Source organism: Salvelinus fontinalis, chromosome 26 (assembly GCF_029448725.1).
Source record: "Salvelinus fontinalis isolate EN_2023a chromosome 26, ASM2944872v1, whole genome shotgun sequence".
NCBI classification, from domain to species: Eukaryota; Metazoa; Chordata; class Actinopteri; order Salmoniformes; family Salmonidae; genus Salvelinus; species Salvelinus fontinalis.
The window spans coordinates 42,258,916-42,394,537 of record NC_074690.1 but is presented as its reverse complement, the minus strand read 5'-3'; the positions used below and the strand labels follow the sequence as shown (position 1 = coordinate 42,394,537).

The 135,622-nt window shown below is 49.0% G+C and overlaps 2 protein-coding genes and 1 pseudogene across 3 annotated transcripts in view; 2 read left to right on the top strand and 1 right to left on the bottom strand.

Moving 5' to 3' along the window:
• The window catches only part of LOC129824503 (sterile alpha motif domain-containing protein 10-like), a 129,783-nt gene extending 129,334 nt beyond the window's left edge, over positions 1-449 (bottom strand). The window contains exon 1 of the mRNA XM_055884200.1: positions 232-449. Within this exon, the coding sequence (XP_055740175.1) occupies positions 232-244 (13 nt within the window). The 5' untranslated portion in view covers positions 245-449. The remainder of the gene's footprint in view (positions 1-231) is intronic.
• A 13,890-nt stretch (positions 450-14,339) lies between these two features.
• On the top strand, positions 14,340-81,585 carry LOC129824502 (pre-mRNA-processing factor 6-like; annotated as a pseudogene).
• Positions 81,586-97,229: 15,644 nt separating this feature from the next.
• LOC129824386 (protein AAR2 homolog) lies at positions 97,230-107,488 on the top strand. Of its 2 annotated transcripts, none has more exons than XM_055883974.1 (4): positions 97,230-97,319; positions 97,675-98,439; positions 98,807-99,036; positions 106,860-107,488. In XM_055883974.1, exons 2-4 carry the CDS (start codon positions 97,677-97,679, stop codon positions 106,863-106,865), a joined length of 999 nt encoding a protein of 332 aa, XP_055739949.1. In that variant the 5' UTR covers positions 97,230-97,319; positions 97,675-97,676; the 3' UTR covers positions 106,866-107,488. The 2 variants fall into 2 exon arrangements, with proteins under 2 accessions (XP_055739949.1, XP_055739948.1); XM_055883973.1 differs by lacking the exon at positions 106,860-107,488 and adding an exon at positions 103,363-104,293.
• Positions 107,489-135,622: the final 28,134 nt, after the last annotated feature.

The following is a 135,622-nucleotide window of genomic DNA, read 5'->3' as shown; positions in this document are numbered from 1 at the left end:
GAGGACATCTTACAAGTCCCCCAGTTATTGACGTCCTCATAAATTCACCCTAATATGGGAAGTAAAGATGTTGTTATTGATGTTGACAAGAGTACCCCCACCACCGGTCTGGGAGGGATAGAAGCCCCCGATGTAACCTAATGCTTAATACAAAATACCCCTACCTCTATTTTACAAAAGATTTACCAACGATTCAAATGAGTCGTTTCATAATTAAAACAGCGCTCTTACCGTCCACAGCCATAGTCGGTCTCGGTGTGTTTCTCTTTGTGGTTGCCTCAGTTATCGTCTCCCATTGTTTCTCTGTATCTGGCAGGATGGCAAAGTGTGAGAGCGCACGGTTTGTCACTCGCCTACTGGGTGCTTATGAGGCACTGTGTATACTGATAGACAGAGCACGCCGTCTCCTCCGACCGTTTGTTTTCGTTAGTCAGCTACCAATCGACTCTCTTGTTGTTAACCCCTCCCCCTTTTCCTACCTGACGGTCACCAACGACACCGTGTTTATTTTATGATACTGTTCGTTGTTGGACTGTGAAATCACCAGGATATCAGCTCAGATTGATTTTAATTTAGGAAATCTGTTCCCGAGTATTCCCACGCATAGAGGCATGTGTGATCACACCCCAATGTAAAGGTGTGAAATTATGTCTGTTTGGGATTTTTTCCGGTCAATTTGCAGTGTACAAATGACTTATTACTATGGTTCTGACCCCCTGAGCATCCACTCAAGGAAAAATATCAGCCCATGGCAGAAGGTAATTTGTGACCCCAAGGCTATACTATGAAGCCTAATTGGCTAATCATTTATGCTAAAAAATAGCCTATTCACTGATAAGAGAAATATGTATCCATTGGGGGAAAGCCTAGAGTAGACCATTCTGATACACAACTGTCCTCTGCAATCTTTCTCAATTGCTGCAATGACCAAGAGAGCAATAAATAAAACAATTATAAATTGTAGGATATTGCGAGGTCATTTGATTAGATGAAGAATAATCACATGAATGGAACAGAGATAATTCCAGGCATTGTGTTGTTCCAGTAACTAGATTTGTCTGATTACAGAGGACGTCTGGACATGGTTGTTCATCAACTGAATCCATTACTCCTGATGAAAGAATCAGGATGACAGTAGAAAAACACAAGTTCAGAGCACAGGATGGTCAAAGAGGGCCCTCATTTTATTGAACTGGGCAAGTCAGTTCAGAACAAATTCTTATTTACAATGACAGCCTTGGGACAGTGGGTTAACTGCCTTGTTCAGGGGCAGAACGACAGATTCTTACTTTGTCAGTTTGGGGATTTGATCTAGCGACCTTTCGGTTACTGGCCCAATGCTCTAACCACTAGACTGCCTGCTGCCCCTGATGCCTTCAACTTGACTGCTGCAGCTGCACTGAGACAGGGAGGAAACAAAAGGCTTGCAGCCAAGCTCCGTTAACAAAGAGCCACACACTGACGTCCACTATCTCTGTCACTCTGTATGACTAGAACGCCACTGGGCATCTTTTCTGTTGGATGAAAAAAAGCGGGAAACACGGGACTACAAAGGCCAAGGAAAGAAAGTTGAAAAGGGACTATTTTAATGTAATCTCTCAACTCAGTGTGCTAATTGATACTGTGGGTGTTCAGATATAAGAAGCCAACTGTGGAGCGTCAGTGGTTTTCGTTGTACAGCACAGGGATCTAAGTTCTACAGACTTTACAGACAAACACAGAACAAAGTACTCGCTCTCCCATCAAGTCTTCATCACAACACATTGTGACAGGAAGAGACCAGAGCACACGAGCTCACAAGCGGACACAGGCGTGCGCGCGCACACGCACACACACACCGGGCCTGTTTCCTGAAGAAAGCACTGCGTGCCAAAACGTTGGTTAGATGTTCCAATTAAATAAATAACACATCAAATGGATCCTCACTGTCTGGTCCAAACCGTTATCCCAGTGTGTCTCTCCCTGGGATGGTGAAACTACATCCTGTGTCTAGTTTCTTCCCCAGACGCGTAGCCAGACAGGCAGGGCTATCCTGTAGCTAACTGACGGCAGATTCAACTTTCATCACATCCACACGTTCTCTCATGTGGTCACCCATCGACATGCCGACAGACCTCTCCGTTGCCGTGACATTGTCAAACCCCACCAAACGAGAGTTCGGGGGTTCACCAGCGGCGGGACGGGCATAGTAGGCCATTGAAAAGACAATGTTATTTCTCTGCCAACGATGGTGGCAAGTAGCCTGATCCCAGTTCAGTTTGTGCTTTAGCCAACTCCTCGGTTGTGTTTCTTGTCATTAAGATATGGCACAGTGAATGATAGGAGAGGAAAGAGGAGATGGTGAAGAGAAGAAAAGAGAAGCGAGAAGAGACAGCAGCATACCTCTCTGAAACCCAAAGCTAACTTGCTTCTGGAGCTAAGCAGGGTTGGTCCTGAATGGGAGAGGAGATGCTTCTGGAAGTGGTTTTGCAGGGCCAGTAGGAGGCACTCTTTCCTCTGCCCTAAAAAAATATATATATTCCAATACCCCATGGCAGTGATTGAGGACTTTGCCCTGTGTGGGGTGCTGTCTTTTGGATGGGACGTTAAACGGGTGTCCTGACTCTCTGTGGTCACTCAAGATCCCATGTCACTTATCGTAAGAGTATGTTAACCCCGGTGTCCTGGCTAAATTCCCAATCTGGCTCTCCTACCATCATGGCCACCTAATCATCCCCAGCTTCCAGTTGGCTCTTTCCTCTCCCCTGTAACTATTCCACAGGTCATTGCTGCAAATGAGAATATGTTGCCAATGAACTTACTTGGGGAAATAATAATACTTGATTTCCCTGATCTCAGATTCAGGGAGGTGGCTGTTTTCCTTAATTCCACACACATATCGAACCCAAACCCTCTCCTGAAAGGGTCGTGTTCCTAGTCTCTATTTATTCAGTGAGTGCTTCAGGAGATGACAGAACCCATTTGAGAGACAGATTTCTCTACTCCTCCCTCATCATCACCCCATACTCTCTCACCGTGTGTGTATCTGCTTAGTGAGAAAGATAGGACAGAGAGGTCTTACTTATTCCACTCACACCCTGGCCCCAAGCCTCACTCTTATGCAAATTCTGATTAAATCTGTTCTGATGTTGTTGTTCATACACTTAAATCTGTCTGTTCTGATGTTAATCCCATAGACAGCAGAGAAAGCCAACCCATTCTCACAGTCTTATCTCATTGATTTATTCCTGTTAAGTCCTCCAACTCTCCCCTCTCCTAGTGAAATCCAAAAACGATATGCCTGTAAATCAAATTCTACACATCGACAGTATAATTGAAACTGGGATGGGGCGACTACTCAGAGAGAGAGAGAGAGAGTGAGAGAGAGTAAGAGATGTCAGACAATTGCAGTGTTTTTGTTCATCCCTCTTTTGAAGAAGAAATATAGCTATTCAATTCTGTCATGCTCCTCCTTAGGGATGAGGTCTGCTTGCTCAAGAACAGAAGGATGCTATTTTTATCTGTCTCTCTCCTTTTCACTCTCTTTCTATCCTCTGTCTCTCTCTCACTCTTTCACAATAGCTCTGTCTTGCCAACTCCCAAATCCTCAAACTCTCCCTCTTTCCCATGCTCCCCTCTCTCTCCCAACCTTTTCCCCTCCTCTCTCCCTCTTCCTCCCATCCGTCCCCCTGCTTTTCTCTCTCCCCATCTCTCCGCCTCGCTCTCTCTCTCCTGCCTGTCCAGTTAGGGCCAGTGTTGTGTTGTACCTGTCACAATAAATCAGATAAGTGCAGGAACTATTCTCCTCTTCACTCTCCACTTCTCCCCACAGAGGGAATTAAGAACAGAGATTCCACCTTAGCCAGCTCTATCACGTCAGAATAACTCAGGCCAGTACTGGAGCCCTGCAGACAGCCAGTACAGGTGAAAGACTTCCAGTCAATTAGCTCATTTATGGGCTCTGTTTTCCCTCCAAATATAACACAGAGGTGAGAAATACACTTCAAAGTGGGAATAAATGAGCTTTGAACTTAGACTCTATAACCTTACAGAAGGGTTAAAAAGTCCTCTGCCTGAATGATCAGACAGCTAACATTACTCCTCAGTGGACAGTCACATACGATGATATGATAATATAGTCAATCTCGGTCATATTAGTCCAAACACCAAAGGTGACCTTATGAGAGAGAGAGAGATGGAGAAATGAGTGTCTAGCTTAAACGGTTCAAAAGTTATTGTTGTTGAGTTAATTTATTAAAATGTATGCAAATTCATAGTTACAGTTTCTAAAGTTAAGAATTTGAAGATGGGATAGCCTGAACATGTGCAAGTTGGTTTGGTGTCTCTAGCTTTACCAGTTAAATAGTTATTGTTGGTGAGTTATTTCATGCAAATGTATATATAATTGGCAAAGGAGCAGGACCATTTTGAATAGCTACCTCTCTATTCCTATGGTTCTCATTCTCACCTCAATACTGTACTAAATTACAGTATACTGAACTCTACTGTAATGTACTGTACTCTACTGAAGTATACTGTAGTGTACCTAACTCAACTAAAGTTTACTTTACTGGACTCTACTGTACTGAAGTATGCTGTAGTGTACCTAACTATACTAAAGTTTATTCTACTGGATCTTGTTTTTCCCCATTTAAACTGGTCTTGATCTGGACATGGTCTCGATACGCTGGTCCTTGGTCTGGATCTCAGAAAGTCTACTCATATTCCTAAGCATGTGTCAAATTTCCTCACACTGAGTCAAACAGATAAAGAGACATAAACATGTGGCCATGTTAGCGCCACCGTGTGGTCGATCTGAATGTGCTTAGATATCTTGAATCTTGACAGGGATTTGAAATTGTGTACCAAGTTTTGTTACAATAGGAATATCCGTGTGGGAGTTATATGCATTTATGTGCCAGACAATGCCCACGTGAATGTTTATTGGTCAGTAGCAGCCATGTTTTTTGAGGTGCTAACCTGGAAAAACTATTTGCGGGAACTTGGTCCCTAGATGTCATGTATCAAGTATTGTGCAGATCGACATTCGGTGCCAGAGGAGTAGCTTTTTAAGTGTTTTAAACTAAATTTAAAATCCATCATGGCAGACCTTATAGATCATTGAGGCAAATGTGTCCTTTGTTTTGAGGACCTATATACCAAATGTCAGGACTCAAACGGTGTGAGGGGTGTGAGATTCCAAAGTTAACATTTTCAGTCGTTTGTTATAGCGCCACCATGTGGCTAATTGGCATGGCAATGCATGAGAGGGTGTGGCCCGTGACCATCAAACAAGGTTTCAACCTCCTAGGCCTTACCATCTCACGGGAATTTGCATTTTTTCACCAATCTGTAGAAGGAAAATAATAATAATCAAAGACAACAAATACAATAAGCTTCGCTGCTGAACCTCTAATAAATATATCTGCAAGCAGCAATGACCCGGGATCCAAGCCTTTTTCCACCCTTTCACTTTCTCAAATAATACACCCTCATTTTAAAAGTCACCAAATCCGGTTCAGGCACAATACCAACAATCCCTCACTGTCTAGAGAAGTCTATCTGAAAGCAGCAGTGGAATTTGAACGCAGGTTGCCATGAGTTGGCATGTATTACAAGACTAAGGCACTAACCCTCTGAGCCATGATCACCTCATGGCAAATGTCAAGGTTGATCACTATGGAAGACCATGCATGTACAGTGCCTTCGGGAAAGTACTCAGACCCCTTGACTTTTACCACATTTTATTACGTTACAGCCTTATTCTAAAATGGATTAAGTGGGTCCCCTGCCGGACGGTTGAGCTAACGTAGGCTAATGCGATTAGCATGAGGTTGTAAGTAACAAGAACATTTCCCAGGACATAGACATATCTGATATTGGTAGAAAGCTTAAATTCTTGTAAATCTAACTGCGCTGACCAATTTACAGTAGCTATTACAGTGAAAGAATACCATGCTATTGTTTGAGAAGAGTGCACAGTTTTGAACATGGAAAGTTATGAATAAACAAATTAGGCACATTTGGGCAGTCTCGATTCAAAATTTGGAACAGAAATGCAATTGTTATTTGGATCCGTCTGAAACTTTGCACATACACTGCTGCCATCTAGTGCCCAAAATCTAAATTGCACATGATCTGGAATAATACATTATGGCCTATCTCTTGCATTTCAAAGATGATGATATATATTTAAATGTTTTTTTCTTTGTATTATCTTTTACCAGATCTAATATGTTATGTTCTCCTACATTCCTTTCACATTTCCACAATCTTCAAAGTGTTTCCTCTCAAATGGTACCAAGAATATGCATATCCTTGCTTCAGGGCCTGAGCTACAGGCAGTTAGATATGGGTATGTCATTTTAGGCAAAATTTTAAAAAAAGGGGCCAATACTTAAGAGGTTTTAAAATAAATAAAAATCTTCAGAAATCTACACACAACACCCCGTAATGACAAAGCAAAAACAGGTTTTAGAAATGTTTGTAAATGTATAAAAAAGGACAAAACTGAAATACCTTATTTACATAAGTATTCAGACTCTTTGCTATGATAGTCGAATTTGAGCTTAGGTGCATCCTGAGATGTATCTACAATTTGATTGGAGTCCATCTGTGGTAATGATTGGGAAAGGCACACACATGTCTATATAAGGTCCCACAGTTGACAGTCTATGTCAGAGCAAAAACCAAGCCATGAGGTTGTAGGAATTGGTTGTAGAGCTCCGACACAGGATTGTGTCGAGCTCTACAACCAATTCCTACAATCTCATGGCTTGGTTTTTGATCCGGGGAAGGACACCAAAACATTTCTGCAGCATTAAAGGTCAACCAAGAACACAGTGGCCTCCATCATTCTTACATAGAAAAAGTTTGGAACCACCAAGACTCTTCCTAGAGCTGACCGCCCAGACAAACTGAGCAATCGGGGGAGAAGGGCCTTGGTCCGGGAGGTGACAAGGAACCCGATGGTCACTCGGACAGAGATCTAGAGTTCCTCTGTGGAGATGGGAAAACATTCCAGAAGGACGACCATCTCTGCAGCACTCCACCAATTAGGCATTTACGGTAGAGTGGCCAGATGGAAGCCACTCCTTAGTAAAAGGCACATGACAGAGTTGGGACTGGGAGACTAGTCAGGATCGAGGAAAAGATGAACAGAGCAAAGTACAGAGAGATCCTTGATGAAAACTTGCTCCAGAGCACTCGGGACCTCAGACTGGGGTGAAGTTTCCCCGTTCCAACAGGACAACGACCCTAAGCACACAGCTAAGACAAAGCTGGAGTTGCTTCGGTACAAGTCTCTGAATGTCCTTGAGTGGTACAGCCAGAGCCCGGACTTGAACCCGATCTCTGGAGAGACCTGAAAATAGCTGTGCAGCGACGCTAAAAAACCTGTTGTTGCTTTGTCATTATGGGGTATTGTGTGTCGATTGATGAGGAAAATTATTTTTTAAATACATTTTAGAATAAGGCTTTAATGTAACAAAATGTGGAAAAAGTCAAGAGGTCTGAATACTTTCAGAAGGTACTGTATGTATGACTGAATTGCAGGTTCTAGTCTTGACTCCATCTCTTGGTCTTACACAAATCTTGTAACATTTAATAATTGAATGTAATATATGCAATTTAGCAGGTCACTTTTATCCAAAGCAACTTAGTCTTGCTTGCATAAGTTTGTATTACATTTGTGTGGTCCCGGGAATCGAACCCACTGTCCAGGCATTGCAAGCTCTAAAGCTGGGGAACAATAGTATGTTAAGGGGGAAGAAGGGAGAGAGAATGTCAAGAAGTAAAGGGAGGAAAAAGAAGGAAAATATGATTTTATTTTATTTTTTATGGAAAAAATGTAGTGTTTTTCTTCATAATATAAAAGTGTTTATTATTCCAAATATTTTCTGGTAACCAGAAAAACAATGAACGTCAAATGTTTCGTTTTTTCCTGTGTTTGAGAAAGAGTGGACCTGAAGGTCCATTTCTAAACAACCACTTTTGTCTCCAAAAATAAAGAAATTCACATTGCCCGAATTTCATATCACCTAAGTTAATGGAACGACTATTGTAGCATAATCCTAACATAAAAGTGTTGTTCTAATGAGGTTGGTTTATCACTGTACAATACTCCCGTTGCCTTGTTTATACAATCAGTATCTTAAATCATCAAGTATCTATTGCGGTTTCTTGTGGACTGCATATTACCTGATATAATTATAAATACGTCACATCCCACTGGGCACAGACATCAATTCAACGTTTATTCCACGTTGGTTCAACGTAATGACATTGAACTGACGTGGAAACAACGTTGATTCACCCAGTGTGTGCCAAGTGGGAAGGGAGTGGTTTGTGACACACAAGAGCAACCGCAGGTTAACGCTCGATCTGATCGAATAGAGCCCCTAATTTTAGAAATACATTTTTTTTTAAAGGCTGGAGTACAGCAGAGTCTAAATGGAAACTAGTGACGCGTTTTTTGAATGGGTGGAGTTGGCTGGCTGTGGGTAAAGCAGGCCAAGTACTGGTGGCAGCAGACTTGGCACTGCAGGAAGCAGTTTGGGCTGGCAGCAGTGGTGGTGGTGAAGTCATTCAGAAAGGAGACTAAATCAGTTGTTGTTGCCATCCTGTACTTGTTCCGCAGGTGTGATGTACCGATCCTGTGCAGGTGTTGTTACACTAAATCAGTCTCCTCCGAGTCAGTGTCCAAGTCCCGCATGGGCTTCCAAGTCTGCCTGAGCAGGTAGTCCACGCACCAATCAGCTCTCCTGAAAATGAAAACAGAATGCAAAACAAGACACAAATAGATTCATATGATCACTCACAATATCTTCATCAAATACACTGACACGTAGTTTTGTTTCTGCCATGTTTTAATGGATGCAATGATATTAGTTAAGAAATGACAAAGGTTCCTCTTTGAGGCTATAGCAGTGGAGAGCTTTTTACAGAGGCTCTAGCAGAGCTGGCGGTGCCCTGAGAGACAGCAGAGGCAGTGGTGGTCTTCATATAGGCTGTAGCAGAGGGGTCTGGGAGAAAGGTGAGGTGGTCTTCATATAGGCTGTAGCAGAGGGGTCTGGGAGAAAGGTGAGGTGGTCCTCATATAGGCTGTAGCAGAGGGGTCTGGGAGAAAGGTGAGGTGGTCCTCATATAGGCTGTAGCAGAGGGGTCTGGGAGAAAGGTGAGGTGGTCCTCATATAGGCTGTAGCAGAGGGGTCTGGGAGAAAGGTGAGGTGGTCTTCACAGAGGTCCTTAGCAGGGCTGGAGAGGGGCCGGGAGAAATGTGAAATGGTATAAGATTATTATGTAACTGTCACGATCGTGTGGCGGATTAACGGACCAAAATGCAGCAGTTGGAAAATAAGCCATCTTCTTTTTATTATGAAGAAGGCAAGAAACGAAAACAAAACACTGACACACTATACAAAACAACAAAACGACCGTGAAGCTACAAACGTCGTGCACACACAGGCTACAAACGTTCTACATAGACAATTACCCACAACCAATGAGAGCCTATGGCTACCCTAAATAAGGCTCCCAATCAGAGACAACCGAAATCAGCTGTCTCTAATTGGGAACTCATTCAGGTAACCATAGACTCTCCTAGATAACTAACCAACATAGACAACGCTAGACATATACACTCAACAAAAAACCATCTACTACACCCCATAACCCCTTTACCAAATAAACACCCAAAACCAACAAAACATAAACATTCCCCATGTCACACCCTGACCTAACTAAAATAATAAAGAAAACGAAGAATAATAAGGCCAGGGCGTGACATAACCCCCCCCTTGAGGCGCGAACTCCGGGCGCACCATACACAGTCTAGGGGAGGGTCTGGGTGGGCTCCCCTCTATGGTGGCGGCTCCGGCTCTGGTCGTAGTCCCCACGTCACCACAGTACCTAACCACCTCCTAGGCTTCCTCCAACCGACCCCCCTCCACATTAACCCCATTGCATTAAGGGGGATTTCGGACTAAGGAATGGCAGCTCCGGACTGAGGGACTGCAGCTCCGGACTGAGGGACTGCAGCTCCGGACTGAGGGACGGCCCATGGCTGGCTGACAGATCTGGCTGCTCATGGCTGGCTAACGGATCTGGCTGCTCATGGCTGGCTGACGGATCTGGCTGCTCATGGCTGGCTGACGGATCTGGCTGCTCATGGCTGGCTGACGGATCTGGCTGCTCATGGCTGGCTGACGGATCTGGCTGCTCATGGCTGGCTGACGGATCTGGCTGCTCATGGCTAGCTGACGGATCTGGCTGCTCATGGCTAGCTGACGGATCTGGCTGCTCATGGCTAGCTGACGGATCTGGCTGCTCATGGCTAGCTGACGGATCTGGCTGCTCATGGCTAGCTGACGGATCTGGCTGCTCATGGCTAGCTGACGGATCTGGCTGCTCATGGCTAGCTGACGGATCTGGCTGCTCATGGCTAGCTGACGGATCTGGCTGCTCATGGCTAGCTGACGGATCTGGCTGCTCATGGCTAGCTGACGGATCTGGCTGCTCATGGCTAGCTGACGGATCTGGCTGCTCATGGCTAGCTGACGGATCTGGCTGCTCATGGCTGGCTGACGGATCTGGCTGCTCATGGCTGGCTGACTGATCTGGCTGCTCCTGTCTGGTTGGCGGCTCTGGCAGATCCTGTCTGGTTGGCGGCTCTGGCAGATCCTGTCTGGTTGGCGGCTCTGGCAGATCCTGTCTGACGGACGGCTCTAGCGGCTCCTGTCTGGCTGGCGGCTCTAGCGGCTCCTGTCTGGCGGACGGCTCAGTGGGCTCATGGCAGACGGGCGGCTTTGCAGGCTCATGGCAGACGGGCGGCTTTGCAGGCTCATTGCAGACGGATGGCTCAGATGGCGCTGGGGAGACGGATGGCTCAGATGGCGCTGGGGAGACGGATGGCTCAGATGGCGCTGGGGAGACGAGCAGTTCAGTCAACGCTGTGCAGACGGCAGACTCCTGCCGGCTGAGGCGCACTGTAGGCCTGGTGCGTGGTGCCGGGACTGGTGGCACCGGGCTGGGGACACGCATCTCAGGGCTAGTGCGGGGAGCAGCAACAGGACGCACAGGACTCTGGGGACACACAGGAGGCTTGGTGCGTGGTTTAGACACTGGTGGTAAAGGGCTGGAGACACGCACCATATAGCTAGTGCGTGGAGGAGGCACTGGTGGTACTGGATTGGGGCGGGGAGGTGGCGCCGGAAATACCGGACCGTGCAGGCGTACTGGCTCCCTTGAACGCCGAGCCTGCCCAACCTTACCTGGTTGTATGCTCCCCGTCGCCTGACCAGTGCGGGGAGGTGGAATGACCCGCACCGGCCTATGTAGGCGAACCGGGGACACCATGCGTAAGGCTGGTGCCATGTACGCCGGCCCGAGGAGACGCACTGGTGACCAGATGCGTTGGACCGGCTTCATGATATACGGCTCAACGCTCAGTCTAGCCCGGCCGATACGTGGAGCTGAAATGTACCGAACCGGGCTATGCACGCGTACAGGAGACACCGTGCGCTCTACTGCGTAACACGGTGTCTGCCCGTACTCCCGCTCTCCACGGTAAGTACAGGGAGTAGGCGCAGGTTTCCTACCTGACTTCGCCACACTCCCTTTAAGGCCCCCCCCAAGAAATTTTTGGGGTGTACTCACGGGTTTCCAGCCTTGTCTCCGTGCTGCCTCCTCATATCGCCTCCTCTCGGCTTTCGCTGCCTCCAGCTCTTCACGAGGGAGGCGATATTCTCCAGGTTGATCCCAAGGTCCATCTCTTTCCAATTCGTCCTCCCAACTCCAGAGATCCTGTGTAGGTAGGTCCTGTTGCCGCCTTCCATGCCGCTTGGTCCTATGGTGGGTAATTCTGTCACGATCGTGTGGCGGATTAACGGACCAAAATGCAGCAGTTGGAAAATAAGCCATCTTCTTTTTATTATGAAGAAGGCAAGAAACGAAAACAAAACACTGACACACTATACAAAACAACAAAACGACCGTGAAGCTACAAACGTCGTGCACACACAGGCTACAAACGTTCTACATAGACAATTACCCACAACCAATGAGAGCCTATGGCTACCCTAAATAAGGCTCCCAATCAGAGACAACCGAAATCAGCTGTCTCTAATTGGGAACTCATTCAGGTAACCATAGACTCTCCTAGATAACTAACCAACATAGACAACGCTAGACATATACACTCAACAAAAAACCATCTACTACACCCCATAACCCCTTTACCAAATAAACACCCAAAACCAACAAAACATAAACATTCCCCATGTCACACCCTGACCTAACTAAAATAATAAAGAAAACGAAGAATAATAAGGCCAGGGCGTGACAGTAACGTAACAGGAAAATGATTTGAGGGTAAACAGTATTAAAAAACAAACATATGAAATCAAACAAGCTCTTGACAGGTTAAGCTACAATATTTACCCGAACAGGCTTCATAGGCACATCATGCTGAAATTATAAAGGAAATTAAGAAAAAATTTAATGAATAGCAACAATACAGTCATGTGATGTTTAAAGCATGACACGCAATTGTCTTTCTCCATGTTTTGATTGATGTAAGTTCCAGCTATTAGTTCTAAAATTACAACAGTGCATGATGTAGTAGGTTAAATGCCACTAACAGACGGGGTCTGTAGGCGCGGGGGCACTAACAGACCCCGTGTAGGGGTGGGAGTACTAACAGACCCGTGTAGGGGTGGGGGCACTAACAGACACTGTGTAGGGGATGGGTGCACTAACAGACCCCGTGTAGGGGATGGGTGCACTAACAGACCCCGTGTAGGGGTGGGGGCACTAACAGACCCAGTGTAGGGGTGGGGGCACTAACAGACCCAGTGTAAGGGCGGGGGCACTAACAGACCCCGTACAGAGGCTGTAGAAAACTTGGCTGGGCTAAGGACATGTTGTGTCTGTAAAAAATATGTAAACTCAGCAAAAAAAGTTAGTTCCCTTTTTCAGGACCCTGTCTTTCAAAGATTATTCGTCAAAATCCAAAAAACTTCACAGATCTTCATTGTAAAGGGTTTAAACACTGTTTCCCATGCTTGTTCAATGAACCATAAACAATTTATGAACACGCACCTCTGGAGCGGTCGTTAAGACATTAACAGCTTACAGACGGTAGGCAATTAAGGTCACAGTTATAATAACTTAGGGAGACAGAACGGACAGCAGATCGTCCTCGCAGTAGCAGACCATGTGTAACAACACCTGCACAGGATCGGTACATCACACCTGCGGAACAAGTACAGGATGGCAACAACAACTGCCCGAGTTACACCAGGAACGCACAATCCCTCCATCAGTGCTCAGTCTGTCCACAATAGGCTCAGAGAGGCTAACATGTGACTTGTAGGCCTGCTGTAAGGCAGGTCCTTACCAGACATCACCAGCAACATGGGCACAAACCCACCGTCGCTGGACCAGACAGGACTGGCAAAAAGTGTTGCAGTTTTTGTCTCATAAGGGGTGATGGTCGGATTCGCGTTTATCGTCGAAGGAATGAGCATTACACCGAGGCCTGTACTCTGGAGCAGGATCGATTTGGAGGTGGAGGTTCCGTCATGCTCAGGGGCGGTGTGTCACAGCATCATCGGACTGAGCTTGTTATCATTGCAGGCAATCTCAATGCTGTGCGTTACAGGGAAGACATCCTCCTCCCTCATGTGGTACCCTTCCTGCAGGCTTATCCTTACATGACCCAAGGCCATTCCCCTCAGAAATGTCCGGAAACTTGCAGGTGCCTTGGTGGAAGAGTGGAGTAACATCTCACAGCAAGAACTGGCAAATCTGGTGCAGTCCATGAGGAGGAGATGCACTGCAGTACTTAATGCAGCTGGTGGCCACACCAGATACTGACTATAACTTTTGATTTTGACTCCCCCTTTGTTCAGGGACAAATTATTCAACTTCTGTTAGTCACATGTCTGTGGAACCTGTTCAGTTTACGTCTCAGTTGTTGATTCTTGTTATGTTCATACAAATATTTACACATGTTAAGTTTGCTGAAAATAAACGCAGTTGACAGTGAGAGGACGTTTCTTTTTTTGCTGAGTTTAGTTGCTTTAAGGTTATTTCAGGTTATACAAACCAAGCTTTTGACAGGTTTGACCTGTATTTTATTTATCTGAGCAGGCTTCCATGCCAAGTTACAGTTTGGTCTTGCTGCAGACACATGAGAGCCCACAAATCCTTTAAGTATTGAACTGCAAAAGAGAGAGAAAAACCTAATAGTTACAATGAACGGAGGAGGAAACCAAGTCACCTGTCAAAAGGATTATCTGAATCAGTGTTCTATCATGGCTTCCAGAACCATAAAAAAAAATAACGTGATAAAACATGTAATGCCTTCCTCCATGGAGGAGTCTGAACAGCAGACAAAGACGCAGGTGCTGGCAGAGCTGTCGTTGCTGGCTCAAAAGGTCCACTGGAAGAAAAACCTGCTTTAAACATTGGGGGAATACAGAGACAACACTAAAGTATGGTATCCAATTTCAGAAAATCAGAAATGAGAATACATGTTTAAGCCTGTAAGCTTTATTAATTTGACCTGTCCTGGGGATGAAATCCATGCATCGCTGAAGGCCCCCGAGCAGAGTTGTCCACGGACATTTATTGCAAAACTCTCTATCTGTAACAATATATAAGGAAGCCTGTGTTAGGAAGTTCCCTGCTGGTGACTTCACCATTTTACAGCACTCTCAAGCAGAAACCGGGGAGTCAAGGGGTGATGAACTCTAGCACTCTCTGGAACTTTCCTTAACCTGTTGTGATTGGTTGACAAGATCACAGCTTGGGCCGTTGACACTGATCATACTCTCTTTGTTACAATATGAATTGACAATTTGATGCCAACTGTTATAATAAAGTTGCTGTCCGTTAGTAGTAAAGGCCTACATTTAATGACAGGCATTTCTAGTAACACAGCGTGTTTTCCAGATGAACACAAAGTTCAAATGTCATTATCTCTTGAGAAGACAAAACCTTCTGAAAGAGGTCATACCACCTCCGCCTCAGAGCTGGCCTGTTGCCCGCATCGGCGGGCCAAACTCCTGTGGTGGCAAATGTCTGGAAGCGGGACTTCCTCTCCCTTGTGGGTACTTGTAGACATCTGAAAGCAGCAGGATGAATGTATCACACTAGCACAAGAACAATCAGCAGAACAAGCTCGCTCTATATTTATTGATGCTTCTAATTGTGCATGTTATAAACATCGTGTTTTTTTTCAGGATTATAGGTTATACTCTATGGATGGATTTATGGATTTTTTTTCCAATGCTACATTCATTTGGCAGACCTAACTTGATTGATTCTCTTTCTACAAGGCCTAGTCAATGAGAGGCCTAGTCATATTTGTATGAATATTTTGTTAACGCCTATAGGCTATAGATATGCATTCAGGTAATTAACTCATTATTATGCATTCACATTTTAATTTGATTACAATTATTTATTGCCAATCATTCGCGAATTTGTTCGGCTATACAATTAAGTAGATTAATGAACTGATAATACATTCATACATAACTTGTTTTCTATCATTTTTGAATATGATAGAATATTGCATTCTATTATACATCCTATGTGAATAATTTTCATTAATGTTAATTTGTGTATTAATAATAGTAATCTGAAAATCAGTCTGAAGTTGAATATTTCGCCTATTGTTCCTGCCATACAGGAACAATAGTACTGTTAATCCTTGTCCAACTAATGATTGTTATTATTATTTATTTATTTATTGCTCTCTCGCCTCACTTTTCTGGGGGGAAAATCCGTTAAACAGTGAATCAATTTTGCCTGGCCTAAAAACATGTAATTAAACTGTAGAAATGTATTAGGCCTATCTTTTAATGTGGCATGATGTTTTCATCTGATTGTCAAATAAATGACTTCTTAGGGGGGGGGCTTAGTTTCAAGTTTGGGGAAGCTTTCAATTTATCCTACCATTTCTACCGATCTACGTGACAGTTATGATAGTCATATGCACATTTTCGTTGCCTTTCAGTAATGATGTTTTCATTTCTCAAAATCATTGTTACTTGGTTAATCATACAAATCTGAATAAAAATAATAAAAATTTTAAAGTTCAAATTCAGCTAATGCGAGAGCACCAGCCATATGGGCACATTGACACTCTGTGACCCATTGGCAGCTAAAGAAATGAGTGCATGCATGGAACCATAGGCCAATTCAGCAGTAGGCCTATAACTTCCATTGTCAACTAAGTGAAAATACATAAAGGTGACAAGTATTCTCATTTAAAATTCAGGTTCTTTCAATCGCATTCCTCTTTCTACCTCCCTTTCTATGTATCTATCATGACGTTAAATATTGCAACATTGAATCAAATCAATCAACTTGATCTGGCCCAAAGCTGTTACTAATGATTTTGCAACATTGTCTCAAGGAGCCTATTCTGGGCCCTCAGAGTTTCCCACGCCACGCCACTGAGCTCGGGACAGAGAGATGTTTTTTTTGCGCAAAGGGAATGTATTCAGGTATTTTATAATGTTTCCACTGGATATATGGGATCACCAGATCCTGATATTTTGCTCTTTTACACAGAGGCTTGGTGACTGTTAGCCTGGACATCCGCTAGTGGGCTTTATGGATTTCCACCAGTGTCTGGGCTTGATGTTGCCAACCGGTAACACACGTGTGTTCCCCGGCGACCGGTTCATACTTAAAACATTCTACGTTCAGACTACAAAGGCTTCGATTTCCACCTTCTTTATTTAATGGCGAGAAGGCGGGGAAAAAACATGGGAAATATGCATACTTTCTTTCTGAAACGCCATTTTTCACTTTGACCCCTGGACTAATATAGCAGGCGTAAAAGAAACGGAACCCCTGGTCTGATAGTTTCAAAATAAAAGTTGTGCTTACTGAACATACAGTTTTAAATTACTTATGGGATTTGTTGGCATGGCCACATCAAGCCCAGACATAGTGGAGATCCATTAAGCACACTACATTTAATATTTTAGCAGACGCGCTTATCCAGAGCGACTTACAGGAGCAATTAGGGTTGTGCCTTGCTCAAGGGCACATCGTACGTTTTCATCACCTAGTCGGCTCGGGATTCAAATCAGCAACCTTTCAGTTACTGGTCCAACGCTCTTTAACCTCAAGGCTACCTGCTGCCACGCCACTAGTGGTTGCCCAGGCTAAGATTTTTGAGGAACTATTATAATTTGCAATGCACGTTAAAAAAACAGACTACTGCACAGGTTCACTGAGTTGCTGACCACCGGGCTGGGCCTAGTTTATTGCTAAAGCAGCTATGATGTGTAGATCTGAAGCAGGCGCTACCTCAGATTAGGAGGCCAGAGAATGTAGTGAAAGAGGCAAGTAGTACCGGCAGGTGACCACGGAGAGGCGCAAGAGTGCCATAAACCCATTCTGTTTTGTTAGTGTTGATCAGATTAAGTAAAGGGTTTCTATACCTGGTGACTGAGTAATCCTAACTGAAGTAACATTTACTGAAAAGCAAGATGTAAGTAATAATATTAAGCAATGTTATTATTTATTTCCATAAAATAACCATTTAAACCCATAAAAAGAAACCATGAAGCTGATGGGCCACACCCTGAAGAACTCACAGTGATGTCGAGACGTTGGTAAATACCCAATCAGTTACTGGGAGTGTATATATGGAGTGTGCCACTCTCTTTACTTTGATAGTCCACAAATGTTAGCCACCATACATTTTGTTAATTTACATTATTTAAAAATACGTTTTCTGAATTTGGGTAACATTATCTGCCTATTTCAACACACACACACACACACACACAGACACTAGAAATTAGCTCATTTAAAAAATACATATTTAAATAGCAAAAAACAATTCTTAAATTAAAAGCATGTGGGAAACTATTTACGATGGTGTATTGTTATTAATTGAAGCAATATGAACAGCAGGGTAATACTAACATCACTGTCACAGGAAGGGTGGGCTCAAGAACATCATTGTCTCAGGAAGGGTGGGCTCAAGAACATCACTGTCTCAGGAAGGGTGGGCTCAAGAACATCACTGTCTCAGGAAGGGTGGGCTCAAGAACATCACTGTCTCAGGAAGGGTGGGCTCAAGAACATCACTGTCTCAGGAAGGGTGGGCTCAAGAACATCACTGTCTCAGGAAGGGTGGGCTCAAGAACATCACTGTCTCAGGAAGGGTGGGCTCAAGAACATCACTGTCACATGAAGGGTGGGCTCAAGAACATCACTGTCACAGGAAGGGTGGGCTCAAGAACATCACTGTCACAGGAAAGGTGGGCTCAGGAACATCACTGTCTCAGGAGGGTGGGCTCAAGAACATCACTGTCTCAGGAGGGGGGGTTTGTGAACGGAGTGACATTCCCTCAAAGTGATGCCTCCTACGCACTGACGAGGACTTCAAAGAAATTGCACCATCTAGGGCCACGAGAAAACCAGGATCTCCCTGTAGTCAGGTTGTAAAGAGGCGTTCAGAGGAAGTGGATGTGAAAGTGCGGCGAGTGGAAAGTTTGGATGCAAGGAAAGAGCACACATCAGGGCCTCTGCCACCATATGTTCGTTGTGCACGGCAGTATCCACGGTACGACTCAGAGCTCTTCACCCTCAATCTGGATCAAGCCAACAGCTATGTACTTATTTTACCTTTATTTTACCTTCATTTTACCAGGGAGTCATGATGAGACCATGGTCTCTTTTACAATTAGATAAATAACAGAAAAAACACACACAAAAAACAAAATATAAATACAAAATGCAAGAAAGAAAAAAAAACACGATTAAAATAAAATAAAAAAACAGCAATAAGGACCTCAATTAGCTTTCTGAGGCAACAGAACACCAGATTTGAGAACATTTGGAAGATTGCTCCACAAATAAGGTGCAACTCAGTGGAGACCAAAATCATTTCCAGAGTTAGCCATCCCTGAGACCGGGTGTGCTAGCTTGTATGTCTAAAGTTTAGTAATGATGTTAGGTACAGTGGGACTTGTTGTAAAATGGCTTTATAGATGAAAACAGCAACGTCTCAACCTACGTGTCATCAAAGTGGGCCAACCGACTTTCTGGTAGAAACACTCACTCTCTCTAATGGTTATAACGTTACCTCATAAACATTGCAGGTATCTATGGTACCTCATAAGCATAGCAGGTATCTATGGTACCTTATCAGCATAGCAGGTATCAATGGTACCTTATCAGCATAGCAGGTATCTATGGTACCTTATCAGCATAGCAGGTATCTATGGTACCTTATCAGCATAGCAGGTATCTATGGTACCTTATCAGCATAGCAGGTATCTATGGTACCTTATCAGCATAGCAGGTATCTATGGTACCTTATCAGCATAGCAGGTATCTATGGTACCTTATCAGCATAGCAGGTATCTATGGTACCTTATCAGCATAGCAGGTATCTATGGTACCTTATCAGCATAGCAGGTATCATGGTACCTTATCAGCATGGCAGGTATTTATAAGGTAGCGTCATGTCTCTCCTCCTTTACTATTAGCAAGCATGCAGAATGTCATTCACCTATTAACTTTAGCCTATGAGAATGGCTCGCCACGGTTGCTGATTAACTTATGGGCGCACTCTTGCAATAATCACTTTCAACAGCCTTCCAACGACCTTCCACCACCACCAACTGAAGTCCCATCATCGGATCCCCATTCTCCCAGCATAGAGCAACCTGTCATCAGCATCTGGCTCTGAGGAGCATTCCTCAGAGACGAGGCCTACCCCAAACTATTCAATAAAATTCCATATTGTATTCTGTCTCTGCTGTCATTTAGTTAAGCATGTACTCGGTTGAATTGTCTATTACTTAAAATTCATGGAAAAATATTACATTTTGTTTCCTCCCTCAGCTTGTGGCAAGCTGGGACATACTGTGCTGCCAACTCCCTCTCTCTCTCTATCTCTCTCTATCTCTCTATCTCTGTAGAGGAAGCTGTCAGGAATGTCAGAGGAGGAGTTGCTGAGTATCCCAGAGGTTGACGATGCCAGGAACAAGCGTCAGAGGAACCCTCGCGATGAGAAACTCACCTCTATACCAGACAGCTTCTTCTCCAAACACCTGACCACAGGAGACGTGGTACCACACCACGTGGACCCACTGTAGGGGGTTAGTACACACACAGGCACACACACAAACACATTGGGACTGGGAAAGATGGTCAAAATATATGACAATATTTTTCACATTTTTGGCAGTATGGTGTTTTTTTACGGTGTTTAAATGTTCTGAATATTAAAAGTTCTTAATATGTTTTATGAGTAGTGACTGAAACTAGAATGGCAACATATTCATTCTAAGGGATTTTACAGTTTTCATGATTGCTAAGACACTTTTAATGAAACTGGGGTCCACTTGATCTCCATCATAACCTAATGAGCTCAACAGTATTATATTTTGCAAAACTGTAAGGCACATCTCATTGCTTTCATGCACACATTTTAGCAAAACAGTAAATACAACTCTCTACAAAAGACGCAAAACTCAGTTGAGTAAATCATGACAAACGGAATTAAAACATTTGGTCACAGCTGATACAAATTACACTCATGAATGTGAACCTCTTCTGCACATGTGCCTGACTTCTTTGCACAATTGTTCAATCATTAATCAGTCCTTATTCATGTTTGCAAGAATGGACCAAGTAAAAGGCAGAGGGCAAGGACAAAGGAGAGGTAGAGAGGCCCATAGAGAACAATAGCTCAGCTCTCAGTTAAAATGGAAAAAGATAAAATAAGCCTTTTGTTTCTGGATATTCATGCTCTTGAGTGACATTATTTCTGCATTGGTCATCTTTTGTAAAATCATATTAGGAAAAAAATAATAAAGCCCATGCTGTGATACAATGTTTACTTGCCTTTTATGGTGCATACTAATTTATAATTACAGTATCAACAAATGGCACAGACATTGCTAGGGGTATATGATAGTTGTAGTTAGTATTTATTGGTCCATTGCGCAACGATTGATTGAAATAGCTTTTCATTAGATAACAAGTTGTATGTTTTGATGGAGGTAGTTGATTTGTGTCATGTATTTAATGTTTTGATGGAGGAAGTTGATTTGTGTCATGTATGTCATGTTTTGATGGAGGTAGTTGATTTTGTGTCATGTATTTCATGTTTTGATGGAGGTAGTTGATTTTGTGTCATGTATTTCATGTTTTGATGGAGGATGTTGATTTGTGTCATGTATTTCATGTTTTGATTGAGGTAGTTGATTATGTGTCATGTATTTCATGTTTTGATGGAGGTAGTTGATTTGTGTCATGTATTTCATGTTTGATGGAGGTAGTTGATTTTGTGTCATGTATTTCATGTTGCAAATGAAATGTGTCATTTTGACCAACGTGTTTGAGTGTGGTGCTGCGGGTTAATTGTTTTGAAAAAGTGAATTCTGTTCGGACAACTGTGCTCAAGCAATCGAGAAACTATTGTGGACTTTCTCCAATCTGATGGTATTATACTCAACCAAACTATGACAAAACTGACGGTGAAGTGGTCCAATTTGTAGAACTTTGCATTTATTTACACGGTATCAAAATACCTTGATAGACTGTATTGTAAAAACACAAATACTCTGTCTCTCTCACACAGTTTCATTACGTGCCAGTAGGAGTCAGCTTCTACCACTGAAACATTCCTCATATCCTACCCCATACCAAAAAGTCATGCCTATAGTTTTTTTAGCTATCAACTTATTTGTTCAGCTTCTTCCCTGTTTCCAGTTGAATCTCCCAAGTGGTCTGGAAAGCCCATAACCCCTAGCCTGATGACCCCTGGGACAGGAGAGCTGGACATGAGGAAGATTGGCCAGAAACACGCTGATGGACATGAGATTCAGCCAGGTAACACACCACTTAGACCTACTGACTTAAAAGCTTGCGTCTAGTTTGACTGTTATGCACCAACCTATATGCTATGGTAGGAACTGGTCAGCTGCTATCAAATGCTATCAGATGGTATCAAAAGTTTCCAGTAAGCATGTTATGCCAGTACCACTTTTCCTGGCATGTGTATTTGTTCTGATCGTCTCTCCTCCATCTCTCCCCTCTCAGGTGTCTGACTCAGTGAGTGGACAGACGGTGGTGGATCCTAAAGGTTACCTCACTGACCTCTACTCTATGATCCCCACACACGGAGGAGACATCAGGTGAGTAGCCCCGGAGAATAAGCACACACACATGCATATCTGTATCTCTGGCTGTATTGTTGACTGTCTTTTTGTGTGTGTTTGTGTGTGTCTGTGTATTGAGATGAAGAAGCTGTTAAAGTCATTTAAATGTTGAAAGATAATGATGATTATTATTCCCACTCTGAAACCTTATAACTGTATGAACTTGATTAGAATCATACATTTATTATCTGATGGGTTTGTTTAGGTTTGTCAGTAAAAGTATAATTAATGAGGTGTGTAGTTTTAGTCAGAATTAGGGTAAAACAATATAACTGGAACAATGTCTATTATAGTATCTTAAAAACAGACTGTCTGAGCAAGATTCGGTGCCGACCTTGGCTGGGGGGCCACTGAGAGTACTTCCCAGGGTCTCCCTATCTTGAGGGAGGACGGGGAGTGATTCTCACGGACTCCCCTAATCTTTGTCGGCTGGGTAGCAGGACAGTGTGTGCGTAGAATACCTACCGTTTGTGTGCAAATGTATGTGCGTATGAATTCTGTTTGTGTGCAAGAGTATGTGCGTGAGAAGCCGGTATAAAATGAACGGTTTTGCACAACTAACCAGCGCTCTCGTAAATAAACATTTTGAGTATCGTAGCTGGGGCCTCCGTCTGATTCATTTCAGCCAGTTTCTTACAAATCCTGGGTTTCAGGCTGAGTAGTTCATTGAACTGGGTTTATGAACATTGAGGACATAATTCTCGTAACAGAACCCCCCCCCCCCCAACCTGGATCACCTTGGCCAGGCTAGAAGAGGTGACTGTTAAACTACAGACGAACCAGGAACCTCATCATGAAGGGGGCGCCGATATGTGTCCCAAAGTAACATGTGCACACACACAATGTATAGTAGCTTTTTGAAATACACTTCTGTCTTCCCATGGTGTGTATCTGTATATTTTGGTGTATGAGATTAAATGAGGCCTTCAGTTTTCTCCACCAGTCAGTGTCAGTGCTGGTCTGGTTAGATCTACAGACATTAGGGGTGGGATGGCCTGACTGCCCTGCATTAGATTACCGGTCTAGGCCTCTCTGGCTGTCTGGAATCTGCACAGTACTACAGACTTATGATATACTGTACCTCAAACTGCTTTACCTCGTTGGCGTTGACAATAATTGATGTGACTGCTAGGCTACAGCCAGGTGACTCAGCAGCATTGTCAAGCGTGAACCTCTAAGTAAGCATTTAATTGTAATGTATACCATGTGTATCATGTGCATATGACAAAGAAACCTGACTTGACTCAACCAAGGCAGTGGTGGTCCAGGCTGTGTGTGTGAGATTAATGTGTGTGTTTTGTCCCCGGAGTGAGGATTTGTGGCTGGGAGTCTGCCAGGCTGGAGCTAGGGGACACAGCCAAGGCCGTGGTGGCCTAGGCGTTGTGTCACCTCCCCCACGTCTGTACGCATCTACATCAGAGCTGCTGTGCTGGAGACCGATGTCAGGGCCAAGAAACATGTCCTCGGGAAGGGCGAGTGACTCTCTGTGCCCTGTCAAAGCTACAATGATGCAAACCAGTTTCTCACACCTGTCCATGGAGATCACTCCAGATTCAAGTCAAATTTTAGCATTGAAAACCGTCCACTAGAGACAACAATAAAAAAACATCTCAAAATGAGTGCCCAGATTGAACCAATGGTCTGTGGAGCAGGAGCCTGCTTCTTAGACCACTGAAATATCAAGGCGAGTCTTCATAAATAGCTCAACTTAAACCATGAAGCTGTTTTTCTGTTTTAAGCCTATCGAAAGACCTTAGTCATTAAAGACAGGATTTAAGTCGCCTGGAACTTCGGCAGCTAGTAAGTCTTTTTCAAACCTCCAGCTTTGGGCGGGATGTGGCAATGTGTAGTTCACACATGCATAATATATGAGCAAAATTTTTGTCTTACCTCAATTAGCCACGAAGTGACTGTTTTCTGGAAGCTGCGTGCTGCTATTTTCCCTACATTTTTCTCCATGTGCAATTAAGAGTTTCAGCCAATGAGCTTCAGCCCCTCGCCACTTGAGTGACCGCTAGCTAGATGAACACACAGCAGAGCAACAGAACAATGACGTGATGCACATGCCATTTTCAGGGACCAACATGCCATTTTCAGGGACCACTTTTAACTCGTGAGCACTACTTTCAGAACTACTGGCTAAAAAGTATACAAAAGTACCAGAGAATCTCTTAACCCTGAACTTAACCCATTCTGAATGAATACCTTTCAGAAACTTCTGGAGCTCATGAGGGATGTGTGCCTAAATACAGGACGTCGCCACTAGGGTCAACAGTGAGCACTATTACCATCAAGTACTGTATTTTGGGGTTTTGCTTGGGCGTTGTGGATGGGGATGGCTGATGGGCGTAAGCCATGAACTCCGGCTCCGAGGAATTGTGCGTTCAATCCCAGTAATAGGCACTTGATTTTGTAACTTCGAAATATGACGTTTGGAGAAAGGTGGAAAAGCTTCTAATTCTGCAGTGAGACCGAGAGCTTAATGTCCGCTGTCGAGCTTGGACTATCGATAGAAGGAAAGGAAGACTGAGAGAAGAGGGAAATGAATAGTTCAACAAGCCATCGCTCCAGTTCAATTCGTTTCTTATCCCAAATGACACTCGTAGTGTATGACGCACCCCCTATTTACACCCCGTCATGGTGTCAGTGCCATGCAAGCCCTGATCCATTACACACACAATCAGTGCCGTTCCCAGCAGCATTCCTCTGTGACAGAGACAGATGTTGTGCATACTATGAAAGTGTTAGCAGCCAACATGTCTGGGCTACCCTCTGTCTGTCTGACTGTGTTTCACCAAAGAAAGAAAAAAAGACTTCTCTATTTCTCCATCACAGTGTGCCTCTCCAGACTATTAGGCAATGTGTTGATATTATCACGGCAATTGCCATGATTACATTACGAAATAAAGTGTTTTTTGCAGTGATGAGTGTCAAGGGAAGTACAGGGAGTAGGCACTGCAGAGCTGAAATGAACACTGACTTGATCCAGCTTAAAAGAGAGAAGGTCATATCATAATGTCCCCCCGGCACAGTTTATTTAAAGGTCTACCCACTCATCAATCAGATATTACTGAAGAGATCCGTCTTTAAATGGTAGAGGAGCCCTGGTCATGTTTTGTAAAAAGACCGGGGACATGGTGTAGCCATATAGATCACTCTGTAGTTTTATTTTATAGGCCTCTTCACTCAAGTGGCTTTTGCATGCCACTGGCCTGCCTGTTTGGCACAGGATACACACGGTACACAGTGCGTGTGTGTGTAACAGCTCTGGAGGATGTATCTAAGTCTGTGCATCTGTGGAAGACTGCTGTGGAGCGTTTGCTGGCGCGGTTGGAATGTATCAGAACGCTAGACAAGGCCCGGGATAAACATCCCTATGGACTGTCACATATGGATCACTAGCCGCCAAGTTGGAGGAGGCCAAATGGAACACTCAAATGGCGGAGAAGATCATCGACAGAGCCATCACATCACTCAGGGCCAACGGGGTCGAGATCAACAGAGAACAGTGGATACAGGTACGAGAGGGAGGGAGTGTGTGTATAGTGGTGAGAATCTAGAGCAGGAAACACAGGTGTGCTCCAGAATTCTGTGTGACCCACTTCCAGCTCTTGGTATTTTCCTGTGACCCACTGAATAAACCAAACAGTCTTGAGCAGAGCCATAATCCATAAGCCTTCTGCCGCAACCCGGCATTTTCAAAACCTCGAATTCAGTCTAATTCTCTTCACCTTTTACCCAAATGTGTTCTGTGTTGTGTTCTGTGTTGCCCTTGACTCCACTCTGTAAAAGGATACTACGGCCACGCCCTCTCTTCAGAGGTGCTGGCATGCCAGAGTAATATGGCACAACTGTTTCCTCTATCTTATTTCATCCCTGCAGCACATGAAAAGCAGCAACGGACTGCACTTCAACACCGCACAGTGTGTGCGTGCAGGTCAGTGACTGATGTCTTACTGATCTCTGTGCACTTCAGTGCAGATCGCCCTGTTTCGCAACTAGGCCTTTGACCTCAATTATCTCTCTAATTCCTTTCCTTTTTTAAAAATGTATTATTCTTTTCCCTCTGGCTTTTCATGGCTCGGAAGTAAAGTGGACGTACAGTGGCCATCTACTGTTCTCTGGCACAGGGATGGGAGTTACAGTTTATTGGAGTGTATCAGAGGGAAATATGAAGCACGGGGAGTTGGCACTGGAGAGCAAGATCAAACACTGGCTTGATCCATCTCAAAAGAGAAAAGGTCATGACATCATTTTCCCCACAGCACAGCTTATTTAAACGTCTACCTGCCCATAAATGTAAGATTATTTATTGCTTGTGTTTTGTAAGAGGATGGTGACATGATGTTTCCATTTGATCCATTCTGTTGTTTTATAGGCCTCTTCACTCAAGTGGCTCCACCATTCCACTGGCCTGCCTGACTGTCCGAGGCACAGGTCACAAGTTCTCTCTCTCCTTCACTAGGCTCAACAGTGAGCACTATTACCATCAAGTAATGTATTCTTGGGTTTTGCTCGGGGGTGGCTGATGGGCGCAAGCAATGAGCTCCGGCTCCGAGGGTTTGTGTTTTCAATCCCAGTAATAGGCACTTATTTTTTGTAGCTTCGAAATATGTCGTTTGGAGCAACTTCGAAATTAGACGTCTGGAGAAAGGTGGAAAAACGTCTAATTCTGCAGTGAGACTGAGATCTCATTGTCTGCTTTTGAGCTTGGACTATCGATAGAAGGAAAGGAGGACTGAGAGAAGAGGGAAATAAATCGTCCTTCTGCTCCTTCTCTTTATGTTCCTCTCAACCCCCCCCCCCCCCCCTTCCTGACCTTCCTTTCAATGCCCCCATCCGTTTAAAATGTTTCTCCCTCCCCTCCCTCATGTCTTTTCATTTCCCCCTCCCCTCCTCACCCCACTCTGTACCTCCTTTAACACTCTCTCCCTCTTTCTGCCCCCTCCCTCCTCGTCTCCAGTATGTGGAGGAGTGTGACAAGGCAGGCAGCATTGCAATGTGCCAGGTGGTGATCCGGGCGATAATTGGTATCGGCATCGAGGAGGAGAGCTGTAAACACACCTGGATGGAGGACGCAGAGAGTGTAAGATTGATGACCTGTAACCTCTCACTTCCCCAGGCCCAAATCTACCAAATGCCCAATACTCAGATGACATTAGGAACATATGGTATATCCACAGTATGATACATTATCTGTAATTCCTTTTTATTTCAGTGTCTCCCACGGGGTGTTGGTGTGTGTAGTAGTGGAGTGTGTAACGTGACTGTTGTTGTGTTTCAGTGTGTGTCCCATGGGTACTGGAGTGTGCCCGTGCCATCTATGCCCACGCCCTGCAGATGTTCCTCAGAAAAAAATGAGTGTGTGGCTCTGGTCATCTTACTTCGAAAAGAACCACGGCACCAGGTGGGTGTGTGTGTGTGTGTTGAAAGCAGACTAAGTTGAATCAAATGACTTTGCCTATTGATTACTACATGCATTGTAAACTAGAATATTTCAGAGTGGATATCTTCACTGTGGCAATTTTTCATTGGCAGGTGACTCAATACAAGCCAATTCATTTGATTGCTCGCTTATCCTGGAGTCCGCCTTGTCTTAATGTATAATAGTGATTATATGCACCTTCTTAATGATCCCATTTGGTTAGTTGTGATCAATCACTTTTTTAAAGCCTCTCTTTTCTCTCATACTCTCTCAATTACTTATTAAATCTCTCACTCTTCCCCCTTTCCGCACTCCTCCCTCTATCTTTCCCCACATCTCCCTCTAACTCCCGCTTCTCCCTGTCATGTCACCTCCTTTCTATCTCTCCATACCTCACCCTCTTACTTCTCCTCCCTCCTTGTTACCCCCCCCATCCCAGGGAGTCTCTGGAGGCGCTGCTGCAGAGGGTGGTGGCTCACTGTCCCAAAGCTGACGTCCTGTGGCTGATGGGGGCCAAGTCCAAGTGGTTGGCTGAGAACATGCCTGCTGCTTGCAGCATTCTGGCTCGGGCCTTCCAGGTGAGAGAGGAACAATGAGCTCGCTAGCTTGAGTAAACATGCTTATTCCAATGTTATCTTTCTGTCTTGACAATAGGGTACACAGCAAAGTGCAAACCAAGATTTGGTACAAGAAAAATACCTTTCTCCCTTTGTGTCCAGGCTAACCCTAACAGTGAGGAGATATGGTTGGGTGTGTGAAGCTGGAGTCTGAGCGCGTCGGCTACTGGCCAAGGCTGTAGCAGTGCTCCTACTTCCAGGGTGAGTGTGGGTGGATGTGGGTGGGTGTGTGTGTGAAGGAGGATATATAAGACGGTGTGTGTGCATATTCACATGTGTGAGAGATGACAGGGATTTGAGTTGAGTGGCAGGGTGGGGGGGGGGGGGCAATATCCTGCTGCTCCACTGTATGTAGCTATAACCTTTAACTGTTAGCCTTAGCCAAGATTCCCACTATTGACGCAGCAAGGTTAATCAGAGCGAGTCCTATAGTCATCCGTCTTAGTTTGCACAACATCAGTGGTGGTGGTGGGGGGGGGGGGGGGGGGGGGTGTTAAAGAAGAGATTGAGAGCCCCAAGGGGATACTTTAGCTTGTCAGAATGGCCCCCTGGGAGATATACATAATATACAGTAGGTCTATATCCGCGTACACAGTTTCCTCAGTCATTTACTATAAAAGATCCATTTCAACCTGGAAGCTGGTGGCTGTGTTAGGTGTGTAGGGGTTGCCTCTTAGTCAGGCAGAACCGCAGGAATTGGTAAGGGCGAGATGGAGATGGACCTGACCTCAGATAGACTCTTGTTTTGGGAGGAAGTATTATTTAAAGTTAATGGGGCGTTATACAGTAGCAGTCTTCTCCATACATCCATGCCCAGGCTTGCTATATTCACAACTAGATGGGAAACCACCATAGTGCTGTCTGTTACCAGGAAATTGATCAATGCCCTTGTTTGGCAAGAAAAAACGAGATTCACTGCTGTAGTCAGAAGAAACTGTCAAGGACTGAGGCTATGCCTGAGGATGTTAGCACTTGCAACTTTGAAACATGACATTTATTACTTTTTAAAAATGGTTGTCTTTACACTGCCTACTTTTGTTTGTTGTTATTTCTTTGCATGCATTTAGGGGAACATCAAAGCATATACCGAGGCTCTGAAACACTAAGGAGGAGCAGTCTGAGCACAACGAGAAGGCCAGAGAGGCGTACAACCAGGGGGAGAGGAGGGAGAGAGGCCAGAGAGGCCTACAACCAGGGGGAGAGGAGGGGGAGAGGCCAGAGAGGCCTACAACCAGGGGGAAAGAAGGCCAGAGAGGCCTACAACCAAGGGGAGAGAAGGCTAGGGAGGCCTACAACCAGGGGGAGAGAAGGCTAGGGAGGCCTACAACCAGGGGGAGAGAAGGCCAGAGAGGCCTACAACCAGGGGGAGAGAAGGCTAGGGAGGCCTACAACCAAGGGAGAGAGGAGGGAGAGAGAAGGCTAGGGAGGCCTACAACCAGGGAGAGAGGAGGGAGAGAGAAGGCTAGGGAGGTCTACAACCAGGGAGAGAGGAGGGAGAGAGAAGGCTAGGGAGGCCTACAACCAGGGAGAGAGGAGGGAGAGAGAAGGCTAGGGAGGTCTACAACCAGGGAGAGAGGAGGGAGAGAGAAGGCTAGGGAGGCCTACAACCAAGGGAGAGAGGAGGGAGAGAGAAGGCTAGGGAGGCCTACAACCAGGGAGAGAGGAGGGAGAGAGAAAGCTAGGGAGGTCTACAACCAGGGGGAGAGGAGGGAGAGAGAAGGCTAGGGAGGCCTACAACCAGGGAGAGAGGAGGGAGAGAGAAGGCTAGGGAGGTCTACAACCAGGGAGAGAGGAGGGAGAGAGAAGCTAGGGAGGCCTACAACCAGGGAGAGAGGAGGGAGAGAGAAGGCTAGGGAGGTCTACAACCAGGGAGAGAGGAGGGAGAGAGAAGGCTAGGGAGGCCTACAACCAGGTGGAGAGAAGGCTAGGGAGGCCTACAACCAGGGAGAGAGGAGGGAGAGAGAAGGCTAGGGAGGTCTACAACCAGGCGGAGAGAATGCTAGGGAGGTCTACAATCAGGGAGACAGGAGGGAGAGAGAAGGCTAGGGAGGCCTACAACCAGGGAGAGAGGAGGGAGAGAGAAGGCTAGGGAGGTCTACAACCAGGAGGAGAGGAGGGAGAGAGAAGGCTAGGGAGGTCTACAACCAGGTGGAAAGAAGGCTAGGGAGGCCTACAACCAGGGAGAGAGGAGGGAGAGAGAAGGGTAGGGAGGTCTACAACCAGGGAGAGAGGGGTGAGAGAGAAGGCTAGGGAGGTCTACAACCAGGTGGAGAGAAGGCTAGGGAGGCCTACAACCAGGGAGAGAGGAGGTTAGAGAGAAGGCTAGGGAGGCCTACAACCAGGGAGAGAGGAGGGAGAGAGAAGGCTAGGGAGGTCTACAACCAGTTGGAGAGAAGGCTAGGGAGGTCTACAACCAGGGGGAGAGGAGGGGGAGAGAAGGCTAGGGAGGTCTACAACCAGGGGGAGGGGAGGGAGAGAGAAGGCTAGGGAGGCCTACAACCAGGGGGAGAGGAGGGGGAGAGAAGGATAGGGAGGTCTACAACCAGGGAGAGAGGAGGGGGAGAGAATGCAGGGGAGGTCTACAACCAGGGGGAGAGGAGGGAGAGGGAAGGCTAGGGAGGCCTACAACCAGGGGGAGAGGAGGGAGAGAGAAGGCTAGGGAGGTCTACAACCAGGGGGAGAGGAGGGGGAGAGAAGGCCAGGGAGACCTACAACCAGGGGGAGAGGAGGGAGAGAGAAGGCTAGGGAGGCCTACAACCAGGGGGAGAGGAGGGAGAGAGAAGGCCAGGGAGACCTACAACCAGGGGGAGAGGAGGGGGAGAGAAGGCTAGGGAGGCCTACAACCAGGGGGAGAGGAGGGAGAGAGAAGGCCAGGGAGACCTACAACCAGGGGGAGAGGAGGGGGAGAGAAGGCTAGGGAGGCCTACAACCAGGGGGAGAGGAGGGGGAGAGAAGGCTAGGGAGGCCTACAACCAGGGGGAGAGGAGGCTATGGAGGCCTACAACCAGGGGGAGAGGAGGGGGAGAGGAGGGGGAGAGAAGGCTAGGGAGGCCTACAACCAGGGAGAGAGGAGGGAGAGAGAAGGCTAGGGAGGCCTACAACCAGGGAGAGAGGAGGGGAGAGAAGGCCAGGGAGGTCTACAACCAGGGGGAGAGGAGGGGAGAGAAGGCCAGGGAGGTCTACAACCAGGGGGAGAGGAGGGGGAGAAGGATCGGGAGGTCTACAACCAGGTAGAGAGGAGGGGAGAGAAGGCCAGGGAGGCCTACAACCAGGGGGAGAGTTGGGAGAGAGAAGGCTAGTGAGGACTACAACCAGGGAGAGAGGAGGGGAGAGAAGGCCAGGGAGGCCTACAACCAGGGGGAGAGGAGGGAGAGAGAAGGCTAGGGAGGTTACAACCAGGGAGAGAGGAGGGGGAGAGAAGGCTAGGGAGGCCTACAACCAGGGGGAGAGAAGGCTAGGGAGGCCTACAACCAGGGCGAGAGGAGGGAGAGAGAAGGCTAGGGAGGCCTACAACCAGGGAGAGAGGAGGGACAGAGAAGGCTAGGGAGGTCTACAACCAGGGGGAGAAGAGGGAGAGAGAAGGCTAGGGAGGTCTACAACCAGGGGGAGAGGAGTGGGAGAGAAGGCTAGGGAGGTCTACAACCAGGGAGAGAGGAGGGAGATAGAAAACTAGGGAGGCCTACAACCAGGGGGAGAGGAGGGAGAGAGAAGGCTAGGGAGGTCTACAACCAGGGGGAGAGGAGGGGGAGAGAAGGCTAGGGAGGCCTACAACCAGGGGGAGAGGAGGGAGAGAGAAGGCTAGGGAGGTCTACAACCAGGGGGAGAGGAGGGGGAGAGAAGGCTAGGGAGGTCTACAACCAGGGGGAGAGGAGGGGGAGAGAAGGCTAGGGAGGGCTACAACCAGGGGGAGAGGAGGGAGAGAGAAGGCTAGGGAGGCCTACAACCAGGGAGAGAGGGGAGAGAAGGCCAGGGAGGCCTACAACCATGGAGAGAGGAGGGGAGAGAAGGCTAGGGAGGCCTACAACCAGGGGGAGAGGAGGGAGAGAGAAGGCTAGGGAGGTCTACAACCAGGGGGAGAAGAGGGAGAGAGAAGGCTAGGGAGGTCTACAACCAGGGGGAGAGGAGTGGGAGAGAAGGCTAGGGAGGTCTACAACCAGGGAGAGAGGAGGGAGATAGAAAGCTAGGGAGGCCTACAACCAGGGGGAGAGGAGGGAGAGAGAAGGTTAGGGAGGCCTACAACCAGGGGGAGAGGAGGGGGAGAGAAGGCCAGGGAGACCTACAACCAGGGGGAGAGGAGGGAGAGAGAAGGCTAGGGAGGCCTACAACCAGGGGGAGAGGAGGGAGAGAGAAGGCTAGGGAGGTCTACAACCAGGGGGAGAGGAGGGGGAGAGAAGGCTAGGGAGGCCTACAACCAGGGGGAGAGGAGGGGGAGAGAAGGCTAGGGAGGCCTACAACCAGGGGGAGAGGAGGCTATGGAGGCCTACAACCAGGGGGAGAGGAGAGGGAGAGAAGGCTAGGGAGGCCTACAACCAGGGAGAGAGGAGGGAGAGAGAAGGCTAGGGAGGCCTACAACCAGGGGGAGAGGAGGGAGAGAGAAGGCCAGGGAGACCTACAACCAGGGGGAGAGGAGGGGGAGAGAAGGCTAGGGAGGCCTACAACCAGGGGGAGAGGAGGGAGAGAGAAGGCCAGGGAGACCTACAACCAGGGGGAGAGGAGGGGGAGAGAAGGCTAGGGAGGCCTACAACCAGGGGGAGAGGAGGGGGAGAGAAGGCTAGGGAGGCCTACAACCAGGGGGAGAGGAGGCTATGGAGGCCTACAACCAGGGGGAGAGGAGGGGGAGAGGAGGGGGAGAGAAGGCTAGGGAGGCCTACAACCAGGGAGAGAGGAGGGAGAGAGAAGGCTAGGGAGGCCTACAACCAGGGAGAGAGGAGGGGAGAGAAGGCCAGGGAGGTCTACAACCAGGGGGAGAGGAGGGGAGAGAAGGCCAGGGAGGTCTACAACCAGGGGGAGAGGAGGGGGAGAAGGATCGGGAGGTCTACAACCAGGTAGAGAGGAGGGGAGAGAAGGCCAGGGAGGCCTACAACCAGGGGGAGAGTTGGGAGAGAGAAGGCTAGTGAGGACTACAACCAGGGAGAGAGGAGGGGAGAGAAGGCCAGGGAGGCCTACAACCAGGGGGAGAGGAGGGAGAGAGAAGGCTAGGGAGGTTACAACCAGGGAGAGAGGAGGGGGAGAGAAGGCTAGGGAGGCCTACAACCAGGGGGAGAGAAGGCTAGGGAGGCCTACAACCAGGGCGAGAGGAGGGAGAGAGAAGGCTAGGGAGGCCTACAACCAGGGAGAGAGGAGGGACAGAGAAGGCTAGGGAGGTCTACAACCAGGGGGAGAAGAGGGAGAGAGAAGGCTAGGGAGGTCTACAACCAGGGGGAGAGGAGTGGGAGAGAAGGCTAGGGAGGTCTACAACCAGGGAGAGAGGAGGGAGATAGAAAACTAGGGAGGCCTACAACCAGGGGGAGAGGAGGGAGAGAGAAGGCTAGGGAGGTCTACAACCAGGGGGAGAGGAGGGGGAGAGAAGGCTAGGGAGGCCTACAACCAGGGGGAGAGGAGGGAGAGAGAAGGCTAGGGAGGTCTACAACCAGGGGGAGAGGAGGGGGAGAGAAGGCTAGGGAGGTCTACAACCAGGGGGAGAGGAGGGGGAGAGAAGGCTAGGGAGGGCTACAACCAGGGGGAGAGGAGGGAGAGAGAAGGCTAGGGAGGCCTACAACCAGGGAGAGAGGGGAGAGAAGGCCAGGGAGGCCTACAACCATGGAGAGAGGAGGGGAGAGAAGGCTAGGGAGGCCTACAACCAGGGGGAGAGGAGGGAGAGAGAAGGCTAGGGAGGTCTACAACCAGGGGGAGAAGAGGGAGAGAGAAGGCTAGGGAGGTCTACAACCAGGGGGAGAGGAGTGGGAGAGAAGGCTAGGGAGGTCTACAACCAGGGAGAGAGGAGGGAGATAGAAAGCTAGGGAGGCCTACAACCAGGGGGAGAGGAGGGAGAGAGAAGGTTAGGGAGGCCTACAACCAGGGGGAGAGGAGGGGGAGAGAAGGCCAGGGAGACCTACAACCAGGGGGAGAGGAGGGAGAGAGAAGGCTAGGGAGGCCTACAACCAGGGGGAGAGGAGGGAGAGAGAAGGCTAGGGAGGTCTACAACCAGGGGGAGAGGAGGGGGAGAGAAGGCTAGGGAGGCCTACAACCAGGGGGAGAGGAGGGGGAGAGAAGGCTAGGGAGGCCTACAACCAGGGGGAGAGGAGGCTATGGAGGCCTACAACCAGGGGGAGAGGAGAGGGAGAGAAGGCTAGGGAGGCCTACAACCAGGGAGAGAGGAGGGAGAGAGAAGGCTAGGGAGGCCTACAACCAGGGAGAGAGGAGGGGAGAGAAGGCCAGGGAGGTCTACAACCAGGGGGAGAGGAGGGGGAGAAGGATAGGGAGGTCTACAACCAGGTAGAGAGGAGGCGAGAGAAGGCCAGGGAGGCCTACAACCAGGGGGAGAGTTGGGAGAGAGAAGGCTAGGGAGGACTACAACCAGGGAGAGAGGAGGGGAGAGAAGGCCAGGGAGGCCTACAACCAGGGGGAGAGGAGGGAGAGAGAAGGCTAGGGAGGTTACAACCAGGGAGAGAGGAGGGGGAGAGAAGGCTAGGGAGGCCTACAACCAGGGGGAGAGAAGGCTAGGGAGGCCTACAACCAGGGCGAGAGGAGGGAGAGAGAAGGCTAGGGAGGCCTACAACCAGGGAGAGAGGAGGGAGAGACAAGGCTAGGGAGGTCTACAACCAGGGGGAGAAGAGGGAGAGAGAAGGCTAGGGAGGTCTACAACCAGGGGGAGAGGAGTGGGAGAGAAGGCTAGGGAGGTCTACAACCAGGGAGAGAGGAGGGAGACAGAAAACTAGGGAGGCCTACAACCAGGGGGAGAGGAGGGAGAGAGAAGGCTAGGGAGGTCTACAACCAGGGGGAGAGGAGGGGGAGAGAAGGCTAGGGAGGCCTACAACCAGGGGGAGAGGAGGGAGAGAGAAGGCTAGGGAGGCCTACAACCAGGGAGAGAGGTGAGAGAAGGCCAGGGAGGCCTACAACCAGGGGGAGAGGAGGGAGAGAGAAGGCTAGGGAGGCCTACAACCAGGGAGAGAGGGGAGAGAAGGCCAGGGAGGCCTACAACCAGGGGGAGAGAAGGCTAGGGAGGCCTACAACCAGGGAGAGAGGAGGGAGAGAGAAGGCTAGGGAGGCCTACAACCAGGGGGAGAGGAGGGAGAGAGAAGGCTAGGGAGGGCTACAACCAGGGGGAGAAGAGGGAGAGAGAAGGCTAGGGAGGTCTACAACCAGGGGGAGAGGAGTGGGAGAGAAGGCTAGGGAGGTCTACAACCAGGGAGAGAGGAGGGAGATAGAAAGCTAGGGAGGCCTACAACCAGGGGGAGAGGAGGGAGAGAGAAGGTTAGGGAGGTCTACAACCAGGGGGAGAGGAGGGGGAGAGAAGGCCAGGGAGACCTACAACCAGGGGGAGAGGAGAGAGAGAGAAGGCTAGGGAGGCCTACAACCAGGGGGAGAGGAGGGAGAGAGAAGGCTAGGGAGGTCTACAACCAGGGGGAGAGGAGGGGGAGAGAAGGCTAGGGAGGCCTACAACCAGGGGGAGAGGAGGGGGAGAGAAGGCTAGGGAGGCCTACAACCAGGGGGAGAGGAGGCTATGGAGGCCTACAACCAGGGGGAGAGGAGGGGGAGAGAAGGCTAGGGAGGCCTACAACCAGGGAGAGAGGAGGGAGAGAGAAGGCTAGGGAGGCCTACAACCAGGGAGAGAGGAGGGGAGAGAAGGCCAGGGAGGCCTACAACCAGGGGGAGAGGAGGGGAGAGGAGGCCAGGGAGGTCTACAACCAGGGGGAGAGGAGGGGGAGAAGCATAGGGAGGTCTACAACCAAGTAGAGAGGAGGGGAGAGAAAGCCAGGGAGGCCTACAACCAGGGGGAGAGTTGGGAGAGAGAAGGCTAGGGAGGACTACAACCAGGGAGAGAGGAGGGGAGAGAAGGCCAGGGAGGCCTACAACCAGGGGGAGAGGAGGGAGAGAGAAGGCTAGGGAGGTTACAACCAGGGAGAGAGGATTGGGAGAGAAGGCTAGGGAGGCCTACAACCAGGGGGAGAGAAGGCTAGGGAGGCCTACAACCAGGGCGAGAGGAGGGAGAGAGAAGGCTAGGGAGGCCTACAACCAGGGAGAGAGGAGGGAGATAGAAAGCTAGGGAGGCCTACAACCAGGAGGAGAGGAGGGAGAGAGAAGGTTAGGGAGGTCTACAACCAGGGGGAGAGGAGGGGGAGAAAAGGCCAGGGAGACCTACAACCAGGGGGAGAGGAGGGAGAGAGAAGGCTAGGGAGAACTACAACCAGGGGGAGAGGAGGGAGAGAGAAGGCTAGGGAGGTCTACAACCAGGGGGAGAGGAGGGGGAGAGAAGGCTAGGGAGGCCTACAACCAGGGGGAGAGGAGGGGGAGAGAAGGCTAGGGAGGCCTACAACCAGGGGGAGAGGAGGCTATGGAGGCCTACAACCAGGGGGAGAGGAGGGGGAGAGAAGGCTAGGGAGGCCTACAACCAGGGAGAGAGGAGGAAGAGAGAAGGCTAGGGAGGCCTAAAACCAGGGAGAGAGGAGGGGAGAGAAGGCCAGGGAGGCCTACAACCAGGGGGAGAGGAGGGGAGAGAAGGCCAGGGAGGTCTACAACCAGGGGAGAAGAGGGGGAGAAGGATAGGGAGGTCTACAACCAGGTAGAGAGGAGGGGAGAGAAGGCCAGGGAGGCCTACAACCAGGGGGAGAGTTGGGAGAGAGAAGGCTAGGGAGGACTACAACCAGGGAGAGAGGAGGGGAGAGAAGGCCAGGGAGGCCTACAACCAGGGGGAGAGGAGGGAGAGAGAAGGCTAGGGAGGTTACAACCAGGGAGAGAGGAGGGGGAGAGAAGGCTAGGGAGGCCTACAACCAGGGGGAGAGAAGGCTAGGGAGGCCTACAACCAGGGCGAGAGGAGGGAGAGAGAAGGCTAGGGAGGCCTACAACCAGGGAGAGAGGAGGGACAGAGAAGGCTAGGAAGGTCTACAACCAGGGAGAGAGGAGGGAGAGAGAAGGCTAGGGAGGCCTACAACCAGGGAGAGAGGAGGAAGAGAGAAGGCTAGGGAGGTCTACAACCAGGGAGAGAGGAGGGAGAGAGAAGGCTAGGGAGGCCTACAACCAGGAAGAGAAGAGGGAGAGAGAAGGCTAGGGAGGCCTACAACCAGGGGGAGAGGAGGGAGAGAGAAGGTTAGGGAGGCCTACAACCAGGGGGAGAGGAGGGGGAGAGAAGGCCAGGGAGACCTACAACCAGGGGGAGAGGAGGGAGAGAGAAGGCTAGGGAGGCCTACAACCAGGGGGAGAGGAGGGAGAGAGAAGGCTAGGGAGGTCTACAACCAGGGGGAGAGGAGGGGGAGAGAAGGCTAGGGAGGCCAACAACCAGGGGGAGAGGAGGGGGAGAGAAGGCTAGGGAGGCCTACAACCAGGGGGAGAGGAGGCTATGGAGGCCTACAACCAGGGGGAGAGGAGGGGGAGAGAAGGCTAGGGAGGCCTACAACCAGGGAGAGAGGAGGGAGAGAGAAGGCTAGGGAGGCCTACAACCAGGGAGAGAGGAGGGGAGAGAAGGCCAGGGGGGTCTACAACCAGGGGGAGAGGAGGGGAGAGAAGGCCAGGGAGGTCTACAACCAGGGGGAGAGGAGGGGGAGAAGGATAGGGAGGTCTACAACCAGGTAGAGAGGAGGGGAGAGAAGGCCAGGGAGGCCTACAACCAGGGGGGGAGTTGGGAGAGAGAAGGCTAGGGAGGACTACAACCAGGGAGAGAGGAGGGGAGAGAGAAGGCTAGGGAGGCCTAAAACCAGGGAGAGAGGAGGGGAGAGAAGGCCAGGGAGGCCTACAACCAGGGGGAGAGGAGGCTATGGAGGCCTACAACCAGGGGGAGAGGAGGGGGAGAGAAGGCTAGGGAGGTCTACAACCAGGGAGAGAGGAGGGAGAGAGAAGGCTAGGGAGGCCTAAAACCAGGGAGAGAGGAGGGGAGAGAAGGCCAGGGAGGCCTACAACCAGGGGGAGAGGAGGGGAGAGAAGGCCAGGGAGGTCTACAACCAGGGGAGAGGAGGGGGAGAAGGATAGGGAGGTCTACAACCAGGTAGAGAGGAGGGGAGAGAAGGCCAGGGAGGCCTACAACCAGGGGGAGAGTTGGGAGAGAGAAGGCTAGGGAGGACTACAACCAGGGAGAGAGGAGGGGAGAGAAGGCCAGGGAGGCCTACAACCAGGGGGAGAGGAGGGAGAGAGAAGGCTAGGGAGGTTACAACCAGGGAGAGAGGAGGGGGAGAGAAGGCTAGGGAGGCCTACAACCAGGGGGAGAGAAGGCTAGGGAGGTCTACAACCAGGGCGAGAGGAGGGAGAGAGAAGGCTAGGGAGGCCTACAACCAGGGAGAGAGGAGGGACAGAGAAGGCTAGGAAGGTCTACAACCAGGGAGAGAGGAGGGAGAGAGAAGGCTAGGGAGGCCTACAACCAGGGAGAGAGGAGGAAGAGAGAAGGCTAGAGAGGTCTACAACCAGGGAGAGAGGAGGGAGAGAGAAGGCTAGGGAGGCCTACAACCAGGAAGAGAAGAGGGAGAGAGAAGGCTAGGGAGGCCTACAACCAGGGGGAGAGGAGGGAGAGAGAAGGTTAGGGAGGCCTACAACCAGGGGGAGAGGAGGGGGAGAGAAGGCCAGGGAGACCTACAACCAGGGGGAGAGGAGGGAGAGAGAAGGCTAGGGAGGCCTACAACCAGGGGGAGAGGAGGGAGAGAGAAGGCTAGGGAGGTCTACAACCAGGGGGAGAGGAGGGGGAGAGAAGGCTAGGGAGGCCTACAACCAGGGGGAGAGGAGGGGGAGAGAAGGCTAGGGAGGCCTACAACCAGGGGGAGAGGAGGCTATGGAGGCCTACAACCAGGGGGAGAGGAGGGGGAGAGAAGGCTAGGGAGGCCTACAACCAGGGAGAGAGGAGGGAGAGAGAAGGCTAGGGAGGCCTACAACCAGGGAGAGAGGAGGGGAGAGAAGGCCAGGGAGGTCTACAACCAGGGGGAGAGGAGGGGAGAGAAGGTCAGGGAGGTCTACAACCAGGGGGAGAGGAGGGGGAGAAGGATAGGGAGGTCTACAACCAGGTAGAGAGGAGGCGAGAGAAGGCCAGGGAGGCCTACAACCAGGGGGAGAGTTGGGAGAGAGAAGGCTAGGGAGGACTACAACCAGGGAGAGAGGAGGGGAGAGAAGGCCAGGGAGGCCTACAACCAGGGGGAGAGGAGGGAGAGAGAAGGCTAGGGAGGTTACAACCAGGGAGAGAGGAGGGGGAGAGAAGGCTAGGGAGGCCTACAACCAGGGGGAGAGAAGGCTAGGGAGGCCTACAACCAGGGCGAGAGGAGGGAGAGAGAAGGCTAGGGAGGCCTACAACCAGGGAGAGAGGAGGGAGAGAGAAGACTAGGGAGGTCTACAACCAGGGGGAGAAGAGGGAGAGAGAAGGCTAGGGAGGTCTACAACCAGGGGGAGAGGAGTGGGAGAGAAGGCTAGGGAGGTCTACAACCAGGGAGAGAGGAGGGAGATAGAAACCTAGGGAGGCCTACAACCAGGGGGAGAGGAGGGAGAGAGAAGGCTAGGGAGGTCTACAACCAGGGGGAGAGGAGGGGGAGAGAAGGCTAGGGAGGCCTACAACCAGGGGGAGAGGAGGGAGAGAGAAGGCTAGGGAGGCCTACAACCAGGGAGAGAGGGGAGAGAAGGCCAGGGAGGCCTACAACCAGGGGGAGAGGAGGGAGAGAGAAGGCTAGGGAGGCCTACAACCAGGGAGAGAGGGGAGAGAAGGCCAAGGAGGCCTACAACCAGGGGGAGAGAAGGCTAGGGAGGCCTACAACCAGGGAGAGAGGAGGGAGAGAGAAGGCTAGGGAGGCCTACAACCAGGGGGAGAGGAGGGAGAGAGAAGGCTAGGGAGGTCTACAACCAGGGGGAGAAGAGGGAGAGAGAAGGCTAGGGAGGTCTACAACCAGGGGGAGAGGAGTGGGAGAGAAGGCTAGGGAGGTCTACAACCAGGGAGAGAGGAGGGAGATAGAAAGCTAGGGAGGCCTACAACCAGGGGGAGAGGAGGGAGAGAGAAGGTTAGGGAGGTCTACAACCAGGGGGAGAGGAGGGGGAGAGAAGGCCAGGGAGACCTACAACCAGGGGGAGAGGAGAGAGAAGGCTAGGGAGGCCTACAACCAGGGGAGAGGAGGGAGAGAGAAGGCTAGGGAGGTCTACAACCAGGGGGAGAGGAGGGGGAGAGAAGGCTAGGGAGGTCTACAACCAGGGGGAGAAGAGGGAGAGAGAAGGCTAGGGAGGTCTACAACCAGGGGGAGAGGAGTGGGAGAGAAGGCTAGGGAGGTCTACAACCAGGGAGAGAGGAGGGAGATAGAAACCTAGGGAGGCCTACAACCAGGGGGAGAGGAGGGAGAGAGAAGGCTAGGGAGGTCTACAACCAGGGGGAGAGGAGGGGGAGAGAAGGCTAGGGAGGCCTACAACCAGGGGGAGAGGAGGGAGAGAGAAGGCTAGTGAGGCCTACAACCAGGGAGAGAGGGGAGAGAAGGCCAGGGAGGCCTACAACCAGGGGGAGAGGAGGGAGAGAGAAGGCTAGGTAGGCCTACAACCAGGGAGAGAGGGGAGAGAAGGCCAAGGAGGCCTACAACTAGGGGGAGAGAAGGCTAGGGAGGCCTACAACCAGGGAGAGAGGAGGGAGAGAGAAGGCTAGGGAGGCCTACAACCAGGGGGTGAGGAGGGATAGAGAAGGCTAGGGAGGTCTACAACCAGGGGGAGAAGAGGGAGAGAGAAGGCTAGGGAGGTCTACAACCAGGGGGAGAGGAGTGGGAGAGAAGGCTAGGGAGGTCTACAACCAGGGAGAGAGGAGGGAGATAGAAAGCTAGGGAGGCCTACAACCAGGGGGAGAGGAGGGAGAGAGAAGGTTAGGGAGGTCTACAACCAGGGGGAGAGGAGGGGGAGAGAAGGCCAGGGAGACCTACAACCAGGGGGAGAGGAGAGAGAAGGCTAGGGAGGCCTACAACCAGGGGAGAGGAGGGAGAGAGAAGGCTAGGGAGGTCTACAACCAGGGGGAGAGGAGGTGGAGAGAAGGCTAGGGAGGCCTACAACCAGGGGGAGAGGAGGGAGAGAGAAGTCTAGGGAGGCCTACAACCAGGGGGAGAGGAGGGAGAGAGAAGGCTAGGGAGGTCTACAAACAGGGGGAGAGGAGGGGGAGAGAAGGCTAGGGAGGCCTACAACCAGGGGGAGAGGAGGGGGAGAGAAGGCTAGGGAGGCCTACAACCAGGGGGAGAGGAGGCTATGGAGGCCTACAACCAGGGGGAGAGGAGGCTAGGGAGGCCTACAACCAGGGGGAGAGAAGGCTAGGGAGGCCTACAACCAGGGGGAGAGGAGGGAGAGAGAAGGCTAGGGAGGCCTACAACCAGGGGGGGAGGAGGGAGAGAGAAGGCTAGGGAGGTCTACAACCAGGGGGAGAGGAGGGGGAGAGAAGGGTAGGGAGGCCTACAACCAGGGGGAGAGGAGGGGGAGAGAAGGCTAGGGAGGCCTACAACCAGGGGGAGAGGAGGCTATGGAACCCTACAACCAGGGGGAGAGGAGGGGGAGAGAAGGCTAGGGAGGCCTACAACCAGGGAGAGAGGAGGGAGAGAGAAGGCTAGGGAGGCCTACAACCAGGGAGAGAGGAGGGGAGAGAAGGCCAGGGAGGTCTACAACCAGGGGGAGAGGAGGGGAGAGAAGGCCAGGGAGGTCTACGACCAGGGGGAGAGGAGGGGGAGAAGGATAGGGAGGTCTACAACCAGGTAGAGAGGAGGGGAGAGAAGGCCAGGGAGGCCTACAACCAGGGGGAGAGTTGGGAGAGAGAAGGCTAGGGAGGACTACAACCAGGGAGAGAGGAGGGGAGAGAAGGCCAGGGAGGCCTACAACCAGGGGGAGAGGAGGGAGAGAGAAACCTAGGGAGGCCTACAACCAGGGGGAGAGGAGGGAGAGAGAAGGCTAGGGAGGTCTACAACCAGGGGGAGAGGAGGGGGAGAGAAGGCTAGGGAGGCCTACAACCAGGGGGAGAGGAGGGAGAGAGAAGGCTAGGGAGGCCTACAACCAGGGAGAGAGGGGAGAGAAGGCCAGGGAGGCCTACAACCAGGGGGAGAGGAGGGAGAGAGAAGGCTAGGGAGGCCTACAACCAGGGAGAGAGGGGAGAGAAGGCCAAGGAGGCCTACAACCAGGGGGAGAGAAGGCTAGGGAGGCCTACAACCAGGGAGAGAGGAGGGAGAGAGAAGGCTAGGGAGGCCTACAACCAGGGGGAGAGGAGGGAGAGAGAAGGCTAGGGAGGTCTACAACCAGGGGGAGAAGAGGGAGAGAGAAGGCTAGGGAGGTCTACAACCAGGGGGAGAGGAGTGGGAGAGAAGGCTAGGGAGGTCTACAACCAGGGAGAGAGGAGGGAGATAGAAAGCTAGGGAGGCCTACAACCAGGGGGAGAGGAGGGAGAGAGAAGGTTAGGGAGGTCTACAACCAGGGGGAGAGGAGGGGGAGAGAAGGCCAGGGAGACCTACAACCAGGGGGAGAGAAGAGAGAAGGCTAGGGAGGCCTACAACCAGGGGAGAGGAGGGAGAGAGAAGGCTAGGGAGGTCTACAACCAGGGGGAGAGGAGGGGGAGAGAAGGCTAGGGAGGCCTACAACCAGGGGGAGAGGAGGGAGAGAGAAGGCTAGGGAGGCCTACAACCAGGGGGAGAGGAGGGAGAGAGAAGGCTAGGGAGGTCTACAAACAGGGGGAGAGGAGGGGGAGAGAAGGCTAGGGAGGCCTACAACCAGGGGGAGAGGAGGGGGAGAGAAGGCTAGGGAGGCCTACAACCAGGGGGAGAGGAGGCTATGGAGGCCTACAACCAGGGGGAGAGGAGGGGGAGAGAAGGCTAGGGAGGCCTACAACCAGGGAGAGAGGAGGGAGAGAGAAGGCTAGGGAGGCCTACAACCAGGGAGAGAGGAGGGGAGAGAAGGCCAGGGAGGCCTACAACCAGGGGAAGAGGAGGGGAGAGGAGGCCAGGGAGGTCTACAACCAGGGGGAGAGGAGGGGGAGAAGGATAGGGAGGTCTACAACCAGGTAGAGAGGAGGGGAGAGAAAGCCAGGGAGGCCTACAACCAGGGGGAGAGTTGGGAGAGAGAGGGCTAGGGAGGACTACAACCAGGGAGAGAGGAGGGGAGAGAAGGCCAGGGAGGCCTACAACCAGGGGGAGAGGAGGGAGAGAGAATGCTAGGGAGGTTACAACCAGGGAGAGAGGAGGGGGAGAGAAGGCTAGGGAGGCCTACAACCAGGGGGAGAGAATAATAGGGAGGCCTACAACCAGGGCGAGAGGAGGGAGAGAGAAGGCTAGGGAGGCCTACAACCAGGGAGAGAGGAGGGAGAGAGAAGGCTAGGGAGGTCTACAACCAGGGGGAGAAGAGGGAGAGAGAAGGCTAGGGAGGTCTACAACCAGGGGGAGAGGAGTGGGAGAGAAGGCTAGGGAGGTCTACAACCAGGGAGAGAGGAGGGAGATAGAAAGCTAGGGAGGCCTACAACCAGGGGGAGAGGAGGGAGAGAGAAGGTTAGGGAGGTCTACAACCAGGGGGAGAGGAGGGAGAGAGAAGGCTAGGGAGGTCTACAACCAGGGGGAGAGGAGGGGGAGAGAAGGCTAGGGAGGCCTACAACCAGGGGGAGAGGAGGGGGAGAGAAGGCTAGGGAGGCCTACAACCAGGGGGAGAGGAGGCTATGGAGGCCTACAACCAGGGGGAGAGGAGGGGGAGAGAAGGCTAGGGAGGCCTACAACCAGGGAGAGAGGAGGGAGAGAGAAGGCTAGGGAGGCCTACAACCAGGGAGAGAGGAGGGGAGAGAAGGCCAGGGAGGCCTAAACCAGGGGGAGAGGAGGGGAGAGAAGGCCAGGGAGGTCTACAACCAGGGGAGAGGAGGGGGAGAAGGATAGGGAGGTCTACAACCAGGAAGAGAGGAGGGGAGAGAAGGCCAGGGAGGCCTACAACCAGGGGGAGAGTTGGGAGAGAGAAGGCTAGGGAGGACTACAACCAGGGAGAGAGGAGGGGAGAGAAGGCCAGGGAGGCCTACAACCAGGGGGAGAGGAGGGAGAGAGAAGGCTAGGGAGGTTACAACCAGGGAGAGAGGAGGGGGAGAGAAGGCTAGGGAGGCCTACAACCAGGGGGAGAGAAGTTTAGGGAGGCCTACAACCAGGGCGAGAGGAGGGAGAGAGAAGGCTAGGGAGGTATACAACCAGGGAGAGAGGAGGGACAGAGAAGGCTAGGAAGGTCTACAACCAGGGAGAGAGGAGGGAGAGAGAAGGCTAGGGAGGCCTACAACCAGGGAGAGAGGAGGTAGAGAGAAGGCTAGGGAGGTCTACAACCAGGGAGAGAGGAGGGAGAGAGAAGGCTAGGGAGGCCTACAACCAGGAAGAGAAGAGGGAGAGAGAAGGCTAGGGAGGCCTACAACCAGGGAGAGAGGAGGGAGAGAGAAGGCTAGGTAGGTCTACAACCAGGTGGAGAGAAGGCTAGGGAGGTCTACAACCAGGGGGAGAGGAGGGGGAGTGAAGGCTAGGGAGGTCTACAACCAGGGGGAGAGGAGGGAGAGAGAAGGCTAGGGAGGCCTACAACCAGGGGGAGAGGAGGGGGAGAGAAGGCTAGGGAGGTCTACAACCAGGGAGAGAGGAGGGGGAGAGAAGGCTAGGGAGGTCTACAACGAGGGGGAGAGGAGGGAGAGAGAAGGCTAGGGAGGCCTACAACCAGGGGGAGAGGAGGGAGAGAGAAGGCTAGGGAGGTCTACAACCAGGGGGAGAGGAGGGGGAGAGAAGGCTAGGGAGTTCTACAACCAGGGAGAGAGGAGTGAGAGAGAAGGCTAGGGAGGCCTACAACCAGGTGGAGAGAAGGCTAGGGAGGCCTACAACAGGGAGAGAGGAGGGAGAGAGAAGGCTAGGGAAGTCTACAACCAGGCGGAGAGAACGCTAGGGAGGTCTATAATCAGGGAGACAGGAGGGAGAGAGAAGGCTAGGGAGGCCTACAACCAGGTTGAGATGAGGGAGAGAGAAGGCTTGGGAGGTCTACAACCAGGGAGAGAGAAGGCTAGGGAGGTCTACAACCAGGTGGAGAGAAGGCTAGGGAGGCCTACAACCAGGGAGAGAGAAGGCTAGGGAGGTCTACAACCAGGGAGAGAGGAGGGAGAGAGAAGGCTAGGGAGGTCTACAACCAGGTGGAGAGAGAAGGCTAGGGAGGCCTACAACCAGGGAGAGAGGAGGGAGAGAGAAGGCTAGGGAGACCTACAACCAGGGAGAGAAGAGGGAGAGAGAAGGCTAGGGAGGCCTACAACCAGGGAGAGAGGAGGGAGAGAGAAGGCTAGGTAGGTCTACAACCAGGTGGAGAGAAGGCTAGGGAGGTCTACAACCAGGGGGAGAGGAGGGGGAGTGAAGGCTAGGGAGGTCTACAACCAGGGGGAGAGGAGGGAGAGAGAAGGCTAGGGAGGCCTACAACCAGGGGGAGAGGAGGGGGAGAGAAGGCTAGGGAGGTCTACAACCAGGGAGAGAGGAGGGGGAGAGAAGGCTAGGGAGGTCTACAACCAGGGGGAGAGGAGGGAGAGAGAAGGCTAGGGAGGCCTACAACCAGGGGGAGAGGAGGGAGAGAGAAGGCTAGGGAGGTCTACAACCAGGGGGAGAGGAGGGGGAGAGAAGGCTAGGGAGGTCTACACCCAGGGGGAGAGGAGGGGGAGAGAAGGCTAGGGAGGCCTACAACCAGGGGGAGAGGAGGGAGAGAGAAGGCTAGGGAGGCCTACAACCAGGGAGAGAGGGGAGAGAAGGCCAGGGAGGCCTACAACCAGGGGGAGAGAAGGCTAGGGAGGCCTACAACAAGGGAGAGAGGAGGGAGAGAGAAGGCTAGGGAGGCCTACAACCAGGGGGAGAGGAGGGGAGAGTAGGCCAGGGAGACCTACAACCAGGGGTTTAGGAGGGAGAGAGAAGGCTAGGGAGGCCTACAACCAGGGGGAGAGGAGGGAGAGAGAAGGCTAGGGAGGTCTACAACCAGGGGGAGAGGAGGGGGAGAGAAGGCTAGGGAGTTCTACAACCAGGGGGAGAGGAGGGGAGAGAAGGCTAGGGAGGCCTACAACCAAGGGGAGTGGAGGCTATGGAGGCCTACAACCAGGGAGAGAGGAGGGGAGAGAAGGCCAGGGAGGCCTACAACCAGGGGGAGAGGAGGGAGAGAGAAAGCTAGGGAGGCCTACAACCAGGGGGAGAGGAGGGAGAGAGAAGGTTAGGGAGGTCTACAACCAGGGGGAGAGGAGGGGGAGAGAAGGCCAGGGAGACCTACAACCAGGGGGAGAGGAGGGAGAGAGAAGGCTAGGGAGGCCTACAACCAGGGGGAGAGGAGGGAGAGAGAAGGCTAGGGAGGCCTACAACCAGGGGGAGAGGAGGGAGAGAGAAGGCTAGGGAGGTCTACAACCAGGGGGAGAGGAGGGGGAGAGAAGGCTAGGGAGTTCTACAACCAGGGGGAGAGGAGGGGAGAGAAGGCTAGGGAGGCCTACAACCAGGGGGAGTGGAGGCTATGGAGGCCTACAACCAGGGAGAGAGGAGGGGAGAGAAGGCCAGGGAGGCCTACAACCAGGGGGAGAGGAGGGAGAGAGAAAGCTAGGGAGGCCTACAACCAGGGGGAGAGGAGGGAGAGAGAAGGTTAGGGAGGTCTACAACCAGGGGGAGAGGAGGGGGAGAGAAGGCCAGGGAGACCTACAACCAGGGGGAGAGGAGGGAGAGAGAAGGCTAGGGAGGCCTACAACCAGGGGGAGAGGAGGGAGAGAGAAGGCTAGGGAGGTCTACAACCAGGGGGAGAGGAGGGGGAGAGAAGGCTAGGGAGGCCTACAACCAGGGGGAGAGGAGGGGGAGAGAAGGCTATGGAGGCCTACAACCAGGGGGAGTGCAGGCTATGGAGGCCTACAACCAGGGGGAGAAGAGGGGGAGAGAAGGCCAGGGAGGCCTACAACCAGGGAGAGAGGAGGGGAGAGAAGGCCATGGAGGTCTACAACCAGGGGGAGAGGAGGGGGAGAAGGATAGGGAGGTCTACAACCAGGGGGAGAGGAGGGGAGAGAAGGCCAGGGAGGACTACAACCAGGGGGAGAGTTGGGAGAGAGAAGGCTAGGGAGGACTACAACCAGGGAGAGAGGAGGGGAGAGAAGGCTATGGAGGCCTACAACCAGGGGGAGTGGAGGCTATGGAGGCCTACAACCAGGGGGAGAAGAGGGGGAGAGAAGGCCAGGGAGGCCTACAACCAGGGAGAGAGGAGGGGAGAGAAGGCCATGGAGGTCTACAACCAGGGGGAGAGGAGGGGGAGAAGGATAGGGAGGTCTACAACCAGGTAGAGAGGAGGGGAGAGAAGGCCAGGGAGGACTACAACCAGGGGGAGAGTTGGGAGAGAGAAGGCTAGGGAGGACTACAACCAGGGAGAGAGGAGGGGAGAGAAGGCCAGGGAGGCCTACACCCAGGGGGAGAGGAGGGAGAGAGAAGGCTAGGGAGGTTACAACCAGGGGGAGAGGAGGGGAGAGTAGGCCAGGGAGACCTACAACCATGGGTTTAGGAGGGAGAGAGAAGGCTAGGGAGGCCTACAACCAGGGGGAGAGGAGGGAGAGAGAAGGCTAGGGAGGTCTACAACCAGGTGGAGAGAAGGCTAGGGAGGTCTACAACCAGGGGGAGATGAGGGGGAGAGAAGGCTAGGGAGGTCTACAACCAGGGGGAGAGGAGGGAGAGAGAAGGCTAGGGAGGCCTACAACCAGGGGGAGAGGAGGGGGAGAGAAGGCTAGGGAGGTCTACAACCAGGGAGAGAGGAGGGGGAGAGAAGGCTAGGGAGGTCTACAACCAGGGGGAGAGGAGGAGGAGAGAAGGCTAGGGAGGCCTACATCCAGGGGGAGAGGAGGGAGAGAGAAGGCTAAGGAGGTCTCCAACCATGGGGTGAGGAAGGGGAGAGAAGGCTAGGGAGGTCTACAACCAGGGAGAGAGGAGGGGGAGAGAAGGCTAGGGAGGCCTACAACCAGGGGGTGAGGAGGGAGAGAGAAGGCTAGGGAGGCCTACAACCAGGGAGAGAGGGGAGAGAAGGCCAGGGAGGCCTACAACCAGGGGGAGAGAAGGCTAGGGAGGCCTACAACCAGGGAGTGAGGAGGGAGAGAGAAGGCTAGGGAGGCCTACAACCAGGGGGAGAGGAGGGAGAGAGAAGGCTAGGGAGGTCTACAACCAGGGGGAGAAGAGGGAGAGAGAAGGCTAGGGAGGTCTACAACCAGGGGGAGAGGAGGGGGAGAGAAGGCTAGGGAGGTCTACAACCAGGGGGAGAGGAGGGAGAGAGAAAGCTAGGGAGGCCTACAACCAGGGGGAGAGGAGGGAGAGAGAAGGTTAGGGAGGTCTACAACCAGGGGGAGAGGAGGGGGAGAGAAGGCCAGGGAGACCTACAACCAGGGGGAGAGGAGGGAGAGAGAAGGCTAGGGAGGCCTACAACCAGGGGGAGAGGAGGGAGAGAGAAGGCTAGGGAGGTCTACAACCAGGGGGAGAGGAGGGGGAGAGAAGGCTATGGAGGCCTACAACCAGGGGGAGTGGAGGCTATGGAGGCCTACAACCAGGGGGAGAAGAGGGGGAGAGAAGGCCAGGGAGGCCTACAACCAGGGAGAGAGGAGGGGAGAGAAGGCCATGGAGGTCTACAACCAGGGGGAGAGGAGGGGGGGAAGGATAGGGAGGTCTACAACCAGGTAGAGAGGAGGGGAGAGAAGGCCAGGGAGGACTACAACCAGGGGGAGAGTTGGGAGAGAGAAGGCTAGGGAGGACTACAACCAGGGAGAGAGGAGGGGAGAGAAGGCCAGGGAGGCCTACAACCAGGGGGAGAGGAGGGAGAGAGAAGGCTAGGGAGGTTACAACCAGGGAGAGAGGAGGGGGAGAGAAGGCTAGGGAGGCCTACAACCAGGGAGAGAGGAGGATGAGAAGGCCAGGGAGGCCTACAACCAGGGGGAGAGGAGGGGAGAGAAGGCCATGGAGGTCTACAACCAGGGGGAGAGGAGGGGGAGAAGGATAGGGAGGTCTACAACCAGGTAGAGAGGAGGGGAGAGAAGGCCAGGGAGGCCTACAACCAGGGGGAGAGTTGGGAGAGAGAAGGCTAGGGAGGACTACAACCAGGGAGAGAGGAGGGGAGAGAAGGCCAGGGAGGCCTACAACCAGGGGGAGAGGAGGGAGAGAGAAGGCTAGGGAGGTTACAACCAGGGAGAGAGGAGGGGGAGAGAAGGCTAGGGAGGCCTACAACCAGGGGGAGAGAAGGCTAGGGAGGCCTACAACCAGGGCGAGAGGAGGGAGAGAGAAGGCTAGGGAGGCCTACAACCAGGGAGAGAGAAGGCCAGGGAGGCCTACAACCAGGTGGAGAGAAGGCCAGGGAGGCCTACAACCAGGTGGAGAGAAGGCTAGGGAGGCCTACAACCAGGGAGAGAGAAGGCCAGGGAGGCCTACAACCAGGCGGAGAGAAGGCCAGGGATGCCTACAACCAAGTGGAGAGAAGGCCAGGGAGGACTACAACCAGGGAGAGAGGAGGGAGAGAGAAGGCTAGGGAGGCCTACAACCAGGGAGAGAGGAGGGGGAGAGAAGGCTATGGAGGCCTACAACCAGGGGGAGAGGAGGGAGAGAGAAGGCTAGGGAGGTCTACAACCAGGGGGAGAGGAGGGGGAGAGAAGGCTAGAGAGGCCTACAACCAGGGGGAGAGAAGGGAGAGAGAAGGCTAGGGAGGCCTACAACCAGGGGGAGAGGAGGGAGAGAGAAGGCTAGGGAGGCCTACAACCAGGGAGAGAGGGGAGAGAAGGCCAGGGAGGCCTACAACCATGGGGAGAGAAGGCTAGGGAGGCCTACAACAAGGGAGAGAGGAGGGAGAGAGAAGGCTAGGGAGGCCTACAACCAGGGGGAGAGGAGGGGAGAGTAGGCCAGGGAGACCTACAACCAGGGGTTTAGGAGGGAGAGAGAAGGCTAGGGAGGCCTACAACCAGGGGGAGAGGAGGGAGAGAGAAGGCTAGGGAGGTCTACAACCAGGGGGAGAGGAGGGGGAGAGAAGGCTAGGGAGTTCTACAACCAGGGGGAGAGGAGGGGAGAGAAGGCTAGGGAGGCCTACAACCAGGGGGAGTGGAGGCTATGGAGGCCTACAACCAGGGAGAGAGGAGGGGAGAGAAGGCCAGGGAGGCCTACAACCAGGGGGAGAGGAGGGAGAGAGAAAGCTAGGGAGGCCTACAACCAGGGGGAGAGGAGGGAGAGAGAAGGTTAGGGAGGTCTACAACCAGGGGGAGAGGAGGGGGAGAGAAGGCCAGGGAGACCTACAACCAGGGGGAGAGGAGGGAGAGAGAAGGCTAGGGAGGCCTACAACCAGGGGGAGAGGAGGGAGAGAGAAGGCTAGGGAGGTCTACAACCAGGGGGAGAGGAGGGGGAGAGAAGGCTAGGGAGGCCTACAACCAGGGGGAGAGGAGGGGGAGAGAAGGCTATGGAGGCCTACAACCAGGGGGAGTGCAGGCTATGGAGGCCTACAACCAGGGGGAGAAGAGGGGGAGAGAAGGCCAGGGAGGCCTACAACCAGGGAGAGAGGAGGGGAGAGAAGGCCATGGAGGTCTACAACCAGGGGGAGAGGAGGGGGAGAAGGATAGGGAGGTCTACAACCAGGGGGAGAGGAGGGGAGAGAAGGCCAGGGAGGACTACAACCAGGGGGAGAGTTGGGAGAGAGAAGGCTAGGGAGGACTACAACCAGGGAGAGAGGAGGGGAGAGAAGGCCAGGGAGGCCTACAACCAGGGGGAGAGGAGGGAGAGAGAAGGCTAGGGAGGTTACAACCAGGGGGAGAGGAGGGGAGAGTAGGCCAGGGAGACCTATAACCAGGGGTTTAGGAGGGAGAGAGAAGGCTAGGGAGGCCTACAACCAGGGGGAGAGGAGGGAGAGAGAAGGCTAGGGAGGTCTACAACCAGGTGGAGAGAAGGCTAGGGAGGTCTACAACCAGGGGGAGATGAGGGGGAGAGAAGGCTAGGGAGGTCTACAACCAGGGGGAGAGGAGGGAGAGAGAAGGCTAGGGAGGCCTACAACCAGGGGGAGAGGAGGGGGAGAGAAGGCTAGGGAGGTCTACAACCAGGGAGAGAGGAGGGGGAGAGAAGGCTAGGGAGGTCTACAACCAGGGGGAGAGGAGGGAGAGAGAAGGCTAGGGAGGCCTACATCCAGGGGGAGAGGAGGGAGAGAGAAGGCTAAGGAGGTCTCCAACCATGGGGTGAGGAAGGGGAGAGAAGGCTAGGGAGGTCTACAACCAGGGAGAGAGGAGGGGGAGAGAAGGCTAGGGAGGCCTACAACCAGGGGAGAGGAGGGAGAGAGAAGGCTAGGGAGGCCTACAACCAGGGAGAGAGGGGGGAGAAGGCCAGGGAGGCCTACAACCAGGGGGAGAGAAGGCTAGGGAGGCCTACAACCAGGGAGTGAGGAGGGAGAGAGAAGGCTAGGGAGGCCTACAACCAGGGGGAGAGGAGGGAGAGAGAAGGCTAGGGAGGTCTACAACCAGGGGGAGAAGAGGGAGAGAGAAGGCTAGGGAGGTCTACAACCAGGGGGAGAGGAGGGGGAGAGAAGGCTAGGGAGGTCTACAACCAGGGGGAGAGGAGGGAGAGAGAAAGCTAGGGAGGCCTACAACCAGGGGGAGAGGAGGGAGAGAGAAGGTTAGGGAGGTCTACAACCAGGGGGAGAGGAGGGGGAGAGAAGGCCAGGGAGACCTACAACCAGGGGGAGAGGAGGGAGAGAGAAGGCTAGGGAGGCCTACAACCAGGGGGAGAGGAGGGAGAGAGAAGGCTAGGGAGGTCTACAACCAGGGGGAGAGGAGGGGGAGAGAAGGCTAGGGAGGCCTACAACCAGGGGGAGAGGAGGGGGAGAGAAGGCTATGGAGGCCTACAACCAGGGGGAGTGGAGGGGAGAGAAGGCCATGGAGGTCTACAACCAGGGGGAGAGGAGGGGGAGAAGGATAGGGAGGTCTACAACCAGGTAGAGAGGAGGGGAGAGAAGGCCAGGGAGGACTACAACCAGGGGGAGAGTTGGGAGAGAGAAGGCTAGGGAGGACTACAACCAGGGAGAGAGGAGGGGAGAGAAGGCCAGGGAGGCCTACAACCAGGGGGAGAGGAGGGAGAGAGAAGGCTAGGGAGGTTACAACCAGGGAGAGAGGAGGGGCTAGAGAAGGCTAGGGAGGCCTACAACCAGGGAGAGAGGAGGGGAGAGAAGGCCAGGGAGGCCTACAACCAGGGGGAGAGGAGGGGAGAGAAGGCCATGGAGGTCTACAACCAGGGGGAGAGGAGGGGGAGAAGGATAGGGAGGTCTACAACCAGGTAGAGAGGAGGGGAGAGAAGGCCAGGGAGGCCTACAACCAGGGGGAGAGTTGGGAGAGAGAAGGCTAGGGAGGACTACAACCAGGGAGAGAGGAGGGGAGAGAAGGCCAGGGAGGCCTACAACCAGGGGGAGAGGAGGGAGAGAGAAGGCTAGGGAGGTTACAACCAGGGAGAGAGGAGGGGGAGAGAAGGCTAGGGAGGCCTACAACCAGGGGGAGAGAAGGCTAGGGAGGCCTACAACCAGGGCGAGAGGAGGGAGAGAGAAGGCTAGGGAGGCCTACAACCAGGGAGAGAGAAGGCCAGGGAGGCCTACAACCAGGTGGAGAGAAGGCCAGGGAGGCCTACAACCAGGTGGAGAGAAGGCTAGGGAGGCCTACAACCAGGGAGAGAGAAGGCCAGGGAGGCCTACAACCAGGCGGAGAGAAGGCCAGGGAGGCCTACAACCAAGTGGAGAGAAGGCCAGGGAGGACTACAACCAGGGAGAGAGGAGGGAGAGAGAAGGCTAGGGAGGCCTACAACCAGGGAGAGAGGAGGGGGAGAGAAGGCTATGGAGGCCTACAACCAGGGGGAGAGGAGGGAGAGAGAAGGCTAGGGAGGTCTACAACCAGGGGGAGAGGAGGGGGAGAGAAGGCCAAAGAGGCCTACAACCAGGGGGAGAGAAGGGAGAGAGAAGGCTAGGGAGGTCTACAACCAGGTGGAGAGAGGAGGGAGAGAGAAGCTAGGGAGGCCTACAACCAGGTGGAGAGAAGACTAGGGAGGCATACAACCAGGTGGCGAGAAGGCCAGGGAGGCCTACAACCAGGTGGAGAGAAGGCCAGGGAGGCCTACAACCAGGTGGAGAGAAGGCCAGGGAGGCCTACAACCAGGTGGAGAGAAGGCCAGGGAGGCCTACAACCAGGTGGAGAGAAGGCTAGGGAGGCCTACAACCAGGGAGAGAGGAGGGAGAGAGAAGGCTAGGGAGGCCTACAACCAGGTGGAGAGAAGGCCAGGGAGGCCTACAACCAGGTGGAGAGAAGGCTAGGGAGGCCTACAACCAGGGAGAGAGGAGGGAGAGAGAAGGATAGGGAGGCCTACAACCAGGGAGAAAGGAGGGGGAGAGAAGGCTAGGGAGGCCTACAACCAGGGGGAGAGGAGGGAAGAGAAGGCTAGGGAGGTCTACAACCAGGGGGAGAGGAGGGAGAGAGAAGGTCAGGGAGGTCTACAACCAGGGGGAGAGGAGGGCGAGAGAAGGCTAGGGGGGCCTACAACCAGGGGGAGAGGAGGGAGAGAGAAGGCTAGGGAGGTCTACAACCAGGGGGAGAGGAGGTAGAGAAGGCTAGTGAGGCCTACAACCAGGGGGAGAGGAGAGGTAGAGAAGGCTAGGGAGGCCTACCACCAGGGGGAGAGGAGGGAGAGAGAAGGCTAGGGAGGCCTACAACCAGGGGGAGAGGAGGGAGAGAGAAGGCTAGGGAGGCCTACAACCAGGGAGAGAGGAGGGAAGAGAAGGCTAGGGAGGTCTACAACCAGGGGGAGAGGAGGGAAGAGAAGGCTAGGGAGGTCTACAACCAGGGGGATAGGAGGGAGAGAGAAGGCTAGGGAGGTCTACAACCAGGTGGAGAGAAAGCTAGGGAGGCCTACAACCAGGGAGAGAGAAGGCCAGGGAGGCCTACAACCAGGTGGAGAGAAGGCCAGGGAGGCCTACAACCAGGTGGAGAGAAGGCCAGGGAGGCCTAAAACCAGGGGGAGAGGAGGGAGAGAGAAGGCTAGGGAGGCCAACAAAGAGGGAGAGAGGATGGGGAGAGAAGGCTAGGGAGGCCTACAACCAGGGGGAGAGGAGGGGGAGAGAAGGCTAGGGAGGCCTACAACCAGGGGGAGAGGAGGCTATGGAGGCCTACAACCAGGGGGAGAGGAGGGGGAGAGAAGGCTAGGGAGGCCTACAACCAGGGAGAGAGGAGGGAGAGAGAAGGCTAGGGAGGCCTACAACCAGGGAGAGAGGAGGGGAGAGAAGGCCAGGGAGGCCTACAACCAGGGGGAGAGGAGGGGAGAGGAGGCCAGGGAGGTCTACAACCAGGGGGAGAGGAGGGGGAGAAGGATAGGGAGGTCTACAACCAGGTAGAGAGGAGGGGAGAGAAAGCCAGGGAGGCCTACAACCAGGGGGAGAGTTGGGAGAGAGAAGGCTAGGGAGGACTACAATCAGGGAGAGAGGAGGGGAGAGAAGGCCAGGGAGGCCTACAACCAGGGGGAGAGGAGGGAGAGAGAAGGCTAGGGAGGTTACAACCAGGGAGAGAGGAGGGGGAGAGAAGGCTAGGGAGGCCTACAACCAGGGGGAGAGAAGGCTAGGGAGGCCTACAACCAGGGCGAGAGGAGGGAGAGAGAACGCTAGGGAGGCCTACAACCAGGGAGAGAGGAGGGAGAGAGAAGGCTAGGGAGGTCTACAACCAGGGGGAGAAGAGGGAGAGAGAAGGCTAGGGAGGTCTACAACCAGGGGGAGAGGAGTGGGAGAGAAGGCTAGGGAGGTCTACAACCAGGGAGAGAGGAGGGAGATAGAAAGCTAGGGAGGCCTACAACCAGGGGGAGAGGAGGGAGAGAGAAGGCTAGGGAGGTCTACAACCAGGGGGAGAGGAGGGGGAGAAAAGGCCAGGGAGACCTACAACCAGGGGGAGAGGAGGGAGAGAGAAGGCTAGGGAGGCCTACAACCAGGGGGAGAGGAGGGAGAGAGAAGGCTAGGGAGGTCTACAACCAGGGAGAGAGGAGGGGAGAGAAGGCCAGGGAGGCCTACAACCAGGGGGAGAGGAGGGTAGAGAAGGCTAGGGAGGTCTACAACCAGGTGGAGAGAAGGCTAGGGAGGTCTACAACCAGGGGGAGATGAGGGGGAGAGAAGGCTAGGGAGGTCTACAACCAGGGGGAGAGGAGGGAGAGAGAAGGCTAGGGAGGCCTACAACCAGGGGGAGAGGAGGGGGAGAGAAGGCTAGGCAGGTCTACAACCAGGGAGAGAGGAGGGGGAGAGAAGGCTAGGGAGGTCTACAACCAGGGGGAGAGGAGGGAGAGAGAAGGCTAAGGAGGTCTACAACCATGGGGTGAGGAAGGGGAGAGAAGGCTAGGGAGGTCTACAACCAGGGAGAGAGGAGGGGGAGAGAAGGCTAGGGAGGCCTACAACCAGGGGGAGAGGAGGGAGAGAGAAGGCTAGGGAGGCCTACAACCAGGGAGAGAGGGGAGAGAAGGCCAGGGAGGCCTACAACCAGGGGGAGAGAAGGATAGGGAGGCCTACAACCAGGGAGAGAGGAGGGAGAGAGAAGGCTAGGGAGGCCTACAACCAGGGGGAGAGGAGGGAGAGAGAAGGCTAGGGAGGTGTACAACCAGGGGGAGAAGAGGGAGAGAGAAGGCTAGGGAGGTCTACAACCAGGGGGAGAGGAGGGGGAGAGAAGGCTAGGGAGGTCTACAACCAGGGGGAGAGGAGGGAGAGAGAAAGCTAGGGAGGCCTACAACCAGGGGGAGAGGAGGGAGAGAGAAGGCTAGGGAGGTTACAACCAGGGAGAGAGGAGGGGGAGAGAAGGCTAGGGAGGCCTACAACCAGGGGGAGAGAAGGCTAGGGAGGCCTACAACCAGGGCGAGAGGAGGGAGAGAGAACGCTAGGGAGGCCTACAACCAGGGAAAGAGGAGGGAGAGAGAAGGCTAGGGAGGTCTACAACCAGGGGGAGAAGAGGGAGAGAGAAGGCTAGGGAGGTCTACAACCAGGGGGAGAGGAGTGGGAGAGAAGGCTAGGGAGGTCTACAACCAGGGAGAGAGGAGGGAAATAGAAAGCTAGGGAGGCCTACAACCAGGGGGAGAGGAGGGAGAGGGAAGGCTAGGGAGGTCTACAACCAGGGGGAGAGGAGGGGGAGAAAAGGCCAGGGAGACCTACAACCAGGGGGAGAGGAGGGAGAGAGAAGGCTAGGGAGGCCTACAACCAGGGGGAGAGGAGGGAGAGAGAAGGCTAGGGAGGTCTACAACCAGGGAGAGAGGAGGGGAGAGAAGGCCAGGGAGGCCTACAACCAGGGGGAGAGGAGGGTAGAGAAGGCTAGGGAGGTCTACAACCAGGTAGAGAGAAGGCTAGGGAGGTCTACAACCAGGGGGAGATGAGGGGGAGAGAAGGCTAGGGAGGTCTACAACCAGGGGGAGAGGAGGGAGAGAGAAGGCTAGGGAGGCCTACAACCAGGGGGAGAGGAGGGGGAGAGAAGGCTAGGCAGGTCTACAACCAGGGAGAGAGGAGGGGGAGAGAAGGCTAGGGAGGTCTACAACCAGGGGGAGAGGAGGGAGAGAGAAGGCTAGGGAGGCCTACATCCAGGGGGAGAGGAGGGAGAGAGAAGGCTAAGGAGGTCTACAACCATGGGGTGAGGAAGGGGAGAGAAGGCTAGGGAGGTCTACAACCAGGGAGAGAGGAGGGGGAGAGAAGGCTAGGGAGGCCTACAACCAGGGGGAGAGGAGGGAGAGAGAAGGCTAGGGAGGCCTACAACCAGGGAGAGAGGGGAGAGAAGGCCAGGGAGGCCTACAACCAGGGGGAGAGAAGGATAGGGAGGCCTACAACCAGGGAGAGAGGAGGGAGAGAGAAGGCTAGGGAGGCCTACAACCAGGGGGAGAGGAGGGAGAGAGAAGGCTAGGGAGGTGTACAACCAGGGGGAGAAGAGGGAGAGAGAAGGCTAGGGAGGTCTACAACCAGGGGGAGAGGAGGGGGAGAGAAGGCTAGGGAGGTCTACAACCAGGGGGAGAGGAGGGAGAGAGAAAGCTAGGGAGGCCTACAACCAGGGGGAGAGGAGGGAGAGAGAAGGTTAGGGAGGTCTACAACCAGGGGGAGAGGAGGGGGAGAGAAGGCCAGGGAGACCTACAACCAGGGGGAGAGGAGGGAGAGAGAAGGCTAGGGAGTTCTACAACCAGGGGGAGAGGAGGGAGAGAGAAGGCTAGGGAGGTCTACAAACAGGGGGAGAGGAGGGGGAGAGAAGGCTAGGGAGGCCTACAACCAGGGGGAGAGGAGGGGGAGAGAAGGCTATGGAGGCCTACAACCAGGGGGAGTGGAGGCTATGGAGGCCTACAACCAGGGGGAGAGGAGGGGGAGAGAAGGCTAGGGAGGCCTACAACCAGGGAGAGAGGTTTGAGAGAGAAGGCTAGGGAGGCCTACAACCAGGGAGATAGGAGGGGAGAGAAGGCCAGGGAGGCCTACAACCAGGGGGAGAGGAGGGGAGAGAAAGCCATGGAGGTCTACAACCAGGGGGAGAGGAGGGGGAGAAGGATAGGGAGGTCTACAACCAGGTAGAGAGGAGGGGAGAGAAGGCCAGGGAGGCCTACAACCAGGGGGAGAGTTGGGAGAGAGAAGGCTAGGGAGGACTACAACCAGGGAGAGAGGAGGGGAGAGAAGGCCAGGGAGGCCTACAACCAGGGGGAGAGGAGGGAGAGAGAAGGCTAGGGAGGTTACAACCAGGGAGAGAGGAGGGGGAGAGAAGGCTAGGGAGGCCTACAACCAGGGGGAGAGAAGGCTAGGGAGGCCTACAACCAGGGCGAGAGGAGGGAGAGAGAAGGCTAGGGAGGCCTACAACCAGGGAGAGAAAAGGCCAGGGAGACCTACAACCAGGTGGAGAGAAGGCCAGGGAGGCCTACAACCAGGTGAAGAGAAGGCTAGGGAGGCCTACAACCAGGGAGAGAGAAGGCCAGGGAGGCCTACAACCAGGCGGAGAGAAGGCCAGGGAGGCCTACAACCAAGTGGAGAGAAGGCCAGGGAGGACTACAACCAGGGAGAGAGGAGGGAGAGAGAAGGCTAGGGAGGCCTACAACCAGGGAGAGAGGAGGGGGAGAGAAGGCTAGGGAGGCCTACAACCAGGGGGAGAGGAGGGAGAGAGAAGGCTAGGGAGGTCTACAACCAGGGGGAGAGGAGGGGGAGAGAAGGCTAGAGAGGCCTACAACCAGGGGGAGAGAAGGGAGAGAGAAGGCTAGGGAGGTCTACAACCAGGTGGAGAGAGGAGGGAGAGAGAAGCTAGGGAGGCCTACAACCAGGTGGAGAGAAGACTAGGGAGGCCTACAACCAGGTGGCGAGAAGGCCAGGGAGGCCTACAACCAGGTGGAGAGAAGGCCAGGGAGACCTACAACCAGGTGGAGAGAAGGCCAGGGAGGCCTACAACCAGGTGGAGAGAAGGCCAGGGAGGCCTACAACCAGGTGGAGAGAACGCTAGGGAGGCCTACAACCAGGGAGAGAGGAGGGAGAGAGAAGGCTAGGGAGGCCTACAACCAGGTGGAGAGAAGGCCAGGGAGGCCTACAACCAGGTGGAGAGAAGGCTAGGGAGGCCTACAACCAGGGAGAGAGGAGGGAGAGAGAAGGATAGGGAGGCCTACAACCAGGGAGAGAGGAGGGGAAGAGAAGGCTAGGGAGGCCTACAGCCAGGGGGAGAGGAGGGAGAGAGAAGGCTAGGGAGGTCTACAACCAGGGGGAGAGGAGGGAGAGAGAAGGTCAGGGAGGTCTACAACCAGGGGGAGAGGAGGGAGAGAGAAGGCTAGGGAGGTCTACAACCAGGGGGAGAGGAGGGGAGAGAAGGCTAGGGAGGCCTACAACCAGGGGGAGTGGAGGCTATGGAGGCGTACAACCAGGGGGAGAGGAGGGGGAGAAAAGGCTAGGGAGGCCTACAACCAGGGAGAGAGGAGGGAAAGAGAAGGCTAGGGAGGCCTACAACCAGGGAGAGAGGAGGGGAGAGAAGGCCAGGGAGGCCTACAACCAGGGGGAGAGGAGGGTAGAGAAGGCTAGGGAGGTCTACAACCAGGTGGAGAGAAGACTAGGGAGGTCTACAACCAGGGGGAGATGAGGGGGAGAGAAGGCTAGGGAGGTCTACAACCAGGGGGAGAGGAGGGAGAGAGAAAGCTAGGGAGGCCTACAACCAGGGGGAGAGGAGGGAGAGAGAAGGTTAGGGAGGTCTACAACCAGGGGGAGAGGAGGGGGAGAGAAGGCCAGGGAGACCTACAACCAGGGGGAGAGGAGGGAGAGAGAAGGCTAGGGAGGTCTACAACCAGGGGGAGAAGAGGGAGAGAGAAGGCTAGGGAGGTCTACAACCAGGGGGAGAGGAGGGGGAGAGAAGGCTAGGGAGGTCTACAACCAGGGGGAGAGGAGGGAGAGAGAAAGCTAGGGAGGCCTACAACCAGGGGGAGAGGAGGGAGAGAGAAGGTTAGGGAGGTCTACAACCAGGGGGAGAGGAGGGGGAGAGAAGGCCAGGGAGACCTACAACCAGGGGGAGAGGAGGGAGAGAGAAGGCTAGGGAGTTCTACAACCAGGGGGAGAGGAGGGAGAGAGAAGGCTAGGGAGGTCTACAAACAGGGGGAGAGGAGGGGGAGAGAAGGCTAGGGAGGCCTACAACCAGGGGGAGAGGAGGGGGAGAGAAGGCTATGGAGGCCTACAACCAGGGGGAGTGGAGGCTATGGAGGCCTACAACCAGGGGGAGAGGAGGGGGAGAGAAGGCTAGGGAGGCCTACAACCAGGGAGAGAGGTTTGAGAGAGAAGGCTAGGGAGGCCTACAACCAGGGAGAGAGGAGGGGAGAGAAGGCCAGGTAGGCCTACAACCAGGGGGAGAGGAGGGGAGAGAAGGCCATGGAGGTCTACAACCAGGGGGAGAGGAGGGGGAGAAGGATAGGGAGGTCTACAACCAGGTAGAGAGGAGGGGAGAGAAGGCCAGGGAGGCCTACAACCAGGGGGAGAGTTGGGAGAGAGAAGGCTAGGGAGGACTACAACCAGGGAGAGAGGAGGGGAGAGAAGGCCAGGGAGGCCTACAACCAGGGGGAGAGGAGGGAGAGAGAAGGCTAGGGAGGTTACAACCAGGGAGAGAGGAGGGGGAGAGAAGGCTAGGGAGGCCTACAACCAGGGGGAGAGAAGGCTAGGGAGGCCTACAACCAGGGCGAGAGGAGGGAGAGAGAAGGCTAGGGAGGCCTACAACCAGGGAGAGAAAAGGCCAGGGAGGCCTACAACCAGGTGGAGAGAAGGCCAGGGAGGCCTACAACCAGGTGAAGAGAAGGCTAGGGAGGCCTACAACCAGGGAGAGAGAAGGCCAGGGATGCCTACAACCAGGCGGAGAGAAGGCCAGGGAGGCCTACAACCAAGTGGAGAGAAGGCCAGGGAGGACTACAACCAGGGAGAGAGGAGGGAGAGAGAAGGCTAGGGAGGCCTACAACCAGGGAGAGAGGAGGGGGAGAGAAGGCTAGGGAGGCCTACAACCAGGGGGAGAGGAGGGAGAGAGAAGGCTAGGGAGGTCTACAACCAGGGGGAGAGGAGGGGGAGAGAAGGCTAGAGAGGCCTACAACCAGGGGGAGAGAAGGGAGAGAGAAGGCTAGGGAGGTCTACAACCAGGTGGAGAGAGGTGGGAGAGAGAAGCTAGGGAGGCCTACAACCAGGGAGAGAAAAGGCCAGGGAGGCCTACAACCAGGTGGAGAGAAGGCCAGGGAGGCCTACAACCAGGTGAAGAGAAGGCTAGGGAGGCCTACAACCAGGGAGAGAGAAGGCCAGGGATGCCTACAACCAGGCGGAGAGAAGGCCAGGGAGGCCTACAACCAAGTGGAGAGAAGGCCAGGGAGGACTACAACCAGGGAGAGAGGAGGGAGAGAGAAGGCTAGGGAGGCCTACAACCAGGGAGAGAGGAGGGGGAGAGAAGGCTAGGGAGGCCTACAACCAGGGGGAGAGGAGGGAGAGAGAAGGCTAGGGAGGTCTACAACCAGGGGGAGAGGAGGGGGAGAGAAGGCTAGAGAGGCCTACAACCAGGGGGAGAGAAGGGAGAGAGAAGGCTAGGGAGGTCTACAACCAGGTGGAGAGAGGAGGGAGAGAGAAGCTAGGGAGGCCTACAACCAGGTGGAGAGAAGACTAGGGAGGCCTACAACCAGGTGGCGAGAAGGCCAGGGAGGCCTACAACCAGGTGGAGAGAAGGCCAGGGAGACCTACAACCAGGTGGAGAGAAGGCCAGGGAGGCCTACAACCAGGTGGAGAGAAGGCCAGGGAGGCCTACAACCAGGTGGAGAGAAGGCTAGGGAGGCCTACAACCAGGGAGCGAGGAGGGAGAGAGAAGGCTAGGGAGGCCTACAACCAGGTGGAGAGAAGGCCAGGGAGGCCTACAACCAGGTGGAGAGAAGGCTAGGGAGGCCTACAACCAGGGAGAGAGGAGGGAGAGAGAAGGATAGGGAGGCCTACAACCAGGGAGAGAGGAGGGGAAGAGAAGGCTAGGGAGGCCTACAACCAGGGGGAGAGGAGGGGAGAGAAGGCTAGGGAGGTCTACAACCAGGGGGAGAGGAGGGAGAGAGAAGGTCAGGGAGGTCTACAACCAGGGGGAGAGGAGGGGGAGAGAAGGCTAGGGAGGCCTACAACCAGGGGGAGAGGAGGGAGAGAGAAGGCTAGGGAGGTCTACAACCAGGGGGAGAGGAGGGGAGAGAAGGCTAGGGAGGCCTACAACCAGGGGGAGAGGAGGGGTAGAGAAGGCTAGGGAGGCCTACAACCAGGGGGAGAGGAGGGAGAGAGAAGCCTAGGGAGGCCTACAACCAGGGTGAGAGGAGGGAGAGAGAAGGCTAGGGAGGGCCTACAACCAGGGAGAGAGGAGGGAAGAGAAGGCTAGGGAGGTCTACAACCAGGTGGAGAGAAAGCTAGGGAGGCCTACAACCAGGGAGAGAGAAGGCCAGGGAGGCCTACAACCAGGTGGAGAGAAGGCCAGGGAGGCCTACAACCAGGTGGAGAGAAGGCCAGGGAGGCCTACAACCAGGGAGAGAGGAGGGAGAGAGAAGGCTAGGGAGGCCTACAACCAGGGAGAGAGGATGGGGAGAGAAGGCTAGGGAGGCCTACAACCAGGGGGAGAGGAGGGAGAGAGAAGGCTAGGGAGGTCTACAACCAGGGGGAGAGGAGGGGGAGAGAAGGCTAGAGAGGCCTACAACCAGGGGGAGAGAAGGGAGAGAGAAGGCTAGGGAGGTCTACAACCAGGTGGAGAGAGGAGGGAGAGAGAAGGCTAGGGAGGCCTACAACCAGGTGGAGAGAAGGCTAGGGAGGCCTACAACCAGGTGGCGAGAAGGCCAGGGAGGCCTACAACCAGGTGGAGAGAAGGCCAGGGAGGCCTACAACCAGGTGGAGAGAAGGCCAGGGAGGCCTACAACCAGGTGGAGAGAAGGCTAGGGAGGCCTACAACCAGGGAGAGAGAAGGCCAGGGAGGCCTACAAACAGGTGGAGAGAAGGCCAGGGAGGCCTACAACCAGGTGGAGAGAAGGCTAGGGAGGCCTACAACCAGGGAGAGAGGAGGGAGAGAGAAGGATAGGGAGGCCTACAACCAGGGAGAGAGGAGGGGTAGAGAAGGCTAGGGAGGCCTACAACCAGGGGGAGAGGAGGGAGAGAGAAGGCTAGGGAGGCCTACAACCAGGGGGAGAGGAGGGGGAGAGAAGGCTAGGGAGGCCTACAACCAGGGAGAGAGGAGGGAAGAGAAGGCTAGGGAGGTCTACAACCAGGGGGATAGGAGGGAGAGAGAAGGCTAGGGAGGTCTACAACCAGGGGGAGAGGAGGGAGAGAGAAGGCTAGGGAGGCCTACAACCAGGGAGAGAGGAGGGAGAGAGAAGGCTAGGGAGGTCTACAACCAGGGGGAGAGGAGGGAGAGAGAAGGCTAGGGAGGCCTACAACCAGGGAGAGAGGAGGGAGAGAGAAGGCTAGGGAGGTCTACAACCAGGGGGATAGGAGGGGGAGAGGCTAGGGAGGCCTACAACCAGGGGGAGAGGAGGTTGAGAGAAGGCCAGGGAGGCCTACAACCAGGGGGAGAGGAGGGAGAGAGAAGGCCAGGGAGGCCTACAACCAGGGGGAGAGGAGGGGGCGAGAAGGCTAGGGAGGCCTGCAACCATTGGGAGAGGAGTGGGGTGAGAGGGGGAGAGAAGGCCAGGGATGCCTACTACCAGGGAGGGTTGATGGCAGTGGAGGATCCTCAGAGGAAGGGGAGGACCATTATTTATTTTCTTGTGGAACATCAATAAAGTTATCATTTTTAGATAAAATTATTCTAAATATATTCATGTCAATAAATACTTGATTAAAACACACTGTTATGCAATGAAGGTCTATGGCAGGCTCAACAGCTCTCTCTGGGGTATCACCATGTTGTAACTGGAGGACAGCAAGCTTCCGTCCACCTCTGGGTACATTGACTTCAATACAAAACCTAGGAGGCTCATGGCTCTCACCCCCTTCCATAGACTTACACAGTAATTATGACAACTTCCGGAGGACGTCCTTCAACCTATCAGAGCTCTTGCTGCATGAACTGACATGTTGTCCACCCAATCAAAGGATCAGAGAATGAATCTAGTACTGAAAGCATAAGCTACAGCTAGCTAGCACTACAGTTCGTAAAATGCGGTGAGAGAAAGACAATAGTTGAACAGTTTTGAACAAATTCATTTCTTCAAAAATTAAGGAGAAGCAAGAGAGAGATGGCTATATTTCTTCTTTTTTTCACTTTCACTTTCACTTACTTAGCTAGTAAATGCAGCTAGCTAGTTCAGCCTACTCAAACACACAGCTCAAACAGAGATGGAGGCTATGCCACCTTACTGGCTATGTGTCACGACTTCCGTTCCTCTCCTTGTTCGGGCGGCGTTCGGCGGTCGACGTCACCGGTCTTTTAGCCATCATCGATCCACCTTTCATTTTCCATTTGTTTTGTCTTGTTTTCCCACACACCTGGTTTACATTTGCCTCATTACTTGTCGTGTATTTCACCCTCTGCTCCCCCATGTCTGTGTGTGAAATTTTTTGTTGTAAGTGCTTGTGCACATTTTGACTGGTGCACGACGGGTTTTGTATTTTGTATTTTGTATTTATGGATGCCGTTGGTTTTGATATTTAATGTTTTGCCGTTTTCCCTGACCCAGACTGGACCCTCCCCTTTAGAGTCAGGTTGTTGTGGCAGTAGTCCACACCTTTGAGGGGGGGTCACTGTCACGCCCTAACCTTAGTATTCTTTGTTTTCTTTATTATTTTGGTTAGGTCAGGGTGTGACCTAACTGCCTCCCAATCAGAGGCAGTTGTTTATCGTTGTCTCTGATTGGTATTTAGGTTGCCATTTTCCAGTTTGGTTTGTGGGTTATTGTCTTTGTGATGCTTCATGTCTGCACTCATTGTTTATGGCGGTCACGTTCCTTTTGTTGTTTTGTATTTTCGATTGTTCAGTAAAGCATGCTAAGCAGTTTGTCATTTTTCTCCAAAAACTGTATAAGCGTAATTTCCTGCTTCTAAAGTCTGAAAAACCAAGACAATCAGGGCGAGATACTGGAAGAAAAAAGAGAAGGGAGAAGTGAAATCTATCTCCGAGCTTACAAAGCGAGAACAAAGAAACAAGAGAAGGGAATGGAAATGTAGCCAACGGAATAGAAGACAGACTTTAAAGAGAACAGTTGCAATGGAGACCTACCTATCAGGCAACACAACACCTCAGTCACCAGATGACTTGCAGCCAGATCATGAGTTCAACATGCCTGACCTTAACTTACCTGCCCTGATGCACACCCTGATACCCCTTCCTCATCGTCTGCAACAGGAATGAGAAATCGAATACTTGCTGGAAGAAAAAAGGTTGGAAGCGGTCGCTCAAAACATACAGAGATCTTTGCATGAAAAATGTCAAACTTGATAATGCTTTGCGGAAAGCTGAGAAATACAACAACAAAAAAGGTATGATCGACTGATTAAGAAAATGGAGAGACGAGATTCCTCAAAGACAAAACAGCAAATGAAGGGAACTCCGAAGAACTTGAGAAGGATTTTATTGTTTCAAAATGCCATCATTGTAGAGTTAAAGCAAAAGTATAAAAAAAAATGTGCAGTGCCAAGGACAAACAAGTGGCTTCAAAAATGCTCAGAGGCAACATCCTGAATAAGTATGGCCTGGTCAAAGGGGCAAACAAAGAATTTGGATGTTCAGCAATACCAATGAGGTCAAATGAAAACAGGCCAACAAGTATTCAATACTCCAGGTAAAAGCAGTTTAACCGAATTAGCACTGCCACAGAAGAGAAAATCACTAGATTCTATGAACGTGATGACAACAGTAGAGAAACAACATGGAAAATGGACACCCAGGCTGGGCTGGGTTCGCGCCCAGGCTCTGTCGCAGCCGGCCGCAACCGGGAGGTCCGTGGGGCGACGAACAATTGGCATAGCGTCGTCCGGGTTAGGGAGGGTTTGGCCGGTAGGGATATCCTTGTCTCAGTATGTAAAATGTAATAAAATGTATGCACTCTACTGTAAGTCACTCTGGATAAGAGCTTCTGCTAAATGACTAAAATGTAATGTAAATGTAAACAAGAATTCAGAAATTCAGAAACTTTATCAGAAGTTAGAGGGAATATTCTCAGATGAAAATGTCCTTCTATGAATTCTGTAAAATACATCATTTTTGGGTTGTCATTCCAACAGTCCAGGATAGGGACACATGCCTCTGCAAAACTCACGCCAACCTCCATTTCATGGCGGACAAACTGCAGTATCACAAAGTGATCAGCGGCAACAACATTGAGAACCTTACTGAGTCTTTGTGCTGTGAGAACCTGGAGAAAGAGTGCATGTACACAGAGTGCTCCCTTTGCCAAGCAATGGAGCTTCAAACATCTGTCTTTGATGCTGGTGGTTTGAGTGGAAAAACAAAGCTGAAGAGAGGGAGAATACAAACAAAGAGGTAAACATGGAAGACGTTCACTGTTCATTTGACAGTAAAAGAAAAGGTGTGTGGCACACTGCAGATTCTACTGGAGGACTTCTACAAAGGACTGAAAGAGAAGTTGGGTAAACATGTGTACAACATTCAATGCCAATATTACAAACTGAGAGAATGAATAGAGAATCTGGGGAGAGAAGAGCTCATCATGCATATTGACTTTGCAGAGAACTCCCTGTGTAGCTAACCAGGCAGTTTTTCTTTGATTATTCTCACAAGGAGGTGAACCTCCACACCTGTGTTGGATATACCACAAATGACACAGTTTCACTTTGCTCACTGCGCTCTTTTATGCGGCAATCTGCAATCTGGGCCCATCTTTCAAAAACACTGGCCTACTTCTTTGAGCTCTGCCCATCGGCTACTTTTGGAATCTTACTTTGTCTTATATTAGCTAAAAGTTTAACAATGGCTGTTGTTCAAAATAGCACTCTATTGTCCCTCGAATCACTCTGACGTCAATGGAAATGTAATGGGAAATCTAATCAAACACTTCTAGAGAGCCCATGAGCTCATGTTGCGCAACATTTCTATAGGCAATGCAATTGCGTGAGAAGACAGAGTTTTGATGGCCTCTAGTAAAAAGAGGAGAATCCCATCAGCTTTCTATAGACTGGGCCTCCTATTTATCAACTTTCCTTAATATTAAGAACTTTGCTTTACAACAGGAGTATAGCCTACTTGGCTGGCGTGAAAATGAACCACGGGAAAAGCGTCCTCCATTCGCTATGAAAGTGCTTAGCTGACACATCTTTTTCCCCAGGTGCATGGTAATGGTCCAATCAAAGTCAAAACTAATTTCACACATACAGTACCAGTCAAAACTAATTTCACACATACAGTACCAGTCAAAACTAATTTCACACATACTGTACCAGTCAAAACCAATTTCACACGTACAGTACCAGTCAAAACTAATTTCACACGTACAGTACCAGTCAAAACTAATGTCACACGTACAGTACCAGTCAAAACTAATTCCACACATACACTACCAGTCAAAACTAATTGCACACATACAGTACCAGTCAAAACTAATTTCACACATACAGTACCAGTCAAAACTAATTTCACACATACAGTACCAGTCAAAACTAATTCCACACATACACTACCAGTCAAAACTAATGTCACACATACACTACCAGTCAAAACTAATTTCACACGTACAGTACCAGTCAAAACTGGTTGCTGCCCTTATAATGTGAAGAAATAGCGTAATAGTTTATCAACATTTTAAGCTAAACTGTCACAGCGGCGTGTATAGGTGGCAGAGGAAGTCAGGCGCAGGAGAGTCAAAATAGAGTGTAGCATGGAGTACTTTAATAGAAGTCCCAGTAATTAACTCCATAACACTCACGAAAAATATAATACAAAAATCTGGGTACGAATACCCAACGCACACCTATACACAAACAACACAACACTAGACAACGAACAATCTCTGACAAACACATGAAGGGAAACAGAGGGTTAAATACACAACAGGTAATGAAATGGGATTGACAACAGGTGTGTGGGAAGACAAGACAAAACCAATGGAAAATGAAAAATGGATCGATGATGACTAGAAGACCGGTGAAGTCGACCGCCGAACACCGCCCGGACAAGGAGAGGCAACGACTTCGGCAGAAGTCGTGACATTACCCCCCCCCCTGACGCGCGGCTCCAGCAGCGCGTCGACACCGGCCTCGGGGACGACCCGGAGGGCGAGGTGCAGGGCGATCCGGATGGAGGCGGTGGAATTCTTTTAACATAGAAGGATCTAAAACGTCCTCCACCGGAACCCAGCATCTCTCCTCCGGCCCGTACCCCTCCCAGTCCACGAGGTACTGAAGGCCCCTCGCCCGACGTCTCGAATCCAAAATGGATCGAATAGCGTACGCCGGGGCCCCCTCGATGTCTAGAGGAGGCGGAGGAACTTCACGCACTTCAGCCTCCTGGAGCGGGCCAGCCACCACCGGCCTGAGGAGAGACACATGGAACGAGGGGTTAATACGGTAATTAATGGGCAGTTGTAATCTATAACATACCTCGTTCACTCTCCTCAGGACTTTAAACGGCCCCACAAACCGCGGACACAGCTTCCGGCAGAGCAGGCGGAGGGGCAGGTTTCGGGTCGAGAGCCAGACCCTGTCCCCTGGTACAAACACCGGGGCCTCACTGCGGCGACGGTCTGCGCCAATTTTCTGGCGCCTTATGGCACGCTGAAGGTGGACGTGGGCTGCCTCCCAAGTTTCCTCAGCGTGCCGAAACCAATTGTCCACCGCAGGAGCTTCGGTCTGACTCTGATGCCAAGGAGCCAGAACCGGCTGATACCCTAATACACATTGAAAAGGGGTAAGGTTAGTAGAGGAGTGACGTAGCGAGTTCTGGGCTATCTCTGCCCAGGGCAAGAACTTCGCCCACTCCCCTGGCCGGTCCTGGCAATAGGACCGCAGAAACCTGCCCACATCCTGGTTAACTCTCTCCACCTGCCCATTACTCTCGGGGTGAAAACCTGAGGTAAGACTAACCGAGATCCCCAGACGTTCCATGAACGCCTTCCAGACCCTTGACGTGAACTGGGGACCCCGATCAGACACTATATCCTCAGGCACCCCATAATGCCGGAAAACATGTGTAAACAGAGCCTCCGCAGTTTGTAAGGCCGTAGGGAGACCGGGCAAAGGGAGAAGACGACAGGACTTAGAAAACCGATCCACAACGACCAGGATCGTGGTGTAACCCTGTGAAGGTGGAAGATCAGTCACAAAATCCACTGACAGGTGCGACCACGGCCGTTGAGGAACGGGTAAAGGTAAAAGCTTACCTCTAGGCAGGTGTCTAGGAGCCTTGCACTGGGCGCACACCGAACAGGAGGAAACATAAATCCTCACGTCCTTAGCTAAAGTGGGCCACCAGTACCTCCCATCAAGACAGCGCATCGTCCGACCTATCCCAGGATGACCAGAGGAGGGTGATGTGTGAGCCCAATAGATCAATCGGTCGCGGACAGCAGACGGAACGTACAGACGACCAGCTGGACACTCAGGAGGAGAGGGCTCTGCACGTGACGCCCGCTCAATGTCCGCGTCCAGCTCCCACACTACTGGCGCCACCAAACACGACTCTGGGAGTATGGGAGTGGGATCCATGGGTCGCTCCTCTGTGTCATACAGCCGAGACAATGCGTCTGCCTTGACGTTCTGGGAGCCTGGTCTGTAAGTAAGCGTAAACACAAAACGAGTGAAAAACATGGCCCACCTTGCCTGGCGAGGATTTAGTCTCTTCGCCTGCCGGATGTACTCCAGATTGCGGTGGTCAGTCCAGATGAGAAAAGGGTGATTAGCCCCCTCAAGCCAATGCCTCCACACCTTCAAGGCTTTTACGACAGCTAACAGCTCTCGGTCCCCCACATCATAGTTACGCTCCGCCGGGCTGAGCTTCTTCGAAAAGAAAGCACAGGGGCGAAGCTTCGGTGGCACACCCGAACGCTGAGAGAGCACTGCTCCTATCCCAGCTTCGGATGCGTCCACCTCTACTATGAATGGCAAAGAGGGATCCGGATGAGCCAACACAGGCGCCGAGGTAAACAGAGCCTTCAGTTTACCAAAAGCCCTATTCGCCTCGGCCGACCACTGCAAGCGCACCGGTCCCCCCTTTAGCAGTGAGGTAATGGGAGCTGCAACCTGACCAAAACCCCGGATAAATCTCCGGTAGTAATTGGCAAACCCTAAAAAACGCTGCACCTCCTTTACCGTGGTTGGAGTCGGCCAATTACGCATGGCTGTAATGCGGTCGCTCTCCATTTCCACTCCTGAAGTGGAAATCTGATGCCCTAGGAAGGAGATGGATTGTTGGAAGAACAAGCATTTCTCAGCCTTGACATATAAATCATGCTCCAACAGGCGACCAAGCACCCTGCGCACCAAGGACACATGCTCAGCGCGAGTAGCAGAGTATATCAAAATATCATCGATATACACCACTACACCCTGCCCATTCAGGTCCCTGAAGATCTCATCTACAAACGATTGGAAGACTGATGGAGCATTCATCAACCCATATGGCATGACCAGGTACTCATAATGACCTGAGGTAGCGGGTAACTATATTTTACCGTGATTTTATTAAGGTCTCGATAATCAATGCACGGGCGTAAACCGCCATCCTTCTTCTTCACAAAAAAGAAACTCGAAGAGGCGGGTGAAATGGATGGCTGAATGAACCCCTGACGCAGGGATTCAGAGATATAATTATTCATAGCCACTGTCTCCGCTTGCGACAGAGGATACACATGACTCCTGGGATATGCAGCGTCTACCAGGAGATCTATCGCACAATCCCCCTGTCGATGGGGTGGTAATTGAGTCGCCTTCTTTTTACAGAAGGCGAGTGCCAAATCGGCATATTCTGGGGGAATGCGCACGGTGGAAACCTGGTCTGGACTTTACACCGTAGTAGCACCAACGGAAACCCCTATACACCTACCTGAGCACTCTCGCGACCACCCCGTGAGAGCCCTCTGTGGCCAAGAAACAGTGGGGTTATGAGTAGTTAACCAGGGTAGGCCTAACACCACAGAATACGCAGGGGAATCAATAAGGAAAAGACTAATCTTCTCCTTGTGACCTCCCTGCGTTATCATAGACAAAGGTGCGGTGACCTCCCTGATAAACCCTGACCCTATTGGTCGACTATCTAAGGCATGAATAGGGAAAGGCATATCAACAGAAACAACAGGAATCCCTAAACTATGAGCAAAATTTTTATTAATGAAATTCCCAGCCGCGCCTGAATCTACTAGCGCCTTATACTGGGAATGCAGGGAAAAATCCGGAAAGGTGACAGAGACAAACATAAGTGCAACAGAGGGCTCTGGATGAGTATGGTGCCTACTCACCTGGGGTGATGCCAGAGTGCCCTGCCTGCCTTCTCTATTCCCAGAGGAACCAACCCGACACCGATCAGCAGTGTGATCTCTGCGATCATAGATGGTGCTCGAGCGGGTACCCCCTCCGGTCTCCCGACGCACCGTCCCTCCCAATTCCATTGGTTCGGGAGAGAGGGTGCGGGAGGATGGAACAACCAGACCCCGATCTAGACGTCCACGAGTAGCCAGCATGTTGTCCAGCCTGATGGACATGTCCACCAGCTGGTCGAAGTTAAGGGTGGTGTCTCTACAGGCCAGCTCCCGACGGACGTCCTCGCGTAGGCTACAATGGTAATGGTCGATCAGGGCCCTGTCGCTCCATCCAGCGCTGGCAGCCAAGGTCCTAAACTCCAAAGCAAACTCCTGGGCACTCCTCGTCCCCTGCCTCAGATGATAGAGAAGCTCACCCGCCGTTTTTCCTTCGGGAGGATGGTCGAATACTCTCCTGAAATAACGGGTGAACTCCTCAAAATGGTCCAACGCCGCATTCTCCTCTCTACACACAGCGCTGGCCCACTCCCGGGCTCTCCCGGTGAGGCATGAGACGAGGGCGGAACTCTTCTCCCGGTCAGATGGTACTGGGGAGACCGTGGCCAGATATAAGTTCAGTTTAAGGAGGAAACCCTGGCAGCCAGCAGTATCTCCGTTGTAACCCGTTGGTAGGGGTAAACGGATTTTATTAGGTTCAGGTGGGGAAAACGCGTTAACGGTAAATCCCAGTTGTGGCAGTGGAGGCGCTGGAGAAACTCCCTGTCTCTCAAAGCGATCCATATTCTGGACAATACGATCCATGATGGCGCTCAAACAGTCAATCTCCTTAGCTTGTTCCATAACGCGCTTTTCTACCTCCATGGCCGTCGTGTCCTCTCCTGCTGACTTCATATATTTTGGTCAGAGATTCTGTCACAGCGGCGTGTATAGGTGGCAGAGGAAGTCAGGCGCAGGAGAGTCAAAATAGAGTGTAGCATGGAGTACTTTAATAGAAGTCCCAGTAATTAACTCCATAACACTCACGAAAAATATAATACAAAAATCTGGGTACGAATACCCAACGCACACCTATACACAAACAACACAACACTAGACAACGAACAATCTCTGACAAACACATGAAGGGAAACAGAGGGTTAAATACACAACAGGTAATGAAATGGGATTGACAACAGGTGTGTGGGAAGACAAGACAAAACCAATGGAAAATGAAAAATGGATCGATGATGACTAGAAGACCGGTGAAGTCGACCGCCGAACACCGCCCGGACAAGGAGAGGCAACGACTTCGGCAGAAGTCGTGACATAAACTGTCCAGAGTATGTTTGGAATATTTATTTCTTGCACAGAAGAACAGTTGACCAATAGCATAGGTTAAGTTTTGTACTATGGGGGATTGACATAGGCTACTGCTTTAGCACAGCCACTAAAGCTCACAGACCACTGCAACATGGGTCAACTTCGAGCACCTCTATCTTCTGAATGTTAGAAACAATGGTAAAACAAACGAAAATGCACAAAGTTTTCTGTCATGTCAGCTGCTCAGACGATCCCGCAGGTGAAGAAGCCGGATGTGGAGGTCCAGGCTTGGTTACACGTGGTCTGTTGTCGCAGTGGTGGAAAAAATACCTAATTGTCATACTTGAGTAAAAGTAAAGATACCTTAATATGTAAAAGTGAAAGTCAACCAGATAAATACTACTTGAGTAGTATTTTAAATATACTTAAGTATTAAAAGTAAATGTAATTGCTAAACTATACTTAACCTCACTGGTGTAGAGGGCAATATTTTCACATCCGGATGAAAAGCGTGCCCAGCGTAAACTGCCTGCTACTCAGGACCAGAGGCTAGGATATGCATATTATTAGTAGATTTGGATAGAAAGCACTCTGGCGTTTCTAAAACTGTTTGAATGATGTCTGTGAGTATAACAGAACTCATATGGCAGGTGAAAACCTGAGAAAAATCCAACCAGGAAGTGAGAAATCTGAGTTTTGTAGTTTTTCAAGTGATTGCCTATCCAATATACTGTGACTATGGGGTCAGATTGTACTTCCTAAGGCTTCCACTAGATGTCAAAAGTCTTTGGAACGTTGTTTCAGGCTTCTACTGTGAAGGGGGAGCGATTAAGAGCTGTTTAAATCAGCAAATAATTTCAATTTTATTTACGGATAGCCAGACATAATTTACAAATGAAGCATTTGTGTTTACTGATGTATTTTTAATTTAACTAAGCAAGTCAGTTAAGAACAAATTCTTATTTTACAATGACGGCCTACCCTGGCCAAACCCTAACCCGAACTACGCGGGGCCAATTGTGCGCCTCCCTATGAGACTCCCGATCACGGCTGGTTGTGATACAGCCCGGGATCAAACTATGGTCTGTAGTGACACTGAGATGCTGTGCCTTATCATCAATCAATCAAATGTATTTATAAAGCCCTTCTTACATCAGCTGATGTCACAAGGTTCTGTGCAGAAACTCAGCCTAAAACCCCAAACAGCAAGCAATGCAGCTGAAGCACAGTGGCTAGGAAAAACTACCTAGAAAGTCCAGAATCTAGGAAGAAACCTAGAGAGGAACCAGGCTATGAGGGGTGGCCAGTCCTCTTCTGGCCGTGCCGGGTGGAGATTAAAACAGGACATGGCCAAGATGTTCAAATGTTCATAGATGACCAGCAGGGTCAAATAATAAAAATCACAGTCAGCACCTCAGGAGAAATGTCAGTTGGCTTTTCATAGCCGATCATTCAGAGTATCTCTACTGCTCCTGCTGTCTCTAGAGAGTTGAAAACAGCAGGTCTGGGACAGGTAGTACATCCAATAAACAGGTCAGGGTTCCATAGCCGCAGGCAGAACAGTTGAAACTGGAGCAGAAGCACGACCAGGTGGACTGGGGACAGCGAGGAGTCATCATGCAAGGTAGTCCTGAGGCATGGTCCTAGGGCTCAGGTCCTGAGAGAGAGAGAGGGAGAGAGAGAATACTTAAATTCACACAGGACACCGGATAAGACAGGAGAAATACTCTTTAGACTTCTGTGTCACTCGGGAGCGCTTAAGTAGTACTTTCAACTATTTTTACTGAAGTACTTTACACTACTGTGCAGTTGTGAGACCGGTTGGATGTACTGCCAAATTGTCTAAAATGACGTTGAAGGCGGCTTATGGTAGAGAAATTAACATTCAATTCTCTGGCAACAGCTATGTTGGACATTCCAGCAGTCAGCATTTCAATTAAACGCTCCCTCAACTTGAGACATCTGTGGCAAAACTGCACATTTTAGAGTGGCCTCTTATTGTCCCCACCTTGTTTAAACAGCTTCTTGATACAGTATGCCACACTTGTCAGGTGGATGGGTTATCTTCGCAAATGATAAATGCTCACTAACAGGGACGTAAACAATTGTGAGAAATAAGCTTTTTTATTTGTATGGAACATTTCTGGGATCTTTTATTTCAGCGCATGAAAAATGGGTCTAACACTTTACATGTTGTGTTTATATTTTTGTTAAGTATAAATGATTTATTAAATCATTATTTATTAAAGTTCTTGTCTCGTCTCTTGTCATCATTTTGCCTCTGATAGCTAGCTACATACCGATGATTTGTTTAGCATAGCAATGTTTCAAATACTGTAGAATGAATAGAATGAACAGAACCAGGTGAAAAACAACACAATAGAACTAACGACTAGCCTGTTTGGCTTGCAACTTCAGAACCTGAGAACTGTTGACTGGCTTTTACCCGGACTATATCGTCTGCTGGAAGGATGAAACAAAAGTACTTTACTCCTTCAAATAAATGTTATAATGAAAATATGTCATTTTCGTCCTTCAATTCGCACGAGGCTAAATACAGTGTATCTCACCGAAGAAAGCATCCGAGCCAGCGAAACAGCGCCCATCTGTCTCTGTATGTGCAGGCCATCTATCTGATGTGGTCTGGTCATAAAGAGTATGACATTGTTGTCGCCTGGAGCATTGAATGCATTGGAGCCAGCAAGCATTTGGCCTCCCTTGATTAAAAAAAAGTATAAAATAATAGCCAATCAGCGTTGCGCTAAACTGAGTGAGCTCAATTGTGCATGGTTCTGGTGAACCCAAAAAAAGTGTAAAGGGAAGCCAGTTTGGATTTGGCTTCACTCCTATCACAGAGAAATACGTCAATGAAAGAAACAACTTGAATTGTTTCATGTCGTTGTGTATTTGTCCTCTGGTGGCTAAAATTGGCCCTTTCCGAAATTAGCCATGGACGAAAATATATATAATATATTTGAGATTCTTCAAAGTAGCCACCCTTTGCCTTGATGACAGCAGTGCACACTCTTGGCGTTCTCTTAACCAAATTAAACTGTAATGCTTTTCCAACAGTCTTGCAGGAGTTCACACATATCCTGAGCACTTGTTGGCTGCTTTTCCTTCACTCTGCCGCCAAACTCAACCCAAACCATTTCAGTTGGGTTGAGGTCAGGTGATTGTGGAGGCCAAGTAATCTGATGCAGCACTCCATCACTCTCCTTCTTGGTCAAATAGCCCTAACACAGACTGGAAGTGTGTGTTGGGACATTGTCCTGTTGAAAAACAAATGATAGTCCCACTAAGGGCAAACCAGATGGGATGAATGCTGTGGTACCCATGCTGGTTAAGTGTGCCTTGAATTCTAAACAAATAATTGACAGTGTCACCAGCAAAGCCCCCCCATACCATCACACCTCCTCCTCCATGCTTCATTGTGGGAACCACACATGCAGAGATCATCTGCTCACCTACTCTGCGTCTCACAAAGACATAGCGGTTGGAACCAAAGGACAGATTTCCACCGATCTAATGTCCATTGCTCATGTTTCTAGGCCCAAGCAAGTCTCTTCTTCTTATTGGTGTCCTTTAGTAGTGGTTTCTTTGCAGCAATTCGACTATGAAGGCCTGATTCACGCAGTCTGCTCTGAACAGTTGATGTTGAGGCATGTCTGTTACTTGAACTCTGTGAAGCATTTATTTGGGCTGCAATTTCTGAGGCTGGTAACTCTAATGAACTTATCCTCTGCAGCAGAGGTAACTCTGGATCATCCTTTCCTCTGTTGATCCTCATGAGAGCCAGTTTCATCATAGGGCGTGATGGTTTTTGCGAATGCACTTGAAGAAAGTTTCAAAGTTCTTGAAATTTTCCGTATTGACTGATCTTTATATCTTAGAGTAATGATGGACTGGCGTTTCTCTTTGCTTATTTGAGCTGTTCTTGCCATAATATGGACTTGGTCTTTTACCAAATAGGGCTATCTTCTGTATACCACCCTTACCTTGTCACAACACAACTGATTGGCTCAAATGCATTTAACAGGAAATAAATTCCACAAATTAACTTTTAAAAAGGCACACCTGATCATTGAAATGCATTCCAGGAAAGAGAATGCCAAGAGTGTGCAAAGCTGTCAAGGCAAAGGGTGGCCACTTTGAAGAATCTCAAATATATTTTGATTTAACACTTTTTCGGTTACTACATGTGTTATTTCATAGTTTTGATGTATTCACTATTATTCTACAATGTAGACAATTGTAATAATAAAGAAAAAGCCTGGATTGAGTAGGTGTGCTCAAACTTTTGACTGGTACTGTATATCACAGTCGAAAGGCATATTGTCACGATCGTGTGGTGGATTGACGGACCAAAACGCAGCTTTAGGAAAATAAGCCATCTCCTTTTTATTTAACGAAGAAGGCAAACGAAACAAAAACACTTAAACACTAAACAAAACAAGAAAACGATCGTGAAGCTAAACAACGATGTGCACACACTGGCTACAAACGTATCACATAGACAACTACTCACAACAAATGAAAGCCTATGGCTACCCTAAATAAGGCTCCCAATCAGAGACAACCGAAATCAGCTGTCTCTAATTGGGAACTCATTCAGGCAACCATAGACTCTCCTAGACAACTAAACATACATAGACAACGCTAGACACATGTACTCAACACAAACCCATATACTACACCCAACAACCCCTTTACCATAGAAACACCCAAAACCAACAAAACACAAACATTCCCCATGTCACACCCTGACCTAACTAAAATAATAAAGAAAACAAAGAATACTAAGGCCAGGGCGTGACACATATGAACTAACAGGTTGTAGAGCAAACAACGCAATTATCATAACACATATCTTGTAATATGACTTTTTTAAATTCTGTCTCGGCTTCCCGAGGGATTTTACCCACGCACCTCTACTGGCCTAATTAAGGAATGTTTCCACGGTCCTTTGCTTCGTCTCGGGCCTAAGAACAGCCCTTAGTCGGATGCCCTAAGAACAGCCCCCTCCCGGATACTCATGCCGTATTGCTTAAATATGGACAATATTTACAGAGCTCTAGGGCCGGTAATTGCCAGGGACCTCACGATGCGATATTATCACGATACTTAGGTGCCGATGTGACGTATTGGGATTTTCATGATTCTACATGTATTGTGATTGGATGTTGGAAACATATTGCTCTACCCTATGTCTGCCGCAGAGAGACAATAGAGAGTCCTTAGAAAATGATTTTGGATCTGTCATGGAAATAAGTGTTGGCTCAAATTGGCTCCCTATTTTTTTTTTTAAAGATGGAGAACAAGCTATGCAGGTACATCCAACCAGCGCAAAATTGTTACTGCGACATTGTCAACATTATATGATATATTGTAAAAAATGATCCCGCTATGTAACTGTATTGATTTGTTTTGTTTTTTCATCACTAAGCTTTAGGCGACCTCACGGCACCATGGCGACCACGGACATACTCATTCAAGCAGACTATGTGTGCGTTGTCAGGTTGGAGTCTGTGAGACTGGAGATCAGGGCATGGCTGAAGAACATCGCCAACACACTGATGGCTCAAGCCCTACAGGAGTGCAGAGTGTGTGTTATGGAGAGCAATTCTCTGTCATTTTAGTCTGCTAGATCCAATCAGTATCAATGCAAGTGACCTTGGTCACTGTTTGAGAATTTGAAATGTATTTTTTTAACATGTAAGTCTTTGTAAGCAGAAAACCCCAAATAATAATTATGGATAGCAAAGTTATGTAAATAAAGGGAATATAATGAACAATAACTTCAACAGAATTCCTGTGTGTTTACTCTAACTCTGCTCTGTTTAGTTTAGTCAGATATCAAAAGGTTGAAGTTGTTTGTGTGTTATTCATATTGTATTTACATCTCTCTCTCTCTCTCTCTCTCTCTCTCTCTCTCTCTCTCTCTCTCTCTCTCTCTCTCTCTCTCTCTCTCTCTCGCTCTCTCTCTCGCTCTCTCTCTCGCTCGTATATTGTGGGCTGAGGCAGTGTTTTTTGAGGCCCTGCCACAGAGGAAGACAAAGAGTGTTGATGTTCTGAAGAAGTGTGAACACATCCTGCTCAACGTTGCCAAGAACAACACACATTATTTTTCTCTCTCAAAATCTCCCCTTCTCTTGGCTCTACTTTTCACTGTTATACTTAGTACAAAAGGGGAAGGGTGTCATATCTCAGTAGGACAAACTCTCCCTCTCTCTGCTTTCATTCCTTCAGTAGGTCAAACTCTCTCTCTCTGCTTTCCTTCCTTCAGTAGCTCAAACTCTCCCTCTCTCTGCTTTCATTCCTTCAGTAGCTCAAACTCTCCCTCTCTCTGCTTTTATTCCTTCAGTAGGACAAACTCTCCCTCTCTCTGCTTTCATTCCTTCAGTAGGACAAACTTTCTCTCTCTCTGCTTTCATTCCTTCAGTAGGTCAAACTCTCCCTCTCTCTGCTTTCATTCCTTCAGTAGGTCAAACTCTCCCTTTCTCTGCTTTCATTCCTTCAGTAGGTCAAACTCTCCCTCTCTCTGCTTTCATTCCTTCCGTAGGTCAAACTCTCTCTCTCTGCTTTCATTCCTTCAGTAGCTCAAACTCTCCCTCTCTCTGCTTTCATTCCTTCAGTAGGTCAAACTCTCCCTCTCTCTGTTTACATTCCTTCAGTAGGACAAACTCTCCCTCTCTCTGCTTTCATTCCTTCAGTAGGATAAACTCTCCCTCTCTCTGCTTTCATTCCTTCAGTAGGACAAACTCTCCCTCTCTCTGCTTTCATTCCTTCAGTAGATCAAACTCTCCCTCTCTCTGCTTTCATTCTTTCAGTAGGACAATATCTCCCTCTCTCTGCTTTCATTCCTTCCACAAACTCCTTCTTGTTTTATTCTTACCAGGGTTGGGATCAATTCCATTTAAAACTTCTTATGGCTGCGATCCCATTAACGGGATTGATATGACAACAGCCAGTAAAAGTGCAGGGCGCCAAATTCAAACAACAGAAATCTCAGAATTAAAATTCCTCAAACATACAAGTATCTTATACCATTTTAAAGGTAATCTTGTTGTTAATCCCATCACAGTGTCCGATTTCAAAAAGGCTTTACAGCAAAAGCACCACAAACGATTATGTTAGGTCACCGCCAAATCACAGAAAAACACAGCCATTTTTTCAGTCAAAGAGAGGAGTCACAAAAAGCAGAAATAGAGATAAAATGAATCACTAACCTTTGATGATCATCAGATGACACTCATAGGACTTCATGTTACACAATACATGTATGTTTTGTTCCGTAAAATTCATATTTATATCCAAAAATCTCAGTATACATTGGTGCGTTATGTTCAGTAGTTCCAAAAACATCCGGTGATTTTGCAGAGAGCCACATCAATTTCCAGAAATACTCATAATAAACGTTGATCAAAGATACAAGTGTTTCACATGGAATTTTAGATCCACTTCTCCTTAATGCAACCGCCCTGTCAGATTTCAAAAAAGCTTTACGGAAAAAGCAAACCATGCAATAATCTGAGGTCGGCGCTCAGAGCCTAATCAAGACCAAAAACAATCTGCCATATTGTGCAGTCAACAGAAGTCAGAAATAACATTATAAATATTCACTTACCTTTGATGATCTTCATCAGAATGCACTCCCAGGCACCCCAGTTCCACAATAAATGTTTGATTTGTTCGATAATGTCCATCATTTATGTCCAAATAGCTACTTTTGTTAGCGCGTTTGGTAAACAAATCAAAACTCACGAAGCGCGTTCACTAGTTGCAGACGAAATGTCAAAAAGTTCCGTTACAGTCCGTAGAAACTTGTCAAACGATGTATAGAATCAATCTTTAGGATGTTTTTAACATGGATCTTCAATAATGTTCCAACCGGAGAATTCCTTTGTCTTCAGAAAAAGCAAATGGAACGGGAGCTACCTCTCATGTGAATGCTCCTGGCACTCTGGCAGACCTCTGACTCTTTCCCCTCTCATTCAGCCCCCCTTTACAGTAGAAGCCTCAAACAAGTTTCTAAAGACGGTTGACATCTAGTGGAAGCCGTAGGAAGTGCAACGTGACCACTGTATCTTCAATAGGGACTGAGTTGAAAATCGACCAACCTCAGATTTCCCACTTCCTGGTTGGATTATTTCTCAGGTTTTTGCCTGCCATATGAGTCCTGTTACACTCACAAACATCATTCAAACAGTTTCAGAAACTTCAGAGTGTTTTCTATCCAAATAGACTATTAATATGCATATCTTAGCAACTGGGACTGAGTAGCAGGCAGTTTACTCTGGGCACCTCTGGACACCTTAATGATCCAAGCTACTCAATACTGCCCCCAGCCATAAGAAGTTAAATTCCAGTCAATTCAGAAAGTAATTCCACATTTTCCTAATTGAGAAGCATTGAATAGAATTTGAATTGGAACTGAATTGACCGGAATGGAAATGGAATTGACCCCAACCCTGATCCTTACTATTACCAGCTCCCTCCTTCTTCCTTGCTTTCACTCTACCAGAACAACACTATCTCTTCTCTCTCAACATCTTAGTCAAAATGTGATTAGTAAACAGCACATGTGTGTGTGTGGACTGTTCTGGAGCGAGCGTAAGCTTACTAAGACCAGAGTGGTTCCTGAGGACAGTGAAGATTGAGCCAGACCTGGGAGACGCCTGGGCCCTCTTCTACACGTTTGAGATGCAACACGGCACAGGGGTGGTGTATATGTGTGTGTGTGTGTGTGTGTGTGTGCGTGAGTGTGCGTGTGTGTGAAAATGAGAATGAGCTTGCATGTGCTGAGTTTAATTGCATGTGTTTGGCGGGCTCTGTGTTCTTGCGTGTCTCACCTCTACTCTCTCTCTCTCTGTACCCTGTAGGAGCAGCAGGAGGAAGTACGTACGCACTGTGAGAACACTGAGCCGCGTCACCGGGAGCTGTGGTGTGCTGAGTCCAAACATGTCCTCCACTGGCTGAAGAAGATAGGAGAGATCCTCACACAGGTCGCCTCCAAGATCATAAACACCTTCTGAGGCATAGGCTGGACAGACGGAAACTGTGTGCATATAGTATGGACCTGTGTTTCTGACTCCATGTCCCTCTGGCCATTAACCACGGACACACACCCCAAGTTCTCTCGTCTTTTAAAGTCGTAGAGAGTAGCAGTCTATTTGGACACACACACGTGCGTGCCTGGCGTGAGGAGAGTTGACAATGGTTCACTAGCAGTACAGAATATTTGCACGTTTACAATGTTTACAGCGTGTGAAAGCACGTTGGGAAAAGGAGAAGAAAAACTGGGTATTTTGTTGAACTTTATTTTGATGGAATTGTGAAATGTCCTGTCCTCCATTGAACCAGAAAATGCCGCTATATATTTTAATCCTCTGTAAAACAATGTTTAATTTGCTTGATCGAGATGTACGCCATACCTCACAAGAAACGATTATAACGATACTTAGGTGCCTATACAATATGCATTGCGGTTCTCACGATTCTATACGTATTGTGATTCGATATTGTGATTTGGTGCTCCGATATTGCGCATTATGTCCGCTGCAGAGAGACAAGAGACAGGGCATGAGAAACGTCAGGGACTATTACTAATGGATATAATAAGAAAGAGTCTGAATACAAGTATGTGAACTGGAGCTTCACATTTACTCTAGCTAGTTAGTACAAGAATAACATAGAACAACACTGTGCATGACCAAGGATGCTCCATTCTTAAAGGGGACATCAGTAATTAACAGAACATAACATTCCTTCTCTTATACAATCAGAGTTACTTTTACCAAACCACAACTGAAACACTTCCCAGATCTTGCTGTAGTTATTTAGCATCTTTGACTTGAACGTGAACAGTCTTGGTTTTTGGTTTGTTTGTTCATAAGTCCAGCCTGTCTGGTGGCGCCTTGGATTGTCTGGAGGCTCCTGCACATCCTCAGTGTGTGCTAGCTCGATTATAGCTTCTGCTATAGCAGCACCTTCATCAACACGTTCCCTTCTTTCAGCCTGGGGTCTCTTTACTGCTCCACCGCCCTCTACAGTTCCCTGTGTGTCACTCTCAGGAGCTCTCTGTGCCTGTTCTCTCTCGATTGTTGTGCTGTTTTCCGTGGAATGCATTTGGTTACTGTGACGCCGCCACATTGTGTCTGGGCTCACTTGAACCTGGTTAGTTCTGTGTCCCGTTTGTGCGTTTACGGTCCCGCTTGTCCTTTTACCTCCCTTTCTGTAGTATCGCACCATCACTTCCTGTCCAAGGAACAAGGCGTACCGCTGTCACCTGTCATTGCCGGACTCAAAATGGAAAGCAACAGCTGGTGATCCATAAACCAGCGTGAAACGCTTCCCATATAAGTATGCATGGAATTTATTGACACCCCACATTCGCGCCAGTGCATCATTCAATGTTTGTGATGCAAAGGCCACTGGCCTCTCTGACCCATCTTTTAGTGTGTTTGAAAGGAGGGCCCATAAGCCATAAGGGGACGCATCACAAGTCAACTTCACTGGCAGTTCAGGTTCGTAAAACATCAGAGCCTGTTCAGATTTGATGAGCCGTTTTGCCTCAATTTTCACAATGTTCTGTCCACTGCCATGCCCTATTCTTTTGCAGGAGCTGATTGACAGGCTGGAGTGCTGCTGAAAGGAATCTTCTGTCGTAATTGGTCAGTCCAGTGAAAGATCTCACTTCTGTCACATTTTGCGGTCGTGGTGCCTGTACCACTGCATCAGTTTTGTCCTGTGTTTTGTGCAATCCATTGCGGTCGATTTCATGTCCACAGAAGACTATCGTGTTTTTTTACTGAAGTGTTTCCCGACAGCTAGCACAGCAAAGATGTCATCCAGACGTGGCAGGGACATTGGTCCACATGCAACATTGAATTCACAGTTACCTTGAAGTCCCCACACATTCTAACAGACCCGTCTTTCTTCACAATAGGAACAATGGGTGCTGCCCAGTTGCTTCTGTCCACTTTCGTCAGGATCCCTGTATCCTGTAAGCGATCGATTTCCGCTTCCACCTTTGGTCTCAGGGAGTATGGAACAGATCTAGCGTTGCATCATTTTTGGGGGATGCATTATCTCTCAGTACGAGTTTGGCTGTGAAGCCTTTTACTGCTCCCATCATATCAGCGGAAAACAATGTCGTCTATGTGTTTGGTCCGTGCCGCTCTCTTTAGGCAAGGACGTGTGGAGCATTTTCAAGTCACATCAGTTCAGCTACAATGGGGGGCTGTTCCAGGCACCAGATACAGCCGTAACTGCTGTGTTTGCTCCCCATAACGCACTCTGACCTGCAACGCCCCCATTGGGCTCAATCTCTCTCCTGAGTAGGTCTTCAGCAACACATTTGTGTTCTTCAGCTTGATCGCCTTGAAGTGCTCATTGTAGACAGTCGTGGAAATTATAGACACTGCAGATCCTGTGTCCAGCTCCGTTTTGAGGGGTTTGCCTTCGATTTCTGGTGTCACCCATATTATGCTACTGCTGGGAGAAGCCACTGTGTTTAACGCCATTGTACCAATTAACCGTTCATCTGAATCACTGTTCTCTGCTAGTGCATTCAACGGCCCTTTCATTTTCTCAGTTTTCCTGTTGTGACTGCATTTTGCTCTGCATGCTCTTTGAATGTGACCCCGTCTATTGAATTTGTGACAAATTTCGTCTTTGAAACAGCAGTCCTTTGCTTTGTGACCATGTTGTATTTTCCGGCCACACGGGGGCACTGTCTGCTGGGTGAACTTGTGCAGGGAAGTTTGTGAAGAGGTCAGTATTTATTTTACGTTGCAACTCAATTGCATCCATAGCTACAGCAATTTCAACAGCCTTTTCAAAAGTGAGATCTGATTCTGTGAACAAACATTTCTGAATGTATTCATGTTTTAGTCCACACTAGAATCTATCCCGTAACGTGTCATTTAGGTTCTCTCCAAACTCCAAACTCAGACAGTGTCTTCAACTCTGCTACATACAGTACCAGTCAAAGGTTTGGACACACCTACTTATTCAAGGGTTTTTCTTTATTTTCACTATTATCTACATTGTATAATAATAGTGAAGACATCAAAACTATGAAATAAGACATATGGAATCATGTAGTAACCAAAAAAGTGTTAAACAAATCAAAACATATTTTACATTTGAGATTCTTCAAAGTAGCCACCCTTTGCCTTGATGACAGCTTTGCACACTGTTGGCATTCTCTCAACCAGCTCCACCTGGAATGTTTTTCCAACAGTCTTGAAGGAGTTCCCACAAATGTACAATATGTTATGAATTTGCAAAATGTTTGATATGTTACAAATTCTAGCTAGGTGGCAAACATTAGCTGGGCTAGGGGTTAGGGTTAAGTTTAGGAGTTAGGTTAAGGGGTTAAGTTTGGGAGTTGGGTTAATGGGTTAAGTTTAGGAGTTAGGTTAATGGGTTAAGTTTAGAGTCATGTGAAGGGTTAGATAAAATGGTTAAGGTTAGGGGATGGGTGAGCTGACATACTAACTAGTTAATAAATAGCCAAAATTGTCCAGACGAGATTCAAACTCGTAACCTTTAGGTTGCTAGACACAAGTAACCAACCACCCTCCTTTTGTTGCTGCAACCATCTGTCTTATGTAACCATACCAAACTTAACATAACATACTAAATGGAACGTCTCGGATTTACTTACAGAATCATATGAAATGCTCTGAGACCAGGTTGCAACGGTTTCCCGTATGTATCAAGAATGGTCCACCAGTCAACGGACATGCAGCCAACTTGACACAACTGTGGGAAGCATTGGAGTCGACATGGGCCAGCATCCCTGTGGAATGCTTTTGACACCTTGTGGAGTCCAAACCCCGACGAATTACGGATGTTCTGAGGGCAAAAGGGGGGGGATGCAACTCAATATTAGGAAGGTGTTCCTAATGTTTGGTATACTCAGTGTAAGTTCACAATACAATCCTTTGACTTGAATTCAACAGTTTGAATACAACAGTGTCAGCATTATTCTATTATTACGCATGACACTTTGCCAAAATTATTTCGAGGTCTCTAAAGTGTCCATACCTCATTGATTGCGGTGCATCTAACCTAAACCTGTCCACATTGATACCCTGCGACAATAGTTTCTCTCCAACGAAACCGAAAGAAACTGAAAATGTGATTGATCGCGGAAGTTTTTCTCGACTTGATGGGACTGGAGTTTGGTGAAATCCTAAGCCCACCGCCAGCAACCCATGACGGAGAGGGAAACTAAAGACGCCAACGGGAATTCAGCAATGTTGGTAACCACGCATCTTCGGGAAAACCACGGCACATCCTGGGTTCGCTTGCCAACGCGTTGACTTTGTTCATTAAACCGTATTTAAACAACCACATAGGCGACCTACCGTTTGGATACAATGTACGCAGCCCTACCATGAATAACTCCCACCGCTCTTGCTGGCTCCCGAGGACAGGGATTTGCTCGTCTGAAGAACATCTTATAGAAAATGATAAATGGTAGGTGGCCATTCCCTTCTGACATGTGATGCATACCTGCGTAACGATGTGTGCTGTCTTAGTTTAATGGAAAGCACACTTGGGCATGGGATCCATTCATTGCCCACCCAATCTACCTACCTCATCCCCATATTGTTTTTATTTACTTTTCTGCTCTTTTGCACACCAGTATTTCTACTTTCACACCATCATCTGCTCATCTATCACGCCAGTGTTAATTTGCTAAATTGTAACTACTTCGCTACTATGGCCTATATATTGCCTTATCTCCTCACGCCATTTGCACACACTGTATATAGACTTTCTTTTTTCCCTATTGTGTTATTGACTGTACGCGTGTTTATGCCATGTGTAACTCTGTGTTGTTGTTTGTGTCGCACTGCTTTGCTTTATCTTGGCCAGGTCGCAGTTGTAAATGAGAACTTGTTCTCCACTAGCTTACATGGTTAAATAGTAAAATGTAGATAAAATGTAAAACCAACTAATGTTTCGTTTTTTCTCCACCCTAAACTGTTTCATTTTGTACTGTTGATCATGATTCAATACAGACGTATAGCCTACTTATTGTGCACCGTTTAGTCACTCTCGTGCGCCCAATAATAACATGTGTTGGGCGCACGAGAGTGTGTTAACTGTGCGTAATAAGTATAAGTCTATATTTAATCATTTAAATTTAACAGTTCAAAATAAAACTGTTTAGGGTGGAGAAAAAGTCTAAACATTAGTTGATTTTAACTCTGCGTAAACTGTCCATAATGCGCCTTTATATAAGCATGATCAACAGTTCAAAATTAAACCGTTTACGGTGGAGAAAAAAACCCTAATCATTAAGTTGTTTTTACATTTTATTTACATGAATGGACCCCATCCCCAACTGTGCTATACATTAAACTAAGACGTGAATTAAAACAAGCTAACTGCCAGGTATGTCCCAACTCATGCACTACTAAATGTTTCAGTGTGTGAACGGGCCTGTCCTCCGTAGCGTCGTGGTGTTTCTGCTGTTGGGTGTCTCCTACACTAAGCGCAGGTGCAACTATTCGGAGATACTCGGCTCGTACAGAGAACTCATCTTCGTCGAACTTCAGAATTTGGTATGTGGGCCTTCACAACGTCAAAGTGTGTTACCCTACTGTTCATAAAATAAAACTGGATTAATCTCACACGTAACCATTAGTTCAGTTTTATCTATATTAATTTGTTCTACCTTTTATATTGTCCCTGGAAAATGTCAGGTGCAAAATGTACACGTGAGCAAAACTTATTCAATAAGTCTGACACTATACTTTGAGCCACCATATAATATTATGCAGTTGGCACCCTCACTTGGAGAAGTGGGTGTGTCTGTACAGTGAATACTTGTTTTTGACTGCCCTCCACTGGTTTGCCTTAAGTATGTTATATTATTTTATTGTCTAACAGTTTGTTTGCTTTATTGGAACAGAATCTGACTGGAAATTTTGACACATCCAAAGAGAGGGACCGTTGTCCCTCAGGAAAGGTAGTGTGTGTGTGTGTGTCTGTGTGTGTGTGTGTGTGTGTGTGTGTGCGTGCGTGCGTGTGTATGTGTGTGTGTGTGTGTGTGTGTGTGTGTGTGTGTGCGTGCGTGCGTGCGTGCGTGCGTGCGTGCGTGCGTGCGTGTGTGTGTGTGTGTGTGTGTGTGTGTGTGTGTGTGTGAAAGAGAGACCATCTATACTGAATGGGACCCTCAAGTTTCAGCACCATGGACAGGGGATGTAGCTAATGCCCTTCTGTGAAAACCATTACCCCTATGGCCTGGCCTTACACTGCAATAAGAACTTGATTTGGTTGTTTGATTTGCTGAATGAATGACTGATTGAAGGTATACAATCAAATGTGTGTCTGATGATAACACAAGCATTAAACAACATGTATCTCCTATGTGTATCTCTTATTCGACGGTAGGCCTAATTCACTGTTTTCCTATGCTTGTTATTGGCAGGTGCAACACATTTTGCGCTCCATCCATGGTATGACTCAGCAGTTCCTGTGCCAGGGCCGCAGGCAGGGCATTAGACAACAGGGGGGCATGGAGAAGCCAGTGGAGATGATGGAGCAGCTGATCAGACAGAACTGCAGACACACTGACCTGGCGAGTCCACTCTTGAAGACAGGCCTTTTTGTCACTTACATTTTCATTTTTTATAATCATAATAAACGTGAATAAATGAGGTATTATCAGTCAATGACGATGTAATGACATGAGATGGATCTTCGGTCTTTTGCTTTTCTTTCAGGTGAGAGGAGAGAAGAGAGCCGCCCCGTGTGTGACTTCCCAGAGAACGAAGGGAAAGAAGAAGAGGATAAAACTCGTCAGAACACTGATAAACTGTTGGCAGAAGCTGCAGAGTGTGTACTTTCCCACAAAATGAATGGGAAATACTATGTTTTTCTTTTTCCCAATCGTTTAAAAACAAAAGCATGTATGGATTGTGTTTAATTTGGTTCTCATCTTGTATAATATAACCACATTTGTATGTCAAGGATTGTGTTCTCTGTTTATGGCCTTTCTTCTTAGTCTGTAGTTCCTCGACTATAAACTACAGATCATCTGAATTAAAGGTAGACTCAGCGGTATGACGTAGATGCAGAAAGTAAACAGCATTGCAGGTCAATTTCCACAACAACGAAGAGCACTGAAACGCACGGCTCAAATTCTCTACTGTTTTGGTGACCTGGCTACCACGCTGTAAACAGCGTGAAGCAAACCCGTGCACATGGCACAGACACTGTGTCCGACGGCGTGCGGCATCTCGCTCATCTCAATATCTCCGGTGCTGCTCCAGGCTACGACATTTTGCTGACTCTCCCTTTAATAATGGTTGTTAGAGGATGGTATACAATGCAATTAAAATATTTACTTGTAATACTTTGTGCACACACATTAAAAAAAATATATATTTTGTCTCATAATCCAGAGATGGCAATCCCTTTTCTTCAACATATATTTGGTGCTGTTCTATAAAATGAATCAGTTATTCAAGCTGCCCGCAGCTAATAAAGGTTTCTCAAACTGCACCATTTGTTTTTTAATCCTTTAATCATCAGTACTATTACTAGATATCAACTGTTTTGTTCTCTTTTGATGTGAAGTTGTTCTCAAAAATGGACAAAGACACTGCTACAGCATGTGGCGGCATGGACATTACATGCGTGCGAACGCCATTACGCCGTAGACAAAGAGGAGGTCGAAAAAAAAGACATAGAAGAATTTAGAGTTTTGATTGGATTTATTTTGCTCCCCGTTAACGGACGTCAATGGCGACAGCTAGTCTTTACTGGGGTTCGACACATAATGGAAAAAGACATTACAGAAAAAAACGTTACAATTTACATACATTTAAAAACATTAACATGCAGTGCGTGTCTGCATCTATCAGTTACACATACAGTTGAAATCGAAAGTTAACGTACAGTTAATAAGTTGGAGTCATTAAAACTCGCTTTTCAACCACTCCACAAATTTCTTGTTAACAAACTATAGTTTTGGCAAGTCGGTTAGGACATCTACTTTGTGTATGACACAAGTCATTTATCCAACAATTGTTAACAGACAGATTATTTCACTTATAATTCACTGTATCACAATTCCAAAGCCAACTCCTCGTTTGGCCGCCTTTCCTTCCAGTTCTCTGCTGCCAATGACTGGAACTAATTGCAAAAATCGCTGAAGCTGAAGACTTATATTTCCCTCAATAACTTTAAACATCAGCTATCTGAGCAGCTAACCGATCGCTGCAGCTGTACATAGCCTATCTGTAAATATCCCACCCAATCTACCTGCCTCATCCCCATATCTGTTAAGACCCCAAAGTATTCCGGTAAGGCGGATTGGGAAGCTTTTCATGCTCAGTTTGAACTGTTAGCTCATTTTAGGGGGTGGTGAAGATAGGGCACTGCAGTTGGCTTTATGCCTCACGGATGATGCTCTGGCCTATTCGATATTGATTAGCCCCGAGGACAGACGTGATTATGGTGCTTTAGTGGGAGCACTGAGGAGGCGCTATGGACAGTTTGTACAGCCCAGGCTACTGCGCTCCGAACTGAGTAATAGACGCAGGCAGCCTGGAGAGCCTCTACGGGTGCTAGCTAATTACATTAGCTAGCACCCGTAGACACATGCTCCCCTCCGTGCAGAGTGAGCTAGCACGGGACCAGTTCATACAGGCGCTCTCTCCTACGGAGCTGCGCATACAGACCCAGCTGGCTCATCCTGAGTCATTGCAGATAGCCTTGGAGATGGCTTTGGAGAGGGAGCTGGTGTGGGCTGGTGCTTCAGCTGGGGCTTTGGTGGGGATGCAGGGAGATAGACCCTCTGTGCGAGCTGGGGGGCAGAGCAGCCCGGAGCTGGAAAAGCCTGCATGGGTGGCTGAAATGACAGAACTCATTCGTGATGTGTCGCTACAGGCGGGCTGCGCGCCCCCAGCCCAGCTTCCCCAGATGGGAGAGGAGAGGACACTGTCTGCAGTGAGGGAGTTATGGGGGAGGAACTTTGTTGGTCTTGACCCCGAGCAGCAGGAATTCAGAGACAGCTTTGCGCTGAGTGAGGAAGAGGTGGGTCAGACTCATCTGGTGCAGCATGAGATCAACACAGATGATGCTCGACCCATCAAGATGCGTCCCCGCCATATCCCGCAGGCACGCCAGGAGGCGGCAGACAAGGCTGTGTTGGAGATGCAGCGGGCAGACTTCAACGAGCTCTAAGACAGCCCCTGGGCGGCGCCAGTCGTCATGGTTCCGAAGAAGGGGGTCAAGCTGAGGTTCTGTGCGGACTACAGGCGGCTGAATGAGGTAACCAGGAAGGACTCATACTCCATACCACGTATCGATGAGTCGCTGGACCTGGTTATGGGGTCCTCCTGGTTCTCCTCACTAGACCTCCATAATGGCTACTTGCAGGTGCCCCTCTCCCCAGAGGCCAGAGCCAAAACTGCGTTCTCCACTAACAGAGGACACTGGCAGTTCAAGGTCCTGTGCTTCGGCCTGTGCAACGCTCCAGCTACTTTTGAGCGTTTGCTGGACAGGGTGCTGGATGGCATCCCCCGACAGCAGAGTCTGGTATACCTCGATGACATCCTGGCCCATGGCAGCTCCTTCCAGTCAGCCCTAGTGGCGCTACGGCGTGTGCTGGAGAGGGTGGCTGCCGCAGGTCTGAAGCTCCATCCCGAGAAGTGCCACTTCATGAGGAGAGAGGTGTCCTTCTTGGGCCACCGAGTGGGGAAGTAGGGGATCAGCACCATGGAGGACAAGGTGGGGGCTGTCCGAGACTGGCCCACCCCCACCGACCAGCGTCAGCTGAAGAGCTTCCTGGGCCTCGTACTACAGGAGGTTTGTACGGGGCTTCTCAAGCGTCGCTGCTCCCCTGAACCGCCTGCTGCCGAAGGACAAGGCTTTCACTTGGACAGTGGAGTGTGAGGAGGCCTTCAACACCCTTAAACGTGCACTGATCGAGGCCCCCGTGCTCACCCCCCCTGACCTCACCTTGCCCTTTATCCTGGACACAGACGCGAGCAATGTGGGCATGGGTGGGGTGTTGGCCCAGTTGGGGCCAGAGGGGGAGAGAGTGGTGGCATACTTCAGTAAAACATTTGACAAACATGAGCGCCGCTAATGTGTCACCCGGCAGGAGCTCTTGGCTGTTGTGGCTTCCGTCAAACACTTCAGGTACTACCTGGGTGGTCTGCCCTTTACTGTAAGGACTGACCACTCTGCTCTCCAGTGGCTCATGTCTTTCAGAGAGCCAGAGGGGCAGGGTGGCACGCTGGTTGGATGAGCTTCAGCCGTATGACTTCACAGTGCAGGGCAGGGGCAACCCACTCCAACGCCGACGCCATGTCCCGTCGGCCCTGTACTGCAGACGGCTGCCGCCACAGGGGAGAGAGGGACGGGACACAGACCTACAGCCAGTGCTACAGTGGGTAGAGGTGCAGGTGAGGCCACCATGGGAAGAGGTGACAGCGCTCTCACTCGTAACCAAAGGGTTGTGGTCAAAGTTTGAGAGACTGCGGCTGGCTGATGGCGTGCTACAGCGGGCATGGAAGGAGTCAGCTACGGGAGAGGAGAGGTGGCAGGTGGTGGTCTCAAAAGCATTGCAGGAGGCTGTGCTCCAGAGTACTCATGGGGGGGTGGGGACTGGACACTTTGGGGTCACAAAAACCCTCCGCCGCCTCCGTCAGGGCTTTTACTGGGGGCAGCACAAGAGGGACGTGGAGGACTTTTGCCGCCGCTGTGACAACTGCACAGCGAGAAAGGGCCCCCCAGGCCACTCTCATGCTCAGCTCCAACAGTTCCCAGTGGGGGCTCTCATAGAGAGGGTGGGAGTGGATGAGTGGGGCCGTTCCCCACCACAGAATGGCCCGAGGTCTATGCTCTGCCTGACCAGGAGGCAGAGACCATCGTCGACGCCCTCACAGTGGGGATGTCCAGCAGGTTTGGAGCTGCGGAGTCCATCCACAGCGACAAAGGCAGAAACTTTGAGTCCCGTCTGTTCGCCACCATGTGTGAGAGGCTGGGTATGCACAAGACCCGCACTACTCCTGTCCATCCTCAAAGTGATGGCCTTGTGGAGCGCTTCAACAAAACGCTTGGACAGCAGCTGGCCATCGTCCCTGCCAAACACCAGCGTGACTGGGAAAAGCACCTGCCTATGGTCCTCATGGCATGCCGCTCCGCTGTCCAAGACTCCACCTCCTGCACGCCTGCCCCCCTCATGCTGGGGAGAGAGATCCGCACCCCTGCGGAGATGGCGTTTGGTCGGCCGCTGGATAGCCCTCATGTTACCCCGGGGCCAGAGTATGCCCGGAGACTCCAGGACCGCCTGGAGACAGCCCACACCTTTGCCAGGGAGCAGCTGGTGAATGCAGGTGTGAGGCAGAAGAGGAACTATGACGTGCACACCCGGGGAAGGCACTTTGTGGCTGGGGAGCTGGTCTGGGTCTATAGCCCCCTAAGGAAAAAAGGCAGATGCCCCAAGTTGGACAGTCACTGGGTGGGACCCTGCAGTGTCCTGGAGAGGGTAGGGGAGGTTGTTTACCGGTTGCAGCTTCCTCCCAGGGGGAGAAAGGTGGCACTGCACCAGGACAGGTTAGCCCCATACAGAGGGGCCTATGCTCCCCAAACCCCAGTGTTACGGATACAGGTATCCTGTGTGTATCCTGTGTGTATTTTGTTTTCTCTCCTTCTCCCCTCACAGGTGGCAATCATCATTCCCCAATCAGAAGACACACCTCCTCCTGTTTCCATTACCCAATAACAACCCCTTTCCCTTGGTTTAAAAACCCATTCAGTTGTTCTCTCTGGAGCTCAATCTCTCTGTCATGCAATCTCTATGTAGATCTCTTGTGTTTTGCAACTACATGTCACTTTGTCCATTACCCTGTGAGTATTGTTTTGTTATGGTGTTTGACTGTTTGTTTGATGGTGGGACAAGGGGGTACCAACCCCCCCCCCCCCCCCCCCCCTTACCGTGTGTTTAGCAAATATAGCATGAGTGTTTGACGGTAATTTAGTTGTCTGTGTTTTTTTTCGTTCTCACTGTTACGTTTTCACTGTTATACTTTGCATGAGTTATGTTACGGGTCTCGTTACCATCCGCAGACAAGGCTCCAGACAACCCACTCCCCCTGTCTCCCTCCCTGTGTCACTGTGTGGTTCCCCGGAGCCACGGACTGTATTACCCGTTCCCGCTTCCTTGTCCCCCATATCCCTTCCTTCATCCCCTGGGTCCCAGAGGGGCAGCCCCCTGCCACGGATGGAGCCACCTGTTTCACATCTGGACACTCCGCAAACATCACGGCCACGCAGGCAAATGAGACCTCCGGGTCGCTTCAGAGACTTGGTTCGTTCCCTCGGGGACGAGGGACTTTGTGGTGGGGGGTCTGTGTAGCGACCCACACAGACAGCGGTGTGTTATGTGGTAGGCTATTAGTGGGTTGTGTTGTACTTACCAGTGTTTGCGGGGTCCAACATGCCAATCAACCTGCTCTCTGCCAATCACGGGAATGCCTGGAATGTTCTGATGCCGGGCATCCTGGTGGTTGGCGGAGTGGCGTGGAGGGGGGTTGGGCTGGGGGATGGAGCATTCGAAGTTAAGACAAGGTTTAGCCATTGTTCTTTCTCTTACATCTGGCCTTCACAAGAGAAGGTCACGGTTGGCTTGTGGGGTATCTTTCATTTATTTGGCGTGGGCTACGGCCAAACAGTAGCCTGTGTAAAGTTGGGTTAATAAACTGTCAATTTGTAAACTCAAACCTCGGTCTGGACAATTGTTCCTTTATGATCTAGTCAGGTCATTACAGTATGCATGTTGAAGGGGGTGTGTCATCTACGACCGCTGCGCCACTTGGAAGCTTTTGACCCAGGACTTTCAACTGTCATGGAAATTCTTAAACAGGGGCACTCTAAATCAATGTCAGCGCGCTGGAGAGGTTCCAACCAACTCAATGCACCAAGTACACATGTCGATCAGGAGCTGTACCCGGGGCAGTCCCGTTAGTTCTCTTATACACAGACAAGTTATATTTGCGTGATTTAGCTTATTCATCGTTAATTCATCATTAACAGGTGCATGTTTATCAATAATTGGAAGACGCAATTTCATAAATTCATCAAGTGCAGCATCTGGATGCTCCTTATTAATCACATCAGCCCAACAAATATTTTTAACATCATCCACATAAGAGTCACAGCAAAATCATTTGTATGATCTCTTATACACTATTTTAGGCCCAGCTTTCTGAACTTTAGCTTTCCTGGATATAGCCACTATATTGTGATCAATGCACCCAATGGGTACGGATATAGCTTTAGAACAAAGTATTACAGTATTAGTATAAATGTGATCAATACATGTGGATGATCTTGTTCCTGTAGTGTTTGTAAACACCCTGGTCGGTTGATTAATAACCTGAACCAGATGAGAAGCTTCCTCTTGAGCGGATATTTTGATGAAAACCAGTCAATATTCAGGCCCTCAGGAAAGTAGACCTCTCTGTTTACATGACATACACTATCAATTACTTCAAACATATTATTTCGATTCTAACTGTTAGCACTTGGTGGCCTATAGCAACACCCCAAAAGAAATGGCTTTAGATGTGCCAGGTGAACCTGCAAACACAATACTTCAATAACAGTTGACATAAGATATGGCATACAGAGATATGGCTCTGAATATATAGAGCCACACCACCCCCATGAGCATTTTCTTCTATAGATGGTGTATCCTTGTAATGCTACATCATCAAATGAATTATCTAAGTTCATCTCAGAAACGGCTAATATATGTTATCTGATGTTAGCAAGTTATTGATTTCATACTTACTTCATACTTCATACTTATTTCTAAGTCGACATATATTAATATGGGATATTATCATCCCTTTCATCCCAGCAGTCCCAGCAGTGTGTGTGTGCTGTGGGGTTGAAGCTACTAACCCATAGGCTTGGCTCTTTCATCCCTTCCACACTTTTTGGAGGTAAAGTGGACAATGAGCCTGTCATAGAAGAAGACAAAGTAGTCTTCAAGGTAAAGTTCTCCTGTCAAAGGCAAAGGGTTTACCTCAAACGTATCTCCATACATCTTCAGGCATTCCCAAGTCCATTCGCAACAAATTATTATTCAATTTAATTTGGAAAAATAAGGCACACAAGATCAGGAAAGATGTCATTACCAACAAGATTTGTGATGGTGGTCTTAATGTTTTAGATTTTATGCTGTTTATTCATGTCACGGCCGTCAAAAGGAGGAGACCAAGGCGCAGCATGGTATGCGTACATTCTTCTTTAATATAAGAATGAACACTGAACAAAACTAACAAAATGAACCGGGAAGCTATACATATGAGTGCTGAACAGGCAACTACACATAGACAAGAACCCAGAAACACAAAAAGGAAAATGGCTACCTAAATATGATCCCCAATCAGAGACAACGATAAACAGCTGCCTCTGATTGGGAACCATATCAGGCCAATATAAACCTACACATCACCTAGACCTACATCACCTAGACCTAGATACCCTAGACTTACAAAAACCCTAGACAATACCAAACCCCTAGACAATACAAAAAACTAGCGAACCCACCCTCGTCACACCCTGATCTAATCAAAATATAAAGAAAACATAGATATCTAAGGTCAGAGCGTGACAATTCCGACTACATATTGAACTGGATAAAGAGGTATCTCAAAAAACCTTACAGTCCTTGGAATAAAATACCATATTTGATTTTCCAGAAAATTGGGGGGCTTCATATCTCATTATACTGTGGGTAAACATCCTGTTAAATTGGCAACTTTTCATTAACAAGCTCTAATGTGCTAGTCCTTGTTATACAAACACAACTTCACTCCACACAAAACCTTATTTTTTCATAATTGGTTTGCCAATAATATCTTTGTTGTTAGTCAACTGATAAATTATGATGGTGATCTTTATACTAGAAATTATTAAGAGGAAGTTCACCCCTGCTGCAAGTTTTCAATGGGCATCTTAATTTGATGTGAAATGGCAGCATGTGTGGACTAATCCACATACATATTTGACAAGTAATAAAGTAAGAGAAGTCTCTTACAAGATCCTTCACAAATGTTACCGTTGTAATAGTTGTGTTTCTAAATATGTTGTTAATGTAACGTGGAAAATGAATGCCGATTTTGTGAATTGGAAAATTATTTTGTCATTGTTTGCATAGTGAAATATTTTTGACAGATAGGAACATGTAAATTAATGATGAGATGAGTAAACCTGTAAGCATTACCACATTTGATATAATAGTTTATTTTACATACAGTACATACACAATGACTGCCAATACATTGTGGATTTGCTACTTTTATTGGGAACAAATTTCATCCATAAAGTGAAGTTCATGGGTAAAAAAAAGTGATTTTGAATATTATATTACATCCGTGAAAAGTTTAACGAGCAAATGATCAAATACATGTCTACAGTATTTGTCAAGATGTAACTTGTCTATAGTGTAATATTCTTGCTTTGTGTCTTTCTGGTTTGATTTATTATTTACATTTTTGTGTAGAGTCTTTTGTCATATGTGATATTTGTATATTGTTTTGTACAATGTTCGTGTGATGCAATAACATTTTTTTTCCCAAAAATAAGACGAAGTGTTCCGAAGTTGCATACCTTCCGGAACTGTTCTCATTCAATGTGTTTGTTTATTGGGGAAAGATTTTAGGCACGCACAGTAATGTTGCGCCAACTAGTAACGTGAACTCATCTACTAAACTTTCAGGTACAGTCAATTTTTTTGGAAACGTCTTAATTTTCGAAACACGACTGTAGTGTTTTAGTTAAGTATGTTAACCTTAATTGCACGTTCAGGGTACATTTGGGCAAGTGTTAAGCAGCTAACTGTATCTATGGAGTTCAATTTAGAACTGTCTTGCTTAGTTAGTTAACGCTAGCTATCGAACGATGGCTACTAGAGCTAGCTAGCTATCTTGCTTGCTAGCTCAACGCATAATGAAGTATAACAGACCTGATATGTACGATATGTAGCTTACTTGTTTAGTAATAATGAAGCATGACGTTCAAAGAACTAGCTAGCTAACGTCTGTATTGATTAATTTCCATCACTGTGGGAACAGCCATGGCAACGGTGGACATGGATCCCGAGGTGGCACGGGGGTTGTTTGAGGAGGGGGCGACCGTCGTACTGCTGGGGGTTCCCGAGGGCACTGAGCTGGGCATTGACTACAAGAGCTGGCAGGTCGGGCCTCGGTTCCGCGGGGTAAAGATGATTCCACCAGGTCTCCACTTCCTCCATTACTGCTCCTCAAACGCACCAGACCGCGGGGGTGAAACAGGCCCTAGAACAGGCCTCTTCCTCACCCTGAAGCCCAGAGAGATCTTGCTGGCCCACTGGGACCCCAAAGAGGAGGATCTGGACTTCTCTGCCACTCAGGATGAAGATGAGGTGGGTCGGGTCCGAGCAGGCCTACGAGACCTGGACCCTTTCCTGGGGCCCTACCCGTACGAGGTGATGCGGAAATGGGTCTCCCTAACTGACAGGGTGAACCAGGAGCTGGCCACCAGGCTGCAGCCTCTCTCTGGGCGTGTGTGTGCCTTCAGCGACGTGATCCCAGAGCTCCAGCTCACACACACCAAGGATCGCGACGAGCAGAACCTGCCCAGGAACGACACAGAGTGTCAGAGCATGAGGGAGGGCCTGGACAGGCTTCCCAGGATGAAGCCAAGAGAGGGGACTGAGCTGAGGTTCTCCCCCATCCCCACGCAGACCTACCCTCCTGGGGCCACCCCAGCCCAGATCACCCAGTGCAGCCTGGACTTGAGCTATGCCCTGGACAGTCTGCTAGAGAAGCATCACCAGCAGCAGCCACTCAACGTGCTGGGTGAGTGAGAAGGGAGACCTATTTGACCAGTTTATATGAATGTATGGAGCAGTTGAATTGGAACTTGGACTAGAATTGTATAGACAGCGGAACATCAAATGAGATTGGGGCTTTGACATTTGAATCGACATGATTAGAGCCCTGCTGCAGGTCATATTTCTGCCTCAGCTGCCAATCCTTAACTACTATAAGCCACATTTTATGGGAAACTGACAAGGTCAGTCTGCTTTATATAGAGGTGTACAATAAACTGGATACGTCTCTATTGTTTTGAGTTCATTACCAGTTGATAATAAACTGTCTGACTGATTGCACATCTTCTCTTTCTCTCTCTCCCTCTGCTTCTCTCCCTGCCTCCCCCTTCCAGGTGAGCTGCAGTTTGCTTTTGTGTGTTTCCTCATTGGGAATGTGTACGAGGGCTTTGAGCACTGGAAGCGCCTTCTAGCCCTGCTGTGTCGTAGTGAGGAGGCCATGCGTCAACGCCGGGATCTGTACCTGGGCCTCATCGCTGTGCTCTACCACCAGCTGGGAGAGATACCTCCAGACTTCTTTGTCGACATCGTGTCCCAGGACAACTTCCTCACCTCCACACTACAGGTGAGCTGGCATGAATGAATCATCAATCATTACTGATGTCTGTGTTAAGAGTATCTTCCCCGGGGGTCATTCCATGTCATTTTAGCAAGACACACCCACCTTTTCTGATTGTTTTGAATTACTTTCTGTCTGTAAGCTGTTAGTGTCTTAATGACCGTTCCACAGGTGCATGTTCATTAATTGTTTATGGTTCATTGAACAAGCATGGGAAACAGTGTTTAAACCATTTACAATGAAGATCTGTGAAGTTTGGATTTTTACAAATTATCTTTGAAAGACAGGGTCCTGAAAAAGGAACGATTCTTTTTTTTCTGAGTTTATTATAAAGATGCATTTCAAATATTGCTTCTTCGTCATTTGTAATGTATTTCCTGTGAATTTGGTCATTTTCTACCCAAAGTTACAAAGAAAATGATGTGATCCATTTAACCCCGAGAATCGATGTCCACGCCCCGTGGAAATCCAATAAGTGTAATAAAAACATCACCATGAAATCTGTCACTTTAAGCTATAGATATATATTTTATATATTAGATATCATTTTTTTTTAAAGATATATATTTTTTGTATTGGATGCATCTCAATCCACTGCATTTCCCACTTCCGCATCTACGGTGACAGAGCTAGAGTTGTGTTTGTCAGACCATAAGACATTCTATAAATCGGTCTTCTCACAAAATTGTCAGTAGTGTCCAAACGGTTTGGCCTACAAACTATGACCCCTGTGGAAAGATGAGACTCTCATGAACACTGGGGTCTTCTCTGTTTTGCTCTGTGACTCCCACAAGCGTATCACAATTCCAGCGGGTCAGAAGATTACATACACTATGTTGACTGTGCCTTTAAACAGCTTGGAAAATTCCAAAAGATGATATCATGGCTTTAGAAGCTTCTGATAGGCTAATTGACACTATTTGAGTCAATTGGGGGTTTACTTGTGGATGTATTTCAAGGCCTACCTTCAAACTCATTGTCTCTTTGCTTGACATCATGGGAAAATCAAAAGAAATCAGCCAAGATCTCAGCAAAAAATATGTAGACGTCCACAAGTCTGCTTCATCCTTGGGAGCAATTTTCAAACGCCTGAAGGTACCACGTTCATCTGTACAAACAATAGTAAGCAAGTATAAACACCATGGGACCACGCAGCCGTCATTAATCTCCTAGAAATGAACGTACTTTGGTGCCAAAATCCCAGAACAACAGCAAAGGACCGTGTGAATGCTGGAGGAAACCGGTACAAAGTATGTATATCCACAGTAAAACGAGTCCAATATTGACATAACCTGAAAAGCCGCTCAGCAAGGAAGAAGCCACTGCTCTAAAACTTCCATAAAAAAGCAGACTACGGTTTGCAACTGCCCATGGGGAAAGAGATTGTACTTTTTGGAGAAATGTCCCCTGGTCTGACAAAATAGAACTGCTTGGCCATAATGACCATCGTTATGTTTGGAGGAAAAAGGGGGATGCTTGCAAGCCGAAGAATACCATCCCAACCGTGAAGCATGGGAGTGGCAGCATCATGTTGTGGTGGTGCTTTGCTGCAGGAGGGACTGGTGTACTTCACAAAATAGATGGCATCATGAGGAAGGAAAATTATGTGGATATATTGAAGCAACATCTCAAGACATCAGTCAGGAAGTTAAAGCTTGGTCGCAAATGGGTCTTCCAAATGGACAATGACCCCAAGCATACTTCTAAAGTTGTGGCAAAGATATTGGAGTGGCCATCACAAAGCCCTAACCTCAATCCCATAGAACATTTGTGGGCAGAACTGAAAAAACCTGTGCGAGCAAGGAGGCCTACAAACCTGACTCAGTTAAACCAGCTCTGTCAGGAGGAATGGGACAAAATTCACCCAAATTATTGTGGGAAGCTTGTGGAAGGCTACCTGAAACGTTTGACCCAAGTTAAACAATTTAAAAGCAATGCTACCAAATAGTAATTGAGTGTATGTAAACTTCTGACCCACTGGGAATGTGATGAAAGAAATTAAAAACTGAAATAAATAATTCTCTCTACTATTATTCTGACATTTCACATTCTTAAAATAAAGTGGTGATCCTAACTGACCTAAGACAGGGAATTCTTATTAGGATTATATGTCAGGAATTGTGAAAAACTGAGTTTAAATGTATTTGGCTAAGGTGTATGTAAACTTCTGACTTCAACTGTACATGTCTATGACATCCACAGGCCTCAAGACTCGCCTGAATGTCCCAGTTGAAAAATGAATGGAAGTATATATATATATGGAGACTGTTTAGTGCTGAAAAATAAAGGGTTAGGACAGACAATTGAGAACAAACTTCCTTTAGATTTTTATTACGTAGGGGAACTATCTGTTCCATGTAGTGAATCTGTTATTCAATGTGTTTATTTGGGGCTAATATCAGGAAGGCCAAAACTTTTTTCATCAACAAAAAAACAGATTACATATTTACGAAAGTTTGGACACCTACTCATTCCAGGGTTTTTCTTTATTTTCACTTTTTTCTACATTGTAGAATAATAATGAAGACATCAAAACTATGAAATAACACATGGAATCATGTAGTAACCAAAAAAGTGTTAAATCAAAATATATTATGAGATTCTTCAAAGTGGCCACCCTTTGCCTTGATGACAGCTTTGCACACTCTTGGCATTCTCTCAACCAGCTTCAGGAGGTAGTCACCTGGAATGCATTTCAATTAACAGGTGTCTTTTGTTAAAAGTGAATTTGTGGAATGTCTTTCCTTAGTGTGTTTGAACCTATCAGTTGTGTTGTGACAAGGTAGGTGTGGTATACAGAAGATAGCCCTATTTGGTAAAATACTAAGTCCATATTAGGGCAAGAACAGCTCAAATAAGCAAAGGTCCATCATTACTTCAATACAGAACATTTCAAGAACTTTGAAAGTTTCTTCAAGTGCAGTCACAAAAACCATCAAGCTCTATGATGAAACTGGCTCTCATGAGGACCGCCACAGGAAAGGAAGACCCAGAGTTACATCTGCTGCAGAGGATATTTCCATTAGAATAACTGCTGAAATTGCAGCTCAAGTAACACACATCTCAACATCAACTGTTCAGAGGAGACTGTGTGAATCAGGCCTTCATGGTCAAATTGCTGCAAAATACCCTCTGTCTTTGTGAGATTCAGAGTAAGTGAACGGATGATCTCATGTGTGGTTCCCACCGTGAAGCATTGAAGAGGGGTGATGGTGTAGGGGTGTTTTGCTGGTGACACTGTCAGTGATTCATTTAACATTCAAGACACAACCAGCATGGCTGCCACAGCATTCTGCAGCGATACGCCATCCCATCTGGTTTGAGCTTAGTGGGACTATCATTTGTTTTTCAACAGGACAATGACCCAACACACACCTCCAGTCTGTGTTAGGGCTATTTGACCAAGAAGGAGAGTGATGCAGTGCTGCATCAGATGACCTGGCTTCCACAATCACCGACCTCAACCCAAAATCAGCCAACAAGTGCTCAGCAAATGTGTGAACTCCTTCAAGACTGTTGGTTAAGCATTCCAGGTGAAGCCGGTTGAGAGAATGCCAAGAGTGTGCAAATCTGTCATCAAGGCAAAGGGTTGCTACTTTGAAGAATCTCAAATATAAAATACATTTTGATTTGTTTAACACTTTTTTGGTTACTACATCATTCGATATGTGTTATTTCATAGTTTTGATGTCTTCACTATTTTTCTACAATGTAGAAAATAGTAAAACATAAATTAACCCTTGAATGAAGGTGTCAACTTTTGACTGGTACTGTACTTCAAGGGATTTTAAAATTCAAAATGAAATAGCTATATTATCCTTAAGACTTTCTGAAAACAATTCCATATAGCTGAGTAGAACCACATCTCCCGGCTTAGATGGCTTATGGGTTAATAAACACGAGAACAGCAACATTGATAAAGGTGTCAAACAGCGCTATCTAGTTGGCTTAACTTGGCACTTTCTCCAGAATTTTTGGTAAATAATGCAAGCGACTTAAATGACACATTTCTCTAATCGGGAAACGATGAATTGCATCACCAGATTCACAAGGGAATGCATTACTAACGATGAAGAAACGATACTTAAGACTTTTCCGGCCTCTGTTCCCTCTACTGCACTGTAGCTTCAAAACAGTCAGTCATCTAGGGTTTATACACATCATTGGTCCTATCGCATCTGGCCACAAAACATTGTCTGCCATTTTCTATGAATTTCCTGTTGAATCGTCTCCGTTCGTCGGCACCCAGCAGGTGATCTACTGAGTACGGCCTACGTTCGTTATGGTGTCTCGCGCTTCTAACTTGCTCTCCATTTCCCTGCTCTCCCTCAGGACTTCTTCCAGTTTGCCAGTGGGCCGGGGGTGGACGGCACCCTGCGGAAGCGGGCAGAGAAGTTCAAGGCCCACCTGACCAAGAAGTTCCGCTGGGACTTTGAGGTAGATCCTGACGATTGTGAACCTGTCGTAGTGGAACTGCCCGATGGGGTCACACTGGACTGAACATGTTCAGAAGATTATCCATGTTCCCGGGTCAGGGGAGGAAACAGGACTGAAACCTCATTTTAAAAGAAGAGCGAGGACTTAATTTGTCTTTGTCTCATTTCCTTCCAGTGTGTTGCCTTGAATGGGAGTTTTACCACTAAGGAAAAACAACTGTCCTCCCAAGACTCTAGATTCTGGGGTGTCACTCTCTATAGGCCAACCAGTGACAGTTCTGACCATGCTTTCCTCTCCCTGGTCTACACATGAATGAGCACTTGGCCATCTGAACTGAATGAGGTCAATGTGGTACTTTCTAGGTGGATCATTCTAAGGTTTTTCAGGAGAATTCTGAAATGTGGAAAACCTCACTTCAGTGGTGCTTCTGTGTTCAGGCAAGCACCTATTAAGTGCGATTTTTTTTTTTGTTTGGGGGAATTGCTCGTCTTTGACAGTACATCAGAAAAAGCCCAGTAGGTTACTGTTGCTTTGTGTTTGAGTTGACACCATATCTGAAACTTGTGTATTTCTTACAATGTAGAACATTCTAGTGGAAAATGACCCTAGAACAGTTAATTCTGAATGTTATTAACTCGGACTTAATCTTACTGTGCCACTGAAGACTTGTTGTTTTTCACAATGTGTGGGTATTCTACCCTGTGTGGACTATCCAGCAGAGTGTAAACCTCCCCCCACACACACACCTTTTGTTTCCTTTGTACCCATTCACTGTAACATTCTGTGACTGGACGTTTCCTTTGATTAAACAACCTTTCATACCATGTGTCTGACTTTTGGTTATTCTGTTTTAAACAGATTATGTCCACTAGATGGCAGCCCTGATCTTCACTAGCTCTGTACTTTTTATTGTATGTAGATCAATCTGGAGGGAGAAATGTTTGGTCTCTGATTTGAGGATGTCAGTAAAAACCTTTTTAAAAGACCTTTTCCCCCCAATTGATCTGTGATGGTTTTCACTAGATAACACAGCCACGATGAAATTCCACAGCCACAAAGTTGAACTTGGATACAAACATTACAAATGGTTTAGCAGTGTGTTTAGGTTTAAAATCATATTTTAAGAAGATGAACTGTGGAATGCTGTTAACTCCTGCCAGTGCAGCACTGTTCTAAAGGTGCCATACGGAATGTGTCATTACATCTAAAGGTGCCATTACACCAGCCTCATCAACACTGTTCAAAATGTGTTTGAGGTTTGTTTTATGACAGGAACGATCTGCAAGGAGGTTGATTTATAACCGCAAGACCTTGTCGTGGAAATGCTGCCTGTGTGTGTGTTTGCATTCACAGCTGCGACTAGATGACCAACACTTTTCAGACTGAGGAGGAATCACCCGCTCCTGCCCGCAGCATGAAAAATTCAGACCACACTGCAATTACCGGTCGGGTCCCACGGATGAATGCAGCCCTCTACTTCAGTGGCCCTGTGAACACCATAGTGTGGAGGTGTGAGGGCATTTGACTTCAGGAGGACAGTTACTCACCCAGCTGTCCAATCCAGTCAGACAGACCCTCACTGTGCCCCGTTTCATTCCAATAACCCCCCACCCCTTATAAAACTATCCTGCTTGGGTCTGAAATTGCAACCATTTTCCTTTTAATATCCCTGACTTGTTTTGTTTGGTGCGCCCTCCCCATGCTGCCTGTCAGCCACACTTCTAAAGACACACACGGGACCAGGGCAGAGTGGAGGTTGACTGTGTATAGCCTCAAAGCATACCCACCCAGCCCCTGTGAGTCAATGTGGATTTTCTACTTCATTAGATGTGGCATTTCCACGGAGCTCACATGCTGGCCAGGCTGCCAGTACAAACATTGACCTATCTGTCTCTCAATCTATCCCCTGAGAGCAGGAATAATACATGGAGTGCGTGCGTGCATGTGTGTGTGCATGTGAATGAGAGAGTTATGCATCAGTCTTCATAGGCATATTTATCTGGCTGTTTAATGGAAGCATTGGCATTCTCTCTCACATTGAGTCAATCTGTTTAAATCCCTTACCACTTTGTAGTAAAGCAAGGTGCATAATTATAATGAATTGTTTGTCTGTGTTTTTAGTAACTGACCAAGTCCCCATGATTACATATGGAAAGGACTGGTGTGTGTTGACTATAGCTGCTTTTTACAGCGCTATGGGGACCACTGGTTCCTCAGCCCGATGTGTGTTTAGAAATGTTCACCAATGTGATTTCCTCTGACAGTGAATGGTCAACAGCTCGGTCCAGTCCTTCACTATGTAATGCACAGCCAATCAGTGTTAACTACACAAGAATATTATTGGGAATGAATGATGCATTTACATTTAACATTTAAGTCATTTAGCAGACGCTCTTATCCAGAGCGACTTACAAATTGATGCCATGTGAATATGCAGTGAGGAGTCTTGTGTTCTGTATGTGCAGTGAGACTCAGTGAAGTATGTGGCCATGTTAGTAAATGCATTGTGTTTGTGCATAGGTGCGTGTGTGTGGTAGTGAAGCCTTTACCAATGTGAGTCCACTGTGGCAGCTCTACTAGCACTCCGCTCTCCCATGCGGCTCAGACTGCCCCTCCATCTCCTCTCTCATAGTTGTGGAGCCCCCTCATCTGGTTTTCCCTCATTTTGCAGTTCTAATAGTGTGTTGATGACCGGGCTGGAATTCTGCTCTCTCTCGGCTCCACAGCAAACAGAGGCTTCACATGTCTGACTCACAGGACCCAAACGTGAGGCAGGTAGGTGCACGCTCCCAGAGAGTGTGTGTCAGTGTCTGTGTGTAAGGAACAGGGCTTGAGAGAGTGCATGTGTGTGTTCAAAGCTTAGTGTACAGGATAAGTATGTTCAGAGGAGAGCTGTGTGTGAGCACGTGTGAACAATGTTTTCTGTTATAAACTCAACAAAAAAAGAAACATCCCTTTTTCAGGACCCTGTCTTTCAAAGATAATTCGTAAAAATCCAAATGACTTCACAGATCTTCATTTGTAAAGGGTTTAAACACTGTTTCCCATGCTTGTTCAATAAACCATAAACAATTAAAGAACATGCACCTGTTGAACGGTTGCTTACAGACGGTAGGCAGTTAAGTTTACAGTTATGACAACTTAGGACACTAAAGAGGCTTTTCTACTGCCCGAGTTACACCCGGAACGCACAATCCCTCCATCAGTGCTCAGACTGTCCTCAATAGGCTGAGAGAGGCTGGACTGAGGGCTTGTAGGCCTGTTGTAAGGCAGGTCCTCACCAGCCATCACCGGCAACAACGTCGCCTATGGGCACAAACCCACCGTCGCTGGACCAGACAGGACTGGCAAAAAGTGTTCTTCATTGACGAGTCGCTGTTTTGTCTCACCAGGGGTGATGGTCGCATTTATCGTCGAAGGAATGAGTGTTACACCGAGGCCTGTACTCTGGAGCGGGATTGATTTGGAGGTGGAGGGTCCGTCATGGTCTGGAGCGGTGTGTCACAGCATCATCGGACTGAGCTTGTTGTCATTGCAGGTAATCTCAACGATGTGCGTTACAGGGAAGACATCCTTCTCCCTCATGTGGTACCCTTCCTGCAGGTTCATGCTGACATGACCCTCCAGCATGACAATGCCACCATCCATACTGCTCGTTCTGTGTGTGGTTTTCTGCAAGACAGGAATGTCACTGTTCTGCCATGGCCAGCGAAGAGCCCGGATCTCAATCCCGCATTGACCTGTTGGATCGGAGGGTGAGGGCTAGGGCCATTCCCCCCAGAAATGTCCGGAAACTTGCAGGTGCCTTGGTGGAAGAGTGGAGTAACATCTCACAGCAAGAACTGGCAAATCTGGTGCAGTCCATGAGGAGGAGATGCACTGCAGTACTTAATGCAGCTGTTGGCCACACCAGATACTGACTGTTACTTTTGATTTTGATCCCCCTTTGTTCAGGGACACATTATTCCATTTCTGTTAGTAACATGTCTGTGGAACTTGTTCAGTTTATGTCTCAGTTGTTGAATCTTGTTATGTTCATACAAATATTTACAAATGTTAAGTTTGCTGAAAATAAACGCAGGTGACAGTGAGAGGACGTTTCTTTTTTTGCTGTGTTTAGTTTGCTCATACTTCAAGTTGTCCGTCTGAAACTTCGCACATACACTGCTTCCATCTCGTGGACACCATCGGAATTACAACCAGAGTGATGGCTAGATTTGGGACCTTTCTGTTGCATTTCAAGTTTTAAGAAAATAAACGCAGTTGACAGTGAGAAGACGTTTCTTTTTTTGCAGAGCTTAGTAATCTGCAGAAGTAATTAACGGCAAGAGCAGTCCTTTGATGCCTTGCGAGAGAGAGAGGCATGCATGCTTTGTTGCCCAGACACAAGGACAGGGGGCTATGAGTCTGGTCCTTGAGCAACCCTTTTAACTTGGCATGAAAGCCTGCTGTATTGGCCTACTCGCTTTAATGAAGCAACACATCAACAACTATTAACTAAGTCAATCTATTGAAGTTGCAGGAGTGGTCAAAACATTACACGTATACCAGCAAGGTGCAGATATTTTCCTTTCTTTTTTTGTGTTTTATACCCCGCAGCCATAGGCAAGGAATCGTATCCTTGACTTTAGCCATGAGATCCTGACACGGGATAAGAGGGATCTAAAAGAATAACAGCACACACCCTGAGGTTCCCAGTGCAGAGGAGGTACTCTTCTCGGTTGCGAAAAGATATGCCTGAGTGTTGTCACTAAGAACTACGCTGAAATACAGCATTCCAACATTTTGGATTTCCTTGTAACCCAGCAAGTATCCAACACCAATGTTTCTTGTCAGGACTCAAATGTAAGCCGTACACTTCCTGATGCTGCACCATCTCCATTTCCACTCTACCGAGGCCTCTCATTGTCTCTCTTCTCTCCTCCTCCCACCTCTCCCGTCCTGTTGTCTTTCCTCTGTGGGTATATCATTTCCTCCTGCTGTGTGAAGTGTGGAGGGAACTGTTGTCAGTCTCTCTCTCACTGTCGAGTCTGTCTGCCATGCTCCCTTTCCGATGTGTAAGGGATATAGTACAGTTACTCGTTCTCTGATTCTGTATTTCTCTCTCTTTGTAAGAGGTTTTGTGGTTCATGCTCTGTCTTTCACTGCCTCTCCCTTTATCCCTGTTTCTCCCTCCCTTGCTAACCGTATCCCTGTCAGTCAGGTGAGAGATGTGTGTTGCTTTTGGCAGCTGGCGCTACACCCTATCACCGCAGAGAGGATCTGAGCCCTGGAATATATACTCCACCCCCCCCCCCATTTCTATCTATCTGTTTTATGAAAGAATGTTAAGTAAGAATAAATAGGTCCAGCTTGCTGTGCGTGCGTGCGCGCGCGCATATGTGTGGATCACAGGTCTTGATGGCCTCTGTGTTTTCTTAGTGTCTGTGTGTCGGAGCTAGCGCTGCGAGGTGCAAGCAGACCTCTGTGTTTTCTTAGTGTCTGTGTGTCGGAGCTAGCGCTGCGAGGTGCAAGCAGACCTCTGTGTTTTCTTAGTGTCTGTGTGTCGGAGCTAGCGCTGCGAGGTGCAAGCAGACCTCTGTGTTTTCTTAGAGTCTGTGTGTCGGAGCTAGCGCTGCGAGGTGCAAGCAGACCTCTGTGTTTTCTTAGTGTCTGTGTGTTGGAGCTAGCGCTGCGAGGTGCAAGCAGACCTCTGTGTTTTCTTAGTGTCTGTGTGTTGGAGCTAGTGCTGCGAGGTGCAAGCAGACCTCTGTGTTTTCTTAGTGTCTGTGTGTCGGAGCTAGCGCTGCGAGGTGCAAGCAGACCTCTGTGTTTTCTTAGTGTCTGTGTGTCGGAGCTAGCGCTGCGAGGTGCAAGCAGACCTCTGTGTTTTCTTAGTGTCTGTGTGTCGGAGCTAGCGCTGCGAGGTGCAAGCAGACCTCTGTGTTTTCTTAGTGTCTGTGTGTCGGAGCTAGCGCTGCGAGGTGCAAGCAGACCTCTGTGTTTTCTTAGTGTCTGTGTGTCGGAGCTAGCGCTGCGAGGTGCAAGCAGACCTCTGTGTTTTCTTAGTGTCTGTGTGTCGGAGCTAGCGCTGCGAGGTGCAAGCAGACCTCTGTGTTTTCTTAGTGTCTGTGTGTCGGAGCTAGCGCTGCGAGGTGCAAGCAGACCTCTGTGTTTTCTTAGTGTCTGTGTGTCGGAGCTAGCGCTGCGAGGTGCAAGCAGACCTCTGTGTTTTCTTAGTGTCTGTGTGTCGGAGCTAGCGCTGCGAGGTGCAAGCAGACCTCTGTGTTTTCTTAGTGTCTGTGTGTCGGAGCTAGCGCTGCGAGGTGCAAGCAGACCTCTGTGTTTTCTTAGTGTCTGTGTGTCGGAGCTAGCGCTGCGAGGTGCAAGCAGACCTCTGTGTTTTCTTAGTGTCTGTGTGTCGGAGCTAGCGCTGCGAGGTGCAAGCAGACCTCTGTGTTGTCTTAGTGTCTGTGTGTCGGAGCTAGCGCTGCGAGGTGCAAGCAGACCTCTGTGTTTTCTTAGTGTCTGTGTGTCGGAGCTAGTGCTGCGAGGTGCAAGCAGACCTCTGTGTTTTCTTAGTGTCTGTGTGTCGGAGCTAGTGCTGCGAGGTGCAAGCAGACCTCTGTGTTTTCTTAGTGTCTGTGTGTCGGAGCTAGCGCTGCGAGGTGCAAGCAGACCTCTGTGTTTTCTTAGTGTCTGTGTGTCGGAGCTAGCGCTGCGAGGTGCAAGCAGACCTCTGTGTTTTCTTAGTGTCTGTGTGTCGGAGCTAGCGCTGCGAGGTGCAAGCAGACCTCTGTGTTTTCTTAGTGTCTGTGTGTCGGAGCTAGCGCTGCGAGGTGCAAGCAGACCTCTGTGTTTTCTTAGTGTCTGTGTGTCGGAGCTAGCGCTGCGAGGTGCAAGCAGACCTCTGTGTTTTCTTAGTGTCTGTGTGTCGGAGCTAGCGCTGCGAGGTGCAAGCAGACCTCTGTGTTTTCTTAGTGTCTGTGTGTCGGAGCTAGCGCTGCGAGGTGCAAGCAGACCTCTGTGTTTTCTTAGTGTCTGTGTGTCGGAGCTAGCGCTGCGAGGTGCAAGCAGACCTCTGTGTTTTCTTAGTGTCTGTGTGTCGGAGCTAGCGCTGCGAGGTGCAAGCAGACCTCTGTGTTTTCTTAGTGTCTGTGTGTTGGAGCTAGTGCTGCGAGGTGCAAGCAGACCTCTGTGTTTTCTTAGTGTCTGTGTGTTGGAGCTAGTGCTGCGAGGTGCAAGCAGACCTCTGTGTTTTCTTAGTGTCTGTGTGTCGGAGCTAGCGCTGCGAGGTGCAAGCAGAGCTCTCTCAGCAGCTCTGGGCCCTGGGGACGTCCCTGTCAACGGCTCAGGGAGGGAGATCAAAAGGGAAACTCAGAGCTCAAAATGACGTTCAGCTGTGGATCTGGGGATGGCTACACAGTCATCAGCAGCCATGTTTCTTATTCTTTATTTCTGAGTTATCCGCACAAAAACTTCCCTGCTCATTTCCTTCTGACTTATGTCTCTCTTTCCATTTCTGTCTCTCAGAGAGGGAGAAGAGCGAGACATTGTGCAGAACTTCAAATCAACCTCCCCTCACCCCCTTCCTCTCCAGCAGCATGTGTGTTTTGCTAGCCTGTTTATCACAGTCTAACTCTCATGGTAGGACCTGTGATTCATCCTCAGACACAAGGAGCTTTTATAAACCCAGAGTATCTAACAGTAAATCTCTCTCCCCTCTCCTCTCGCTTTCCTCCCCCACCTTTCTCTTGCAATGTCTTTCTCTCTCTGTCCTTCACTTTCCTCCCCTCTCTCTTCATCACCTTATCCTGTTTCTGGGGTTTTGTGACCGGCCTGTTCTACAGACAGGCTTCTCAAGGGGTGTGTCAGGGGACAGATAGCCAGGCCCGTGGGGCCCAGGACAGCTGGCTGGATGGCTGGATTGGATTGGTGGGCTTGTGGGATATCAGTACATTAGTGTCCAGTTTGAGAAGCAGACGCCTCACAAGTCCTCAACTGGCAGCTTCATTAAGTAGTACCTGCAAAACACCAGTCTCAACGTCAACGGTGAAGAGGCTACTCCGGGACGCTGGCCTTCTAGGCAGGGATTGCAAGGGTTTTGCAAGGGTTTTGCACGGGTTTTCTAATGATCAGTTAGCCTTTTAAAAATGCTAAACTTGGATTAGCTAACACAACGTGCCATTGGAACACAGGAGTGACGGTTGCTGATAATGGGCCTCTGTACGCCCATGGAGACCATTCAATAAAATTGGAGATCTATAGGAGAAAGCCCTGCCTCCAGCTGTTTGCTTAGAAATTCTAGGGACAATTAGGAGGCCTGCGTCTTGTGACCGTAGCGTACGTATAGGTATGTACGGCAGGACCAACTCGGAAAGATAGGTAGGAGCAAGCCCATGTAACGCTTTGTAGGTTAACAGTAAAACCTTGAAATCAGCCCTTGCCTTAACAGGAAGCCAGTGTAGGGAGGCTAGCACTGGAGTAATATGATCAAATACGGCTGCTAGAATCTAGTCAGGGTTCTAGCAGCCGTATTTGGCACTAACTGAAGTTTATTTAGTGCTTTATCCGGGTAGCCGGAAAGTAGAGCATTGCAGTAGTCTAACCTAGAAGTAACAAAAACATGGATACATTTTTCTGCATCATTTTTGGATAGAAAGTTTCTAATTTTTGCAATGTTACGTAAATGGAAAAAAGCTGTCCTTGAAACAGTCTTGATATGTTCAAAAGAGAGATCAGGGTCCAGAGTAACGCCGAGGTCCTTCACAGTTTTATTTGAGACGACTTTACAACCATCAAGATTAATTGTCAGATTTAACAGAAGATCTCTGTTTCTTGGGACCTAGAACAAGCATCTCTGTTTTGTCCGAGTTTAAAAGTAGAACGTTTTCAGCCATCCACCTCATTATGTCTGAAACACAGGCTTCTAGCGAGGGCAATTTTGGGGCTTCAACCCAAAAAAATATTTCATTGAAATGTACAGCTGTGTGTCATCCTCATAGCAGTTAAAGTTAACATTATGTTTTCGAATGACATCCCCAAGAGGTAAAATATATAGTGACAACAATAGTGGTCCTAAAACGGAACCTTGAGGAATACCGAAATGTACAGTTGATTTGTCAGAGGACAAATTCACAGCAGCATACCACCCTGCATACCACTGCTGGCTTGCTTCTGAAGCTAAGCAGGGTTGGTCCTGGTCAGTCCCTGGATGGGAGACCAGATGATGCTGGAAGTGGTATTGGAGGGCCAGTAGGAGGCACTCTTTCCTCTGGTCTAATAAAATATCCCAATGCCCCAGGGCAGTGATTGGGGACACTGCCCTGTGTGTAGGGTGCCGTCTTTCGGATGGGAAGTTAAACGGGTGTCCTGACTCTCTGAGGTCATTAAAGATCCCATGGCACTTATCGTAAGAGTAGGGGTGTTAACCCCGGTGTCCTGGCTAAATTCCCAATCTGGCCCTCAAACCATCATGGTCACCTAATAATCCCCAGTTTACAATTGGCTCATTCATCCCCCTCCTCTCCCCTGTAACTATTCCCCAGGTCGTTGCTGCAAATGAGAACGTGTTCTCAGTCAACTTACCTGGTAAAATAACGGTAAAATAAAATAAATAAATAAAACAGAGACAAACTGATATCTTTCCGACAGATAAGATCTAAACCAGGCCAGAACTTGTCCGTGTAGACCAATTTGGGTTTCCAATCTCTCCAAAAGAATGTGGTGATCGATGGTATCAAAGGCAGCACTAAGGTCTAGTAGCACAAGGACAGATGCAGAGCCTCGGTCTGACGCCATTAAAAGGTCATTTACCACCTTCACAAGTGCAGTCTCAGTGCTATGATGGGGTCTAAAATGATGTTGTCTCAATGAGAAAAACCTCTATAAATAAAGGTAAAATATATTTTTTTTTTTAATTAGCTGATTAATCTGGCCTTCATTATTGATGATCAGTAGTGTTTCTAGCAAAGATACTGAACTAACTCCCTTTAATCTTTAGTTCTAGCTTGCTTAGCCTACAGTCTGTTATGAGTGATTTTGGTGCCCATTTTCACTTTCAGCACGGCCCTTTACTTAACGATGTGAATCATTCGCTTCACGACTACAGTGAAGTCACACAAAGCGGTGTTGCACAATAGGGAGGCCATGTGAGAATGGTTTTATTGTATGGGTCTCAGATGGACCCCACCCAAAAGCTTTACTATCTTTGTTGTTTACCCAGAAGGAACATTACTCAGATGATTCGATCATTATGGATCGACTCACAATCCAAGAAACTGCTTTCATTCTGTACTCTCCCTCTCTCTCATTCTTCTCATCCTCTTCGTCTTCCGCCGCCTCCTTTTCGCATTGTCTGCTGTCTGTTTGGTTTGTGTTTATGTTTATGTTCTGGAAACGTTTACTTCTGACCCAGGTTTGTCCCAGTTAACACACACTGGGAGCAGTCCTCCCTCCCCTGGCCCTGCTCCATCTCTCTCCTGGCCTTGCTCCATCCTCTCATTACTTCTGAATTGCAGCTCTGTAATGAAAGTAATCCCCACGGACAAGAGCAGACTGCTATGTAGAAGAGTAGCCCATAGCTTTCTGTGTACAGTAGACTAGCTCATAGTCTTCTGTGTACAGTAGACTAGCTCATAGTCTTCTGTGTACAGTAGACTAGCTCATAGACTCCTGTGTACAGTAGACTAGCTCATAGACTTCTGTGTAGCACATAGACCTCTGTGTAGATTTGCCCATGGACTGCTATTTCTTTCTTTTATTTAACCTTTATTTTATCAGGGAGTCATAACGGAGACCAACGTCTCTTTTACAGACGAGTCCTGAATTACAGAAATGACAGAAAACACACCAATCAAAATAGAAATACAAAATGTAATCAGAAAGAAAAACACGGTCATTATGACCAACATTCCATCAGTTAAAGGTTCTCAATCTGAATTGGCCTCGAGGCACCAAAATATCACATTTAAGAACATTTTGAGGATTGTTCCACAAATAAGGAATAAAAAACAACTAAAAGATGATTTGCCTAACTCAATAGACGCCAAAATCATTTCCAGAGTTAGCCATCCCTGAGACCGGGTGTGCTAGCTTGCATGTCTAAAGTTCAGTAACGATGTTAGGTACAGTGGGACTTGTTGTAAAAGGGCTTTATAGATGGAAACAGCAACGTCTCAACCTACGTGTCATCAAAGAGGGCCAACCGACTTTCTGGTAGAGAATGCAATGATGAAATGTTCGCCTCTCCTAAAGCGCAGTGCGCTATGACATGCTGCATCCTACGGCATTAATGACGCAGCAGCTGCGTTCATATACATTAGATGAGGTCGCCATAACCTAGGACTGATGGGAATGTCTGCTGGATAAATCTGCTTTCTAATATTTCTCGAGAGGCAGGGCCTATTTCTATGTGTAGAATACCAGCCCACAGACTGGTACCTCAAGATCAGAGCAGATGAATGGTTGGTTGCAGCAAACCTAATTCTTCAAGCTTTCTGAACAATTCTACAGTTAAAGAAGGTTCCAGAATGTTAAATAGGTATGACCTCCCCCGCTGTGCAGCTTTGACAAGCACAGAGCACTGGCCTTCAGCTCAGCAGTACAGCACTTTAGATAATGGGCTTTAGGATGAACCGCTGAATTTAAAACAACAAGCCATTGTATTAGGTTACCATTATGGATGCGTGTGTGTATTTTCATTTATGCGTCCGTGTCTTTGTGTGTCTATACTACACTCATCGAAAATATAAATGCAACATGTAAAGTTTTGGTGATTCATGAGCTGAAATAAACAATCCCAGAAATGTTTAATATGCACAAAAAGCTTATTTCTCCCAAATTTTGTACACATTTGTTTACATCCCTGTTAGTTAGAATTTCTACTTTGCCAAGATAATCCATCCACCTGACAGGTGTGGCATATCAGGAAGCGGATTAAATAGCATGATCATTACACAGGTGCACCTTGTGCTGGGGACAAGAAAAGGCCACTCTAAAATGTGCAGTTTTGTCACACAACACAATGCCACGGATGTTTTGAGGGAGTGTGCAATTGGCATGGTGACTGCTGGAATGTCCACCAGAGCTGATGCCAGAGAATTGATTGTTAATTTCTCTACCACAACTCGCCTCCAATGTCGTTTTAAAGAATTTGGCAGTGCGTTCAACCTGACACACAACCGCAGACCACGTATTGGCGTCGTGTGGGCGAGTGGTTTGCTGATGTCAACTTTGTGAACAGAGTATCCCATTGTGGAGGTGGGGTTATGGTATGGGCAGGCATAAGCTACGGACAGCGAACACAATTGCATTTTATCAATCGCAATTTGAATGCACAAAGATACCGGGACGAGATGAGGCCCATTGCCATTCATCAGCTGCCATCACCTCATGTTTCAGCATAATGCACGGCTCCATGTCGCAAATATCTGTACACAATTCCTGGAAGCTGAAAATGTCCCAGTTCTTCCATGGCCTGCATAATTACCAGGCATGTCACCCATTGAGCATGTTTGGGATGCTCTGGCACGACGTGTACAGAAGTGTGCTCCAGTTCCCGGCAATATCCAGCAACTTTGCACAGCCGTTGAAGAGGAGTGGGACAACATTCCACTGTCCACAATCAACAGCCTGATCAACTCTATGCGAAGGAGACGAATCACGCTGTCTGAGGCAAATGGTGGTCAAACCAGATACAGGTTTTCTGATCCATGCCCCTACTTTTTTTAAAAGGCATCTGTGACCAACAGATGCATATCTGTATTCCCAGTCGTGAAATCCATAAAATGAAATAAATGAATCAACTGAATTCCTTATATGAACTCTAACTCAGTAAAATATTTGAAATGGTTGCAGGTTGAATTTATAATTGTCTTCAGTATATATGTGTGTGTGTGTTGTCAGGTAGGGCTATATCAAGATCCGCTACTGAAAATCACTTGGTTTGGATGCAGTTGCCCTTATTCTAATCATTTCTGAAGGGAAGATGTTGTGTCCACACTAAACAGTGGATCTGAAGGCTCCATGGGTCCGAGATAGACAGCTTGGTCTATCCGAGAAGGTCCTGGGGTCGCCGTTTGTTGGAGTTGCCTGGAGAGCGAAAAGCGAAAATCTACCCTGCGCCATAATGATTTCTGCTCTCACAGCTTCCCGTCTGCAGCACTGCAGGTAGACAAACACAGAGGGGCCGCTCGGCCGGAAGAGCGTGCAGAGCGCGTGGTTTCATTAGACGCCCAGTGCATGGCGAAAATGAGACTGGATGTTTTGATTCGATCTGTCATGTTGAGTAGTGTGGGCCAGAGATGGAGCATACAGTAGATTTGCAATGAGAGAAACTTATTTAGAAGTGTCGAAGTTGAATGGGCAACATGCTACCAACAAAAGTTTCATGCACCCAGGGACCAAAGAAATCCTTTCCCATCAATCACCTGTGGATGAGAGACAGGGGGAGAGAGGGCTAGAATAGGAGAAATGGGGGGGGGAAGGGAGACATTCTGTTCTTCCTTCCTTTCACAAGGTACTCAGGTCTCTTACCTTACCTGGTCTGGCATCTCCTTCAGTTGACAGCTTACTGCATAGTTACTGTGTGTGCGTGCGTGCGTGCGTGCGTGCGTGCGTGCGTGCGTCTCTCTAAGATTAGGGTGGATGACAAAAAAATGATGTGCATGGCCTTATTTCTATTATAGCATATTGGATTCTAGTATGACTGTCATTCATACTAGATGATACACAAATGTGCCCTATACCCATCATGAAGTTGCTACAAACTAGCCTAAAAATTTAAGTTTATATCATAGGTCAAGAGACAAATTGGAGTTATCAAGGTGACTGACAGTGACACATTGGCGCTAGCCACTTTCACAGGTGGGAATCCCCGTCGAAACCGTATGCAGTTTGATTGCCATTTTAAGTGGAGGCCCAATTCGCTAACGTGCCCCCTTATCCCTCGATTTAGCTTGAGGGAGCGTGTCACGCTCTGACCTGAGTTATCTCTGTTTTCTTTATATTTTGGTTAGGTCAGGTTGTTTTGTAGTTTTGTATTGTCTAGGGTTTTTGTATGTCAAGGGTTGTTGTAGGTCTAGGTGATTTATATGTCTATGGTGGCCTGATATGGTTCCCAATCAGAGGCAGCTGTTTATCGTTGTCTCTGATTGGGGATCATATTTAGGTAGCCATTTTCCCTTTGGTGTTTGTGGGTTCTTGTTCTATGTTTAGTTGCCTGTCTGCACTATCCATATAGCTTCACAGTTCGTTTTGTTATTTTGTTAGTTTTGTTCAGTGTTCATTCTTAAATAAAGAAGAATGTACGCATACCATGCTGCACCTTGGTCTCCTCCTTACAACGGCCGTGACAGAGCGAGTGAACAACTTTGGTAACTTGCTGGGGTGATATGACCCACAATTCACTGCAAATTGTAGTCACATTGCTTCCAAGATGGCGCAGCAGTAAGACGTGTTTGTTTTCGTCCCATTATCTTTTTTTTTTTTTTTTTTACACATTTCATAATATTTCAATCTCTTTTTTCCATTTTCGAATTAAATGTACCTTCCTGCAACCCGCCTCACCCAATGTGGTACGGATCTGCTATTTTTGTATTCCTTATAACTGGAACCTCCATCAGAAGCTAGCCAGCTAATTAGCTACTAGCTAATTAGTCATTGTTGGCCTCTGCTAGCGGTCTTTACCTTTAGCTCGCTCGGACTCCAGCCGCTTTTGCCCAGATAAACCTGCCAGTCTGCACAGCGCGATATCAGCCCTGAGCATATCAGACTGTTTTTCCACTACATCACCGGATTCCTGCCGCAAGCTCTGGACCATTACACCGGATCATCGCAGCTAGCTAGTTTCTACCGAGTGGCTATTGTGGCTAACGCCCTTGTCCAGAAGCTTGCACCAGCTAGCCTCGAGCTAGGCCCATCTCCCGGCTAGCAAACGAAGTACACCAACTACAATACCTCTTGCCAATTGGCCTGGACCCATTGTCGACACGGAGCCCCGCCGATCCATCACGACTGGTCTGCTGGTCTACTGACGTAATTCAGCTGTGCTCTCAACCGGCCTCTGCGTCGTGGATGTTGATGATCCATCTGCTAGCCCAGGCCCGCTACCTTCCTGAACCCTTTGTCTCCCGCATGCCTAGTGTTGTAATCGACTACCGAACGGCTGCCTGTTTCATCTATTGCTGCTCATTGGACCCTATGATCACTCGGCTACACAGCTGATGCCTGCTGGACAGTTCATTAACACGGTACTTCATTTTGTTTATCTGCCTGCCCCAGCCCCAAACTCAGGCCCTGTGTGTAGCTAACTGACCCTCTGCCCGTTCATCGCCATTTACCTGTTGTTGTTGTCCTAGCTGTTTACCCGTTGTTGTCTCACCCATTGTTGTCATGGCTCTCCCAATCAACACCTGTGATTGCTTTATGCCTTTCTCTAATGTCAATATTCCTTGTATACTGTTTAGGGCAGCTCTCATTGTTTGATTTTACTGCTGAGCCCCTAGTCCCTCTCTACATGCCTCGGTTAGCTCCCTTGCCCCACCACCCCCACACATGCGGAGACCGCACCTAGCTTAACTGTTGCCTCCAGAGATGCAACCTCTCATCGTCACTCAATGCCTAGGTTTACCCTCGCTGTACTCGCACCCTACCATACCTTTGTCTGTACACTATGCCCTGACTCTATCCTACCATACCGAGAAATCTGCTCCTTTTATTCTCTGTTCCCAAAGCACTAGACGACCAGTTCTTATAGCCTTTAGCCGTACCCTCATCCTACTCCTCCTCTGTTCCTCTGTCGATGTAGATGTTTACCCAGGCCCTTTGTGACCCCAGGCGCTCTCATTTGTTGACTTTTGCAACTGTAAAAGCCTTCGGTTCATGCATGTTAACATTAGAAGCCTCCTCCCTAAGATTGCTTTAATTTCTGCTTTAGCATACTCCTCCAACCCTGATGTCCTAGCTGTTTTTGAATCCTGGCTTAGGTAGGCCACCAAATCCATCCCCAATTACAACATTTTCCGTCAAGACAGAACTGCTAAAGGGGGCGGAATTGCCTACACAGAGAGCCTGTAGAGATAGTATGACAGAACTCTGCAGGTTATCTAGGCCTATGCCCAAACAGTTCGAGCTTCTACTTCCACCTCTCCATCAATAAGTCCCTCACTGTTGCCGCTAGTTACAGACCCCCCCCAGCTCCCAGCTGTGCCATGGACACCATATGTGAATTGATTGCCCCCATCTATCGTCAAAGTTTGTACTGCTAGGTGACCTAAATTGGGATATGCTTAGCACCCCGGCCGTCCTACAATCTAAGACAGATGCTCTCAATCTCACAGAAATTATCAAGGAACCTACCAGGTACAACCCCATATCCGTCAACATGGGCACCCTCATAGATATCATCCTGACCAACTTTCCCTCTAAATACACCTCTGCCGTTTTCAACCAGGATCTCAGCAATCACTGCCTCATTGCCTGCATCCATTATGGGTCCGCGGTCAAACGACCACTGTCAAATGCTCCCTAAAACACTTCTGCGAACAGGCCTTTCAAATCGACCTGGCCCTGGAAGGATATTGAACTCATCCCGTCAGATGATTCCTGGTTGTTCTTTAAAAGAGCTTTCCTCACCATGTTAAATAAGCAAGCCCCTTTCACAAAATGTTGAACTAAGAACAGACACAGCCCTTGGTTCACTCCAGACTTGACTGCCCTTGACCAGCACAAAAACATCCTGTGGCGTACTGCACTTGCTGAATAGCAACTTTTCAGCAAGTCAGGAACCAATACATGGAGTCAGTTAGGAAAGCAAATGCTAGCTTTTCAAACAGAAATTTTCACCCTGCAGCACTAATTCCAAAAAGTTTTGGGACACTGTAAAGTCCATGGAGAATACGAGTACCTCCTCCCAGCTGCCCACTGCACTGAGACTAGGAAACACTGTCACCACTGATAAATCCACAATAATCCAATTTAATTAAGCATTTCTCTACAGCTGGCCATGCTTTCCACCTGGCTACCCCAACCCCAGCCAACAGTTCTGCACCCCCCACAACAACTTGTCCAAGCCTCCCCCCTTTCTCCTTCACCCAAATCCAGACAGCTGATGTTCTGAAAGAGCTGCAAAATCTGGATCCCTACAAATCAGCTGTGCTAGACAATCTGGACCCTCTCTTCCTAAAATTATCCGCCGCCATTGTTGCAACCCCTATTACTAGTCTGTTCAACCTCTCTTTCGTATCGTCAGATTCCTAAAGATTGGAAAAGCGGCCGCGGTCATCCTCCTCTTCAAAGGGAGAGACACTCTAGACCCAAACTGTTACAGACCATTATCCATCTTGCCCTACCTTTCTAAAGTTTTCGAAAGCCAAGTGAACAAACAGATCACCGACCATTTCGAATCCCACCGTAACTTCTACCTTCTTCTATGCAATCAGGTTTCCGAGCTGGTCACAGGTGCACCTCAGCCACGCTCAAGGTCCTAAACGATATCATAACCGCCATCGACAAAAGACAGTACTGTGCAGGCATCTTCATCGACCTGGCCAAGGCTTTCGACTCTGTCAATCACCGTATTCTTATCGGCAGACTCAACAGCCTTGGTTTCTCTAATGACTGCCTCGCCTGGTTCACTAACTACTTCTCTGATAGAGTTCAGTGTGTCAAATCGGAGGGCCTGTTATCCGGACCTCTGGCAGTCTCTATGGGGGTACCATTGGGTTCAATTCTCGGGCCGACTCTTTTCTGTCTATATCAATGATGTCGTTCTAGCTGCGGGTGATCAAGAAAGCACATATACATGCCCGTCTGAAGTTTGCCAATGATCATCTGAATGATTCAGAGGGCAACTGGGTGAAAGTGTTGTGGTCAGATGAGACCAAAATTGAGCTCTTTGGCATCAACTCAACTCGCCGTGTTTGGAGGAGGAGGAATGCTGCCTTTGCCCCCTAGAACACCATCCCCACCGTCAAACATGGAGTTGGAAACATTATGCTTTGGGGGTGTTTTTCTGTTAGGGGGACAGAACAACTTCACCACATCAAAGGGACGATGGATGGGGCCATGTACCGTCAAATCTTGGGTGAGAACCTCCTTCCCTCAGCCAGGGCATTGAAAATGGGTCGTGGATGGGTTTTCCAGCATGACAATGACCCAAAACACACGGCCAAGGCAACAAAGGGGTGGCTCAAGAAGAAGCACATTAAGGTCCTGGAGTGGCCTAGCCAGTCTACAGACCTTAATCCCATAGAAAGTCTGTGGAGGGAGCTGAAGGTTCGAGTTACCAAACATTAGCCTCGAAACCTTAATGACTTGGAGAAGATCTGCAAAGAGGAGTGGGACAAAATCCCTCCTGAGATGTGTGCAAACCTGGTGGCCAATTACAAGAAACGTCTGACCTCTGTGATTGCCAACAAGGGTTTTGCCACCAAGTACTAAGTCATGTTTTGCAGAGGGGTCAAATACTTATTTCCCTCATTAAAATGCAAATCAATTTATAACATTTTTGACGTGCCTTTTTCTGGATTTTTGTTGTTGTTATTCTGTCTATCATTGTCCAAATAAACCTACCATTAAAATTATAGACTGATCATTTCTTTGTCAGTGGGGAAATGTACAAAATCAGCAGGGGATCAAATACTTTTTTCCCTCACTGTAGCTCCACAGCTACACCGTATGACCTAGAGACCATCCTCCCTACCTCCTGTCTGGCAGCTACACTCGTTTGGGGTTACACTCGTTTGGTGTATCTAGAGCTTGGACCGCAAGGCGGGTGGGCCCGGCTAACCGGTTGTTTGTCCCAAATTCCTCTCACATTACCTGCCATCCCGGCCCCCGCCGGACCCTGGCTTTCCTCTGACAATGGTTTTGGTGGCCCACAATGGTTCCTGCCGTCTCCACAGTAGTCGCCGCCTGCACTGTGTGTGCGCAAAATAAGACTCTGCTGTAAACTGTGACAGGCCTCCTCCAACCCCTCCCTGTTACTCACTGCCCCTGTTCCCAAATATTCCTGTCAGTGGTCTCCCTTCATCCAATGGCAACAACACCATCCTTACAGTTGTGGATAGGTTTTCCAAATCCACCCATTTAATTCCCCTTCCCAAGTTACCCTCAGCCAAGGAGACGGCCCAGCTCAAGGTTTAGCACATCTTCCGGATCCATGGACTTCCAGTCAACATGGTCTCCGATTGTGGTTCTCAGTTCTCGTCCCGATTCTGGAAGGTGTCCTGCACCCTCATTGGGTCATCAGCCAGCCTATCCTTCGGGTTTCATCCCCAATCTAACGGCCAGTCGGAGCGAGCCAATCAGGACAAGGAGACGACTCTTCATTGCCTCGTCTCTGCCAACCCCACCACCTGGAACCAGCCACTCGTGTGGGTGGAGTATGCCCGCTACACCCTTCCCTGCTCGGCCGCTGGTCTCTCGACCTTCAAGTGTCCCTTAGGTTACCAGGATTCACTCTTCCCTGAACAAGAGGAAGTCGGCATACCCTCGGCGCAGGTGTTTGTCCGCTTCTGTCAGTGTACTTGGAGGACAGCCCGGTCCTCTCTTCTTAAGACCACCTCCAGGTACCTGTGACAGGCGGACCGCCACCTGACCCCGGCTCACCTCTATCATCCCAGGCAGAGGTTACGGCTCTCCACTCGGAATCTGCCCCATTGGGTGGAGTCCCGTAACCTTTCCCCCCTGTTTTCTCACCCCTTTTCCACATCTATAAAATCCTTAGCCCCACTGCTGTTTGTCTTCTGTTGTCCTGCACCCTCCGTATACATCCCAACTTTCCATGTATCTAGGATTAAACCTCTGTCTCACAGCCTCTTGTCTCCTGTTTCCACCCCTCTCCCCTGACTCATCGACAGCCATCCGGCGTACAAGGTGAGGCGCCTCCTGAGTGTTAGACCTCGGGGCATGGGATTCCAGTACCTGGTTAACTGGGATGATTATGGCCCGGAGAAGAGGTGCTGGGTCCCTTCTATAAACATCCTGGACCCTGCCAACACCCCGGTCTACCCGGTATGTGTAGGATGACAGGTGGCGCCACTAGAGGAGGAGGGTGTGGGGGGGGGGGGGGGTACTGTCACACCCTGATCTGTTTCAGCTGTCTTGTGCTTTTCTCCAGCTGTCTCCTATTTTTCCCCATCATCCCCTGTGTATTTATACCTGCGTTTTCTGTTTGCCTGTTGCCAGTTCGTCTTGTTTTGTCAGGTCTTACCAACGTGTTTCTCCTGTTCTTGATTTCTGGTCTTCCCGGTTCTGACCTTTCTGCCTGTCCTGACCCTGAGCTTGCCTGCTGTCCTGTCCCTGATTGACTCTGCCTTGGATTACGAACCTTTGCCTGCCCTCGACTTTGCCTGCCCCTTTGTTAGAATAATTATTCTGTGAATCAAACTACCCGCCTCATGCGTCTGCATCTGGGTCATATCCTGAGTCATGATACATCTCTGTACCCCACACATACAATTACAGTATGTGTAAGGTGCCTCAGTTGAGCAGGGAATTGCAAAGACCTCGCAAAGAAGGGCACCTATTGGTAGATGGGTAAAACATGTAAAAAGCAGACATTGAATATCCCTTTGAACACGGTGAAGTTATTAATTACACTTGGCACCCAGTCACAACAAAGATACAGGAGTCCTTCCTTACTTAGTTGCTGGAGAGGAAGGAAACCGCTCAGGGATTTCACCATGAGGCCAATGGTGACTTTATAACAATTACAGAGTTTAATGGCTGTGATAGAAGACAACTGAGGATGGATCAACAGCATTGTAGTAACTCCACAATACTAACCTAAATGACAGAGTGAAAAGAAGGAAGCCTGTACAGAAAATAAAATAATGCATCCTGTTTGCAATAAGTAAGTAAGCAGTAAAACTGCCCAAAAAATTGGCATAGAAGTTACCCTTTTGTCCTGAACACAAAGCATTATTTTTGAGTCAAACACAACACATCACTGAGTACCACTATACAATTTTCAAGCATGTTGGTGGATGCATCCTGTTATGGGTATGCTTGTCATCGGCAAGGACTAGGGACTTTTTTGGGGGATAAAAATAAACGGAATAGAGCTAAGCACAGGGAAATCCTAATTTTTTAAATAATGATGTGCAAATATTGTACAATTCAGGTGTGCAAAGCTCTTAGACTTACCCAGAAAGACTCTGTAGTAGCCAGCAAAGGTATCTCTGACATGTATTGACTCAGGGGTGTGAATACTTATGCAAATTAGATAGTTCTGTATTTCATTTTCAATAAATTTGCAAAGATTTGCAAAACATGTTTTCGCTTTGTTATTGTGTGTAAGGAAACAATATTTTCAATCCATTTTGAATTCAGGCTGTAACAGAACAAAATGTGGAATAAAAGTCATAGGGCACGAATACTTTCTGAAGGCACTATACAGTATATTATGTACAGATATAGAGCCAAGAATTTTTATTTTAAATTGCGTGGTTATCCTCCTCTTGATACACTTGTTAAATTATACAAGAGAATGTGACAACAACAGTAATGAATAATTAATCAGCCAGTCTAGACAGTGTAGTTTATGATTAGAGGTAGACCTAGACAGAGTTTAAAAAAAAAATATATATATATATATATACACTACATGACCAAAAGTATGTGGACACCTGCTCGTCTAACATCTCATTCCAAAATCATGGGCATTAATTTGGAGTTGGTTCCCCTTTGCTGCTATAAAAGCCTCTATTATTCTGGAAATTATTCTTTCCACCAGATGTTGGAACATTGCTGCGGGGACTTGCTTCCATTCAGCAATAATGGTATTAGTGAGGTTGGGCACTGATGTTGGCCGATTAGGCATGGCTCGCAGTCGGCTTTCCAATTCATCCCAAAGGAGTTTGATGGGGTTGAGGTCAGGGGTCTGTGCAGGCCAGTCAAGTTCTTCCACACAGATCTCGAGAAATAATTTCTGCATGGACCCCACTTTGTGCACTGGGGCATTGTCATGCTGAAACAGGAAAGCGCCTTCCCCAAACTCTTGCCACAAAGTTGGAAGCACCTAATCGTATAGAATGTCATTTTCCTTCACTGGAACTAAGGGGCCTAGCCCGAACCATGAAAAACAGCCCCAGACCATTATTCCTCCTGCATTCGGGCAGGTAGCATTCTCCTGTCATCCGCCAAACCCATATTCTTCCGTTTGACTGCCAGATGGTAAAGTGTGACTCTGCTTTCAGAGGCAGTTTGGAACTCGGTAGTGACTGTTGCAACCAAGGACAGACGAGTTTTGCGTGCCACATGCTTCAGAACTCGGCGGCCCCGTTATGTGAGCTTGTGTGGCCTACCACTTTGCGGCTGAGCCGTTGTCGCTCCTACACTTTTCCACTTCACAATAACAGCACTTACAGTTGACTATCCTATGACGGCGCCACGTTGAAAGTCACTGAGCTCTTCAGTAAGGCCATTCTACTGCCAATGTTTTTTTATCTATGGAGATTACATGGTTGTGTGTTCGATTTTATACACCTGTCAGCAACGGGTGGCTAAAATAGCTGGATCCACTAATTTGAAGGGGTGTCCACATACTTTTGTACATATAGTGTATATATGAGTGCATTATATGAAAGACATTGTAATTTAAGAATAACTTGAATACCTGAACTCCTGAACTACAATGTGTTATGTGCTATAATTCAGTCAATATGATGGATAAAGATATTTTTGTAGTATCTTCATCCATTGTCCATCTGCTGCATTCATCAGAATTGTATTTTAAACCTTTTAACAAATTTGACGAACTTTGTTAGAACCTACATGTACGTGTAACTAACATACCTTAAGATTGGATGTCAAATTACTGAGACCAGGAAGTGAACGTTAACACTATTCATTTTTATTTTCACTCTGCAGGAGAGGAGTGGTGAGGGGAAGTGAAGGACATACATCTACAGTGATTGAAAACAGACCCCAACAAGGGAAACAACTGATTTAACAGGCTGGTTAACTCTGACCTATAGCACCATAACTCTAAATCATCTACAGTGATTGAAAACAGACCCCCAACAAGGGAAACAACTGATTTCAGGGGTTAACAGGCTGGTTAACTCTGACCTATAGCACCATAACTCTAAATCAAGAGTCAGGAGGATGATGTGGATGTGCTCACACACATTACCCTAAGCTTCACAGGCACAGGGTTGTTAGGATTGCCTGTGAAGAGGGAAAGAAAAATTACCCCCCCACACAGTTTAGATAGACCAGATTCTTCTTAACAGGGTGAAAGCTGTACTCTCTCACACACTGGGGCTGGAAGTTTGCTTGAGTTGCCTTTTAGACTGTGCAGGATTGGATAAACACTCAGCCAAGCATGAAGTGTGATCTTCACCTAATGACCTACACTTCCCATACTCTCTGACCCACGCCTCGTGTGTATCTCTTTCCACTGAGGCGGGAGGGAGAGGGGGCACTCTCCTCATAGCTTGGGTTGGAGTGGATGGATGAAGTATGGGATTATAAAACACTCATCCAGGCATGAAGTGTGATCTAGGATAGGGGTTTGTTTTGTGGATTAGGCCTCTCGGTATAATTCGACCAGACTCACATAGTGCACAATATTTGACCAGACACCTATCTACATCTAGGAACTCAGGAAATAGGGTGTCATTTGACATTCAACCTTTGAGTGTTGCGCTGTAGGAGGCGAACTATTTGAGTTTCGCTCCATTGGACCAAGATCAGAGTGTGTGCTGCTTTAATCTGACCCCCAATCTTCCTGGAGTTAAATCTTGTGAAGAAACATGGGAGGCAGGCTTCCTCTTGCCGCATGATTAGCGTGAACAATAATGGCCAAGTGGTCAAAGTGTTACTGCAGAATATAATGGCATTTTGTGAATGATATAATGGCAGATTATTCAACACAACAGCAGTGAATGGACTGTGAAGAGCGACAAAAAACGAGAGCTAATCTTCTCCCTCATCTATCTTCTTTACTTCCTGCCATATGCACCTCCTCTCCCTCTACATCCACCTATCATCTCTTCCTCCCTTCTCTCCACCCCACCGCAACCCTTCTATACTCATTCCCTCAGTTAGCCAAAGCAAAGGCGGAGCCAGGCTTTTGTGGGCCTCCATTGTATTGCACACGCAGAGTTATCCTGCATAGGGCTCCGGTGATTTTGGGGTCTGTTTACTGACTCTGGCGGTAATTGATAACAGCTTCCACATTGTTTCCTGTGTGGAACGGACTGCTGGCATCCACAAGCAGCCTGGTCCCTGTGGGTACATAAGGGCACATGCTCAGGACCATGTTCTGGTCCCAGCTGACTGGACCGCTGCTTCCCTCTTTTTCTCCTCCCCCCCTCCTTGCATCCACAGGGAATGCCTCAATAGAATGCACTCAATTCAATAAGCACTCCCAATGTTTTTCATTTGCTATCTCGAACCAGCACTCTCTCTCTCTCTCTCTCTCTCTCACGTGTGCTCTGTTTCACTTTCTCTCTTCCACTCTCCATCTCTTCTTGCTATCTCACTTGCGTTCCCTCTCGTGCGCTTCGTTCCCTCTCTCTACCTCTGTCTTGCTCTGTACAATGATCTCAAAAGAAGGGTCAGTAATGTGTCTCGTAACTTTCTTCGTAGCTCTCCATCCGGTTTGTCCTGGAGGGAGAAACGCATGCGAATCAGATCTTTCTTTCCTCGATTTGCCAAAGAGCATAGCGATATCTATCCTTATCGTTCTCTCTCTCTGGCTTGATGCTCCCTTTTGTTTTCGGGAGGAAACAGACAAGGTTTGAAAGGGCTCATAGTAGGAGTAAGATAAAGTTGCCCCTAGACTAAGGTTAGTTTTGTGTTTCCCCAGCTAACCATTAACATTAGGACTCGGAGACGGTAAGCTAATCCTAGATCTGTGCCTAAAGGCAACAACTGCTCAAACTAAAATAACAGGGAACATGACAAGGAATGTTCAGTGTTAGAGCTCCAGCAGCTGGACAGTGCCAGGGGGCAGGGGGAGTGTGTCAAGCCCGGCCAGGGCAGCCCTTCTCTGGGGAAATGAGTGAGCCTGTTCCCCCTCTGGCTGTTTGTCTGGATGGAATGTGTCACCAGCTCCACATGCTGTGTACCCTCTGTCACACACTGTCTACTGTGTCCTCATTTGACTTCACAACCAGACTCAATAATCTCAATAAAATAATATTGACAAAAAATCCCTCATAAAGAAGTATTTGCTATTTACATCTTTAAAGGGGCTTGATATGTCACGGCTTTCTTCCTGGGATGAAGGAGAGGACCAAAATGCAGCGCAGTTAGTGTTCAACATGTTTAATATAACGAAATGTGAACACTTACAACAATACAAAACAACAAACGTGAAAACCGAGACAGTCCTATCTGGTGCAGAACACAAACACAGAGACAGGAAACAACCACCCACAATCCCCAACACAAAACAATCCACCTATATATGATTCTCAATCAGGGACAACGATTGACAGCTGCCTCTGATTGAGAACCATATTAGGCTGGACACAGAAACAGACGAACTAGACACAACATAGAATTCCCACCCAGCTCACGTCCTGACCAACACTAAACAAGCAAAACACATAAGAACTCTGGTCAGGACGTTACAGTACCCCCCTCCTGAGGTGCGGACCCCGAACGCACCTCTAAAACTCAAGGAGGGTCTGGGTGGGCATCTGTCCGCGGTGGCGGCTCCGGCGCCGGACGAGGACGCCACTCCACCACTGTCTTTGTCCCCCTCCATAGCGTCCTTTGAGTGGCGACCCTCGCCCACGACCTTGGCCTAAGAATCCTCCCCAAGGCCCCCACATGATTTAGGAGGTAGCTCAGGACAGAGAGGTAGCTCAGGACAGAGGGGCAACTCCGGGCAGAGGGGCAACTCCGGACAGAGGGGCAACTCCGGACAGAGGGGCAGCTCATGACTGTAGGGCAGCTCATGACTGTAGGGCAGCTCATGACTGTAGGGCAGCTCATGACTGTAGGGCAGCTCATGACTGTAGGGCAGCTCATGACTGTAGGGCAGGTCATGACTGTACGGCAGCTCATGACTGTAGGGCAGCTCATGACTGGAAGGCAGCTCATGACTGGAGGGCAGCTCATGACTGGAGTGCAGCTCATGACTGGAAGGCAGCTCATGACTGGAGGCCAGATATGTTGAGCCGGCTTCATGGCACTGGGCTCAACGCTCAATCTAGCCAGTGCGGGGAGGTGGAATAACCCGCACCGGGCTATGTACACGTACAGGAGACACCGTGCACTCTTCTGCATAACACGATGTCTGCCCGTACTCCCGCTCTTCACGGTAAGCATGAGAAGTGGGCACAGGTCTCCTACCTGACTTCGCCACACTACCCTTTCGCCCCCCCCCCCCCCCCCCCCCCCCAAAGAAATTTTTGGGATTTCTTCTCGGGTTTCCGTGCTAGCCGCGTACCTTCATAACGCCGGTTCCTATCTCCGGTTGCCTCTGCTCTCCTAGCTGCCTCCAGCTGTTCCCATGGGAGGCGATCCTTTCCAGCCGGGATCTCCTCCCATGTGTAGCAACCCTTGCCGTCCAAAACGTCCTCCCAAGTCCATTTCTCCTGGTCCCGCTGCTGCTGCTGTCGCTGCTGCCCGTTGCCACGCTGCTTGGTCCTAGTTTGGTGGGTCGTTCTGTCACGGCTTTCTTCCTGGGATGAAGGAGAGGACCAAAATGCAGCGCAGTTAGTGTTCAACATGTTTAACACTTACAACAATACAAAACAACAAACGTGAAAACCGAGACAGTCCTATCTGGTGCAGAACACAAACACAGAGACAGGAAACAACCACCCACAATCCCCAACACAAAACAAGCCACCTATATATGAGGGACAACGATTGACAGCTGCCTCTGATTGAGAACCATATTAGGCTGGACACAGAAACAGACGAACTAGACACACAACATAGAATTCCCACCCAGCTCACGTCCTGACCAACACTAAACAAGCAAAACACATAAGAACTCTGGTCAGGACGTTACATGATATATCTATCCTCATCAATGCCTCATAAGCTTAGTTCAGATATCGTACCCCATACCTCCCTTATCTCACCTCATTTGCTCACATTGTATATAGACTTATTTTCTACTGTATTATTGACTCTATGTTTTGTTTATTCCATGTGTAACTCTGTGTTGTTGTACGTGTCGAATTGCTATGCTTTATCTTGGCCAGGTCGCAGTTCCAAATGAGAACTTGTTCTCAACTAGCCTACCTGGTTAAATAAAGGTGAAATAAATCAAATACAAATACATTTTCACCCGCTTTTTAAAAGAGAGGTTGGAATCAAGTAGAATGCCAAGGTACTTAAACTCAGATACCACCTGGAGTTTCTCCCCTGACACATAGACATCTGGCTCAGTAGCATCTGTTGCCTTGATGACAGCTTTGCACACTCTTGGCAGTCTCTCAACCAGATTCATGAGGTAGTCACCTGGAATGCATTTCAATTAACAGGTGTGCCTTATTAAAAATGAATTTGTGGAATGTATTTCCTTCTTAATCCATTTGAGCCAATCAGTTGTGTTGTGACAAGGTAGGGTTGGTATACAGAAGAAAGCCCTATTTGGTAAAATACCAAGTACATATTATGGCAAGAACAGCTCAAATAAGCAAAGAGAAAGGACAGTCCATCATTACTAAAATAAAGAAAAACCCTGGAATGAGTAGGTGTGTCCAAACCTTTGACTGGTACTGTATATGCAGTGCCTTCAGAAAGTGTTCACACTCCTTGACTTTGTTTTAAATTATATATATTTTTTTACAAATGAAAAGTTGAAATGTCTTGAGTCAGTAAATATTCAACCCATTTGTCATGGTAAGCCTAAGTTCAGGAGTAAACATTTGTAAACTTTCTGTTGCTCAAGCCCTGAAGACAGGATATGCATATAATTGGTACCATTGGAAAGAAAGCACTTTGAAGTTTGTAGAAATGTTAAAATAATGTAGGAGAATATAACACAATAGATATGGTAGGAGAAAATTCTAAGAAAAACCAACCCGGAATTCTTATTTTTTGAGAGACCACCCTCTTAGAAAGGCAAGTAAAAGGTCATATTGAAAATTAGCTCCCTGCAATTCCTATGGCTTCCCCAGGGTGTCAGCAGTCTATGTTCAAGTTTTCAGGCTTGTAACTTCAAACACAAATAAGAAATATCAGTTTTAGTACAGGGACACAGTCTTGGAAATTCGTGTTTGCGTGCGCCATGAAGACAGGGCGCACCTGCTAAACTCTTTTTCCTATTGAACATACTTCTTTCCGTAATAAATATTATAGTTTGATTACATTTTAGGGTATTTGAGGAGTAAATAAAAACATATTTTGACTTGTTGAAACAAAGTTTAGGGGTAGGTTTTCGGATTCCTTTCTCTGCATGTTGAACAAGTGGATTACTCAAATTGATGGCACCAACCAAACTGACTTTTTGGGATATAAAGAAGGATTTTATCTAACAAAACGACACTACATGTTATAGCTGGGACCCTTTGGATGACAAATCAGAGGAAGATTTTCAAAAAGTAAGTGAATATTAAAAATGTATTTGCGAATTTATGAAACCCGTGCGGGTGTAAAAATATTTTGATGTGGGGCGCCGTCCTCAAACAATCGCATGGCATGTTTTCGCTGTAATAGCTACTGTAAATTGGACAGTGCAGTTAGATTAACAAGAATTGAAGCTTTCAGCCGATATCAATGTTTAATATCCATAGTTGTTATGATTATTTATTTGAATTGCGCGCCCTCTAGTTTCACCGGAAGTTGTCCTGCTAGCGGGAGGCCTATCCCAAACAGGTTTTACAACAGTTACAGAGTTTAATGGCTGTGATAGGAAAAACGAGAATGGATCAAGAACATTGTAGTTACTCTACAATACTAACCTAAATGACAGAGTGAAAAGAAGGAAGCCTGTACAGAATAAAAATATTCCAAAACATGCATCCTGTTTGCAATAAGGACCATGATGGCTGCATCATGTTATGGTATGCTTGTCATCGGCAAGGACTAGGGAGTTTTTGGGATAAAAGAACTGGACTCGAGCTAAGCACAGGCAAAGTCCTAGTTGAAACCTGCTTCCATCTGCTTTCCAACAGACACTGGGAGATAAATTCACCATTCAGCAGGACAACAACCTAAAACACAAGACAAATATACACTGGAGTTGCTTACCAAGACAACATTCAATGTACCTAGTTACAGTTTTGTCTTAAATTGTTTTGAAAATCTATGGAAAGACATGAAAATGACTGTCTAGCAATGATCAACAACCAACTTGATAGAGCTTGAAGAATAAAAAAAAATTGCTAATATTGTACACTCCAGGTGTGCAAAGCTCTTATTGACGTACCCAGAAGACTCACAGCTGTTTTCACTGGGAAAGGTGATTCTAACATTTATTAACTTCATTTCCTTTACAGTTTTATTTGAGACAACTGTACAACCATCAAGATGAATTGTCAGATCAAGCAGCAGATCTCTTTGTTTTGTCTGAGTTTAAAAGTAAAACATTTGCCGCAATCCACTTCCTTATGTCTGAAACACAGACTAACAGGGTAGCCAAATTTGGGGCTTCACCATGTTTCATCGAAATGTTCAGCTGTGTGTCGTCTGCATAACAGTGAAAGTTGACATTGTGTTTCCGAATGACATCACCAAGAGGAATATATAGTGAAAACAATAGTGGTCCTAAAACGGAACCTTGAGGGGCACTTAAACTAACAATTAATTTCTCAGAGGAAAAACCATCCACAGAGACGAACTGATATCTTTCTGTCAGATAAGACCTAAACCAGACAATAGCTTGTCCCTGTAGACCAATTAGGGTTTCAAATCTCTCCAAAAGAATGTGGTGATCGATGGTGTCAAAAGCGGCGCTAAGGTCTAGGAGCATGAGGACAGATGCAGAGCCTTGGTCTGGCTCCATTAAAAGGACATTTACCACCTTCACAGGTGCAGTCTCAGTACTATGATTGGGTCTAAGATTTAGAGAGAGAGAGATGGGAGAACTGTGGTCCCATCCAACAATACTCCAAGACAGGGCCAACCAGGCAGGATATAACCCCACTCACTTTGCCAAAGCACAGGAGGGGAAAGAGAGAGTTGGAAAGAACCCTTCCTGCTGTCAATGACAGTGCAATGAAAGCACCCTCTTTGTCCTAATGGGTGGAATGATATTAATATTTTTATAATTTCATAATTAATAAAGAAAATGTTTTAAACGGACGAAAACCCAATGTTTCTGTCAAACAGTTTTGTTATATTTCAGTCTTCTGTGATGTATATAAAGTGTAATATTGGATATAACTCAAAACACTTTTTCCAAGGCACTGGCCGGTGTGCCTGGCACTTACCAATACATGGTCGGCCAGTAGACCGCTGAGACTGAAAAATTAGAATGAATTATTATCTTTCCAGTGTTTTCAATATTGACTGTATTATAGTGTATTGTGTATCTCCTAAGAATAACCTCTGTCTGGATATCAGTTCGTCTCTGTGGATGGTTTGTCCTCTGAGAAATTAATTGTTAGTTTAAGTGTCCTTTCATTACGTTGACTGAAGGTGAACGTCGCCAACTCCTCCTGTCAAATTAACAAATGACAAATGTGTCTCCTAATCCTCTCTGGGCCTAACTAGGCCTCGTTTTCTGTTACTTTCACTCATTTGTCTTACTCCACACCTAGACACACACAAGAGGTATGGGCCACATTTCTCATTATTAAATCGCCATTGAGCTCTCTCCCTTCGAGGGATGGAGATTTATAGTGAGTGAGACGTTCAATAGGGCCTCCATTACATTAGGTTAGAGAGCGCTGTGGCGACCATAACTCAATACAGACGGACAACCTGTCAACATAATTATCTGAGAAAGGCCACACAGGGCTGGGAAACTAGGTCATTATTACTACTTCTTATCACGTTTCAAGGTAAGACCCAGATACAGACAACGTCGAATTAACAACAGTTTAATAATCCAACAGGGGCACGTAAAAGACAGGTCAAGGACAGGTAGGGGTCAATAATCCAGATAGGTGGGGCAAAGGTACCGGACGGCAGGCAGGCTCAGGGTCAGGGCAGGCAGAAAAGGTAAAACCTGGAAAACTAGAGAACAGGAACAATCACAAGACAGGAACAGAGGGGAAAAACCTCTGGTAGATTTGATGAAAAAAAATTAAATAAATGTCAACAGACAAACAGAGAACAAAGGTATAAATACACAAGGGATAATGGGGAAGATGGGCGACACCTGGAGTGGGGCGGAGACAATCACAAAGACAGGTGAAACAGATTGTCTTTGATGGATCAACCTAACCTTGGACACGAGCTGGAGAGAGGGAAAGAGAGCTGATCCAGGCGTTCTTATAGTAGGTGCCCTTTTACAGAAGAGGAAAGAGACAGAGGGAGTTAGAGAGAGAGAGAGAGATATGGAGAGAGTGATAGAGGGAGACGTGTAAACTCCAGGAGCTGGGAAAGCAGTGGCTAAACTAACAGTTAATAATAAGGTCAGAGGTCAAATAGCTGATGGTCAGGACAGGACCCTGCTGGTCCCCAAACCAGGGGCTAGGAGGGGGTCTCGGAGGTTACAAGGGGCCAACTTTATTTGTAGGGGAGACTGTCAGTATGTCTTAATGCTCTGAGACCTAGGGAGGAATGTGTCTGAGGGGCGGTTGTGGGGTAGATTGAAGAGTGGAGGTTGCCATTACATGATCTACGAAAAACATCCAAAGTATCTCCTTCATTTGGCAATGTTTCAAAATCTCCAAGGTGATCACTGGTTTGCCTCTTCGAAGTTATTTTAGAGGACACAAGGGGCTACGCAGGAGGGAAAGAGCAGGAACAGGAGGAGTGAGCAGACGGGTCAAACAGAAGGGAATGATCGAGGGAATGAGGAAGATGAAGGAGTGAAGGAAAACGCAGAAGCAAGCAAACAGGAGTCCGTGGAGCTATGTTCTCTGTCACCGTAAATATATCGTTCTGGAATTCCCAGCCTCCAGACTTCCAGCTGCGAGTTTGAGACGTGGGAGCAGGTCATCTGGAAGTGACAGGGAGGTGTGAAGCAAACATCCTGGAAGGACCTCAGATTACAGGCATAAGTAAAAGTGATTAGTCTTTACAGATCAAATGGATTCAGTAAACTGAGTGACGACTGTGCTTTTATGTATCTCTCCCTCTGTGG

Bases quoted from the DNA above. Each gene is read 5' to 3' on its own strand.
- LOC129824386 (XM_055883973.1), top strand. From the start codon at position 97,677: ATGGCAACGGTGGACATGGATCCCGAGGTGGCACGGGGGTTGTTTGAG. The intron at 98,440-98,806 runs GTGAGTGAGAAG...TCCCCCTTCCAG, and splicing joins GCAGCCACTCAACGTGCTGG to GTGAGCTGCAGTTTGCTTTT. The intron at 99,037-103,362 runs GTGAGCTGGCAT...GCTCTCCCTCAG, and splicing joins TCCTCACCTCCACACTACAG to GACTTCTTCCAGTTTGCCAG.